The sequence below is a fragment of the Stegodyphus dumicola genome, chromosome 12, assembly GCF_044657685.1.
Source record: "Stegodyphus dumicola isolate Sdum_Otavi_A_Nest chromosome 12, ASM4465768v1".
In the NCBI taxonomy this organism is placed as follows: domain Eukaryota; kingdom Metazoa; phylum Arthropoda; class Arachnida; order Araneae; family Eresidae; genus Stegodyphus; species Stegodyphus dumicola.
The window spans coordinates 23449868-23576231 of record NC_140779.1 but is presented as its reverse complement, the minus strand read 5'-3'; the positions used below and the strand labels follow the sequence as shown (position 1 = coordinate 23576231).

At 32.1% G+C, this 126364-nt stretch overlaps 2 protein-coding genes across 2 annotated transcripts; one reads left to right on the top strand and one right to left on the bottom strand.

Annotated features, from left to right (window-relative positions):
- Window positions 1-21517: 21517 nt before the first annotated feature.
- On the bottom strand, window positions 21518-33234 carry RpL24 (ribosomal protein L24). The gene is made up of 5 exons (XM_085827548.1): window positions 33156-33234; window positions 33000-33075; window positions 27550-27797; window positions 24585-24648; window positions 21518-21635 (listed from the first exon to the last, which is right to left on the bottom strand). Exons 1-5 carry the CDS (start codon window positions 33158-33160, stop codon window positions 21558-21560), a joined length of 471 nt encoding a protein of 156 aa, XP_085683674.1. The 5' UTR covers window positions 33161-33234; the 3' UTR covers window positions 21518-21557.
- Window positions 33235-33605: 371 nt separating this feature from the next.
- Cep97 (centrosomal protein 97kDa) lies at window positions 33606-118071 on the top strand. Its single transcript, XM_085827547.1, has 16 exons — window positions 33606-34217; window positions 34617-34756; window positions 38523-38625; window positions 46509-46564; window positions 53536-53637; window positions 72686-72799; window positions 79405-79490; window positions 79693-79776; window positions 79864-79975; window positions 80314-80557; window positions 86039-86311; window positions 88381-88987; window positions 94599-94674; window positions 94908-96446; window positions 105258-105354; window positions 106377-118071. The coding sequence occupies exons 1-16, from the start codon at window positions 34205-34207 to the stop codon at window positions 106664-106666; spliced, it is 3936 nt and encodes a 1311-aa protein (XP_085683673.1). The 5' UTR covers window positions 33606-34204; the 3' UTR covers window positions 106667-118071.
- Window positions 118072-126364: the final 8293 nt, after the last annotated feature.

Sequence of the window (126364 nt, the reverse complement as noted above, 5' to 3'; positions counted from 1 at the left end):
TTCCGAAACATAAAAATTTCGAAAATTAAAAAACGACGCTTGGAAGATAATGAGGATGAACTTCCAGAGGATGACTGGTTTGCCCACTATATGAAATCTGTTCCTGAAAATATCTTCATGCCGAATAATCGAGAACAGAAAAAAGAAAGTTCGAAGTTGATTGCACAGTGGACTCTTGGTTGGGGATATTTTGTGTCCATAAATCAGTTTGAAAACAGAATGAACATTCATCTACGTGAATGTGTGGAACAAAATAAAATATTATACCCTACTACACGCGGTGTTGTTATAACTCCTGCAACATGGCAAGAATTTTCCTCAAAAATATATGAATTTAATCTTGTTTATACGAGTGCCAGCATCATTTGCAATAATGAGTTGGTAGTTTTCAACAAAGAAGGTGAGTGTATTTTTCAACAAGTTTTTAAACAAGATGAAAATTCTTTTAAACTAAAACCTACATACCTAAAAGTAAACTGTGATATTTTAAAAAAATTGAAAGAAATTATTCCTGATGTATCTAATACTTTATATAAAAGTATTTTTGAAATTATTTTACCGTTGCAAATCAAATGTAAAAACAATTGTTCGGATATGGTAAGTGATGATGATGAACTTTTTAAAGAACTCATAAACTCTATCAAAACTGAATTAAATTCAGTGATAAAAAAGCTATATAAATGCGAAGGTTGCATTGTAAGTCATCCTTCAAGACATGATTGCATTATAATAAGTGTTGAGGATAGAATTAAATATATTGGTGAAGATATATTTTTATGTATTAATTTTAAATATATAAGAGATTCTTTAAGGCAGAAAAAAATTTTTCATTTATTTTGTGATAGGTTTTTTGAATTGAAATGTTATGAAGATTATAAAAATGCATTAATATAAGTACAGCTATTCTATTTAAATTTCTGTGTTTGTTTGATGTTATGACTATGTTTTTTTCCTTATGTTTTTTTAATAGAAATATATTGAAATTTTAGTTTTAATTTTAAAGCAAACATGTATATCAAATGTCAGTAAATGGATATTGCTGTTAATTTGATGTTTATTAATGTAAGAAAATTCTAAGTATATTTTATGTGTAATACAGAAACTTGTTCTTTGGAAATAAATAAATGTATTTAAATAGAAAAGCTTCTTGGTGAAATGAATGTATTTTTATTTTTTATAACAATTTTTTTTAAGTATTGTATGTTTACAGTGCAGTATATGCTTCAAGTGATTCACTCGTGTTGAAAATTTAAGAGTTTATGAAGCGATTATTCGCTGAACTTATGTGATATATTTGTAAGGTTTCTTGAATACGATTAATCTGAAGAGATATTTGAAATCTCATGAAAGAAACATCAGATGTAGTGTATGTCCTAAGAAATTTAAGTTTATAGTTTGAAAAGTCGCGAAGCTTCTCGTCTTAGAATTTTGTAGTGAATAATCACAAGTTCTTTTCATGTAAAAAGGATATAAAAACTTATAAAGTTACTTTTAAGAGTAAATCGCGATAAAAAATATTTAGTGTTCATAAGAATTTAAAACAATATGAATCTTTACATCGTATTGAATGTTCGGACATTTTTTCAAGTAAAACAGAATTTGAAGAATATCTCAGTAAACTTTTTTTTTTTTTTTTTTAAATATTGCCGGTGTCAAAAGAAACAGAAATATGCTGATGATGATGTTTTGAAACAGCATGATACTTCTCTTCTTATAAATTGCATCCATTGTTTACAAGTGTTTAAAAGAAAAAGTGATCTCTTACACCACATTCGAATGCGACATGATTTGATGTGAATCTTATAAAAACGAAGAAACATTGACATCGTTAATACATGCAAGTCTTCTAAAATCGCAAGTCTTAATAGTATGTTCGCAATTGAATCGATTTGCTAGAACATAGAAAATGATCATGTCTTAGATGTACTTCTTGAATATATAAAATTGTAGTTAGTAGGGAAAAAATGAGTTATGATGTAGTTTTAGACTGAGTTATGATATCGGTGTTTGAAATGGTAATCAATAGTTACATTTAAAATGTGTCGTGAGTGTGAAAATGCAGAAATAAAAGAGCTTTGGCGAATTTAATAAACGCGGTTCAATGTGGTTGATGGAAAAATTTGTTCCATGTGAATTAAATAGTGTAAGATATGAACCTCTTTCTCTCAATAGTTAATTATTCAATTGTAAGACAATTAGACTTTAAATATATATGCATATAGTACATGTAATGATTAATATTACATTGAATTATGTAAATAACTGATGATATGTGTATTAACATAGCGAATGTTCGCTTTTATGAAGTTCTAAGCATTACTTTAAATACCATTCATAAAACTTTTATCTCATATATACAAACATGACAATATCTATTGAATTTTCGTTTATTCTTTGGAATGTATGAAAGTTTAAATATTTTTTTAATTTAATGTAGATTGGAGTAAAATATCTGTATCTTTCTTCATTTCAATCGGTAATATCTGTATGCTGGTAAAGGTACGTATGTTCGTAAGAATTATACTGTGTCACATATTTGACAATCTTCTTTCATTCATATTAGCTAATAAGAGAATTATTGAAATTAGTAAAGTAATGAAAATCAACGTTATTGAAAGAAAAAAACTCTAAAAGCATTTACATTTCCAGAAATATATCAAAGTTCCTTTTCTTAAAAACACCAGGTGTATCGTAGTTTTTATTTCGTTAAAAGCTGAACTTGTAAAATAAAAATTTTCTATTAGTGTAAGGTAAACAAAAAAAATCAAGAGACAATCCGTATCATGAATGAAATTCAAGTCTTACATCGGATTAAAAAGAAATATTCTGAATCTAAATGTTTATGCCTATTTAGCACAAAATGTGTTTATTTGTGTTATAAATTTAACTAAAACCATTCTTATAACAGTATGTTGCCTTTGAACTGGGTAAAAGTGTTAAGTATATTTTATGATGGTATTGATATACTTGTCAAAGAAGTTCTAGAAACCTCAAATGTCGAAAGAGCATATGATAAGAATCTCCTTTCCTATCGCTACGTCAGTTACAGGTTAAGGGGTGGCTTGAATGGATAAAGGTAATGTTTGTGCAAAAATATAGTAGTTCTATTTTGAAATGAGAAATAATTCGCTTTTTGTCAATTAAGGAAACTTGTGGTATTATTAAACAGAATGTCAGTGAAAGACATTGCGTTTGCATAGTGAATTATGAAGGTACTGAAAGGTAGCAAAGATGGTGAATGAAAGAATTAATTTGAACAAATAAGGTAAGGCTATCATTAAAAGAAAAAACTGTTCAAAAGATGTATGTTAGAATTAAAAGTAAGATGTTAAAATTTAAAAAGATGTAACAGAGTAAAACCAAAGAATACTGGTAATTCCCATCTGGAAAACAGTAATTTGAGTACGATATTGAAAAAGTTGGTTTTAAGAATTTCTTTATGCATGTGATGCAAAACAATTGCTAGTTTATCATGAGTGCTGACATAGATGCAATTAGTACAGGAAAAATAGTAAAATTAGTATAGTTAGTGTCTCTAAAACATGAAAAAATAATAGTGTGAGCAGTGTAAATTCATTTGAAGTACTGAAATATGACATAGACTAAATATCAGAAAATGTAAGAAATATTTTGATATGTGTGGATGAAACACTGAACGTGGTTGTAAAATTAGAAATGAAAATTATCAACACACTTAAAGGTAATCGGGATTTAAAACTAAACATGATGTTAGAAACTTTGAAGACCATAAAACTATATGAGAAAGAAATGCATTTAGATATAAATGGTATTAACTGTAAAGTTGTGAATGGAAATTTCTGAGTAAAACCTGTAGATGATCTATTATGATCGAGGAATAAAACAAGTATTATAAAAATTGTAAGGAAATATTTGAATATGGAGTAAATGAAAACAATCCATATCGTTAAAATGAATAAAAAGGGATAAAATGTTGGAATTACGAGTGATGAGACAGAAATAAAAACATTATAATAAATAAGTTAAGCTAGAATTAAGAAATATAAACACAGAAGGGAAATCATGAACGTAAGAAAAGCAATTAACAGTTATAGACTTAAGTTTTTTTTTTTAAATATTCGGTAATGTAAGGAAGATATTGTTAAACACGTGAAAGAAATTAGAAATTCTGTAGAAAATTTAGTAAAAGAACTAAGATCATGAAAAATAAACGTTTCTTTTTAAATACAATTTCATACCACTAAGTTAAAGTGTGTATAGAATGGTTTAAAAAAAGTAAATGAAGTTAAAATTCGGAATATATTGAACATTATAACGTTAAAAAAAGTGTGAAATTGCATCTAAAATTAAGTAATGTAACAAATAAACAGCACGTGCGGGAACGTTTGTGAAATATAACGTATAAGTTAAAAATCAGGTATTCTGAAATTTATGAAAGGTATGAAAAAAAATAGTATGTGGAAATTAAATTAAATATTACAAATAAATTAGAAACGTTAAGTATTAAAAAAATATGACAGTAAATGAATATGTTATTATGAAACAGAAAACCTGAGAAATAAGTTAAAGTTCCATGAAAAACTAGAAAGGATAAAAGTATCAGAATAAATTGATGAGTCGATTCAAATTCCATTTTCTTATATAGGGTTTTTTACCTGAATCTGAATGTATCACATCAGCTTAGTGGTTAAAATCTTCAAACTACTGAGCTGGTGAGATATTTTGTTTGAGAGTTCAATTCTATATTTTGAATAATAGAACATTTTTTTTAAAAGAAATTTCTAAAATAAATTATTTTCTTTTTTCGTCCCTAGAGGACGCCATGCGCAATTCCTAAATAGATTATTTTCATTTTTCATCCCTAGAGGACGCCATGAACCCGTTGCCAATTAACAAAAACTAACTTTTAATGAAAAGCAGGAGGTCTACAACTCAACCAGCAATCTAAAAACAACTCAACTCCACTCGAAACCACGCCTCCTAGTGTGATGACGTTGCCTTTGGCCCCGCCCTCTGTGATGTCATTGACCACGCCTCCTGACCCACTGACCCACCTGCCGCAGAACTGTCATTTTCATGCTACTGGCCAATCGCCAAATGCTGGTTGAGGAGAATCATCGTCCAGCACCCTTTTAATTCGGGCGCCACTGTAGAGACATTAGGTTAATTGGAAAAACCGGAGAGATGAAAAATTAGCAACGCCTTCACTGGGAATCGAACCGCGGACCTCTCTATTACGCGCTGAGCGTGCAGACACCACGGATTCTCGTTAAGAAGGCGGGAGAAATACTTTATAATATCAATAATCTAATAATAATACAACTTCTGATGTTAAGCTTTAAGAAATAAATTTTAAAGAAAATTAAAAAAGTCTGAAAGCTTTCAGATTTTATATTACGCCCATATGGGTATTTTTTTAACGTTCTGTATTTATTAACTCGTATTTATTAAATACCATGCTCTTCGCACTTAAATCATAAAATTCAATTCAATAGCCGTATCGCAAAATAATTTAGAAAGATCGTATCTTTAGATTTTTCGATACACTGTCTCGCGCGTTGGAGATAAAAATGTATTTATTTATTATTTTTCGGGCGGGGTGTAGTGTTGCCATTGCTGGCTTTGAAATCGTTGAGTTTCCTAATCAAAAACTCATATATGCTTTACAAAATATGAAATAGATAATAAAACAAATTCCAACTTTGGGCTTCCAAATGCCCATATTTGGGTGGATATGTACGTTATTGAAAATTGGATGGCTCTATGTACCTTTGTTTTATCATAATGCGAGAAATATGTATACATTTATGCGGATTCTTCATTATTTAATTTCTTAAAATATAATAAAAACTAAACTAAAACTAAACTCAGTGCCCTAAAATATAATACAGGGCGATAATATTTGGTGGCAGCAATATGAAAAGTTATTCAGCTTTAAAATTTTTGACGCAAAATGCCAAAACGAAATCAATAGCCTTTTGGGCTAGAAAGCTCAACAGTTATATTTCTCTTTAAGATAATAAACCACGAACGCTATATCAGTACAGTTGTATATATAACAATTCGTTAAAATAATTTTTTATTGTGTGTGTGTGGGGGGGTAGAATTTAAATCCTACCGTATTGTTATATAAACCGATTCTTCAGAAAACGACGTGATTTTGCAATAATATAATATTTAAACAATGGCTTCAGTAACTTGAAATTATGACATTTTGTGTCATTATATGTTATGCCATTATGTCATTATATAACATATTACATTTCATTTTCATGTCATTTTATTTAAAATAAAACAACTTATACATAGTGCCTCTGTATTCGCGTGTAGTATGTACCAAGGTTTACCACATGTACATAAAACCGCGGATAATAGCGAATATTATACATAATACAGGATATTCGTGCAGATTATGTAAATAGGATTACATTTAATTGATAAATTATATAATAATAAAGTACAGTCAAAAGTCGTTAATTCGGACACCCATAATCCGGAATGATCTATAATCCGTACCTCAAAGCTACAAACTTTCTGCGCATGCGTCACGTGACGCATGCGCGTAAGACCTTTACCGCTGCGAATTTGCGTGTGCGCGTGCGCAAAATACGTTTACGAATGCGCGTTTAATGTATAACGGACGGGATAAGCTAAAATTATCTAATTATCTATTTCAGTTAATGTTGCAGATTGCGTTGTTCCTTAATATTCGAATTGGATCCGGATTATTATTCTTTGCAGACTGTTAGTGCAATTTTATAAAAGTAAGCTTGAACTTTCGATTATGTCAAATAGAATTTCCGATATATATTTACTAATATGTAAAGGATATACAAAGCGAAAGTAACTTTCGGAGTCCATTAAACAAAAAGTGGAATTGCTGCATATGCTTTGTTTATCTAAACTTTAACGTTTGTTTATCTAAACTTTAACGTTTATTTATCTAAACTTTGTTTATCTTTAACGCCGCGAATTGGAAGTTGATCTGTCAGCACTATCCTTATCTTAAGGGCAGATGTTTTTATTTTATTTGGCTTATAATTGCTTACTCAATGTAGTATTTCATCTCGATGTACTCCGTCTTTGATATGATTTAAATCAAATGCATCTTCATTATAATTCGCTTCCGATAGCGAAGAGAGTAACAGAGGTTATTGAAAACGAAAAAATTTCGATTGACAAATTAGTCGGTATTCTCGACACAGCAATTATAGGACTTGAACAGCGGAACTTTGTAACTGAACAAGAAATTATGTCTGTTTATAGAATTAAAGAGAATGTATTATCACATAAAAAACGAAGCAACTTAAACAACTTACATTGAAAGAAATGTTTAATAAAGTAAACAAATAAACATTAAGCTTTTTTTTTTGTAAATTTTGATACCCTTTAGATCATAATTGTTCTTTATTTCGTAAATTACGGTTTCATATTTTTAATTTTATAATTTCTGCATGCCATTTTACCAGATTTAAACTGATGATCTATAATCCGGAAAAATCGATAATCCGGAATCGCCGAAGTCCCGACGAGTCCGGATTAACGACTTTTGACTGTATACTTTAGGCTGCACTATGTTACATACTGTAGGACTCTAATAAAGTAATGCAAAATATACTACATATTGTCTCGTACGTCTCGTTCTCGTTTTGATGCATTAGTCTAATCCTCCAAAAGCCGAGTCGACGAAAAAAACCTATTTTCTATATAATATGATGCACAATTTCAAGGGATCGTTGGGGGATATGCTTAAAGTATAGCTGATGAAAACTCAGATAATGCAAGAAATAGGGTGAAAAGAATGAGGGCGTGAGGGAATGAGTGGATGGAAACAAAAAAATTGAGAGAAATCTTGGTGAGAGAGAGCGTTCTCTTGACTGCGGCCCTCTGCTGATATAATTATAGCCATCAAGCGCATGTGTATCAAGGGTAAAATGACTCCTAAGAATGAACGTAAAGTTGCCGGTAACACTTTTGCCCCCCGTATTTGGTTACATTAGTGGATACTGTGGGAAGACGATAGTATAGGACGTGCTTGAGCAGTTTATCTCAGTATTTCACTCTTATCATACTCGCTGTCACATAAGAACACAAATTTCCCTTCCTGCGACGATAACTAACTGTATCCATCGATAACAATACACTAGATAAAATGGCATGGCGAGAAATTTAGGCGTTCCTAAACAAACTCCCCCAAATTTATTGCCCTTCTTAAAATGGATTTGAGATTATGGCAATTCGGTCCGGTAGAAGGAATAGAAAAGTTGTTAACTGAGAACAGAAGTTTGTTTAAAGAAGATCTTATAACTCCAGTTTCGGTTTTGGGGATTAAATGGGATAGAAAGGAGGACTGTTTAATGATCTGCAATGAATTTGACGCTGAAATAGAAAAACCTACTAAACGGAAGATCTTGTATGTAACACAAGGTATTTACGATCCCATCGGTTTTCTCATCCTAGCATTGTTGCTAGCCAAGCTAATGATTCAGGAGGTCTGGCCAGCTAAGTCAGAATGGGATTCTCCGCTTCCAGAAAAGATTCAAAAGTACTTTCAGAAATGGTATAGTGAATTAAAACAATCATCTAACTTGAAGGTAAACAGACGTCTAGGTTACGGAAATAAAGAAAAATGGTCTATATATGTTTTTTGCGACGCGAGTCAGAATGCATATGCAACAGTAATTTTCCTGCGCTGTGAAGATAATAATAGGATTTCGGTACAGCTTCTAGAGCAAAATCTCGACTTGCGCCAAAAAGGACTTTGACAATCCCGCGTCTAGAACTTCTTGCTTGTGTTTTGGAGCCAGATTAGCAAACTATACTCGTGAGGCTCTGGATGTCCCTACAATACGAGTTTATTACTCTTCAACAATTATAGTTTGGATACGAAGAAATGATCAATGGGGTACTTTTGTGGGGAACAGAATCAGAAAAATATGCAAACTCACAGAATCATACCAATGGTATCTTGTACCAGGTAATCTAAATCCGGCGGACCTGCCATCTCTTGGTTGTAGTCCAAGACATCTTATCGAGACGAGATGGCGGGAGAGACCAAAATGGTTAAAAGACGAAGAAAATAATTGGCCCAAATCGGAACAGGTTCATAATGAAGATTTAGTTATGTCAGAAAGAAAGAAAACTGCAGTATCATTATTTACTTGTACAAAAGTAGATCAATTCATGAATTATGAGAGAATTTCGAAATTTTGCAGATTTGTAAATATTATTTGTTGGATGAAAAGATTCATATCCAAATGTAGAAATAGAAATTATTTTTTCCCATCTGAGCTCTCGATCGAAGAAAAGAAAGAGGCAGAGAAGTTCCTTTGGTCAAGAATTCTGTTAGAAAATTTTGGTGATGTCTCAGGTACTGTCAAAGGTCTTGTTGTTGTGAAAGATCAAAATAACATAATACGAGTGAAAACCAAGTTGTTAGAACGTCATGACGAATTTTCGTTCAAATATCCAATTTTGTTGCCATCAAAACATCACGTAGTAAATTGTTTAATACGAGACTGCCATTTAAAGAACTGCCATGCTGGTCTCCAGACTGTTGGTTCCATCCTGCGAGAAAATTTTTGAATTATTTCTGCAGAGCGTAGCATCCGAAGTGAATCATCAAAATGCATGAAATGCAAAATATTTACTTCAAAACCGTTTGTCACTCCGCCTATTCATCTTCCATTTGACCGAGTCAGAGACTCGAAAGTTTTTGAAGTCGTGGGCATCGATTTATGTGGTCCTCTCTTTCTAAAGAACAAAACCAAGGTATGGATTGTCATTTTCCCATGCGCTGTGTATCGCGCCGTACACTTGGAATTAGTGACTAATTTGTCAACAGAAGGTTTCATCTATGCCCTCAGGAGATTTATAGCGAGAAGGGGAAGAATTTCAACAATCTACAGAGACAACGGAACTAACTTCAGGGGTAACAACAACCTTTTGAAATCTATAAATTGGTGTCAAATAGAAAATTCTGAAGACCTAGCTCTCATTAAATGGAAGTTCATTCCTCCAACAGCTGCGTGGTGGGGCGGATGGTGGGAACGGCTCATTCGCAGTGTAAAAAATCTTCTTCTAAGAACACTTGGTAGATCATCACTCAATTTTGAAGACCTTTCAACGATATTATGTGAAGTTGAAGCTGTAATGAATAATCGACCTCTTACATATATTTCAGAAGAATCTAATAAATTTATTCCTTTGACTCCATCATCTTTTATTCAAGACATCCAAGAAATTGGGATACTTGATCTAGAGAAAATTAATTTTCCAGAAACTTCGAAAAAGATACCGGAAATACCAAAATATAAAAGATCAAATGAGAAATAGATTTCGAAAAGAATATTTGGCAAATCTCGTTCAAAAATCAAGAGAAAAGGTTCAAGTGATCCAGACGGGTGATGTAGTACTAATTAAACTAGACAACCGAAAGAGACCTAACTGTCCAATAGGGAAAAGTCACAAAATTGTTTCCGAATAGAGATGATTGTACACGCGTGGCAGAGGTAAAAACCTCTTCAGGACCGATTCGTAAACTTTGCCATTTGGAGATATCTAAGAACGATGACCCAGTAATCCAGCTAATGAAATGCATGAACACTTTTCACAACTCAATTTTAGAACAATAATTCTTTTTTTTTTTTTTGTTGCTTGAAATTTTCATAGATATTTGTTTTACTTCATTCTATTAATTTTTGAGTAATGATGTAGATAGTAAACAGTAGATAGTTCGGTTTTCGAATCCGTGTGATGAACGGATAAATTGATTCGTACAGCCATGACAGAAAAGTAGAGGCTGTACTAGAAAATGTATTTAAATATTAATTTTTTTTCCTTTTGAATGTTTTTTGTAAATAAAATGTGATGTCAAGAAATAGAATTGTGGTTTTTCTGTAAAGAAGACTGCCAGCTGAAACATCACGTCAGATTCAACAATGCATCAGAACAGGTAAACGAATTTAGTTCTTGTTTTTTTAAATTAGTGATATAAATAGAACCTGCATACAGACTCGTAGCTAGGGTTTTCAGCGCCCAGGGACAACTAAAGATTTCGCGCCCCCTACTGCTTGCCAAGGATGGAAAACATTTAATTCTACAATGTCGTAACATCAGTTTGGCGCCCCTTGGATTCTGCGCCCGGGGACAGATGCCCTCCCTTGCCCCCCTCTAGCTACGCTCACGCTCCTGCCTGTATATGTCAGTGGATTCTGACAACTTCGATCAACAGTAGTTGATTAATTACGTAATATATATGTCTTCTTTGCTTCATTTCCTCTCCTGTACGAAACTGTGTTTAAGTTAATCTTTTAGGGCTTTCCTTATTTTGCATAACAAATTTACTTTAAGTTTTCCTGTTCTCAACTTGCCCTCACATTCTCTCGCCAGGATGTAAATTTAAAGTTACGTGAAGTGCTGTTTAAACGTGTGATTATCTCAGTTTATTTAGAGCGTGTTTCGCTTGCCAAGCGCACGTTTCGTTGTTATTTCGCGGTCATGCTAAGTAAGCTTCTTGGCCTTATCAGTTTAGTATCACGCCTGTTAGATTTCTGTGCGTTCACCTCTTAGGCGTAATTTTGAAGTGCGTCGTTCTCGCACTCGTTTATTTTTTCAGATTTTATTTGTATTATGGTCTGCGTTTAGTTACCGCCGCAAGTGAACGGTGTTTTGTAACGCACGAAGTCCGTGCTTTCTGTTAAATTAATTTGATTTAATAAAGGGTTATTTTGCAACTTTCTTCTGTGCTGGTATTTAATTCACGCCTGTGCGAGAATTCGCCAGATTCACTGTAGCATCTAATTTAGTTTATGTGGAAAAGAGAGATAGGTCTTACAATCTTTCTCATTAAAAGTGTTGTTTGATGTTATAATCTGTTTAGACTCATTTTGTTTTCTTCGTGGATAAAAAATTTCTAAAAATCGGGAGTAGTTTATCAACTTTATAGGTAGTCTCCTACTTGGACCAGAAAAATGAACTGATATTAGGTAATAAATTTATTTTTAACTCCTGGAGAAGCATATAATTAATTTGAACTGTGTAAAAGTATATGCGGGTTTTATTGAAAATGAAGGGTGGTCGAATTGGCCTAAAAAGTGTGTAGAGACATTAGGTATATTTTTGAAAGCAGGCAAGATGAAAAATTAGCAACTGCCTTCGCCGGGAATCGAACCACGTACCTCTAGAACACCGGCACAGCGTGCAGAACTATACCACGAAGGCACGCTAGGAAAATGGGAGAAGTACCTTATAAGTGAACCTAACACGTGGACGCATTAGCCAAAAAGGCTCTTACACACAATGACACTGAAATCATTGCCTGCAGACGCCGAAGAGAAAAGCCGTGATCGTCATGAAGAATTATACCTAGAAAACACGGAAAAAAAGTGGGAAATGTCCGACAAAAATGAAAACTATATTAAGACTGGTAACACAAAAAAAGAACAAATATGTGGTTGCATAAACTTAAATCAAATTTTAACAGGTCACAGCCATTTTCCAACTGGAAGGTTGCAATGAAACGGCTAGAAGTGTGTAGAAGGCTAGAAGTGTCTATTAAGAAAGATAGCGAATTTGATTAATAATAATCGATTAACAGTGAGAATTCTATAGCGTCTACGCCGTGGGAATGTGCGTTTATGCCTATAGATGGAACAGCTTAATTAAATAATAGACCTTGTGGTCAGGTTGGCAGGCTGTTCCCCACAAACAAGCAGAATGCAAAACAGCTAATAAAAATGTAACAAAATAAAAAAAGGGGATAATCATTTGGAGATGGATCCTTTTTATTTCACTACATTTTTATTGGCTGCGTTGTATTGGTAAGCATAAGTGAAACTATAAATGATCAAAACAGTTTTTAAAAAATAGCCAGTCTAATATGAAGTGGGGCCACAATTTTAAATACCTCAAAGCAGCCCCTGTATTTTAAATGAGGCTGTTGATGAAAATCTGCAGCAACAAATGTTCTTCTAAAAACAAGCATTTTAAAGTCTGGAGGAATGACTTCGGACAATGGCTTTGCCTAGAAACTTTCAGATGTAAGATTTAGGTTTGGCAACTTTGTTGATCACACCGAACGGCGAATACCATCTTCAAACGTCAATAATTGAGTTTCATGTGGCCTGTATTATTATGGATAAATATCAAGTCAGGAGTTTTCGTGTTTTCGTCTGGCTCTTGAACAGCCTTGTCCGAGCCTTTTGATAATGGTATCCAAAGTTTGAAGTTGATGCCATAAATCGGATATCACCATTCAGATGCTTATAAGTATAGAGCGACCTAAGTTTGAGACTAGCCAGCCTCGAGCATACCGATGCCTCTCAGTCTCCATCCATCGTCTGAACAATTGCAAGCACTCATTTTACAAATAGGTTTGTGATTTTTCTTATAAGAAGCAGAATTCTATATGCAAATTTCAGACTCATAGAACACTTTTAAGCTCTTTTGAAAAAAGTATTTTTTTAAATGCCACTAGATGGTTACATTATATTTTAGAGATGGGCAATTCATTCCCAAAGTGATTCAACGAATTTCACTTTACTGAGCGAAAGAACGGTTGTTCTCAGGAAAAAAAAAAAAAACTGAAAGCTTTTAGGTTTTACATTACGCCCAAAGGGACTTTTTTTAACGTTTTGTGTGTTATCTTTATTTATTAAATGTCATGTTCTTTGCACTTAAACCATAAAATTCAATGCAACAACAATCTCGCAAAATAAGTCTAAAATGACTCGTGCGCTGAAGATATATATTTTTTTCCATACAGTGTTGCCATTACTCGCTTTGAATTGAGTTTGTTAACCAAAAATTCGTTTCAACGTTTATAGTAAATCAACGCAAAATGCCAAAACGAAATTAATAGTCCTTCTGTGCAAATTGCCCCTTTGGAATCTGAAAGCTTTCAGATTTTACATTACGCCTAAAGGGGCGTTTTTTTGTAATGTTCCGTGTGTTACCTTTATTTATTATGTTCTTCGCACTTAAACCATAAAATTCAGTTAACAGTAATATCGCGAAATAATTTTAAAATGAGCATGTCCTTAGAATTTCCGATACACAGTCTCGCGCGAGGGAAATTAAAATATTTATTTTTTCCCCCCGTTTAGTGTTGCCATTGTTCACTTTGAAATCGTCGAGTTTGTTAAACAAAAATTCGTTAAATTTTTACAAAATATGAAATAGATAATAAAACAAATTCCAAAGTTGAGCTTTCAGATGCCCATATTCAGGTGGAAACGTGCGTTATTCAAAAATGGATGGCTCTAAGTACCGTTGTTTTATCACAGTGCGAAAAACATACATAGATTTATGTAGATTCTTCGTTATTTCATTTAAATATAATACAGTGGTCTAATATTTGGTGGCAACAAATATTACAAATAATTTGAAAAGTGAACCGACATTAATAGTGATTCAACACAAAATGCCAAAACGAAATTAATAGTCCTTCTCGGCAAATTTCCCCTTTGGACTAAAAGAGCGGCAGCTCTTTCCATCCACTTAGAAATATTGTTGGAAGCATGGCAGGAAAGTTCGATTCACATTTTTGTAGAGAACATTCCTTTCTCCTCCCATGTTAAGAGTGAGTTTAATTTTTATCATTTTTCAAATTTTTAAATTTTTTTAGCTCACAATTTTATTGTCAGCTCTATGTAGAGAGATTTTAGGTAATCTCAAAATTACATTTAAAAGAAATCAATCGAGAAAGTTCGCAGTTTCCGCTCTTCTGTCGACCGTCCCATATCGCACTTGATTTTCTAACCATTCCAGTAGTAAGCCATCGTACTCTCGCGGCGGAAGTGACGTCACAGAAAAGGAGGCGTAGTCTACGCCATCTTGGATCATGTGACAACCGGAAGTGATGCAGACGGAATGACGTCATGCATAGTTTCGTTTTTATGCTTTAGTGGCAACGAGAACGTTTTAAAAGTTTTTAGTTGCAATGACAATATTTTTTATGTTTATGGCAACGAGCTCTTGGGCCACGTGTTTGGAATGACGTCATCCTTTCTTGTTCGCACATGTTGTCTTACAAAAATGGAGTCTGCCGTATCACACCTTTGTATGCTTCCGCTTAGATGTATGGAACCATTTCTGTGGACCAAACAGATTCTTTGAAACATGACCTCACCGTCTTTTAACCAATCACCGTTCGATGAAATAAAGGGTTCCTACGTAATAAAGGTAAAATCCTTATATTAGGTTCCTTATATATATATCCTTATATTAAGTTCCTACCTAATAATATTCCTGTATTTTACTAAACCTCGGCTAAAACGTCAACCAGTTTCGAGGGTCTCCATCAAACTTCACCAGTTCGATCTCTGGCAGTTTCTGTTTTGCGGCCGTAACTATTCCTGATGAAGAACCGCTATTCGTTGAACCGATAGAAGGCTGTGAACACTTATCTTTTTTTCTGTTGGCTTTTACTATCAACGTAGATAATTTATTATCATAATAATATTCTTGAGCTGCACTAAATTTCCTTTCGTATTCTTCTTGAGTACAGCCTTTTTTCTGTAGAAGTTCCAAAAATGAGTCATCCGTATTTCGTAAAGTGTTATACTTCTCTGAAATTTAATCTAAAGAAATTCCTAAATCGTCCAAATCCGGAGAATCTGATCGTATCAGGTCTTTCAACTTATTCGCTGTTTTCGTAAATGCAGTCTTAATTGCTTTCCTCTCCTGATTTGCTATTTCCAAATCCTCCATGTTTGCACTTGGGAACTTCTCCGTTACTTTCGTAAATTATATAAACAATCAAGTGTCGAAATCGATAATGTCATCCTGGCTGGCTCGCCAATTATGTTGCTTAATAAGTAACTTACAGGTTCGAAAAAACTGAGCCGACACTTTAAAAAAAAAACCAACATTTATTTATCACGCCATTTCTTATTCTACAAATTTTTTAAATGCAACTATTTTTCAAACAGAAAAGAATACGTAGACGTAATGCATCTGCACACGTGATCCTCGTAACAGACGAATTCATTATGGTTGCTGCGTCTTTGTGGGATACAGCATTTACAAGGGAAAAGTGACTGTGCACATCCGAAGGTATGCCAAGGTAAAGCTGACTATCCGACAAGACGTGGAGTGAATTTTGAACCATGGTATTTGAATGTTCTCGCAACCAACAAGACCTGCTGACACTCAATCGGGAATTGCCCAAGAACTTTGTAGTCGCATATAAGGATTCCCACTTCACTTTGAAGCAACTCTGTCCTGGAGGAGATGAAAAAAGTATCCTCAGCTACGCATATAACTACGCAGTAGAAAGAACTGATGACCAACTTTAGCCGTATCAGTGATATTGTCACCAACCTCGTTTATCAAAACATGAACTTCCGTGAAGCCTACGAATGCATATCCGACGAACCTGTTAAGGAGGAAAATCTGCCCCAATTCTTCGACATTTCTATGTGTCACGTCTCCAAATTATTCTAAAGACGTCGCATGGAAAGCTATTCAGTTACCAATAAAAACTGAAATATCCCAACCTTATAGACTGTGAAGAACTCATTCATAAAACAAACTGTGAATGCCATTGCTCTGAGATTTAATATTGCTGACATCGCCAGACAATTTTACTGAAATATTTTGGGTGAAGAATCTTATTTAATGTTACTCATGCCTGCTCACTACATTACCAAGGGCTTTTTAAAATCTGTGTGTTTAAACCATGTACTCAACGAAGTAAGAAACACATTTTGTACTACGAATGGTGCCATAGGTATAGAATACTATGAATATTTGTAAAATAATTATGATGCTTAATAAAATGTTATTTTATTTTACAATGGTCATGACTGTCTCCAGGTTAAGACCTTATTTAAAATAAAAAAATATTTAATCTGTAATTAACACTTACATAATTTTTTAAAAATACCTATTTAGTACAAACCTATTGATTTTTGTAGAGTATAAATATTGTTCTTAAACATATACTACATCATTACTTTTTCAACCTCTGAGATGTTAAGTAGCATTCATTTTTCTCTCTTGTACATGTGTCAGACCTATTTGTAGAATCTTCATATTGACTATTAGAAACTCTGGTATTTTCCGTTCTAGTTAAACATATATAAAGGAATATCAGTGTATGATTAGATCACAACTGTTGCAATGAACGCAGCTCTGGCTCAGACCTATCGTGATCCAGGTGTCCCCGCAAGTTTTGGGGGTGTTGCTGCTTTGCATCGTGCTTTAAAAGGTTGCGTAAAAACAAAAGACGTACAGAAATGGCTGCAAACCAAAGATTCTTATACTTTGCACAAGTTTCTCAGGAGCACAGTCACCATAGGAGGCTTAAATGAAAAATTTCAATCTGATTTAGTGCATATGCAATCCCTGGCCTCTTTAAATGATGGATACAAATATTTGCTGACCTGTATAGATATCCTTTCCAAATACACTTGGGTTATTCCTCTCAAAAGATAAAACATCTGCGTCCATCAAATCCGCTTTCAAAAAGATATTTTCGGAACATACACCCGAAACATTACAAACAGATGCAAGGAAAGAGTTTACCAATAAAGAAGTTCAAAATTTTTTGAAAAAGAGAAACGGTCACTTTTTTACTACACATAATACAATCAAAGCTTCTGTCGTAGAACGATTTAATCGAACTCTAAAAATAAAAATGTGGAAATACTTTATCGGAATGAATACATGAAAGTACATTGATGTTATAGATAAATTGATATCCCGTTTTAACCATAAATGGCATCATAGTATTAAAACAGAACCTGTATCAGTTACCTTACAAAATCAAGAAAAAGCGGAAAACGTTGTACGGTCAGCAACCAGTACAAAACCCTGTTTTTTCAGATTTAAAAATTGGAGATACAGCATGCATCAGCCAAGAAAAAATACTCTTTGAGAAAGGATACGAAAAAAACTGGACAAGAGAAATTTTTACAATCTATAAAATTATTCGACGGATTCCGGTCGTCTACAAATTGAAAGATCTAGCAGAAGTTATACAAGGAACTTTTTACAAACAAGAACTTCAAAAGGTTATTGACATAAGACTTCACTCTGGAGATTTAGTACCCTTCGAAACAGGCAAAGTATTTCCTGTGTTGCATTTTCGTCTGATGCAAATTCTATAAAAGAAGCATTCATCTGCAAATTGATTTCATTTGGATTGTGTATGCCAGATTAGAAGCATCAAACATGCGGGGGCCTTACGTGTTGCACGAAAAAATTTGAAGATTATTATTTAGCTCAAACTGGAAATGGACTACCTTACTATTAAGGAACCATTTTACAGAAAGGTTAGGGTATTGGTGGATTTTTTTGCAGAGCTGTTTCACAGTGCTATGCCTTTTTTTATGAGTGGAGCCAAAACAGTTGGAAAAGAAGCTTTGCGGACTGGAACGCAAATTGCAAACGACGCATTGTCAGAAAATTTTAAAGTCTCCTTCAAAGCCAGATCTAAAGAAGACGGCAAAATATTAGCGAGGAAAGCAGACGAGATGATTGGTCACGGAAGGTTTAAAAGGAGGCGCAAAACTCCTAAACACTTCATTTCGTCTAAAGCCAGGAAGGTGCAACGGTGTGATATTTTTGCCTCGTAATGGTTTTTCTATTAAGATTCTCCAAAATTCACAACATCCGAATTGGATTTATTTTCATCACCTCCCACACAAACAGTTATCGAAAAAGGTCAGTGGATTGAATTTCACCCATTAGCGAATGTATCAAAATAATGTCCTGTCGAGTTCAATGTTTCTGGAAGAGGAGACAACTACCTTGACTTATCACAGACACAACTCTAAGTGAAAATTTTAAAAAATGATGGCAAACCAAAACGGCTGAAAGTAAAGTGGGACCTACCAATCTCTTTTTACATTCATTGTGTTTGTTCTAAGTGGATATTAGCTTAAATAAGACTTGTTTCCACCAGTAATAACATGTGTCCCTACAGAGCCATGATAGAAAAATTACTGAATCATGGTTTTGATATGAAAGTGTCTCAACTGTCATCAGAATTGTTTTTCAAAGATACAGCAGGACGTATGAATGTTTTTGATACTCAAGACACTCAGACGAATGAAGGATTCAACCAACGAGCAGGAATGTTTAAGCTGAGTGCCTTGGTCGATTGCACTTGGATATGTTTCATTAGAAAAGACTTTAGTTGACTATGGTGGATATGAAAATTAAACTCGTACACAGCAAACTTGAATTTTGGTTATTGGGTGAAGGTGAATTTTCATACATATTTCACTATTAAAATAAAAGGTGCTCTAATTTGAAATGAACCAAACAGAACACTAATTATAAATTGACTAAGATTTTCAATTTAAAAGATGCCTCAGAAGCTAAAAAATCATCTCATATTTGAAAAAGTATTTTAGAAAAAAGCTCTGTAAATAGAAAAGAAATAATGCTTAATTTTAATAATACAATAAAATTTGATCTTAATTTTTTGTAATCCTTAACCGAATAAAATCGATTTCTAATGGAATCTCAGTAACTTTGTAAAGGTATTCAGAGTCCAGTCTTGAATAAGCTCATCAATTTTTGTCAGATTTCTTTGTGGATGCATAGGAGAGGCACACTCAAGCATTGAATTTTTGAGTGTAAGAGAGCTGGGAATATCTTTTTTTTTTAAAGCTAAATCGGAGATAACCTTGGCATTTTTTGTTTCTAGTTTTTAGATATAATGTGCATGAACGAGAGAACACCAAATAATCGGCCCTACATCATATGCTCAGAGGCATACATGAGTTGATCCTTTACGTAGCTAAAACTGTGGCATCTTGTGTATGTATCATCAGTGCTTTACCCGGACAAAAATTATGAATCTTGAAGAGAAAGATAACAAATTTTTCTGCTAATATACATGCTTTTTAATTCTACCAAGATCAGGAAGTGTAACAATATCAAATCTGGTCTTTCTCGTAAACTATTCCAACTTAACATTGATTTAGACCTCTCATGATTTTAATACATTTCTTTAAATTGATAAAAAGCAGAAAAAATATTAAGAGCTGTGTTTATTGCTTTTCAATTGTTTAGTTTGTTACTCAATAAAAAAGTTGAAAGAAGATTTTACTGAATGGCAACATGCTGGCAGGTGGAATATAAAAAGTATTTCCAACATAGTTTTTTAAATATGCAAGGAACATATATACAGATTCATCAACTGATTTCTTTTAAAAGTAGTAGAGAATGATATTTTGTGGCAACAATTTGAAAAATGACATTTATAGTAAACCAATGCAAAATCCCAACTTGAGACAGGATTTGCAGAGGGGGGTCACCAAAAATTTAGCAATTTTGATACTTCTTTAAAGTATTAAAATAATTTTATAATTACCAAATATTTTTACATAATATATCTGAAAATAAAGATAAGACAATACAGAAAAAGGAAAAACATTTTGATGCATTTTTTTAATAATAGAAATGTTTATTTTACTTTAAAAATTAAAGTCAATGACCTGCAATAGTATATTGCAGTACAAGTGAAGAAAGTGATAGTTTCACTCACATGACACGCGTGTCGGATTTCTGCAGTGTTTATGGGATCCCCAAAACAAAAAGTTTAAGAAACACTCATCTAAACAATGGAATGCCGAGATAAAATTTATACGTTAAACTAAATAACATATTTCTGAACTTTTTTTAAAAAAAATTGAAGATACCGCTATCAGGGAGATATATTCACTGTGCGAAACTCCCTAGTTTTCGGCTTATCCAATTTTTCCTCGTGCAACATACACAGAAATATTACTCCAAATTTCAAACTGATAGTAAAAATAAAACATTAATACTGAAAAACAGAATTATATTAACACATTTAAAAAAAAAAAGTCGACCAGTGGTTAACATTCTGCAATTTCTTTCTGGGGCAGGGCTGCAGGAGATTTATCATTTACCTTCTTCCTTAGCAGACATCCATATCAGCAATAACAGAATACTTAAGTGTGCTACAAAATGTTTTTATTTACTACTTAAAAATGAATTTAGAAACTTTTATGTATTTTGAAGTCACTGAAGAAAAAACATAGCCTTAAACCAGAACTCCATCTTTCAGAAAGGTGAGGGGGATATGATTATCTTTTGCACTGGAACCATTATCTCTACTAGATGCATCATTGAAGATTGACCTGATTTAGTATGTTTTCCACCATGAATTTTAATTAGTTTCAATCCTGTTAATTTTTAAAGTTTGCACTTAATGTATCAGATTTTTACCCTAAAACTTTTCCCATTATTTTATTCTATATTAGTACCTACCCTGGTAAAAAATAGAATAAATACAGACTTAAAAAATCCTCCAAAATTGAGAAGGATATCTTTTTACACTGCTCCCCAATCCATTACAAATTATGGAAAACTTTAATGGCCAAATTTTTTTATATTACATTAACATTTTTCTCTAGCATTATGCATAATGGAACTAATATTGCCATTCAAAACAAAAATGTAAAAGCTAATTTTCAAGCAATTAAGTTTTGAGCATTCAACTAATAACACATAGTAAATACTTCAGAGTATTTGATACACAATTAAAACAAGAGCCTTTATTTGAGAAGATAATTTTATTTAGACATCAAAAAGATTTATCTTTTTCCACCAACACGAGGAGCTTTAGTCTGAATAGGTTTTGCAGCTTTCTGTTTCTGAGCAACTTTCTGTACCTAAAAATAAATAATATATATGCTTAAAATATAGAAGCTTCTATAGCAAATTTTCTATAATTAAGAAATTTAACACTACTCAATCTATTACGATCAACAAGCTTCATCAGCTTCTGTTCCTAATGGATTAGAAAGTAAACTACACTACATTTGACGTATCATACAGCAAAATTGTCAATAGTTTTAATAAAAACCTGACCCCCTAGTTATTTAATTCATAAGATCTTCAAAATAAGCCTTTTCAAACTCAGTCCCCCCAAAAAACTACTTTATCACAATAAAAAAGAAATATACACATATATACATGCAACAGAATTTTTTCTAGCACTTGATATTAAAAAAGAGCCAAGACTGAACACATGATAAAGAAAAATTTTTTGTCAGTGCAGTTTTTTTACGTATTTCCCAAACATGAAAATTTCAAAGCTTAACTATTTCATGCAAAATTAAATTAAATTTTATTTCAATACAGACGCACACCAATAAACTTGACCCCGCTTTTTTAGCAAACCTAAACAATTACTTACTAGTTACATAAAAAGGACAAAGGTTCCCAGCAGCTATGCATCCACCCCTCTAGCAGCAGAGTGGTAAAACTGTCTAATATTATTTCTATCCTGGGTTCAGGATGGCAGCATGGGCACTTTCCCCGTAAGTGTAACATGCATACGAGCCAATTTCCTTTAGAAAGCCTTCCTCCCCTTAAACAGATAGCCCAGGGCTTTGCCACAATCTATCAAACCCAAATGGAGCCTTCCATGGGGGCAACAGCAGCTCCTGAGGAAAATGGGGGGAGGGGGTAGTTAAGAGGGTTAATTATAGCATATCTACCTATTTAGAAAATTAATATTATAAAATCCCTATTGTTTTCATGTATACGCATTTTATCTAACAATCTAAAAGGTTGGTATAGTTCCGAAATGAATCATTTTTGTGTGTTTTGAAAATAATTCATATTTGTGAGAAAAAATGGGAGAAATCATTAGACATCATTTTTGTAATTATCTACAAATTTGTTGGAAAAGTTTATTACCTGGTATGTAATAATGTTGGCAAATAGAACATACATGCTTTCCTATAGATTCAGATGCTTAGTTTATGTGCTGCTATATTTATAGTGTGAGAAATGACTGCACCATTCCAAGTGTGTTGGATATCTAAAAAATATGGTGCAGAGATGTGGCACAAGACAAAATGACCAGACTTCTACAAGTTTCTCAGACAAGTCCGAACAATTCCTGCCCTCAGCAAAATATTGCATTCCTGCAGAAATCGAGATGTCTGAGGTCTCAAATGAACCTTGTACAGTCAAAAAGTTTTAAATTTATGTAGTTCCTGAATTAGTGACATAGCTAGGGTGGGGCAAGGAGATCATCTATGCTCGGGTGCAGCATCCATGGGATGCCAAATTGTGTTACAAATCTTTGAATGAAATGCTTTCCATTCTTGGAATACAGAAAGTGATGCAAAATCCCCAGGTGCTGAAAATTCTAGCTACGCCTTTGCCTTGAATGAATATTTGTATTATAACAAAAATTAAGAAAGACATGAGTCTTTTCTCAAATTCAAAAATTTAGAAAAAATGAAATATTGAGAAAGAAATTAGGTGTTGTTACATCAGGACCACAATAACTCTTGTATTACATATTCAGAGTTCTCCAATGAAAATATAAGTTTTTGCAAAACCAGCTTTTGGTGACTTGTACCCAGGTATGGGCATGAACAGTGGCACTATCAATACAGTAATCTGCCCTTGGTGATAAAATCTTATCCTACTTGGATTTGACATTATTTGATGGTGGCTGAAATATATAGCAAAACATCAGATATTCAAATCATATGAAAGATTTTAAAGTGATTTAACATCACTATATATAGAAATTAACCTAAACAAAGACATAATTGTTTACTGAAATAAAATTTAAAAAGATAGAAGCTGATATGATCTTCCACACTAACTGTTCATACAGTCAACATAGCTTGAGTCGCCGAATTAGTATAATTTTTTGATACAATTTCTACTGATCAAGATATAGAAACAACTGCTCTTTCTACAGGAAATATAAAACAATTTTTATCAACAGTACACAGTTAAGCATTAAGCCAACCCTGCGATATAATTTTTAATATTTAGATACTTTTCCGTTTTGCCAGCGCAGGCGATTAAAGTCGCCAATAATGGTATAACTGATGCCTAACGGAATATACCCACTAGTGACCTTTTACGCATTATTTTCAAAACAAATCGCAGCCATTTCTTATCAGATTGATTATTTCTTTCAATACTGGCATACAATTACATAGAATTTCTATCAGATAGTTCATTTTATGCCATAAAGTCATCCGCGGTAATTAAGTCAATTAGGATGCAATCACACTGCTCACTCGAAAATATGAAGAAGGCAAAGTCAAGGATTAAATTCATCAATTCTAATGAGAATGCACTAGTGAAGTAAAGCACTGCGGTTTTACATAATTTCTGAGTAAGCTACTCGTACGAATTGAAATAATTCTTGCATTTACACTTGTATTCCAAATTAAGCTTTAAATTGAAATTAGTGTAGATAATTACCGAGAGAATTAGATTTTTGTAGCGTAGGTTACGGGAGATGAGATCACTTGGGGTCACGTGATATGAGCCGGCAAATCAGGATGTTAAAACATGAAAGCATAGTAAATTCTTAAATTATTGTCTTTTATGTTTTATAAAAATTTAAGAATACAACATTTCCGCAGAAATCTTAGCAAAACAAAGGGAAAAGTAAAAACCTGGAAGTTTTCTTATGACCTTGCCCTTTGATTCTTACAAAACATGCATTTCTTCTTAATTATATTTTGAAACAGACCCTTCCCAATATTAAATGTATAGATATAATGCAGATGAGTCCCTGTATAATCAAAAGTATAACAACATAAACATGAACTAACTAAATAATTAAAACATTCTACCTTTGGAGGTGCAGTGGTAGCTTTCTTCTGTGCTTTTGCAGCCCTTTGTTTTTCTTTGGCAGCTCTACAACAGTGAAAAAAATATATACATTTTTTTTAAAACAGGATTAAAAAAATCAGATTTCTACATACTTTTATCAATGGTTTTCTATTTTTACAATAAAATTAACATTTATTGTTCTGTGTTAAAAGCTTATGCAGTTTTTCATAAATTCATAATATATCATTTCAGCAGATAGAAAACTAATAACTCCTTATATTTTATAAGACGTTTGTCTTTACTAGCAAAGCAGTATAAATTTCTAAAAAATTCTATAACAAATGCACGTGAAGAAATATAAGAATTGATTAGCTGATGTGTCACTTGTAACAAATATTCTAACTTTCCATCAGTAACCAGTTTCGTGTCTGGGAAATGTCAGCAAAATTTACGTATATGATAAATAACAAATTTAGCTTTTGAAAAACCAGTAAATGTGTATACAAGTTATATTTTTTCTATTAACCTTCTACATGTTCAATTTTTTAATCAAAACTGCTTAAAAAATTGCACTTTTTAACTACATATTTCAAATCTAAGCATATTTTTATAATTAAGGTTTTTAAATACAGATTTACCACACAAGCTTTCATAAAAATCAAGAGCAATCATAAAGGCAAAAATTCTGAAACTATATCTTGCTTAAATTACAACTTGCTTTACAGAATATAAATGTGATGCATGTACACTACCAAATATATTCAATACTTACATAAATTGAATTAGAGTTACTATTTAACCATACTTTTTGTCATTTTACCCTGCTTCTCATGGAAAACAAAATGGGTGAAGTCTAAAGATTTGAATACATGGATTTCGCACATCTGATTCGGTTGCAAGATAAGGGCCAAAGGTGTGCGACAGAAAGGTACATGAATTTTGGCTTGATTTTTAATGTGTGTGAGTGTCCTGTGTGCAAAATAGTAGGCAATTAGATGAAAGAGGAGATACGACAGATCTGTATGAATGGCAGTCATAACAAAAACAATGTTAGCTTCGAAATTTGATTCTTCAGTTTTTTTTCCCACTCAGCTTCTTGTATTTTATTAAATTACCTAAGCCATTACTCAGTGCTCAGTACTTCTTTTTCGATATCCTTATCATCAGTTAAGTGCAACATTTCATCATCAGTCAGTTTCATGTTATTGATTTTTTCAGATAATTGTAACAAAAGAACTTTCAAAGCATTTGAAGCAATTTTCTTTATAATTCATACAATTTTCAATCTGTATAAATGGCTGGTTCTTCCAAGCATGAGGTCAAAAGAAATGCAGGGAAGGGACCTTGATTTTCCAAAGGACAAATCTGCTAGTCTAATTCTTGAACTTGTGGAATCAGAAATGCATGAATCAGTTCATTATGAATAAGATGCATGTGAGTGGCCACACTGTGGCAGACTATATGATTTACAGAAGGGTAGGTGTGGAGATGTGCTTGACAGCAAGACACTCAGATCTGAAAGGGCAGGTGAAATTGATGAGAGTAAGCTTGGAAAGAAAAAAGTATCATGAAATTTACATGAGAGTTTAAAGGTAGTGAAAGGGTAAACAGCAAATGTCCCTCTTGCATGGTTGAGCAGTGATCAAAAGAATGTCTGTTGAAGATTACAAAAGACAATACACTCACAGATGCAAAATATATGCAACCAGAAAAAAAAAATTGAGCCGTAATTACAAAAAGTGGCATACACAAATGGCAGGTCTAGCCCACATCGAGCATTTACAACTGCACTGACAGCTTGGATACATGACATCGTTACGAAAGATGCCTTTAAGATGTACTCAATGGTATTACGAACAGTTGCCAGACTTTGACAGGGGTCGCATCTTTGGTCTAAACAAGGCCACTTGGTCGAACAGGCATACTGGTTGAATGATTGTTGTAATGGCTCAGCAAAGGTATAGTCAGCCGTCGCAGCGGTTTGGGACGTCATGGAACACCAATTCACGATATGATCGTGTAATTACAAGAGCTGCCACACCTGTACCAACAGTTACACCATCACTGATTCGAAATCATTTGCCAACTTGTGGAGATCCTGGGATATGATTTGCAGAAGACAAGGTGACAATGAGCTCAGATCTCAACAACCATTAAGACGGTTGCCTTTGACACTATAATAAGCAGTGCCATCTTGCATAGTGGCACTCTCACTCAAGTTGGACTCCATGCATGATAAATCCTTTGAATGTTAGAATATCTGCTATTTCTTCTGTATGCAAGTCAATATCGAGACCCCAGATGATAATTTTTATTGGCCGCTGATATTATTTAGTGGAAATTTCGGCAAGAATCTGATGGTTGTCAGAGTTTACAGGGAGAATTTAAAAATTCCCCATCAACTGCAAGCTGTAAGAATCATTCGCTTTGTTCACACCTGTGGAACAGTGCTTTAGCTATTGCTGATCAAGGAAGTTTAACCAGTTGCAGTTTTGAATTAAGAAAGCAATTAACTTGCAATTTAGCAAATAAGACAATCCATTTACTTCATAACAGTGTTTCAGAAAAAGAAACAATGAAAAGATAAAATTAAGTCATCAAACCTGACTGGATGAATACAGTGAAAGACATTTTACTAAAATAACTAGCTTCTTCCATTTCATTATACCAGCTATCTCCTTTACTTTTAAATATTCAGAAAATTAAATTTTTCTTTCGTTTATCTGTCACTCTACTTAGGTTTAATTAACTTGAATCCTTACTGATATAGCAACATTAATAATCCAATAGACTACATTTAAAATTCTAAGTCCAGACTAAAAAGTCTTTCAACATGGTAAATTTGCATGGCCATTTTTTCTAAACTATTCATATCATCTTTGAAAGGAGTCATCATATTTATATAAATTTCACTAAATACTGCCATTTCTCATATAGTATTTTCACAAACTGCTATTATTAACATACACAGCAGAAATATTTTACCTGATAGCCTGTTCTCTCTGTGCTTTTCGAACTTCAGGTTTCATGTTCCTCTTAGCCATAATATCACTTAAACTAGCTCCAACAATAGCCCTCTGGAACTTTGCTGTACGGCGAGTTCTTTTTTTACTGGTCTCCTCTTCAATACCTTTTTTATGCTTTCTTCGGTACAAAACAGTCCATGTTATCTTCCTGGGGTTACGCTTCATCATATGGGAAGCTTCACATTTACCATTCATAAATTGGAATACCTAGAAAATCAAATGCATTTTTGTGAAAAAGACATCAAGTGGTAAAAATTTTATAAACTAAAAAGTTGTAGTAAAGGTATGTTAGTAAGATCTCATGATGAACAGTAGTACTCTAAATATTCTATAATGATTTCACCTTTGATCACCAGTATCAAATAAATTCAATATTCTAAGCAACCAAGATGCATACTTTCATTCACTTAAATACTTTAATAAAATGCATTCCATAGCTTACATACATTTTACTTAATTTTAAACATTTTAATGTTAATATTATGAATTCGATATTTTTTCAAGATTTCTTAGGTGTTAATTAAGAAAACAAAACATAACTTACTTCCTAATCAAATTTCTCTTATAATTTCATATTTTAGTTTGTGCAGTCAAAAAGAAGGGGAAAGGCAGGCCTATATTTTTAATTTTACTGGGCCAATTGATGAAATTTAACTTGCATTTTTCAAGTCTCAAGACAGTGACTTAAAAGATTTATATACAGCATTGTTCCAACATAGGTATTTTGACACAAAGTACTTTTTTGAAATGACAAACCGTTTCTTTTCCATATTTCGATCTTGCATCTCAAATTGTGCTAGTTTCGTAAAAATCATTCAGCTAGTTTTTAAAAAATTTCTCAATGTTAATCAAATTTGGTATATATTTATTAATATCCCTTTTGTTAAAAAATTACTTAATTCCTTCTTCCAAAATTAAAAAAAAATTTAGATTAAATCCAAATAAAATTTCCATGTTTTATGATTTATTCCCAACATTTGTATTTTAAAACTTTTTGAAAAAATGTTGAATGCCATCATAAATTATTTTATTAATAATTCCCCAAGATATATGCTATAATTTGGCACATTTGTTATAAGCAATAATAATGGCACTATGGCAGCATTGTTTTACGCTGGTAGACTGGAGATTACGGTCCAGTTGCCAAATGAAGCGAAATCGCACTTATTTTGGAGGGTAAAGTGCAGAATCACCCACTTATTTATCACTTTTTAAAAGAGTAAGAAGAATTAGATTTTTGTCAATTTTCTTTGACTTATTAATTTTATTAACTTATTTATTAAATGAAAATAGGTCGATGTGTACATGGATACAGAGTATAAGCAATTCTTAAAAACGTGCCAAGCAGCAGATGATTCTGTACTTTTCCACTTTTTTGCATGTTTACAGAATTAATTCAAATTCGCAACCATCTAATATGCTGATGTGATTAGAGATTTTCTAAAATGCGCGAAAATAACCGATTTAGTGACTTTGAAAACGTGCTAAACTGGACCGTAATATCCAGTTTTACCATTTATGCATTTTGTTACAACCTTGAATGAATTGCAAGTTATTTTGAAATAAACTTTTACTGAGAATTACTCATGGAGAACTTCATTATTTTCATTAACAGCTAATAAATATTCATTAATAATACATAAAAAGCTATTTTTAAAATTTGTACAATGCAATTAAAAGTTTAAAGTTCCCCCCTTTTTCATAAGAAAAAATTTTGATATCCACCATTTTATTGTCTGCAATTTTACGTAGCTTTATTTATACACAACGAAATTTCAAAATGGCACATCATATATGCATTCAATACGTCTGAGCATGTCAAAAAAATATAAAAACATGCTGGCTTCAACTACTGATATGTTTAACAACAGCAAAATTTGTTATAATATAAAATGTTTACCATCTTTTCTGAATGTAGTAAAGGAAACAAATAGATTTGATTTTGGAGGTGTCTTATTTTCCGAAGATATTTTGTGGTCTTTATATTAAAATTTTTAAACTACTGTTTACATCTGAGGGGGCACTTAATTATCATCAAAGATTCTTTTTTCAGAGCAAAATATGTTTATGTAACAACAGGATTTAGAATAAACACATTTTTATAAAACAACAAATTCTACTTTGTCAAGACGTGAATTGCAATCACGAGGAAAGTGCAGAATCGCCCACTGCTTGAAGCGTTTTTAAGAATTGCACATATTCGGTATCCATGTGCACATCGACCTATTTTCACTAAAAAAAAAAAAAAAAAATCCCAGAATTGCACAAAAATGGCATTGTGACCCTTGACTTTATCCGCGACGCGTGCGTACAGCCAATAGCCGAAGGAGTTCTTATCACGTGTCATAATCAAAAAACCTCCTTCCTTACCCGTTTCAATATGGTGTCAGAAACACAGAGATGAGTTTTTGCTTAGAAATATCATAACTGCATACAGCAATAAAATAATCAGCATTGTTCACACCATCTTCAGATTTCTCAAACCATATATATTGGTATATATTTTTAATTCTTATTAAAGGGGAAAACTGTATATTTATAAATCAATGATCCGACCAGTATATCCATATGCTTCACCTATTTATAACACGGTAAGTAATAGGAACCTAAATAAATTAGTTTCTACGAAATCAAAGTTTCTGCCTTACAAAATTCTCCTTAATTATTATAAATATTGGCTACATCATGTGTAATAAAAAGTTCTATAAATATTTCAATATTAAATACACCAAAAACTTTCAGCAATATAACAACTTCTAAAATAAAGCAGTTGACTGTGAAAGAGTATTCAATAAAATACAATTACGAAATTTTGGAGGAAAGTTACAACTTGTGTCATTCAGTGAAGTTTAATTAAATTACCTTTGCAGCGACTTTGACTTGTTACATTACTTTTCACAAAATACTGCTATCACAGATAGCTGAGTGGTCAGCATGCTGCTTTGCAAATGGAGAGGTGGCGAGCTCGAACCTCAACTGCAGACAGTATATAATTGTTAGCTTTTCTCGTTTTGAAATGTGTTTCTTATATTTAATCATGAATCATTATATTCTTATTTTACCTATTATTATTGTTTTCATTTCTTATTTTATTCATTGTTTTTTAATTTAGTTTAAAAATGTGCATTGCAAATAAAAATCCTTACGTAATAATATACTTGCATCGCTTTATCATATATCATCTATAAATTATCTCTTTACTTTATTGCATATTTTATCATAAATTGTACAAAGTTTGAACCTCATTCTAAATTCAAAAATAAATAAAAAGAAACACAAAAGACCAAGGGAGGGGGGAGTTTAAAAAATATGAAGTTGATTTTATTACATGGCGGATGGTGTATATAAAGATAAGTAATTAAATTCTCTTTGTATACTGTATTCCAAACCAATTTTATAAATCCTAATCCTGCAAGTCTGTCAAACTGGTCAATACTCATCCTGAAGTAATTAAAAAACAACAGGTCGCTCTAAATAAATCTTCCGAACCCATTCTTGCCATTTTTTGCGGTTTTGCCTCTGCTTAATAATAAAGTTTCAGCTATAAAAAAAATCATCTGATTCGGACAACTTGCCGCAAACATACAGAAGCACAGCGAAGTAATAAGATACAGCTCTGTTGACTATATTACAGCGTCACGTGATTTTTTGCACAAAATAATTCTATTGGTTAAACGCACTCTTCGCAAGTGTAGTTGTTTGGATGCTTTTACGCTCGTCAGTTACGTTTCGAGCGTACTCGTGTGGACGGCCCTTTACATGTGATTACGATCCTATTTCCAAATGGTGAAAACTACTTTGGATGAAATATCTGACAAAATTTCATATAACTGAGTTTTAAGAAATACACATATTTTTGAACAATTTCATTAGAAAAGCAAAAATTGATTGTTTTCCTTTAACTTCTGGGAACTGCTTTATCACTATTTTTCTTTGCTATCAAGTGAATGTTTAGTATGATCCGCAAAACATCTGCTTTCCAGTATTAGATTAGAGCTTGAAGTACGCATATTAAAAAATGTTTTTGAGAGGATGAATAACAAGGAAACAAAAGAGAGCCTTACAAAAGAATGCTATTACAGAAGAAACTTATCCCCTAAATACTCAAGATTAACAAAACACAGAACTAACATTTATTAGGTTTTGCTGCATATTATTTTTTAAATGTCTCTTTACTAACAATTTAAATAAGCTTTTCATCCACATTCAAATTTTATAGACTATTAGATTTACTTGAAGAATGAAGCATAAAAAATAAGCAATGCCCTATCCATGATTCGATCTGCAGACCTTTGAATTCCTAATTGGACATGCTTTAATTATGTGGTGAACACATGGTTTAATCTTTACTGTAGAGTACCCCTTGGTTTGTGTCTGAAATTGCCAAGCGATTGTTCGTGAAATAGGTTTTTCGGTAACCCCAATGTTGACGAAACTAGCTTTGGGGAAGTGTTTTATTCTTGTCATTAAAAAGAGGTTATTTCTGCGAATATCGCCAAACCTGTGATAAATTTAGATTTTGGCTACAGATAGATATTCAGTTACATGCAAGGAAGCACATATACATAATTAGTCTTTTAGATTTCTGGTCAGATTACAATTTCAAACCCTGATTTACACAAATATTACGGCAGTAGAATCTGCATAAGTATGCTCTTATTTATTTTTACATTCCAAACTCAATGTCAGACTTCACAGTCCTCAGCATGCATGAATTTTTAATTTGTTTCCACTACTTACTCTTATTCGTATCGCAGACTTCTCAAGACACTTTTTTATTTTAACTCAACCTGGGTCATAAAAAATGAAAGAAATTAAATATATTTCACATAATCTGTTCAGTGTCATAAGTAATTATACAAAACAATGCTAAGATTAGTTTTCATGAAGATTGTTGCCAAACAGTTAATAGAAAAGCCAAACCATCCTCTGCACAACACTTGGCTTCCCAAATAATTTGGATTGTTTACTGAGCACTTAAGACTAACAGAAAACAAACTCTTAGGGGAAAATGGCTACAAATCAGCAGACTTTTCAAAAATTGAATCTATGCTCACACAATTACTAGTTCTAGCTAAAGCAAAGGGCATGCAAAATAAATATTTGCAGTGTTAAATAATTCTTTTAATACTAATCTTATTGCATGCGCGCAAATACTTTTTGGCAGCTCAAATGTTACTTTTCTATACTTTCATACTTTAAACACAATTATTTAGTCACATATTAAATATGTCTGTTTTGTATTTATTCATATGTCTGGTACAACAAATTTACCTGGTGTGTACTGTTTTAGCTCACTGTATATAACATTTTCTCATAAAAACACAATAGGAAAGTAACAATCTTCCCACAAATAATATTTAAAGTGCAAAGAGTTTTCAATAATGTATACATCAAATTTACACTTACCTTGCCATCTGTTTTAATCATTCGTTTTCCATGACCAGGATAAATTTTATATCCACTAAACGCGCACAATTCGATCCTAAAATATAACAATAATAATAAGTACACATTATTACAGAAATTTCAGATTTACATAGATTGAAATAGGATTATACACACTTCATTTTTCTTTCTTTAATCTACGACGTACGACTAAGTCACCATTAACTGTTATGGAGTACAGAAGATGTTGCCATACAGATGTGCAAAAAAAGAAGACGTACAGAAAATTTTCAAGACATTAACTGAGGGCAAAGATTTCGAACATAATTGTTGAAAAGAAGCTTTAAAGTAAAAACTAAATAGACCTGAATATCAGAAAACAATATGCGAGTGCACATTTCTAAAACACAACGTGGAAATATTACAATTTCCACGTTGTCACTAAGGGCCTGATACTCAATTTGTTAGAGAGCGACTCATGTGGAAGTGTCAGAAATTATTTCACAAACTATGCACTCGCAATTTTCGGTTTCTGCAATCATTTTCATAGCTAAATTGTAGAGGTGACGAATGTTTCTTTGTGGTGCTTGGTATCTTTTGCTATTCGATTGTATATTTTTTTAAATGCAGATTTTTAATGTGCCCTTGAAACTTGTTATTTGTTGTTTTATTCATTATTATTATTATTACTAATTTTTTATTCAGCATTCCTAATGCCATAACAAAGGACTCCGGAACTTTTGATTTTAGAAATTAAGCCGTGCAAATGTGTAACGTGAATACGAGTCAGTTGCTCCTAGAAAGTGCTGCATGAAGGCACCATCCTCTCAAGCAGGCAGATTCAGTTTATTTTGTTTTAAGTCCATTACAAATTTTGAAAATTTATAAAAAGCTTAGAATTAGCTCATTTTTCTTTATCATCTTAAAAACTGATGGGCGGTTGTAAAAAATTAATATCATCTTTGGATTTAGCAGGGTGAAATCTATGAGAAATATTCACAGTATTATCGTGATGGAAAATGCTTTTTGAAATATGCAGCTTTTGAGGAATAAGCTTAGGGAATTGCGCGTTTTGAACTACAAACGGGGCGCGGCAAGCGTCTTTTTTTATTGCGCCTATCTCCGAGAATAGGTAGGGAAGAATCGTTAATTTGTAGCTTCGTTTATCCCTTTTCTGTTGAAGATTTCGATTTGAAGGATTTGATGTAGATGGCAGAATATTAGTTATGGCGGTCAATGGTATGGAAAATTTTGAAACGACTAATATTTTTCAAATCATAATTATTATACTATTTAAAAGAACTGTACCACTAAAATTTCAATAAATCATTCTTTATTTAGACATTTTATTTTATTCTTTATTCTCTATTAGACCATAGTTCTATCATATTGCTATTCTGTGATTGCTTTTAGCTGTAATTTATAATTAAACGTCTGAAGTATTTTATTTCAAAATTAAGTATTGTGTTTATTTTTCATGAATATCGCGCTTAGAAGTCTTCTTTTGTAATATATTTTGTGTCTGATTTTTAATAATAATTTCAATATATTAATTCGAAATAAATTGCTGGATATTTTGCAGGTTATTTGCTGTCAAACTGTTTTAATTTTAACTATTTGAATTATATTTTCTTTTAGAAAAACAAGTTTTGGATTTATCTGGAGCTGGATTGAAAAAACTCGAGAAAAGAGATGGTGTGGGTTATAAACAGTTAATTCTAGATAACAATGAATTAACCAAACTTGAAAATCTGGAGTGTTTTCCAGATGTGGAAAAGGTAGGCAGGAAATTTTATATGGTTTTATTCTTTACGTCACATTTGAGTAGAATGCTATTTAACTAACTTATTATATTATAAGTGAATACTATTTTTTAAATGTAAGTCGCCTTTAAGTAGAAATGTTATTTATAATAAATACTGTTATTTTTACTGCTTGAAGTTACTTTGATGCAATAAAAGTGTAATTTTTGTATCTTAGACAACATTTTAATGGAGATATTATTCAGAATGTAGCAATTACGTTATATGCATTTAGTGCAATTTTTTGGGGTAAATGCACATTAAGTTTACATAAAAGTTCAATTTCTGCTTTAAAAGTGGTAAATAGGATCAGGGCCTAATTACCTTCTGAATTCACAAGGTTCAGGCTTGAAGCCCAGATTTTAGGAGGCTTCAAAATAATCCTATACCATCTCACAGCCTTGTTTTTTTTTGGTTTACTTCGTGAAACAAGGAAAATAAAGGATATTATACTTAATGTCCCAAAGTGTTTTAACCAAGCCATGATAACATGCTTTGATAGTTTGTAAGACATAAATCAGGACTCAGCTGCTTATAGTTGGAATATTATAAGGAAAAAAGGTATGACAAAGTTTTTTTTTTTTTGTGTGTAAAGTTTTTTGTGTGTGTGTGTGTGTGTAAAGTATATCTGGTAAAATGTGAAGAGTTTAACAAAAGTTCTAGGGGTAGGTATTAAATTTCAAATGAGCTGGGACTCTGTAAACTACTAAATATATTATTGTGTTAAATCATATAGAAGATTTAACGTTTTTCCTATATTATGTTTGACAGTGTGGAAATTTTGGGTTTTCTTTTTTTTAAAACTTATTCTTAACTATCATCCATTATCATCCATTGGGTTCTTTTCAATCCTGTTTGAGCTAAATATATTATTAATTGCATACAACTGATATTTTCTGAAGCTGAAAAATTTCCTTCAAGAAGCCTATTTGCCATGTTATATATGATTAAAGTGTAATGCAATGATATAACAAAATTTAGGATAGAAGTCCTTTCTAATCCTGCACATATTGTGAAAATTTGGTACTTTCTGATTATCCTCCTCACAAGAAGTTATAAGGTATTTCTCCCACTTCCCTAGCGTGCCTTCGTGGTGTAACGGTAGCACGCCGGGCCGTTATTCCAGAGGTCCGTGGTTCAATTCCTGGCAAAGGCGGTTGCATATTTTTCATCTTTTCTGCTTCCAATTAACTTAATGACTCTACAAGTGGCACCCGAACTAAAAGGGTTGTGAATGAAGATTCTCCGCACCCAGGATTTTGCGACTAGGTCCCCTAAAACTCTAGTCGCCCTTTAAAAAGGTGAGTATATAAGGTATTTCTTCCACTTCCCTAGTGTGCCTTCATGGTGTAACGGTAGCATGCTGGGCTGGTATTCCAGAGGTCTGTGGTTCGATTCCCAGCGAAGGCAGTTGCATATTTTTCATCTTTTCTGCTTCCAATTAACCTAACGACTTACTGAATGGGTGAAAAATGTTTGGCTATCTTTATACGTTCCATTCATAAAAATAAAAACAAGTATTTATAAGGAATAAGAAATTTTATGAAAAAGAAAAGTCCATATGACTTATATTTTTACAGCTAATAGAGCATTGAAATGACTATCCTCAAGCACACGCATGAGTTAATTATTGCCGCATGTATTCTATATAGTGTGAAATGTACAATAAAAAAATAGTATGAAATGTATATTTATTAAACTAAGAGAGTTAGAGAAGAAGAATTAAAATTCTTGTGAACTTAAAGAGAGGACCTAAACATGAAATATTTTTAGAATTGAAATTTCGTGAAAAATGTGTTAATTTAAATGAATTAACAAATTTAAGTGTCTTTAAATGAATTTATTAGAATTTTTTTTTCTCATGATGCCATGATTTAATTTTATTGCATTTGAACTTATCAAAACCTATAAATTTTGTGAACCTTACTTTCTCTCAATAACAAATAGTAATGTTTGAGCAGGTAATCTGTTCATTCAGTGCTGAAACCTGCTGTTAAATGTTACTGCTAAACCTAATGTACATTCTGTCTGAACATTTTTTTAAGATACATTTTTGTAGGCCTCAAGTTTTCTTCAAAGAAAACTCTTCTAACCATGAACTTAAATTTTTTTCAGAAAAATATATAGAGCAATGTTTATATGCCTTTTAAGGGACCATTCACAAATGACATACAGATGAGAAAGATGTATAAACAAAATCTTAATTTCTGATACTACTAACCTACTACTGATATTGCACAATTTTATTATCCTCCTGTCACTTTGTTAAAAATATTAACAATGTTGTAAAAATTTAAAATTAATATTTAAATAATATTAATATTTTAAGCAATTTAAACAGTTTTTAATAATTAATATTTTTAAAATGATAATATAAATTGAATATTTTTAAAATCATAAGAATGCAAATTTCTGTATATAGCTATGTAAAACTGAAAAAAAAATTAATGCCTTTATGTGAGTTATAGTCTTCAGATGTATGTCTTTAGATTTTGAATCTTAAGCAAAGTGCTGTAAATTGAATTCAGTTCTTGAACTGTTTTTTTTTGCTTGTATTATTACACAAAAAGAAATTTCAGAGGGTATTAAGGCAGCAGATAGCATTTTGAAAAGAAGATGGCATTATTTCTTCATTTTCTTTGGTGATCCCCACTACTTAAATGTTCATGTGCTAAAATGTTTTCAGTCAATGCTTCAGCTGTGCATAAGTCTGACTTCATTACATTAGCACCACAGTTGACATGTTCCTTGACTGTAATGTCTATTCCCAGTACTTTCCACTCTTCTTCATCCATGATCACAATTTGATCATCATTTCATCTTCAACACTTTGATTTGACTCTGGCTTCGAAAATCCCCCTTTAATGAAGCAATTTTTAATTGTTTGTGATTTTACTTTAATGTAAGTAAGTGAAATCGTATTCATAACCACAAAAATATTTAAATTTTCTGTAGTTATACATTGAAGGGCTATTGAATCAACCTTTACTTGAGAATAGTTTGTAAGAACAGATTGTTCTTTATTTAGATAAATAACAGATACAAATTATGGATGTAGTATGTAGAAAACTTAAGGAGCTCAAACTATGAAATTATCTGATAAATTCATCAATATTTGCCCCCTATAATTTTTAGTAGCCCAAAATCATATAAACATTGAGATTGGCCTTATGTCATTTAAAACACCAACAAAATAGTAATCTTTTTAAAAAAATTTCTGTAATAAACTAGATACCACATAAATTTGCTTAAATGGGAATATGAGGGATGTTGTGCACTCATAATGTGCTTTGATTGCTGCATTTTGTCAAGAAGGTCCAAAATTTTGATCTCTCTCTCTCTCTTTTTTTTTTTTTTTTTTTTTGAAAGTGCAAGAAAAAACAGAGAACTAGCAGTTAACTTATATTCTTCTTTATTAAAAGTAAATTGAATTGAAGATTGGGGTTATATAAAACCGAAGGTTATATATTAAGCAAAGATCTGATGAATATGTTGTAGTGTCACACTTATCCTTTTTAGGTGCTAAATTGCTCTGTTTGGCAATTTCTTTGTCAAAAAATGGTCAGCAGAAAAATACTTCAAAACCTTTAGTTCTTAAATCCAAGATATGCCAGTGCTTATCTGTGCTTTCTTTTCATATATATGTATTGTTTTATTTTAAACACGCTTTTTGCTCATGCACGAGTGAAATATTTTCCTAAGAAATACATTTTAGTTAATTATTTTTAAAATTTTATTTCAGGTATCTGCATCTGGAAATTCAATTGCTCGCATGTATGGAATTAGTAAATGTCATCATATAACACACCTCAACTTATCAAATAATAATATTATATGCATAGAAGGTAAATTTAAGCCTTGTATTTTTTTAATAGAATATTTGTTTATTTTATTTCTGGTTTACTTTCTGGCTTTAAAAAAAAAAGAAGAAAACGCATGAGTATTTTTTTAATAAACCTTCCGAAGGACCAAAGATTTGGTATCATAAAAAAGGCTATAGGAAAGAAGTATTTTTTAGATTATAACTTTGATAATGTCTCTATAACTTTGTACGGAACATTTTTTCCTTCTTAGTACAAGTACTTTGATGGTTTGCACATATGTGTACTTAAAAGTATTAGGACAAGTCCATGTTAAACAAATATTGGCTGCTTGGAGTGTTTTTTTTAATGTTGATGCATTATGTTCCTGCATTAAATTAAATAATGATTTTTTTAATGTATAACTATTGCTCCTTTAGAATAAATTTGTTTGCTATATTTTTAATTTATCATTCCTTTTTTCAGACAAATTCAGTGCAGCATTTTGCACTGAAATAATATTGAGATATTTTTGCTTTAAAAAAAAATTTGTGATTACTGTTATATATATGTGTGTGTATGTATGTAATATGATGACTTGGAGTAAGTTGCAACAGATTTACGATGGTTCTCTGCATAACTCTTAGAGACGTTACTGCATAGTTAGAGAGATGACACTCAGAGGAAGAGTACAGACGTGTAGACAGACATGTCTGAATTGAATATAATTTTTATTGATGCACACAAACTAATTATTGAAAATGTATTTTTTTAACAATCATGGGCACAATACACATCCCACATTTTTATACAGAGTATCATATTTTAGATAAAAGTGTAGTTAGTAGCACAACAAAGCAAAGGGAGCAAAGTAGTGTCTTTAGTGCAAGAGAGCTGAAGGTAAAAGTGTGCAGTTACCAAATATGGAGGTTCACTAAGAGGAGGCCTGGGTTTAGATTAGAAAGGTTTTAGTTCTCGAAATTTTGAGTTCAGGTTACAAATTAGCTACATCATCAGTGTTATGCAAGCCATGCAAGATAGATGAATCTAGAAATGGCATAGTCCAGAAAAGTTATTACTACTTTTAGAATACAGAGAGGAAATGCACAGTTTATAAATGAGGAATTAAAAGGCTATTACAGTCAAAAGTCTTTAATCCGGACTCGTCGGGACTTCGATTCCGGATTATCGATTTTTCCGGATTATAGATCATCAGTTTAAATCTGGTAAGATGGCATGCAGAAATTATAAAATTAAAAATATGAAACCGTAATTTATAAAATAATGAGCAATTATGATCTAAAGGGTATCAAAATTTACCAAAAAAGAAGCCTAATATTTATTTGTTTACTTAATTAAACATTTCTTTTAACGCGCGGATGCGTAAAGCATACCTTACACATAGCCGAAATTAGAAAATTGCAACCAGAAAACTATTTGATTTGTATTCGTGATATTTATAATGACGAGGAATTTGATTTAAATCATATCAAAGACGAAGTACATCGAAATTAAATACTACATTTAGTAAGGAATTATAAACCGAATAAAATAAAAACATCTGCCCTGAAGATAACGATAGTGTTGACAAATCAACTTCCAGTTCATTGCGCGCCGCGACGTCCCACCCCCGCGCAGAGCAGCGTGAAATTGATAAACAGATTTCAGAACGGTTAGATAAACAAAGAATATGCGTTTATCCATTTTTTGTAGCAATTCGTTTTTTGTTTGATGGACATCGCAACATACTTTTGTTTTCTAGATCCTTTGGGAGCTCCAGCATCGGAAATTCTATTTGACATAATCGAAAGTTCAAGCTTACTTTAGAAAATTGCTCTTACAGTCTGCAAAAAATAATAAGCCGGATCCAATTCGAAGATTAAGGAACTACGCAATCATCAACATTAACTGAAATAGATAATTAGATAATTTTAGCTTATACCGTCCGTTATACATTAAACGCGCACGCGAAAACGTATTCTGCATTTGCGCAGACGCATATGCGCAGTCGTAAATGTCTTGGGCGCACGAGTAAAACGCCTATGCTCATGCGGCGCATGCGCAGAAAGATTTTAGCTTTGAGGTCCGGATTATAGATCATTCCGGATTATGGGTGTCCGAATTAACGACTTTTGACTGTACTAAATTAAATTATAAAGCTGATTTACATATTTTTTTTATCTTACCTGTTCTATAAAATATTTCTCTTATGAGCCATAATGTTATTTTCTTCGATTTAAAAATCATTCTTGTGATGTGTATTTATGCGAGTAATAATAAAGCAAAATACCTTGTTTTCTTGAAAATAACACTTCAGATATGGAAAAATAAGCCCCAACATTATTTCTGAAGATGCTCACATTGTAATCCTTACCCTCTAAAATAAGACTTTGTTAAGATTGTCATCTAGACAGATGTCAGATTTATCGCTAAATGACCAGTTGGAGTGCAGATACGACACACGATTACTTCATAATGAATATATATATTTGTGACTAATTAAAATCTTCGTAATTCAGTATAACATGTATTACACTGTACATACTTAATATATTCATGCGAAATTAAGGATATTTAAAAAATTTTGGGCTTACAGTTTTTCATCACTTTTCTGTGTCCATCGTTCTGAACAGGTTTTGTTGTTAATCCTATCTCATAAATTTTCATTTAACACATGATTGAACAATAGATTTAAAAAGAATAATATTTTGATCCTTAAACAAGATGAGTGCAGAAAGGAAGAACAATATACTGAGTACAAGAATGATTGATGAGGCAAAAATCTTGCAGCTTTCTACAAAGAGAAGAAACTGGGTTACTTTCTCATTACCTGCAACCGCAGTTTCAGTAGTCAGCGGAATTGGCATATTTTGAGTGTATTTTTTTAGTGTTACGCATGACTAACTAATCCATGCATGTGCATACCATGTGTGTTTTCAAGTACTCATAGATTTAGATGCTTTATATTTAACTGTTATTTCACTGAATAGTATCCACTGGCTGTGAAGGTAATAAATATTGACCACATAGATTTTTGATGTTTCTCTTCAAAAATTTTTTGTTTAAATTATTTATTATTTATGCACATAATAGTATTTATGAGCCATAATGTTACCCAAACAAAACGTTTTTTGCCATTGAGCTGGAGGCCTTTTAATCAGAAAGTATCGAAATTGAATCTCTGAATGGTCTGAAAATAACAAGCAGAATGTAGTAATTTCACTTAACAGGAAGATGAGGAAAATGTTAAGAAGCACAAGTGTGGATTGAGTCAGCATTATTACCCGAGCTGGAAGATATCATCTGCATATGGATTGCTGACAGAAGAGCTAAAGTTTTGGTTGTACTCATGGCTAATACTGAAGTATTTGCCCTTGCAGTGTATCATCTGGTAAAAATATATTTACTGGTGCCTCTTGGCAAAAATTGGTGATTTCTGGTGGTACATGGACTTCGTTTGTGAAATTCTTTGACTTGTTATTTTGGCTTTGTGTAGTGGCGATTTCTGTGCCAAAAACACAAATCCAAAGTAACAAGTCAAGATTTTCACTTAAAAAACATCAGAGAATTGCACAAACTAGGCATTGCGTATTCCCTGTGTCCATGTACACATCGATCTATATTCACTTAAAAAGTCAAAGGAGCAGCCAACAAAAAATATATAATCTCAATAAACCACATTTTAAATCAAACAATGAAATAACTAAAAAAGGAAATTCATCTTAGCACTACACAAAGGAAATATCCACTTACCTTATTTACAAATTTCGTGTCTTCAGTCAAACAAAATTCCTTAACAGCATCCAAAAACCTCTTAAAATTATCTGAACTAGAATCTGCATGCTAGCGTTGCCACATAAATTCACAAAAATAAGAGTAAAAAATGTCCTCCGTAGTGCTGGTATCCTCCAGTTTTCCACCATACACATTTCCGTCTTACAAACAGGACACTTATAATGGCTACTAAGTAAACCTTCATCTACACACCAGTCTAGTAATGGTTTTTTCCCTTTTGTTCCAAATTGTACTGAAACTTCAAGTTAATCCTACCACATTCAGCCATTTTACTGTGTAAACCACAAAATAACAACGTACTTCTTAACCATCATCGAACATACAGACAAGCCTTTCCAAATCTTTTCCCATTATTCAAATTCACCACAATCATGCAACCAGTTACCTCATAATAGGGTTTCTATAGCGTCCAACTACTCAGGTTATCATAAATGAAACAACTGAGCAATAATCCAAGCGGCGCCCTTAAATCTACTCTAACCTATCTAGTCTATACTAGTTTGACATATCCCTAGATGAATTCAAAGCATCGCAACACATAATTGGTTTCTTGCAGCAGTTTTGGATTGTCTCTGAAAAGATCAACAGCATTGTTTAGGTTATTAATCATGCACTTGCATTTAAGTCTTTTGTTGATGACATTGAATTTTTTTAAAAACAACTCTCCAACATGATAGCTATAGTAAACACTTAAGCATTACAGTAGTAAAACTGTAATGCTTATATGCTTACAGTAGTAAAACTGTAATGCTTATATGTCAAGGATCTGAAATGACAATTGATCAGAGTAGTAGTACCTCATGTCTACATTCTGACTATCAGTTACCAAAGTGCACACGTTATGTACATTTTAGAAATTTGTCTGGATAAAAAGAAAGCCCTGTCTCTAATCATCAATAAGGGCAAAAAAGATGAAACTGAAGGTGTTTTGGACATTTTTCTCTTGAAACCAAAAAAGTGTGCTGCAGCTGCACAGGCAGCTATAAAGAAGTTTGATTTAAGCTACAATTTGTATTACAATGTGGATAAAGAGGTCTGCTAGTCTAGGATTCGTCTAGAAAAATATGTCATAATAATTTCTACAGAGCTGACAGTCTATCTCCAGACCATAGATATTGCATTTACTTTCTGGGTGGCATGACCGGCTTTATCTAGATCATGTGATTTTTTGTCACTTGATACATAATAGCTTATAACTTAAGGTATTTTGCTACTTTCTTTAATTATGTAATTGTAATCTTAATGAATATATGTTTATGAAAATAGAGGCTAAAATAAGTAAATATATGAATTTAGCTAATAAATGCTGCATAAATACAGGTCTTCATGACAGATCCAAAAACCTGTGCTGCTTGGAGGGTTAACCAACGATTTTAAAGACTATTTATGTATTTAAATTGGTGACTACATTGAAAGTAAAATAGAGAAAAATCACTGTGGAAAGTTATTGAAGTTGAGCCTGCATAAGCATGTGACTTAAGTGAATTCATTGAATATAATCACTGATAGCTGTGTTGATAAGCTCCGTGAATAGGCTATATGGGTAAGAAATGTTAATTTAAGGAGAAATGTATTGTTAGACATGAAAGATAAGGGCCAATGATTCCCTAGATGGTGTTTTCCAATCAGTGGTACATGTAATCGTAGCAGTCGATCTGTAAATCACTAATGGCAGAAAGTAGCAAACTGTTATATATAAAGAAGAAAGTCTGTGTGTGTGTTTGTTCGCTAATAACTCGGTCACTACTATAGCTGTCATCACCAAACTTTCTACAGTTCTTTTCTTGTTCCTGAAAAAGGTCGACGTCCAGTTTTACGAAAAAAAAAGTAACTTAAATCAGTGATATGAATTAAAAACTTGGAAAAACGATAACTTTTGCCTTCATTTTTCCGAGTAGCATCAGTCTCGCAAGCTGGAGATGAAAATCTGCTTTATTTCAAAAGTTATTGCCACTGCTCGCTTTCAAATCCTAGAGTTTGTTAATAAAAAATTTCACAGTTTTACGATGAAATAAAAATAGCATTGCCAAACATTAAATACATTATTCCCGATTCCAAAAATTCAGGGAAGCCATTTTGACTATTCCCATCTGCGTGTGACGTTAATCAACCGAAATATTAATTAAAAACTCTGAAAGCGCTAATTTTTGCATTCATTTTTCTGAATGGCAACAGTCTCGCGTGTTGCAGATGCTTTATTTTGAAAAGTATTGCTACTGCTCACTTTCAAATCGTAGAGTTAGTTAATAAAAAAATTTGTAAGATTTACAAAATCTATACACTATGTAAAGAAGAATGTCTGTGTGTTTGTTCGCATTATTGAATTCTCATCAATTATGATTGATTTGTTTGCCACATTTAATCGACTAAAATTGAATAAGGTGAAATACTGGATATAACTTCAGCTTTTATGACCATTTGATTAGAAAGACAAAAATTGCGTGCCATTGTTGCTGATATAATGAGAGATACAGTACAAAGTTCGTAATCTGGACTCATCGGGACTTCGGCGATTCCGGTTCAGGGTTTTTTTCCGGATTATAGATCATCAATTTAAATCTGATAAGATGGCATGCAGAAATAATACAATTAAAAATATGAAACCGTAATTTATGAAGTAAAGAGCAATCGTGATCTAAAGGGTATCAAAATTTACAAAAAAAAAAAAAAATCTTAATATTTATTTTTTTACTTTAGTAAACATTTCTATCAATGTAAGTTGTTTAAGTTGCTTCGTTTTTTTGTGCTAATACTTTCTCTTTAATTCTATAAACAGACATAATTTCTTGTTCAGTTACAAAGTTCCACTGTTCAAGTCCTGTAATTGCTGTGTTGAGAATACCGACTAACTTGTCAATAGAAATTTTTTCGTTTTCAATAACGTTCTCTGTTACTTTCTTCACTATCGAAAGCGCGCATGGATAAACGTTTTACTGGCTTTATGCGCATGTGTAGCGGACGCATGCATCAAACGTGCATGTGTAAGTTTGTGGCTTTGAGGTCCGGATTATAGATCATTCCTGATAATGGATGTCCGGATTAGAGTCTTTGTACTGTAATTAGTTTATTTTTGTATCAAAATTTCGTATGTGGGTTCCATATCGCATCAGACTGAAAAATGTATGACTATAAATCATAATTGTGCATTGTTCTCTCTGTTGTTAGATGCATTATTCTCAATCTAACGTAGCTGTCATTGCGTACTTCTGCTAGTAAAGGCTAATGAAAGGGAAAATGTTCAGAAAGTTTATATTCGCTATTAAATAAAAGGGTAGTTATTGAAAGAATTTTCAATGTGTTTGTTAGTGTCAGAAATAGCAAAATAATTATGGCTAACTTACCCAGCGCATATATGTCATATTACTCAATTCCTTATGCATTCCATTTCTCACTCTGTCACCACAACTGGTAGCCAACCATATTTTGAAGTATCAAACCTGTTGTGAAGTTCTCTTTATTTACAACCGTAACATTCAATTCACTTAGAGTTTTGTTTTAAGTTAGTTTTTCTTCTTTTAAAGTGTTAAATGTTAACAATTGTTTGTATAAAAATAGTTAAAATTTGAAAAATTCAGACAGAACTGAAACTATTATATATAACTGTATTATATATAATTTGGGACCCGCTCTGGGCACTTTTTTGAAGATTGTCATTTCTCTCACATTTCTAGTTATAAAGATTAGTTTCTTTTTCTTTTCTTTTCTTTTTTTTAATGCTGCATTTAACCCCCCTTTTTTAGTGTATGTGTGCGTGTTTGCTTTTATAAAACAACATATGGTATACAGGAAATATTTCTTCAAAATTTTGATCATCTATCAATAGAAAGTGGAAGGTTGATTAATGCATTAAAAATGCTTAAAAATATTGATTATTTATTTAAAACCTCTGGGTCGACTTGTATGGCAAGCCAATTATTAAGTTGGAAGATATGGTATTTTTTACATCTTGTTTTGGTGTTCAGTTATAGTGCCTCTAAATTATCACTCTTTCCTGCTGTTCAATTTTTTAACAGTATTAATATTTCCAAAGCTTTTTTAAAGAATCTTATAAAAAAGTCATGTATTAGTTGTATAATTTATTTAAGCTGATAGTTTCGAAAAGTTTTTAACATTGTTGTTTATTTTAATTTTAGGTTTAAAAGAAATTCCAAATTTGACATTTTTGAATCTTTCAGTAAATAATGTAAAGGTAAGATGATGCAATGTATTTTATAATAGATAAGATTTTGAGAGTGAATTAGGGATTTAATGAAAAAAATACGTTTGTTGAAATATTGTTTTGATCATTGCATTTTCTTTCATTAAATAATATCTTAAATCTTCATAATTATGTGTCTCAGTATGAAGTTTTTTATATAAAAATATGTGGAGCAATGAATGGATGAAAATTTATGTTGATGAGTTTTTTAAAAATGTTGTAATGGACTTCTGAATTCACCAATCTATTACAAATTAATAATTAATTAAAATAAATTTTCTTGTTCTAAATAATAAAAAGGATGCAACAAAGACAAATTTTATTTTTTAGAATAATGGTGAATATTTGTTGCTTATTTAGTAGCATTTCCTTGTAAATGTGTATAAAGAGTTATCACCCCTCTCCCTCCCCCTAACAAAAGGGAAAAAATTATCTAAATTCAATCTTTATGCAGATATCAATTTGTGTATTTGTTCAGTGTGTTTTTTTTGGGAAGGGTGACTTTTCCGTTTTGCCGGCGCAAACGATAAAGTTGCCGATAATGGTACAACTGATGCCCGGAATATCCTTGCTGGTAACCTTTTACACCTCATTTTCAAAACAAGTTGCAGCCATTTTTTACCAGATTGATTGTTTCTTTCAATACTGGCATACAATGACATAGAATATTTACAAACATAATTAAACTTTATGCCCTAAGACCATTCGCGGTAATTAAGTCGATTATGATGCAATCACACTGCTCACCTGAGAATATGGAAAAGGCAAATTCAAGGGTTGAATTCATCAATTCTAATGAGAATCCACAAGCAAAGTAAAGCACTGCGGTTTTACATAATTTCTAAGCTACTCGTACGAATTGAAATAATTCTTGCATTTAAACTTGTATTCCAAATTAAGCTTTAAATTGAAATTAATGTAGATAATTACTGAGAGAATTATATTTTTGTAGCGTAGTTTACGTGAGATGAGATCACTTGGGGTCACATGATATGAGCTGGCGAATCAGGATGTTGAACCATGATAGCATAGTAAATTCTTAAATTAATGTCTTTTTGCAAATTTATTATCTTTATTTATTGGCTTTTTACAAAATTATAAACCGTATAAAAATGTTTATACCTTCAAAATAAAAATTCCTAGAACTAACATTTATTAACATTTTTTATGTGTATAATGTATGCTGTCGCCAACAAAGTTTGCTTGGTGAGATTTGCGCCGGCAAAATGGAAAAGTACCCTTTTTTTAAAGTTTTGTATTTAAGTTGAAATTGATGTATTAACTTCAAATTACTCAAGTTTTCACCCAGAAATTTCCCAAGTTCTATTGCAAATTGTACAAGTTTCATATTAGGTGTAAAATATACTGTGATTGCTAATTGCTTTAAATTTCTTTTACACTTCCTTAATTATTTCTGCTTTAATTTGTATTAAAAATGAGAATTATGCAAATATTAATGGAAATGTTTAATTCTTCAGTGATTAAAAAAAGAGGAACTTTTGAAAGTTTCTAGAAATGAAGTATTTTATCTAGTTCTCCGCTGTTATTTCTGTAGTTCATGGACTGTGTTTTAAGTAGCCACTACTCTAATAACTAATGGTATTTTTCACATTTTCTAAAATGACTTGTCATCATAGTTACCTATTTCAGTGACTATAATTATATATAGTTAATGTTTAAAATGTTATTAATGTTGCGGACTATTTAAATGTCTGCACAATTTCTACATTTTATGTTTACACTTTCCTTGCACTAGTGACGTTTTATAGTTGATAATAAATTAATGACAATGGGTGTGATGTTACTAGAAACTCTCTGCTTCTTTATATCTTCCTCTTTAACACTCTGGCTGGGCTGACACATGTGCCCTCCTTCCAATGCATTGCCCATTTACTGCCTCACAGAGGTGTGCGTTGCTTTCCTTAAACGTCATCTTAATACCTTAAGCATATATTCAGCATAAAGAAATAGTTAGAAATTCAGAGCTTAAATTCAGCCAGAGCCCAATGAAACTTGTCACTGGTGCTCAGTCATTGTGTGAAATTGTTATTCCTGCAGAAATCCCGAAAAGATGAGTTTCAAGGCAAAATTTCAATAAGTTATTATTTAATTTTGTGTCATTAATTTTTATTTTTTTATATACCGCTTTACATTTTATTCAGTTTTAATTGTTAATTATTTACTATTTGATTCACTTTTTTAACTGTGTTACTTTGTGTTCGAGCAGTTCTAATTTTAGGAATTTAGTCTTGCAGGAAGTTAGATTAAAAATATGGTTATGATTTTCAATCGTAGCAACTTCTCCTTTTCTGCTATCACATAGTGCTTTCACTTGCAATGCAAAAATTATAAAAATGCATGAATTGAACAGAATGAATAATTTAGATTAGTGTAAAATGGTTGATAAACTTCATAAATAATTTGTTTTTTGAAATATTTAAAATGAGGAAGCTGTACTTAAACCTTTGGAAGTCGGAGATTTGATGCCTGTAAGAAGTTAAAAAAAAAAGACAAGTTTTTCATACCTTATGTTTCCCCCCTTTCAAGAAATCCCTTGTTGTTTGCATGCAATAGTGATTCTTTTAGGTAATTTGATTCATTCTGAAAGAGATGCTCACCTTCACAAAAGGAAAAGAAATGTAGAGATTATTGTGTAAACTGCTAGATGATTTTCTTTATGGAGGGAAATTTAAAGGTGGAGTTTATATTTCCATTATGAAAATGTCATTCTATTTCTCCATATTATAGCACACAGTTTTTTTTTTTTTTTTTTTTTTTTTTTTTTTTTAAGTGTACGAGATTTTAAATAATGATTTTAATTTGTCATACCAAATTAAGTGCCATTCTAAAATGATAAGAAAAATTAATTCTATTATTTTTAAAGTTATGTTATAAAATTACCCTATTTGTTATTTTATAGATATTTTTATTTTTTTATACGTATTTAGTCAATTACTTTAGTCGATCTAATTGTTTTTTTTCAATGCATCCGAAATTTTTTTCATACATTTCATGAACTCATTTTCTGAAGTTTACAATCATTCATAGCTTTGCAAACAAAGAAACATCATGTACATGTTGCAGTAAACAAAAATTTTATTTACTGTCATATTTCCTTGTACTGTTTAACTTATTTTGCTATATATTTTATTGAAACATTATTTACTGTCATATTTCCTTGTACTGTTTAACTTGTTTTGCTATATATTTTATTGACACATTATTTACTGTCATATTTAACATACTTCTTTTTATTTGGGAAGTGACTATGTTATGCCTTTAACATTTTCTTTCATTAATTTTTAGAGGTATGAATGTAATAGATTTTGTAATTTTTAAAAGTATTTATCCATTAATGTGGGTAATAAAAAATTAAATTTTATAGACTTCAAATATATGCAGAATACAAAACAGGTCATTGGATAGAAAGATATAAATCACACTAAAATAAAAATACTGCCATATAATCAAAGATATCAAATAGGCATTTTAACTACAGCTTAAAACTGTGTTAGGGAAATTCCTATTAATGATAAAGTTTGTGTGTACAAACTTTTAATTACATATTAATTATTTTGTAACTCATAATATCGGCATCCATTATCCAAGAAATATCTCAGGTGTCTTTTCTGAAGAACGAAAAAATTATGAAAAAGAATAAGAAAGAATAAGGGAGGAAAATGAGACTCGCCAGTGTATATCATGCAAAGGTATTTCTGTCTTGCATCATATTATAGCTTCAGCTAAAATGATGGTAACAGGAAAGATTGATGGATAACAGATTGACAGTAACAGGAAAAAGCATCTTTGTCAGCAAATAATGATGATTTGGCTTATGTTCCACAAACTATCACAATTTTTAAGAAAAAGTTTCAGAGAAAAATGCAATTAGAAATTTTTGATAAGATGTTTCACCTAAACCAGGGTTTTTTAAACTGTGGGTCACGACCACCTTGGGGGTCGCGGGACCTGCGGCAGGGGGTTGCCAAATAGTTTAGCAGTTTTGATAAACTGCTAAAATAAACTGCTTATTATAATAATTTTACAATGACCAAATATTTTTACACAATGTATCTGAAAATAGATCGACACATTCTTTTTATAATATAAACATTCATTTTCCTTGCTTTGCACGTGACGCTGTCATTTTGTGTGTTACTTATTTAAAATTTTCACTTTGTTCTATGTCTTAAAATTAATTAATGACCTAAAACTGCAATAATATATTACAGTAGAAGTGAAAAAAAATTAACAGTTTCACTCGTGCATGTGTCGGATATGCGCAATACTTATGGGGTCCCACAAAATTTTTGTAAATATTGTGGGGTCCTGGGGGTCGCAAAAAAATCTCGGATAAAAAGGTAGTCTTGACTGAAAAAAGTTTAAGAAACCCTGACATAGACCACTTAGCAACACGAAATATCACTTGAATGCGAGTCTTAAAAAAAATGATACTTTCCCAAACACTCGACTAATATTGTCATAACAATAGATAAGTTGGAACTGAAGCAGAATAATGGCCTTGTGAGTCATAGATGCAAAATAAGAGGGTGGGAGGAATGGTGCCTACAATATTCTGGGATGTTGTCTTCATATGTGTATAACTAAAAAAGAATAATAAAGTGGAATGTGAACCATTTAGCAGCGTATCCTACTGGTACCATTGCTCCATAATCAGAAATTTATGGTTAAATTTTTTTTTGTGGTGCACCATTGTGATTTGGTTTCCATCACTTGGGAAGCATTTCAGTATGTATTTTTCAAGAGACCATTTAAAAAAGACATGTAAATGAGAGACTATGGGATTTTAGATCAGATGTGATATAAATTTTAGCTATAGAATTTTAAAATTACTACTGATATAAATTTAATTTTATTACTTGACATTTACTTTCTTTAAATTATTGTCTGTATTTTTGAAAAGCTAAAGTAATTTAAAATGGTAAGCATTTTAACTAATTTTCAGCATAAAAATAAGAATTACCATACTTTTATTTCAATTATCAATCTTGAATAATTAACTCTTTCATTCATAAAAATTTTAATGTAGATGGAGTTTTAATTTCTTAAAAAATCTTTGAATATTGTTTGATATGCTGTTAAATTTTGAATCTTAGGCAAAGCGCCATGGTTCTTGAAAAGTTTTGTCATTTATGTTGTGACAAATAGACTTTCAGATACTATGCATTCCACTAAGTATGTCAACTCTTTGCATTGTATTTGAAAAGAAGGTGAGATAAGTTCCTTATTTTTATCTTTATCCTTACTATTTAAATATTCATTCTAAAATCTACTTTCAGTCCATTGTACGTACGTTCATTGCTCTCTCAACTTTAGATTGCTACTACATTTTACATATTTCTGAAATCTATAACAAGCAAACAACTTCTAAGTCATCACACTTAAGTCTCAGTGTACACTGAACAGACAGTTTTCATAGCATCATAGTTTACATAGTCACATAGTTTCATAGCTCATTACATAGTTTCAAGCTTACATAGTCTTTAAAGCTGTATGTATCTAGATTTCAGTTTTCTTCATCTCTCATACAGATTAAGTTAGGTTAATTTTGTATTATAAGCACATAAGAACTATCTGTCTTGACTAACTAACTATGACTCAGTGGAGGGTTTTTTTAAAGGTAAATGGCTCGTATTCACATTACACTTGAGGAAAATTGTGAAAACCAGCCAATGCAGCCAGCCTGTTCACCAGGAATGGAGCTGATTATCAAACTTTGTGTATTTCGTGGCCACTGGGGGGAGGGGGGTCATATCTGATATAGTTGCAGTTTCACCATCATTTTTCCTTAATTAACTTTAACCAATTTTGGATTTGAAAATTAAACTTTGGAGTAAAATCAGTTGTATAAGTTTAAGATATGCACTATCTTCATGTCCTTCCATTTGTATATCCATATGTATGTCTTTCAGGATGGAAATGAGATATCAGGTTTTTCATGAAGGTAAATCAATAAAATTATTTCCTTTGAAAATATGTTCCTGCTTTTTTTAATCTTTAAAAGAAAATGAAAATGTAGTCAACTACTAGAAAGAATGTGTCTCAGGATAAAAAATATTTATAATGAATAGCTTTTTGTTTTAAATTAAACATCTTCTTAACATAGTATTGCAAATAGGATTTTAATTTGCTACTTTGACTAACTAGGTAAATGATGTGGATACTGATGCATTCACTTATAAAGGTTTTATCTTGGCAAGCACTGACCAATCTGCATGTGTTCCAGTAGGTTTGTGTATACTAGGGAGAAAAGTAGAATTTGTTGTTAAACTGCCTAAGTTAAATCTGAAGATGCTTAGATTTTTATTTCAATAATTTAATTAGTTATTTATTTTTTAGAAGATAGCACTAAAATGCTGTTTTTAAATTTGAGCATATGATAAAATGGTGAGGAAAAAGAAATGATTGAAACAACCACCAGTTTCAGTGCCACCATCTAAAAAATAACTAAACGCGGTAGATCGCATACTGCATAATTACACGTTATTGTATAGTATCTGCTTCTGATTTCTAATGATAAGCTGTTTAAAGAAAATTAGTTTATTTATTTTTAGCAAAGAATCACATCATGTCAAAATTCAAGCAAGTACATTTTGCTCTACTAAAGTATAAAGCACCCATAATGTCATAGCTCTTACATACTGAATCTTCTTCAAATAATCATGTTCTGTACATTTTAGACTATTGTCAGAATTGGGTGGATAATGCAATAGTAACAGATTATGTACGTATATATATATATAGAGAGAGAGAGAAAGAAATCAATCAATATTAAAAAATGTTTAATTTGAAAATATAAATATTGTGCAAAATTAGGGGGAGAAATTGAATATAAATTTTCTAAAAGTGGCAAGCTGTCTAATAGTTATTTCTTGTAAATATATTTTTTTTCTGTATTTACATATTTCTAATTATACGATATATTTTCCCATCTCTTGCAGAGTATTCAAAATTTGCAGTTTTCTCATGCTTTGCTTCATCTTGACCTGTCAAGAAATAATATTAATTGTTTAAGTGACATTTCAGCCTTAGTGAAGCTTAAGGTATTAAAGATGTATTTTTCAATTTTTTATATGTAGTTCTGAAAATTCAGTATTTAATTTATCTATGTAATATTTTTTAAACTAGAAGAAAATTCTTGAAACGCTTTTTAACAGCTCATCATTTTTTAACAGTATGTTAGTGTTTTTGTTCACTTACAGGAATAGAAGCTGTTGCATGTTTGAGCTGTAATATGTAGTATGCTGTTGTTGTTGCAAACATAAGTTATTTCATTTATCTTCCATATTAAAAAAAATGCATTGTTGATATATATATGTATAACTCTTGAGAAAAGAATTCTTAAAATTAAATTTTTTAGAAAACAAAGAGATGAATCTGTGCAAATGCGGCACCCATCAAAGGGTTGGTTCACTTTACCCATATAAATTTAATACATATTATATACAAAAGTTTTACAGATTCTAATAACTGTATTGCCTATAGCCAATTTAAACCTTTCGATATCAAAACTGTAGGAGGAAAAAGAAGAGGAACTAAAAATATTAAGTATTTTTCAGCTTTTAACGTATTACAACTTCAAAATAACTTTGACAAATTACTTAACACTGCCTTTTTCTCCAAAAATAGTTTAAAACTGCTCCATACCTTTAATAATAAAATTTTGCTTCAAATTCAAAATTACTTCCAAAATAATTACGAGAGACTTCAAAATACAGTCAAAAGTCGTTAATTCGGACACCCATAATCCGGAATGATCTATAATCTGGACCTCAAAGCTAAAAACTTTCTGCGCATGCGCCGCGTTGACGCGTGCGCAAAAGACCTTTTACGTGTACACATATGCGTGTGTGCAAGTGCAGTATACATTTTCGCGTGCGTGTTTTATGTATAACGGACGGAATAAGCTAAAATTATCATCTATTTCAGTTAATGTTGATGATTGTGTTGTTCCTTAATTTTCGAATTGGATCCGGCTTATTATTTTTTGCAGATTGTAAGAGCAATACTAAAGTAAACTTTCGATTATATCAAATAGAATTTTCGATGCTGGAGCTCCCAAAAGATCTACAAAACGAAAGTATGTTTCGATGTCCATCAAACAAAAAGTGGAATTGCTGCAAAAAATGGATAAAGACATGAAGAAGGTGACAGAGAGGTTAGTGAAAACGAAAAAATTTCGATTGACAAGTTAGTCGGTATTCTCGGCACAGCAATTACGGGACTTGAACAGCGGAACTTCGTAACTGAACAAGAAATTATGTCTGTTTATAGAATTAAAGAGAAAGTATTATCACATAAAACGAAGCAACTTAAACAACTTACATTGAAAGAAATGTTTAATAAAGTAAACAAATAAATATTAAGCCTTTTTTTTTTTTTTTTGTAAATTTTGATACCCTTTAGATCATAATTGTTCTTTATTTCATAAATTACGGTTTCATATTTTTTATTTTAGAATTTCTTCATGCCATCTTACGAGATTTAAACTGATGATCTATAATCCGGAAAAATCGATAATACGGAATCGCCGAAGTCCCGACGAGTCCAGATTAACGACTTTTGACTGTATAAAAGAATTAAAGTATTAATTTTTGTTAATGTAAATTAGCAGATAGCAAAATAATATCTAATAAAGTTTACTGCAAATTTAACTTTCTTCAGCTCATTTATGATAGAATAATTTTAGTAAAATCTTCAGATCTCATCAGCATCTATTCCCAGCCTTCAATTACAAAGCAGTGCTGTATTTTCCATATGCTAAAACTTTAAGCAAATCTCTAATTATCCATGATGATTTAGATTCTGATACTGTGTGATATTGAAATTTACATGAAAATCTTCTTTTTGTTGATAAGCACCGTGGTCATACAGGGAATATGAATATAACTAAAGACCTGAAATTAAGAAAGCTTATGGAATTTGGCATCAAATTTAAACCTGTCTACAAATTTCTTATAAAGTATTGTCTCAGCATGACAGAAAAAGAGTTAAATGAATTTATTGTTCAAATCTGCAAAAACTAATCTTCCTACTTATACATTTTTAGAATTAAAAGCTTCTGTTTCCAATAATATCAAAAATATACTTTCTCAGTTTAAATTACCCTTTTCCCTCAACAGGATTGAAATTAAAGTTTTTGAGCTTAAGCAAAGCTTTACTATCACTAAAGTAGACAAAGCTAGTAACAATTTCAGTATTGTTAAAAAAATATGGCCTGCTAAATTTCATAACCTACAGTAGGATGAATTCCATCATTTCTTCAGTTGTCAACAAGCTCCGAAGGCTTAGAATTTCAGTTAGTATAGACTGCAAAAAATTTTCTTATCTGAATGCCTTACCTAAATTTCATAAAAATACTAGTCAAATTCTGTTTTATTGCTAATGGCAGTAGACGATAATTTTGCTCTCAAACTTACAGTTATTTATAAGATTATACAGTTATTTTGGAAACTGTTAATGAAAAACATCATTACAATTAGATTATTAATAATATCATTCCATTCTATTTGCACTTAAAATTTGTACATATATCTTCCATTAACAGAAATCTATAACAATCTTTTAGTTCTTCCTAAGCTTTTTCTTGAAATTTTTACATTTATTACAGAAGAAAATTGGAAAATCCACCTTAATTATGCACAATTTAATAACTATATTTAATTTTTTATTACAAAAACATTAAACTTTATGACACAAGAAGATGATTCAAATTTAAGACAATAAAATTAATTCACATGGCTTCTAACATTTTGAAAAAATAAAGTATTAAATAATTTACATTCAAATTAGAATAAAAAAAATATTTGTACTGAAGTTAATTACTTTCAAGAGATCTTCCTTTTCATCAGTTCATTAATAGTGAATAAAATTCCAAAATTTTATGTTAACCTTTCTCTGAAAAAAAAAAGGGAGGGCATTCACTATGAAATTTAATATCTTGTTTTATTATATGATATGATTACATTATTTGAAACCTTAAAAAGGATAATAAGCAGGATAACCAAAATTAGAAACTTGTTTATGTGAAAATAATTCTTTGTGTCCAGTTTCTGCATTATGATTATTTCTCTAACCTTTTATTAACAAGCTGTTTTATTTTCAAAGACTCATCAGAGCTAAAGTGGAGCGAAGACTTTTGACTTTATTTTCTTACTATCTTTGATTTTTGTAACTTTTGCCAGCATGTTGATATAATTGTATTTCTGTTTTACCACCATTTTGTTTAGCTTTGCCAAACTTCATCTAAACTTTTTTCACAATAGTCACAAAATAATTGTTTCTAAAAATTTACCAGTCTTCTGTTTTTACGCCAAATTTCATGCCAATGATACTTTAATGACCCCCTTGGCACAGTAGAATGTTGGCATTGTTAGAAGTACAACGTTATTAAGCCTCTGGTAATTTTACACTTTAAATTATTCAAACCAGAAATGGTAAATTTGTTCTTTTGGTGCCACGTTTTGAGTCTGAATTCTAAAATTGCCGCATCATTTTATAATCGCATGGCATTTTGAGTTTTACACTACTGTTGCTCAATTAAAGCAAATTGAGTAAGTTTTTTTTTTTTTTTTTTTTCCTTTTGAATCTTTTTAGGAGTTTTACCACACCATTTGCAATTACAGTGTGTTAAAATAAAAGTTTTTCACCTGTGTTATTCAACTAAAATTGCAGTTTTTTTAGGTAATTTTATCAGGTTCAGTGTTCCGTCTAACCTTCTTCGGGAACATGCAAGGACCTGACTCGGAACAGAGAGCTTACTAAAGCTATGTTCAACAATTGTGGGAAGTAGACAGGGTACACAAGAAGGGTATACAAAACCCTTTATTTTTCTCTATTTACAATAACTTCCGTACGTCGGAAATACACAGACCCGCTACTTGGGGTCAAAATGTAAAAGTATAAAAATAAAACTAAACTCTAATTTAACTTTAAAATAATAAACGTGGAAGATTGGCCTTATATTAACAGGAAGCGTATGTAGTACAGAGAACTGTGAACACTACAATATGTTTAAAAATTATCAAGAGGATTAAAACCTCTGGCCTGGATGGCAACCAGCAACTGAGTAAACTTCTAAGGTAAGCGGCCTGCTTCGACTAACTGCTTCCTCTCTCTTGCTTGGCAAAAAGCCACAACTTAAATACTTGGCGTTCGCCAGACAAACTTTGCATAAATACTTTAACGCTTATAATTCTGGCCGGAAGTAGAAAATAAGAAGTGATAGTAAAGATTTAAAATAAAATAAATGTTAGTAAAACTTAAGATCCTTACATACTTCCCGCCAGAGTTAATTAGTTTGAAACTGAGGTCTAAAACGACCTTGTTGAAAACTTTTAGCTCTAGAATCTAACGCGTGGCCAACCTTTTAAAAACACAACTTCGCTAGAAACTAGAAAATTTAAAAGAAAGAAATTTGTTACAAAAGCAGCTCCAAGGTATACAACAATTTTTTTTTCCATCTGTACTGCATCTACACAGGAGCTTTTATTCAGTTCTGGTTCCTTCCAGAGATCTGGAAGGAAAACTAGTTTAATGAAATGTTACACAATGAAATGGCAAGTAACATGTATAATTATATTTCTCTTAACATTCTTATTTCATTCATGACTATTTTAATTATCTCTCCCCGTGCTCTCTGACATGTGTTGTAAAAGAACACCAAACACGAATGTGTTTATGTCTATGTGTTCAACACTTCCTCCTACAATCAAAACATTAACGTGTTAAAATTCAACATACCAAGACCTCGTAACACACCCCAATTTCAACTCTAAACCCTGAGGTACTATTCTGAAAGTGGCTAACTCTGAAGTGTAGCGTCAGAGAGTAGAGTCAGTTAGTAGTACATTGTTAACTTCTATTCTTTTCAAAGCAAGTGCCAATTCTTTCTACATTGAAATAATACATTTCAAAAAGTCTTTCAGACTAAAACTTCTTTCTTGCCAGAATGTTTTAAATAATATTTATACAATAACTTTTTACAATATTTAAGTCTTTACACAACGCTATTATACATAAACTTTAGTTTTACGCGCGAGTAATTGAAAAACATAATACCAAAATCGGTAACAACTCATTTCTCGCCCTTTTGGCGATAAAGGTAGACCTCGCATGAGGTAAAACTTCTTGAAATCTGCCACTTGCAGTAAGAATGAAAGATTAACTTAAGTTTGCAAAGTAACATAAAATTTTACTTATCTTTGTGATATTCGGACATTCTTTTCTGGGCCCAGTCCTGAAAGGTCGTGCAGATTGTTGTTTGATTTATCCTCCTTCTTGTACGGGCTCGCCCTTCAGTGCCTTCCTCTAGATGCTTTCTTTTTTCTCCAGTTCGGTCACCCTTGAATACCTTCTTTTTCGCTTCTGCCTGTGGTCTTGGTCGTTTGATGGCAGCTGGTCTTGGCGGAACCGGGAAACTTCTTTCGTGTTCCTGCTTGGACCTCGTTGCTGGCCGTTCAAATTTTCCTTGTAATTCCTCCGTCGCTGGTGGCCCTTCCGCAGTTCGGCGACATTTGCTGCGGAGAGTCCTGTCGGATGAGTAGATCTTCCGTTTTAGAGCCGGGTTATAGTTGCCGTCATTTCTCCTGGTTCTCTTTGCATACGTCGTCCTTCTCCCTTCTTCATTCTGGGGGTGATCGTGAGCTCTCTTTTCTGGACGGTGGAACGGCTTCTTTTTCTTGCTACCTTCAATTTTTCCGCGGGGAAACTTTCTTTTCACTTGCTCCTGCCTCTTAATGGCTTGCCCTTGTACTTGTCGTTTTTCCATCTCTGGAGCTTGTGCCTGCGGTGTCTGCCGTGCCGGATCCTGCAAAAGATCTTGGAAAATTTTCATTTTATTACGATCATAGTAGGGTTTGATTTGATCAATGTTTGCGGAGCAGGTTTCAACATTTCTAGCTTTTAACACTACTACAACGTGAGTTATTTTTTCTATGACATATGGTCCTTCAAATCGTGGAAAAAATTTGGCAGTTTTATCTTCTGGTGCTGAAGAAAGTGAATGCTTAATTTTTAAAACTTCATCCCCTACTTTATAAGTTTCTCCCCGTCGTTTCAAGTCATAATAGAGTTTCTGATTTCTCTGTGCTACTTCAGTATTCTTCTTTCCTTCCTTAATTAGTTTTTCTATATCACCCATTTTAAATTCTGGGGCTCTTTGTTGCACATAAAATAATTTATCTAACGGCGTTATAATCTTTCTGCCTAAAAATAACTCAGCAGGAGTTTTGCCCGTTGTATCATGTTTTGCGGTCCTAAGGGCGAAAGTAAATTCATTGACATAGTTATCCCAGCTTTTATGAAAATTTTTAACATAACTACGGATAATTTTCACTATATTTCTATTGACCCGTTCCGCTATATTTGATTGCAGCCGATACGGGACCATTTTTAAATGACGTATGCCCAGTTTTTGGCACGTCTTCAAATATTTTACTTACAAATTGAGGACCATTATCCGATATAACTTTTAGGGGCGCCTCGTATTTTAAAATATATTTATTTAAAATATATTTATTTAAAATAGAATCAGTAACTAATTTCGCGGAGGCTCGTTTTAAGGGAACAATTTCGGTCCATTTACTAAAATGATCAACCATAACAAGGAGATAGCGACTTTTATTTAACTGACTTTTTGGGAAGGGGCCCAATAAATCGATGCCAATTATTTCATTTGGAAATTCGGATTTAATACTATTTAGAAACCCGGCCGGGCGGAAATTAATATAATTAACTGATGACATGTTGGGCAGGACTGGACATACGCCCTTGTTAACTTTTGCAGTCCAGGAAAATAGACTGCCTCGCGTACACGTTGGATAGTTTTTCGAATACCAGCATGAGAAGCTAAAGGGCTGTCATGGAGCTCCTGCAGGATATTTAATCTAAGACTAGCTGGGATAACAGGTCGAAATTCGTTGTTGGAATTCGTAGTTTTTGTATAAAATAATAGACCATCTATTAGTTCGTAATGGGCCGCCCTATTTCTTATCGCCACAATATCTTGGTGGCTAAAATTTTCAGGATCCTTTAAATACTCATAAATGCTTCCAAACTCAGGATCTTTACCCAGTTCGGTTATTACAGTTTCTCGGGAATTTATTGTACATGCTGTGAGCATTGCCACCTTTACAGTATTACCTTGTTCATCTATTTTAATTCTTGATAGGGCATCTGCTACGATATTTTCCTTTCCGGGGGTATGCTTGATTACCAGATTATATTCTTGTAGCTTGAGTGCCCATCTTATTAACCTTGGGGATAAGTTTTTCCCTGAGTACAATCTAGTTACCGCAGCATGATCAGAGTACACTGTTATTGGGGCCTTTCCAAAATAGACTCGGAACTTTTGCACTGCTAACAGAACTGCAAGTGCCTCTCTCTCGGTCGCGGAATAGTTTCTTTATGTTTGATTTAAAGTTCGGCTAAAAAATGCCACGGGCTGCTGATTTTGCGAAAGTACCGCTCCTACCGCATAATCCGAAGCATCCGCTGAAATTTCTAAATTCTCATCCTTTTCAGGAAATTTCAACACAGGGGCTTGCGTTAATGCTTGTTTTAATTTTTCGAAAGCACTATTGGCTTCGGCCGTCCAAGAGAATCTTGCCTTTTTCCTTTTTAATTTTAACAATGGCTCAGCGATAGCTGCAAAATCTTTTATAAAGGACCTATAGTATGAACAAAGTCCTAGAAAAGAAGAGAGCTTCTTCGCCGTGTTTGGAGTCGGATACTTTTGTACAGCAATTATTTTTGATTCGTCTGTCTCTATTCCTTTCTGAGATATTTTGTAACCTAAATATTTTAATTCAGGGGCTGCAAATTTGCACTTTTCGACATTAACTTTTAGACCGGCCTCATTTAATAAAGAAAACACCTGTCTTAAATCCTGTACATGTTGGTCGAGATTATCACTAGTAATAATAATATCGTCTAAATAGATAAATGTGGACTTTCCAAGAACAGGTCTTAACACAATGTCCATACATCGCTGAAATGTTGCCGGGGCCCCTGAAAGGCCAAACAGCATACGCAAAAATGCATAAGTGCCAGACTTGGTTATAAAAGCAGTCTTAGACACGTCCTCAGGCCTAACCCCTATTTGAAAATAACCAGTCGTTAAATCTAAAGTCGTAATATATTTGGTGGATGTTATGTTCCTTAGAATTTCTTCAATTATAGGTAACGGATATACCGTATATTTAGTTATGGAGTTTAATTTACGGTAATCGATTGCGAATCTCCACCTTTTTGGATGTGTCAAAGGACAATCATTATTTTTCATACATAAAACCACCGGGCTAGCATAACTACTTGAGATGGGCGTTATGATCTTTTTACGTAGCATATCGGTGATATGCCATTCTATAATTTTTTCCTTATTCTTATCATACCGGTATGCTTTGTGGCGAACTGGCATTGAATCTCCGGTTACTATGGTTAGTAACCTGAGTAAATCCTGGAATATCACTAAATAACGAAGCAAATTCACTTACCACTTGTCGGATTCTTCCTTGCTCGTCATTAGGCAGGTGGTCAAGATTTAACATCGGCGGTTCAGCCTTTTCTGTACGAACTGGTTTCATTGTCAGCTTAAGGGACGCTTCATTAAAATCCAGTGTTGCTTGTGCGTCTGAAAGAAAATCTATTCCTAAGATTATATGTGCTAGCAGATTCTTTACTATAAAAAACATCACCTTTACTTGTTCGTCCTTTATACGGATGTATAATGGTAATTTACCTATGCACTTACATAGTTCTCCTTGCGCCGCTAACACTGTCGTATTATCCGAATTATATATGCGGTATTTCGGAAAATACTTCCTAAAAAAATCTTCTGCCACACAGGAACGCTGCGCGCCTGTATCCAGGAGTGCGGTGGCTGGGATATTATTCACCAACACTTCAATCTTCAGAAGAGTCAAATTTTTCACCATTACTGTATTTAACTTGAAGGAAGAGGGGTTTTCTTGGCCTTCAGATTTCCGCGCCCTCTCGTCAGCAGAAATCCGTTTTAGTTTAAATCCTTTTTCGTTTCCGTGCTTTCCTTCTTTTTCCACTGGCCTTGAGACTATTTTCCTGGATTGCTATTGAACTGTCGAAGTTCGCCTGCTGTTTTTGAATGCTCGGGTTTCCTTGCGCAGTGATTCGCTTTGCTTCCGTAGCCGTGTGTTTGAGTTTGCTGTAGTCTTGGCGCAGCAAATTGGTTTCGCTGTTGATATTGGCGTCTTCTTTCGATGTCCGCCATTCTTCTACTTTCAAACTGGATTGCTAGCTCAAATAAGTTTTCCAGTGTAGTCGGATTTCTTAATTCAATAAAGTCTTGCACTTGGGGCAGTAACCTCGGCAAAATCACTTGAATTATCTCAGGATCCGGGCGGTTTCCATACAAGAGTTTGAAGACGTGAATTTTTCTTAAAATAAAGCTTGAGAGGTTTTCGATTCTTTGTTGATATATACTAAAAAGTTCCGTTTCTAATTTCGCACGATCCCTTACAACAGGGAAGGCTTTTACTAGGGCAGTCTTCAAATTCTCGTAAGTATAGGTGGGACTTCCTGCTTGACCCAAGAGACTTCTGCCTATACATTTGAACCAGTTAAGCGCTTGGCCCCTCAAAGCGCTGGTAGCTAAGGTAACTTTTTGAAATTCGTGCACGGGTAAGAGCATGAAGTGGTCATCCAATTTTTCCAAAAAACTGGTTACCGGTGAGTTTCCATTAAATGTTGCTTCTGGTTTCATCGAAGCACGCATGGTCTGGACGATGTAACCAAATCCTTCCAGGGCGGCAGCTGGCATTTCTGGATTCTGAGCCGCTTCTGCATGCAGCACAGGTTCTTCTTGAAACTCGGCCATGGTTATTCTTCTTCGTTGGGCGCCACTATCAGGTTCAATGTTCCGTCTAACCTTCTTCGGGAACATGCAAGGACCTGACTCGGAACAGAGAACTTACTAAAGCTATGTTCAACAATTGTGGGAAGTAGACAGGATACACAAGAAGGGTATACAAAACCCTTTATTTTTCTCTATTTACAATAACTTCCGTACTTCGGAAATACATAGACCCGCTACTTGGGGTCAAAACGTAAAAGTATAAAAATAAAACTAAACTCTAATTTAACTTTAAAATAATAAACATGGAAGATTGGCCTTATATTAACAAGAAGCGTATGTAGTACAGAGAACTGTGAACACTACAATACGTTTAAAAATTATCAAGAGGATTAAAACCTCTGGCCTGGACGGCAACCAGCAACTGAGTAAACTTCTAAGGTAAGCGGCCTGCTTCGACTAACTGCTTCCTCTCTCTCGCTTGGCAAAAAGCCACAACTTAAATACTTGGCGTTCGCCAGACAAACTTTGCATAAATACTTTAACGCTTATAATTCTGGCCGGAAGTAGAAAATAAGAAGTGATAGTAAAGATTTAAAATAAAATAAACGTTAGTAAAACTTAAGATCCTTACAATTTTAGCAAAAATGCCTAATTTCACTACGTGAAAAATTATAAAGTCAGTTAGGTTTATTAGGATAATTTGATTGTATGTTTGTACTGATTTTGTATTTTCATTGTTTTAAACATTTTTGAGAACTGAATTTGCATTGAGATGTATTCTTGGCTCTTTGAGTTGGGGTGTAAGTATTTTTGTTAAAGGACTTTAAGATTATTTTTATTTAAAAAAAAAAAAATTTGTTTTTGTATTGAAATGGTCAAGAAGGATAAAGTGCATTCAGTACCCTTTAATTGTTCAGATTTTAATGTTTTAAATAATTACCCCCTGATGAGTTTATTCAAGTTACTAAAATATGAATAATTAATGTGCATATTTCAGTTTCACTTTTTCAGTTAAAATTTACCTAATTTAAGTTGCTTAATATTGTGTCTAATTTAAGTTGCTAATAAATGTGTCTTGCTAATAATAAATGTGTCTTACTAATTTTGCTAATAAATGCTAATAAATAAATGTGTTTTACTAAGCTAATTTAAGTTGCTAATAAATGTGTCTTAAAATTTTCAGGGTAGTATAATCATTATTATTAAAAAAAAATTAGTATTCTTTCGTAAAATTTTATTTTTTACTTCCTTGTACAAAGTAAAAAGGAAGTATTGTAATCACGAAAAGTTTCAGGCAGCATATTTCAATGAAAATATCCAATTTGACTGCTATCGAATGCAATTTAATGATGTTTTTGCGTGATATCTGTATGTAAGAACAGAATAAAAGACTCTTTTCCTCCAAAAAAATTATGAAACTGCTTTAAAATGAATTCTGAAGAGAATTTTTCATGGCGTCTGTACGAACGTACTTACGTATGTATGTATCTCACATAACTCAAAAACGAGTAGCTCAGAACGTTGAAATTTTCTATGTAGGACTGCTATAACATGTAGATGTGCACCTCTTATTTTGGTTGCAATCAGCCGCACCAAACGTATATAAATATATTTATATATACCGGGTGGTCTTAATTAAACTGACAGTGCTCACAGTGTTCTGTAGCGCAATCTATTTGCGAGAATGACGCCACATTTTGTAGGAAGATTAAACAAGATGGGACGAAGGATTGCGTGAAAAAACAAATTAGTTCCAAAAGTCATCGCTAGGGGAATATTTGCCGCTGTGTAATAGAAAATAGAGTGTTAACAAATGCCAATTAGTACGGAATAAAATTACCTTTTATTATGCACATTTTCTGATTTAGTTGAAGTGCAATATGGCAACACTTTTAAAAAAGCGTAAAATCTACATAAACACCGATAAAGTCTCGTGATGTGTAATATCACATACACTGAGCAGAAGAAGAAGTTCTGTATTCAAATTTCACATTACATCCATTCGCACAGTGCCAGCTGCTTGGGTTTTAAAAGGCAACGTGTTACGTTTCGAATCAATCGGATTGAAAGTTTATGTGCAATGTCTTCTTCTTTAGTCGAGCGTGTGTTACTGGTCAAATTCTTTTACTTCAACCAGTGCAACGCATCAGCCGCTCTTCGTGCTAATAGAACGCACAAAAAAATGTGTAAAGGTAACAGTCCTGTATCAGTTAATGGGCTAAAAGCAATGGTTGCGACGTTCAAGAAAACAGGTTCTCTGAAGGTTCAGTTAAGCAGAGGACGAAAACCTGTACCACAGGATACAATCGAAGCAGTTGCCACGGCGATTGTCGACAGAGGACCAGACAATATTGCTGCCACCTCTGGTGCTCGTGGAGTAGCTCGAAATATGGATGTGCCTTACAATACGGTATGGAAAAATCTTACGAAAGATTATCAACTTCTATCCGTACAAGATCAGCCGTGTACAGGAGATACTGTACCCTGACCATGATAAGCGATTGACTTTCGCTCTCACCTTTCTTGCCAGAATGAAGGTGGATGATGCTTGGCCATAGAAAATCTTATGGGGACACAAGGCTCACTTTTACCTGAATGGAACTGTGAATACCCAGAACTGCCGAATTTGGGATGACAAATCACCACATGCAGTCACAGCAATTCCCTTACATTCACCAAATGTGTGGGTTCACAGCGGAATTTATCGTAGGTCCATTCTTCTATGAGAACATTACCCCGACAGGACCGGAAACCTGTTCTGTTACCGGAGAGAAATATTGCCACTTGTTGAACAGCTTTGTCATTCCGGCACTTCAGCAAAGACAATGCCTGGGGAAAATCATTTTCATGCAAGATGGAGCCCCTCCACACGTTGCTGTACGGGTGCAACAGATGCTACGACAGAAATTCACAACAGAAAGAGTCATTAGCTGCTACTTTCCAACTGCATGGTCACCTCGGTCGCCTGATCTTACCCCATGCGACTTCTGGCTATGGGGTTACCTTAAGTCCAAGGTCTATCAAGGAGTGGTTCAGGACCTGACTGTGTTGAAGCATAACGTATCACGGACTGTATGGAAGATTCCCGCAGACATGTTACTTTCTGCTGTTGTGCATACTGTGCACAGAATGCAATATGTGGTACACAGCAACGGCACCCACATTGAACCTCATTTGAATGCAAAATAAAAGGTAATTTCCGTATTAACTTGCATTTGTTAACACTCTATTTTCTATTACACAGCGCCAAATATTCCCCTAGCGATGACTTTTGGAACTAATTTGTTTTTTCATGGAATCCTTTGTCCCCCGTCTTGTTTAATCTTTCTACAAAATGTGGCGTCATTCTCGCAAATAGATCGCGCTACAGAACACTGTGAGCACTGTCAGTTTAATTATGGCCACCCGTTATATCCACTCTGTTACCCGGCTCAGTGATCTCAATTTCTTTACTATTATATGTTTGTAAATTGTGCATTTTTTGCTTTAAAAATGATTGAATTATATTGTTCTTGTCTTCCGGTTAAGATTTTTATGCCTTTCGTAAGTCTGTATGCAATATTTTTAGAATTATCAACAATTTTAAAGTTTAAGTGCCACTAAGCCTAATAATTTTTTTGATGGCAGCCATTGCTTGTTTGCATTTGAAACTGCAGAATTGTGGATAATGCCTTCATTTATTATTGCAAATGAAAACATGCTTAATTCTTTCTGGAATTTTTTCGAGGAAATAAGTGTTTAACATTTAACTGAATAAACTGATTTTTTAAGAACTGAATTAATTGAATGCGAAATACTCAATCGTCTGTGAAAAACATTTTCTTTTTTGTTTTGTTTGCTTAATTTCTTTTATACATCGTTCTAGCTTTGTTATAGTATTTGAATAGAACATGAGGCAATGATTAGATAATTTTTTAAATGATATAAATTTTGTGCATAATGAGTTATAATATGAACGAAATATAATACTGTTAAGTGAGCCTAGTGCCAGAGTGTCACTATGGTAAACAAATAGAGTGAATTTTAAAGAATGCATTTATTCTTGGTTTATGCGCTGTCAGCGAAGTAGATTTAATTCAATCCAATAAGTTTAAATGAAGTGCAAGAAAAAATGCGTATAATTTAATATTCGGTACAAGGAAGTCATGTGGTGTACACACCAGATTTTTTTTTTATTTTCAACTTAATTTAAAAAGAAATATAAATTCTGTAGTTTTCACTCAATGCAGTTGCAAAATAATTTGCATATAAATATATATGTGGGTGCATATAAATATATATGAGGTGTGGATGGGTGGGTTAGTATGTTTTAATTCAGTACGTAGTCCTGAGTATTAATCAGTCTTTTACGTACAATCAGCTACTATGTAACAGCCAATTAACCCATATTGGACCTCTCAAAAATTTCCGCCGGAAAATATAACATTTTAGGCACATCAATAAGATGAGGGAGTGACACATGTAAAACAAAAATTTTCAGACATTGTCTTGATTTTATTAAGTTACAGGCTGTCCTATTAATAAGAAAAAGAGGCAATACACTAATACATTTACAGGCTCCACCACGGCTGAGCGGTAAAGTCGCCGAACACTGGTAGTTTGGTCTGCGGTTCGAGTCCCGCGAATGGACTTCCTGCATGAGCGTTTTTGTGGTTTCCCCCATGTATGACGTGTATATGAGCCAGTTTCGATTAGAAAGTCCTCCTCGAAGGAATCCTTTCCCTTAGACAGATAACCCTCGGGGCTTTGCTGTAATAATATAAACCAGCTCGACAGACCTTTCTGACTAGACAACTAAACTTTCTAACAGAATCATCTATCTGCTCTTCATCACTCACGGAATCAGATGTTGGAGGAACAATAATCATTTCGAGGTCATCAGTTTCTTCATCGAGAGAGAATTCATATATTCAAAAGCCTTCTCTACCGTTAGAAATTTTCTTGCCGTTTTACAAATATTGAATTTTCAAAGACAGTTAAAATTTTCACTCAAGATCAAATAACAGATCTGCTATAGAAAAAAAGATACTGGGGATTATTTCTCCCAAAAAGAACAAGCGTATATGCAGTTCCATAAAGGTTTTATTTGACGTCATAGTTTTGAATTCCTCCCCCTCACCCTAGGATCCAAGTCAAAACGAAACTTTCCATTCTAATTTCTATTTACTATTTAGAATGTTTATATGTTTTACATAAAAGTTCAACTGCTTCTACTATTGCCAAGGAAACACCACAGAGATGAACCTTCTTTTACTCAGTAAACCCTATTTAGGAGGTTGTGTGATATTTTACTTGAACTGATGTCTGGAATCTGAATGCAAACTTAATCATTGTTTACTCGAGTACAAAATATTGGTTGACTGCTTCAGTATTAAATTTTGTTGAATCTGACATCATTGTAAATGCCTTCTATAGTGTCTCTGAATAGTTTTACCTAGATGATCAGTCTTCAGGCATATAGCCTTAATCCAGTTCAAATATGAAGCTACATTTTAGTGGAATAGTTTTATTCTTATGGTGCAATTTAGGTAATTTTCAAGCTGGCTGACCACGTGATATCCACTGTATTTAGCAGTATTGATTGCATTAGTGCTTAATTATAAAGGGAGGATAACCTCTCATAGGGCACATGAAGTACAGGGTGTCCACAATTAAACTTGAAATTTGCAAGCAGTCTGTAGCAAAAGCTATGCAGCAGAATTGCATAAAAATTGGGTAATGGCAGAATGAAATGATGGGAATTTTATCGAAGGAAATAAAAACAATGAATTTCAAAAATCACCACTAGATGGCATTGTGCAATGTAAACTATTGGCATATGCAAATGTCATAACCATAGTAATCATGTGTGGCCATAACCCTGTAAAGATGTAAGAGATCATACTTGTTTCCAAGTCGAAAAAGATGATGTTGACTTTCCAGGAATGTGCTTTAGTGGTGAAATTATTTTACCAAAACTGAGACTCTGCTATCAAAGCTTTGAGGAAATTTTGGTCTTTGGAAGCAGTTACAAAAAGATCCACTCATTAGTCAAGGACTAACAAACAGGATTAGGAAATTTGAAGCAATAGGAACATTGGAGATTTAACCAGGAAGGGACGAATGTCTGTTGCAGGACAGGTAATGGATGATGTAGCGACGCAAGTGGAGGAAGACAGATCGCAAACCATCGACAGCACTAGTGTTCGGCGTATTGCAGCATCTGTGGACCAACCTCGTTCCACGGTTCATAAGATTCTTCAAAAGGTTTTATCCTTATACGAGGGCTATCCAGAAAGTAGATTACGTTTTGGAATAAAAAAATAAACAAAGTATAGGAAACAAATTTTATTATATACAGATGAAAGCCACACTCAAATACTACTTTTCTACATAGTCACCATACAAATTAAGGCATTTATCGTAGCGATGTACGAGCTTGGAAATTCCTTCGTCGAAAAATTCGGCCGCCTGCGCCTTCAACCACTTCGTTACCTCTTCTTGCCTTCCATCTTGCACAAAACTTGTGGTAACCAAGCTTTTTGCTGATGATTTCGTGCAACAAACTTCGCGAAATTTGTGGAAAACTCAAAGAAAGTTCCGTTATTGTGAAATTTCGATTTTCACGGACTTTAGCATCGACTTTTTCGAGAAGTTCGGCGGTCACTATGCTGGGTCTCCCACTTCGATCTTCGTCGTGAACATTGGTTCGGCCATTTTGAAATCTTATGACCCACTGACGCACTCCACCTTCAGTGATAATGTTGTCCCCATACACTTCACGAAGCTGCCGATAGATTTCTATCGGTTTACAGTTTTTTGCAGTCAGAAACCTTATTACTGAGCGCACCTCGCAGCTCGCGGGATTTTCAATTAACGCAGATATTTCAAACCGTCACAGTATCTGAACGGAGCACAGCACGAACCTCTCACTAGCACGGCTAGATGCAGACTGAGCTGCGCAACGCTCTGACCCCAAGATGGCCGCGCTAGCCCCGCCCCTAGCGGACACAGACGGAAACGTAATCTACTTCCTGGATGGCCCTCGTAAATTGTCGCTAGTGCAGCAGCTCTTACCAGCTGATCTGAATAGTCGGCAAATTTTTGCATTGTGGTTTCTTGCACGAGTTAAGTTCAAGGATGAATGGCCAATATGATGAAAGAACATTTTGTGGATGAACGAGGCCCACTTTCATATGGAAGGTGCAGTTAACACGCACAATTGCCATATTTGTGCTGTTACAAACCCACATCAATTCGTACAAATTCCATTACGATCTTCACATGTAACGGTTTGGTGCAGCTTTACTGCAACCTTCATTGTGGGTCTGTGTTTTCGAAGAGCACAGCTTTGCAGGGCCTGTGATATGCACCATTACGAGTCAATGATATGCTTCATTATTAGAGGAGTCCATTATTCCGGCTTTTCAGGCAAGGTGATATGCTACAACCTCAGTGTTAATACAGGATGGTGCTCGTCCACATATCTCCCGTTGTGTGAAAAAAGTGCTCCGTCGCCATTTCGGGAACGACAGAATCATCATTCAGCAATTTCCTACGGTTTGGCCTCCTAGTTGCCCCGACTTGAATCCTTGCGACTTTTGGCTGTGGGGATACCTCAAAGCCATGTCTACTGTGATCCCATCACATCTCTATCCGATCTTAAGGAAAGCATAGAACACCATGTGCATAACAATTCCCCAGTTCATGCTACTTTCAACAGCCAAACATGCGGTTTTACACTTCCAGATGGTAGCAGACAATTGAGGACATCGTATCGAGCATGTTTCATAAACTTTTGTGGATTATTTATGAGTTCTCACTAAAGCTATGATATGCCATTTAGGGGTGGTTTTTTAAAACTCATTTTTTTTTCCTTTTTAAAATTTCCATCATTTCATTCTGCCGTTACCCAGTTTTCATGCAGTTCTGCTGTTAGTTTTTGCTACAGACTGCTTGCAAATTTCAAGTTTAATTATGGATACCCTGTATATTCCAATTATTTGAATTTCTGCTCAAAGCCTGGAGATAACATTTTATGTGATTTCAATCTTTGTAGGAACTTTAGTGGAAGCTTTCTTCCAAATTTTTTTTATAAACCATGAGTAATTGAAATGTCGTCTTTAGGATATGATGAAAATTTCAATTTTGTAGAATTTTTTTCATTTTGTAAAGAGAATTTCTGACAAACACAATTTGTCAACTGTACTGTTGTTTTTTGCAGCTGATTTTGATTAGCATTAAAATCACAAGTAAGAAATTTGTATATTTGCCAGCCTTCTGTATTAGTACATTTTCAGATTAACTCTTTCGCATCGAGAGACGACCAGATCTGTTTTCATCAAACATCGGAAACGCCCGTGTTTACGAATTTGTCTTGGAATAGTTTTCCTTTCCCCTTGCCTAGTATTGCATTAACAATAACCTTCTTAAGGGAAATGACTGCTTCTCTCATGGGGGTTTTTCAGCGGTTTCATCCAATGTGTGCAGTTTCACCTTAGAGCCGGATTGCACCTGCGAACATTAATGGCTTTTCGTATTTCTCCTTTATTTGCTTCAAAAGAATGATTGACATGTCTTTTAACAACTCGCGAAACCAATGAGAAATACACTAACATGGAGGGGAAAGAACTAGGTAGAAAATAAACGATGCGTTGGGGCGGTTTGCCATTGCCTGAATGAACGGGCGTTACGTGCGACTTCGATGCGAAAGAGTTAAGGCATATTTTTAGAATAAGTTGATGATGATCCATTGTATTTTCTGGCATTAATATTACATAATGATATTCATCTATAAGTTTTGGACAAATATTAATGCACCCAAAAAGAAAAACTGTAATTTCATATCATCTTTTAATTAAATTAATTGATTAAATGAAATTTTATAGAAAATCTTTATTTTCATATTATTTCCCTTGGTTATTTCAGCATATTTATTCACTCCTGGTAATGGTTTAAAAATTTGTCTGTTCTGTTTTGTCGTGTTTTTTAACTGTTTGGATTCTCCCCTCTTTTTAAAAAAATATTTTTTTTCATTGAATGTAATTTTTATGATAATTGAGCAATCGTTATTCATTTATAAGAGAATGGAAATAAAAGTATGTACTATTTGGTATGTCAGCATATTAACACTAGCATGGTTGCATATTTTATTTTGAAAATCAATATTATTCATCATATAACCTGACATTTGTTACTGTATGAAGTGTTCTGGCTATATTAATTTTTAAGATTTTGTCTTTTGTTTCTGGATAATATATTTTATCTTCTTTCATATACAGACTCTTCATTTGAATGGAAACAAAATATCCACATTAAATCGTGCCTCATCCTATCTTCCACCTTGCATTTGTACTTTGTCCTTAGCTGATAACTGCATAGCTGATTTAAATGAAGTGAGTTTTCATGTTGTAATTCAAAAGCAACTAATTTAATGATTCTTACAAATTCATGTACAGCAAAGTATTAAAATTAAATCATAATGTGTGCAGCCTGTTAAAAATGTAGATTTATCAAAAAATACTATAAATATTACAAAAATACTATTAGTCACATATCTCTTTTGATTCTTTCAATAATACTATGCTGTTGTTACATTAATAATAGTTATTAGCATATCATGGTTCAGTTAATTATGCTACGGTACAAAGTCCAAGATCTAGAATTATGAAGACTCTGGCTATTTTGGATTTCTTAAATTTCTGCATTTTAGATCATCAGTTTAAATCCATTAAGATGACATGTAGAAATTCTGGCTATTTTGGATTTCTTAAATTTCTGCATTTTAGATCATCAGTTTAAATCCATTAAGATGACATGTAGAAATTATAAAATTAAAAATATGAAAGAGTTGTTTATAAAATGTAGCACTAATGATCTTCAGGGAATCAAAAATTAAAGAAAAAGAAAAAGCTCAGTAGTTATTTGTTTCATTTTATTAAATATTTCTTTCAATGTAAGTTTTTTAAGTAGTTTCATTTTTTGCCTTCGCCTTTTAATGCTTGTCTTTAATTTTATAGATAGACATAATTTATTGTTCAGCTACAAAATTCCATTGTTCAAGCCCTGTAACTGCAATATCAAGAATTCTCACTTAGAGAACTCTCATCATGGCTGACATCAGTCAGTGTATTGCTATTAACCAAGGTGTAATTTTCTAATTAGTTGTTGCTTGAAAGTGACATGCAGGAATCTCAGTTAAATGGGATAAAAATTCCTTTTATGGCACATATGCTTTTTTTCTTATGTATTCTGTTTTCCATTCCTAGCATTTGTAAGCAAAAATTAAAAAAATATATAATTTAAAAAAATGACTGGCAGTTAGTTTGAATATTAGGTCATTCAAGATGCTGTACGTCAGAATTTTGGAATTTGTATTGTATTTGTCACATGATCTTTTCTGGTTCTATAATGCTATCGTAATATTTTATTACATTCAGTAATTTTTATTAGCTGATCATATTGAAGTAATGATATGAGTTGAATATTATTATTTATACATGGCCAACATTGTATTTCTAGAATTATTATGTTATTAAAATACCTTGCTTGAACTATACATTTTTCTATTTTGGTTTTCTGGTTAAAAGTAAGTTATTTAGTGGTTAATTCAATAATATTGGAATTACCTGAAAACAAAATATCAGTCTAAAATTTAATTTTTAGCTTTTCATATGTGTTTGAATTGCAAAGTGTAACTAATTAGTGTAATAGAAATTTTTGGCAAGTATCAACCTTTATACTTCAAATTAAAGCTGAATTTTTTCCTTTGTGTTATTATTGTTTATGTATGTTTTGATAAATATTCAGCAAGTAAATTTTAATATTGTTTTGTTAAAGATATTTAAATTTCGTATAAAAAATATTCTGGTCTGCAAATGTTTTTAGATTGAGCATTCAACCTACATGGAATTTGAGACTACTGAAATAAGTATACAATTTACATTTCCCTCATGAACATCATATCATTACAAGCTAAAAAAAAACTGGTTTATATTTTAGTTATTTAATGCTTTTAATATTCCTTAACCTGCCAAGCAAGGAAGTCTTTAGAAGTGGAGTGAAGCAATAACTGAATTTAATTGCATTTTGTCATTATAGATTGAGAAATCTAAACATCTTGCTTAATGTATACTACTAAATTTTTTAAACTGCTCTTTTTATAAATTTATCTTAAAATAGAAACATCCTCTAACTCAATGATTCTCAGCCAGTAGTACACAAAGAAACAAAGTATTTTTAACTTTTAAATTCAAAAATTAAATCCCCCACCATCCTGTTTAAGTTTTTTCTCTAAATTTATTCAATCTGAGTTTTGGGTCAGTGGCCGCTCATAGATTTTAGCAAAATAATTGTTTTTATTTTCACAAATATTCTTTTAGCCATAAACATAAAAAATTTGTTATAAATAATGTTTTTAAAAGAAGTAATAGAAATGAATGTCGTATTTAAAAAATTAAGTCGATATAAAAAGATAATAATATCTCATTAATTCTTTTAGAGCTGATCAATTTATTAGCATATCTACACTTTTTATGTCGGCACTATTTCTGGGCTCATATTTAATTCTCAATTAACATTTTTTTTTTTTTTTTTTTTTTTTTTTTTTTGCGTCAGTTTGCTGTTCCTAACAGTGTAGATATTTTGTCTTGTTGCTTTGTATTTCTTACTTTTCTATGCAATTTGAGAATATCATCATTTGTTTTTGAAGAACTTGTAATAGATTGTGCATTTAAAAAATTGTGAAAAAATAATAAAATAAACGTAGATTTTCAAAATGGAAAAATGGCTAGGCCTGAAGTGGAAAAGTGATGATTCACTTCAGTACTAAAGCTAAGAATGTTGAAAAGAAAAGAAAAATTGTTTATTTTAGAAAATGTAATGAAAGTTATTTATCATTTGGGTACAAGGAGGTTAGAATAGAAGGAGGTAGGGTTCGCAATTTCCTCTACTATCGGGAAATGGAATTCCACCGAACAAGTGGCGTCCATGTTTGTAACTTCAAAATATTGCATTACGACAATGAAATGTACGTGTTTCTAAGCTGTTCCGTGCAGGTATTTTCCAGTAAAAAAATGTTAAATTTATAATGAAATGCTTCGCTATTGTTAATTCTTTGTTTAAAAATTAGATGGTATCCGTAATTTACTACGTACAGAAAATCATCTAATCTAAATGCATGTGCATAACATTCAAGACTTTAAAAAATGATGTTTCTGCGTATTTCAAGAATTTGTTTAGGTTTTATTAGCAACCTGTTGGGTGTACTTTCCAATTTTTCTTTTAAGAAGTGATATTTAAGATTTATTCACAATATTATCATAATTTATTAAAGAATAATTTCATATACAAAATTAAGAGAGATTAAGAATAATTAAGAGAGAGGAAAGAAAGTTATTTTAGTATGCTTAAATACTTCAGCTTTAAGTTGTAATACACTAAAATAGAAATTCAAGTATCATTTATTGGCTATAGCAGTTGTTGTCATAGCTGATTTCAGAAGACTGGTACTTTATGCAAATAGTATTTCATTTTTTAAAGCATTTATTAGCATACTTTAAAAATTTAAATAATTCTTAATTTCAATTAAAAAAACACATTGTAGCTTTTATCCATTTATCATTTTTTAGAAGTATTTTAAGGGAGGGGAAGATTGTTTTTGTGGAAACCTGAGAAAACTGTTAATTTTGATTAAGCTACAGTAAATGAAATAACTTCATTGAATCAGAAAATGTTAAACAAATAGAGATAAAAATAAACAGCAAATAGATTTGCATTATACATGTCAAAAGCAACAGCTCATTAAGGGATGGTGGATTTAGATGGTTGCTCAACTCAGTGCATCTTCAAGTTTAAAAAAAAAAATAAAAACTTATTTAAATTCTATTCCCACTTATTCCTAATGCTTTCCTGATCAGAAAATTTCTATGCATAATGGGAAAATGTCTTCGTCTGATATTGAATAAAAAAATGCAACAGTGAAAAAAACATCATCATATTTATAAATCTCGAAGAAATTGCCTTGAATTAAGCTGAATTACAGAAGTATATCTATATAAATTTTTGGATACATCTTTCCACATGTTCAATTGAATAAATATTTTACTTACTTTTATCGCTATACTGCCCAGAAATTTGTAAGTTCATGCAAAAAAAATTTAACAGAACAGTTTATCTTTATCAAATGCACAAATTATATTTGTAACAGTTCACAAAAAAATGAATAATAATTAATAAAAAAAAGCATTCTTTTATTTAACACCTTTACAATTCATAAAAATAGTAACAATTGATTTCTTATTTTTCATGAAAGTTATAAACGAATTACCTAAAACGTTCAAGTTATACAGTTTAAATCCTAGCATATATCATTGTATGTTAAGGAACAAAGATGCCAGCTATAAACAGAAACATTAAAATGTATTTAACATATTTTGATTATTATTAAGTCCTTTTTTTTACATCTGGAAAGAAAACAACATGACATTGTGATACTTTTTAACATAGTTATTAAATTACATAAAAAAAGAAAATCAATACTTACGCGTGAAAAGTAATCCCAGGAATCTTTTTTGAAAATCTGTTTCTGCATCCATATGCAACACAATCTGATATGCTTCAAAAAGAAAAAAAAAAAGTTGCAATAACAGATTTCCTTGCACAAGTCACAGCGATAATAGTAACATGGCCGCCAAGCTTCACCATTTGAGTTGAACTTTCCCTCCTTCTATTTTAACCTCCTTGTTTGGGTTCACTTGGAATGGAGATGAAATGGACTCTCAACCTCAGTGTGTTGTTTGCAGTGAACTATTATCCAATCAAAGTATGAAACTATCTTTTCTTAAGAGAGATCTTGAATCTAAGCATGCTAATTTAAAAGATAAACCTGAAGAATATTTTAAGAGGAAATTTTGGCTGGGAGTTCAAAAACAGTAAACAAGTAATGAAAGATTTTGTTACTTCAAGTGAGAAAGCTTTGGAAGCTAGTTGCCTTGTAAGCCTAAGAACTGCCAAGACTGGGCAGGCTCATACTATTGGAAAAAACTGTAGATTCCCAGCAACTAAAGATATTTTTTTAACATTGTTCAACGAAAAGCAGCTAATGAACTTAATAATATTCCATTATCAAATGGTATAGCAAATCGGCAAATTCACGAAAGGGCAAATTCCATCAACAAGACACTTATTCAAAAAATAAAACACTGTGAGTAATTTGCATTGCAGTTGAATGAAGGTACTGATATAACAAACTTTGTTCAATTATTAGTTTGCATACGCTTTGAAGATAAACGAATTGCCAAAGAGTATTTACATTTTGAATCTCCCCGATAGAGCAACTGCAAATTAAATTTTAAAAATAATTGACTATTTTATGTCTAAGAATGATATTTCTTGGAATAAATGATTTGCCATGTGCAGAGACGGAGCTCGGGCTTTAACAGGAAAACTTTTCGGTATTATTTCTCAAATAAAGAAAGTCACACCTGAAACTAAATTTACTCACTTCTCTGTTCATCGTGAATTCGTTTATTTAGCAGTCAAAACAATCCCCCAAAACCTGAAAATCGTTTTGAATCAAGCTGCGGAAATTGTTAATTTACTAAAAGTTGTAATTTGTTTAATTGTAATATTATTAATTTCTTGTTTTAAATTCAAGAATATTTGAGATTTTATGCCAAGAAACGGGCAGTGAGCATGAAACGCTTTTGCTATATTCCGAAATAAGGTTTGTTATCCAGAGGCAAAGTTTTGAATCGCTCTTTTTTGTGATAGAAGAAATTCAAGTATTCCTCTATGATTCGAAACTTGAATTGCAAAAATGTTTATTAAGTGAATTATGGTTGGCGCGCTTAGCATATTTAGCTAATATTTTTGGAAAATTAAATGAATTTAATATAGGATTACAAGGAAAAAGTGTTAATTTTGTTTACCATTAGAGATAAAATAAAACACAATGATAAAAAAATCTTGAAGTAATAATCAAAGAATTGGCTAATAATATTTTAAGCTTTTGACCACTTTTAGTAAGTTTTCTAGCCAAAAATATTTTGAAAATAAAAGAAATAATATCTAAAATTAAAAATCATTGTTTTTCATTGATAAGCAATTTCAACATTTATTTTCCCAAGGATTATGAAAAGAAAATTGGATTAGTAATCCATTTTGTTCAAATGCACCTGAAATGTTATAGTGGGAAGAAAAAGAACAATTGATAGAAATTTCCTGTGATCAAACTCAAACTGAAAATATCACTTTTGGCTGCTTGTTAACTTTTGACTGAATCGAAACAAGAAAGAATTTAAAGGCATTTGAATAAAGCTATTAAATTTTTATTGCCTTTTCACACAGCCTGTTTTTGTGAATTACATATTAAAAATAAATACAGAATAAAATTAAAAGCGAATTCTAATTTACGATTAAAACTAAGCGAAATAAGACCAGACATAGAGAAATTCATCGCTCTTAAACAGGCCTAAATTTCACACTAAATTTTAGAATTAAAATATTATAATGGAAATTTTGATGATTAAAATGGTAACCAATTTTTAATCTGATACTTTTTGTGTGTGCATATTTAATACAAATAGCTAATAGTTTGTACAAATGGCAAAATGTATTTTTTAATGTTTCTATTGAGAGACTAAAAAATAATCATTGTAAATTGTGATGGTACTAAAGTTTTTCAGATTTTGTTCAGATGGTACACATTAATCAAAAGGTTGAGAACCACTGCTCTAACTTATTAATTAATATTTGCATGACAGCAGAATAAAATTAGTAGTTCAATTGCATCTGCATTGTAATTAAAAGATTTACATTTTTGGTATTTGATCATACATAATTTTTTTTAATATCCAGTTATTTCTGATTGCTGAATATAAGAGTTTAGCAACTGCTTATTTTATTTTGTGGTAATCATTTTTCAAATAATGTAAGTATTATTAATATTTATAAATTTTAAATCATTTTGTAGCAAATTTCCCTTTTTTTCCCCTTTCAGATATCGTATTTAGTGAAACTGCATTGCTTAGAGCAGCTGACTATTTCAGGGAATCCATGTTTATCTTCTGAAGAATTATCTTTACCGTATCCTTCTTATACGGCATTTCTTTAATTTTTTATAGAAAAAAAAAATAAAAGAGTGAATTATTCCTGTTATAAATCATTTTTCACATTTATTGTAAACAGTTAATTTTAAGCAAAATAATTTAAACTTAAGATGGGTAATAAATTTTTATGGATGAGCATATATGCAGGTTTTTTTAAAATCTTTTCTTAACTGTAAAAGTGCATTTGATTATCGGCCTTTTATTATAAATTGGTGCTTGGGGCTGCGACTTTTAGATGGACATGTTGCCACACAGAAAGAAAGGTAAAGCTTTTGATTTAATTGCATTAATAAGACTAATATTTTAATGTAAAATCTGGAATTCACAAATGTTTTTATTTCGCTTTTCAGTCTAAAAGCTGAATGGCTTTATAGTCAAGGTAAAGGAAGACATTTTAAACCTGGAGAACATATAGAGCTTGTTGAATATTTGTGTCAGGTTTGTCCTGTTCCAGCTGATCAGGTATGTTAAATGCTAGTTACATATTTATTTAAATTCATAAAATATATTTTTTAAAACTTCTTGGTACAAATTAAAAAAAAAATACTATTCCTGAAATGTTTATGCTTTTATAAACAGTGGCTGTATAAAGAATACTGGATATGTTAGGTATAAGTTCATTAATCTTTCAAATGTGTTGTTCATTAAGTCTTAAATCATTTTTAAATCCTAGAAATAAAAATTGTTTCAACCATCGCTTGAAAATGCCTGATACTTTGATATTTGTGCATTATCAGTGAATAATATAATGGTACTTTTTCCCCCTCGTAACGATTTATTTTTATCGTATCTTTTTGCAGTCTGCTGAAGAAGAAGATGAAAAGTTGTCACGTATTTTACACATGCAGCGTCAACATAAAGAGCAGTTTCTAAATGAATTGTCTCAGGTTCATCATGGTGATTCTTTAGAAGTAAGTGGAGGTGAAACAATGACCAGCATGGCACAATCATACCACTTTAAAACTGATACCATTACTAAGAGTCAAGAAGCAGAAATGCCACTGGCTTCAAATGTTGTACCTTCCAAGATTATGTATGAATCAGGTATATTATTTTTTCTGTCCATAATTCATGAAGTGATGTTTGAAAATAGCCAAAAATTTTAACTGAATGAAATTTTGAATTAATGATTTTTTTGTGGGGGGAAGCTAGTAATATATTCAGCACTGGTTAAAGCAAAGTATAATGTGGTCCCATTCATAATAGCAGTTTAGAATATTATTAAAGACAATATATCCAAAAACTGCTTCATTCAAAAGGTGAAACAGCCTTTACTACCGTATTTGGTATGTTGGTTTGTCAGCCATTTGAAACATTCTGGTAGAAAACAGAATGTTTCAAGAAGAATCTATCTGCAAGAATTTATCTATGTTGGTTTGTGGAAGCTGGTTGACAAACCATCATTCGAATATTGAGCAGGGGACAGATATTTATAACTAGTCCATATGTGAAGTGTGAGCATTTAAAACCTGTCTTTCTGAAAGTCATCTCAAGAGGTTAATGATAGGAAAAAAGGAATGAGAGACTCAGATTTCATTTTCAGTGGCACTGCATTAAAAGTAAGGTAGAGCCAAGTAGATAATGTTAATAGAGCTAAATATTCCTTGAAAATTTAATGAAGGTTTTTACACTGTCCCCAAAGAACTGGACAAAACATGAATTTTACACTTCATGTTCAACTACATGCCGTATATTCATACACAATGCAAGTTCCTTTATGAGGCTGAAGATATCACTCGGCTCAGAAATCTGTAATTAAATTGAACTTAATGTCACTGCACACAGTGACTTGTGAATAAAGATCTTAAAGATGATGTGCTTCTGAGCATGTTAAAAAAGGCCTTTACTTCAAAGCCGCATTTTTATCCCAATTAGTTTAAGACTGATTAAGAGGTTTCTTGTAAAATAGGCTGAGTTTTAGAAAAAAAAATATATATAAAGAAGCTTTAAGATTGGCTACTTAAAGCATATTTTAACATTGCTAAATGCATTAAGTATAGGCATTATGTTATTTCTTCTTTCCTTCTCTTTTTTTTTATTGTTTTAAATTGGGTGTTGCCATATGAAATAGATATGAGATATTCGAAAGTTCAAATCTACACACTCTCAGCATCATTCAGGTCTTTCAAATCCTAACTTGAAAATCTGTTAAATATCATAACTAAAAACTTTGAAAACATTAGTTTTCTTAATATCTAATAGAAGCACTCATTAAAAAAGAATTGGGGAAGGAGTGCCTGTATCGGTTTCAATAGATAACTGGTATCCTCTTATGGCACCTCTAAGTACCATATTCTTAATTTTTTAAATTAAATCAGTCTAAAGAAAACACACTAAACATGAACTTAGTAATAGTTAGTAACTTAGTAATAAGTTCATGTTTAGTGTTTATTCATGATAACTCTTGAAATAATCTTTTCTCCTCTCTTCTTGCATTGATTTAAAAAGAATCTGGATAAGATTCTAAAAAAATACATGGAAGGTTTCTTCATTCAGAATTGGTCTTTGATTTGAAAAATTGATTATAATTGCTAAAAAATTTTATATTAAAGAAATATGTGTGTTGTTTTTAATCTTTCTATGTGTTCACTGACAAGTAACATCTCATTAGATTTTAAACCAAGAAGGTCTGCAAAATTAGTGAGAGCTCTCAAACTTGATGATTTGCAAGCTCACATTAATAATAAACTATAGATGGTTGAATAGTAAAATTGTAGAATAAATTAAAGTTATGTTGTAAAATTTCTGAATAGTATTAATTGAACCTGAATTCATATCTCAGTGAATGGTCTGGCTTTATAATAGTTTTTATGTTTTTCCCATGTGTCATGTAAAATGCCATGTGCCAGTCCCTTAGAAAGTCTTCCACAAAAACATTCATCCCCTTAAGAAAATAGCCCATATGTGCTTTGCTGTAATACCTTTAATCCAACTTTGTCTTAGATTATAAACTACAAGTAGAAATATCTGATGGCAATTAAGTTAGATTGAGAGTAATGCATCTAACAACAAAGAGAACGATACCGCTGAAATCCTTCTCTAATAATGATGCAAAAAATATGGTTCATAGTCATACATTTTTCAGTCTGATGTAATATGGAGCTTACGTAAAAAATTTCAATAGGAAAATAAACTAATTTTCTCTCTCACTATATCAGCTACAATGGCACGCAGTTTTTAATGATTTTCATCGTTCTAATCAAATAAATAGCTGTAAAAGCTCAAGATCCATCCAATATTTCACCTATAGTCAATTTTAGTTGATGAAATGTGGGAAAAAATTTATCATAACATAAGAAATCAATATCGTGAACAAACAAACAAACATTCTTGCTTATACGAGTATATATAGATTTTGTAAAACTTATAAATTTTTGATAACAAACTCTATATTTGAAGGCAATAGTAGCAACACTTTTTGAAATAAAGCATTTTTATCTCCAACTCGCGAGACCGTTGCCACTTGAAAAAATGAGTGTGAAAATTAATGTTTTCGGAGTTTTTAATTAATATCACGTCTGATTAAAGTCGTACATAGTCGAAAGAGCTTTCCACGAATTTTTAGAATTGAGAATAATATATTTAATATTTAACAATATTATTTTTATTTCATCGTAAAATTTCGAAATTTTTTATTAACAGACTCTAGGATTTGAAAGCGAGCAGTGGCAACAACTTTTGAAGCAAAGTAGATTTCCATCTCCAGCTTGCGAGACTGTTGCCACTGGGAAAAATGAGGAGGAAAATTATCGTTTTTCCAAGTTTTTAATTAATACCTCTGCTTTTAGCTTTTTTTTTTTTTTTTTTTTTTTTTGAAAGTGGACGCCGACTGTTTCCAGGATTCAGAAAAGAATCATAGGAAGTTTGGCAACGATATCTATAATAGTGACTGAATTATTAGAGGACAAATACACAAACTTTCTTCTGTATATATATATATAGAGAGAGATAGATAAGGTATTTTCTCCCTCTTTTCTGCATCCCTTCATGGTGTAGTTGGAAGCATACTCGACACATAATCAAGAGGTCCATGGTTCGAGTCTCAGCGAGAGCATTGCACATTTTTAACGTCTCCTGCTTCAAAATAACTTAATGACTCTATAAAACTTTTCTAATATTAGTGTTGACAATCAGTATAATGGTTGTTTACTGGAAGTTCTAATGTGGAAATTATTTTAAGTGTTGACAGTATGTATGTGTGTGTATATATATAAATGTATAGATTAATTTTTAATTGTCTGAAAAACTATTTAATGATAATTTTATTAAGGAAATTATGACTAGTTGATAGGAGGAATATATTGATAGGCAGTATTCTTGATACTTAACGTATTATTTTGTTGGCCATAAAAATTGGCTATCGCTGAACCATGAAAGTTGGTGGAGATCTTTCCAAAGCTATACCAATTTTTCTTGTAAAATTCTGAAGGGATTGATGTCTATTTGTTTAATAAATAACTAGTATTCCCCCTTTTTTTGTTGTTAAAAGTCTTTCATTGATTTCTACTGCATTGTTAGGCCTTTTGAAGTTAACAGAAGCTTTGTTTTAAAACACTGTGGGTACATATTTCCAGCAGATAATTGTTTAAATCTGTTACTGTTTTGCTGGTCATATCCAGGTGTTCTGTATCACATTTAACAAGTTCATTCTCTCAAGTAGCTGTAAATGAATTAGAGTGCAGCCATAAATGCTGCATTGCTGTTGTTTATTAGTTTTCAAATAAAGTACTTTATTGTATCCATTAATGCACAATTTTTTGATGGAAGGATCCCATAATTTTGAAAATAATGTCCAAAGGGCCTTTGTTCCTGAAGGACTGTTGTTTTCATTTTGTGATTTTGCGTTGGTTCACTATGAATGTCCGTTTCACTTTTCTAACTGTTGCCACCAAATGTTAGAGTCCTGTATTATATTTGAAGAAATTAAATAATGAAAAATCTGCATAAATGTATGTATATTTCTCACATTGTGATAAAACAACAGTACATAGAGCCATTGAATTTTGAATGACGTAATCCTACTGCAAATATGGGCATGTGGAAGCCCAAATTTGGAATTTGTTATATTATCGATTTCATATTTTGTAAAACTTTAACAAATTTTTGATTAACAAACTCAAGGATTTCAAAGCCAGCAATGGCAACATCGTACAGAAAAACATTTTTATCTCCAGCGCACGAGACTCTGTATCAGAAATTCTAAAGATATGCTCAATTTAAAACTGTTTTGCGTTATTGCTCTTGAACTAAATTTTATGGTTTAAGTACGAAGCACGTGATGTTTAATAAATAAAGGTAATAGACAAAATGTTAAAAAAATGCCCCTTTAGATGTAATTTAAAATCTGAAGCCTTTCATATTTTTTTTTTTTTTTTTTTTTTGATGTTTTATATTTTATAAAATCCTTTGATTCTATAATTTAGGTTAAAATAACATGCCAAATATGATTATTGGAGAAGTCAAACAACAAGAATCAACGTAATGGTTGTAAATTTTGCAGGACTAGTTGGCTTAATTACAGAACCATCGAAACTAGTCTTGCAGAATTTACAAATATCATACTGATTCTTATTGGATTTCTGCAATAATTGTATTGTTACGAAATGGCAAGGGAAGGCATGGTTGCCACATTTGGCGAGAAATCGCCCATTTGGCGACAAAATTTTCGATATGCCATGGACGGATGGAGAACCTTCTGGAACGAATTCTTACCGGTTTAGCCAAGAATGTTCCCGAATACAAGCCGAAAGCTATATAAACCCTGCTGGTCTGCAGTCAGTTAGTGTGCTTCATCGAGAGGGCGAGTGTGTGTGCCTCGTCTAGAGTGCGAGTTAGTTAGTATCGAGTTGGTGTCTCGTCTAGCCAGTCAATCCCTGCGGAGTCTATCAAGTTGACAGCCAGGCAGCGAGTGCCGAATGGGTCCTCAAGTGCACCAAAAGTATCGCAGTGTATTGCGGTTAGAGCATGTTGAGCTTCGGGAACGACTGAACCGAAGAGTCGGGAGCTGTGCTCGTGTGTCTTCGAGTGCATTACGAGTTGTAGCGTGGAGAGTCTCGAGAGTACGTGGAGTTCCGAGAATGACCAAGCAGAGTCGGGTGCTTTGCAGGAAGCTGTCTCCACCGTTATTGCCTGATAGTGTAGTAGTTACTATAAAGTAGATGTTCGACGACTGTAAAACATGATTTTGGAGCTGTCCTGATTAATATTGGCTAAATAAAGTGTATTTCAATTCTTCATCAAGTGTCGTCGTTATTCACTCCAAATCTACGAACTCGTACGAACGTGTAAAAAGAAAATAACGTAACAACTGGTGTCAGAAGAAGAAAAGAAAAACATAATATGATTCTACTTTTTTTTTTTCTATTTAAAATCTTTTGTGTTATACTTGTTTATGTTATATATGGTTTGAAATGTTCTTACATAAATCATTTTGGAAATCAGTTTTCAGTTTATAAAGTCTGAATTCTTTAATGCTGAATTTATCTGAATTCTTTAATGCTGAATTCAAAATTTTTCTTTTTACAGCGCCTGAAGTTTTATTCCATTGTAGTTCATCTTCTGAAGCAGCTCAAAGTGCTCCGTCCTTTCAGTCTGGAAAGTATCCTCGATCTGTTTCAAAATCAGAGATCCTTCACAGTTCTATCAAAAGCCCTATTACTATTGAACAGGTTTCTGTTGAACTTGATACAACTAAAATGAAAAGTCATGAAACAGCTAAATCTCCATACCAACATTATGAAGATCGCCGAGTCCGTCCTTCCAGTTCCAGTGAGATGAAACCAGCTCATACACCTAAAGGTAAAGAGAGTCTGTTTTTTTTTTTTTTTTTTTTTTTAGTATGCTATCAGTTATTAGACTTGCTATTTATTATTTTATGAAACATACAGTACTCCAGCCAACTACTTACACAGCTTATTTGTTCTTACTTTCTCTTATTCCTAAAATTTCTGATAATTTTTATGTTACTTGAATTTATATCTTGTCATTTGTGCCAAGAAACATGATTCTGGTTGCTTGAAATCCCCTCCCTTTTTTAAGATTATCTATGGGGGGATACCAAAGCCATTTCATCAATGGCAGGCTATTGCTATGCATGTGGGAGCAGATGTATTTGATATGTATCAGTTTCATTCATATGTCAAGATTCAATATGAGTCATATTTCAATTCTTCAGCAAGCAAACATAAAACACTGCTACAGATCATCTGATGTGCCCATGCCCATGAGCATAAATGCCCTTAAACATAAATGAAGATCAAGGCTATTCCTTGCATTTCTGCTCACTGCTAAATGCTATGTTTGTTTGTAAACTATATCTGGCATTATTATCAATTATAATAAGCATGCCAAAATTCAGAATGTGCCAATACATAAATTTGTGTATATCTTCAGAAATTTTGAATAAAAAGCATTTTTGCAGGTACACCTAGAAATTCATCTACTTTAAAATGATGGTAAAAATGTTATAGGTTACAATTCAAAATTTGTTTTGAAAATTTATAAATATTATATAAAAATACAAATTAAAAAAATTAATCAGAAAAAATGTATGCCCGTTATTTGGATTAAACCTAAATTTCGAACTAGGAAGAAGAAATTAAGTTTAATTTACAAGTCAATATTATTAAACATATGCCAAATTCAATTGAAATTGCAGGGTAAAATTTTAAATGGTAATTTAAAAAAAACTGCTACTGTGATTTTTGCAAAATTTGGTATTTAGGCATAATTTGAGGCATAGAATCAAATTATAGAAAAAAATCTGGCATTTCATTTCAGAAAAAATTCAATGTGTCAAAATAAATTTATTAGAACAGTCCTATATATAAATAATCTAAACGTATATCCTAAATAACACTTTTGAGGCAGGGAAACGTGCAAGTTGAATTCATCAATTGGCTCGGTAGCACAAGATATATAAAACTGTCCCCATTTGTGGGGGGAAAACAGAATTAACAGAAAATGGTAAAAACATATAAAACAACTGCAGAGATGTACTGAAAAACACTAATGTTAGCAATACAGTGTCTTGTAAGAGCCATTTTGGAAATGCTGGTATATTAAGAATTCCATGCTAGAGCAATCGGTCAATAAAATTTAAAAAGCAAGAACCATGTGAAATAAAACATTTCAAGAAACCTTCCCCCCCCCCACTGTTATTCTTCTCATGTGCACAGCAGTCTGTTTTCAATTAAAAAGCATCAGAAAATTACATAAACTTGGCATTGCGCACCAGCCAAAGCAGACATGTGCTATGCACATACCTGGGTTGCTACGTAAAAAAACCTTCTGCTGTCATACTGCTTTGCCTCATAAATACTTTTTGTGACTTTTCGGCAGTAATGCAAATAACCAATGATTCTAGCCCAAATCATAAAATCGCTTCCAAGAAAATTGGAGAATAATTTGGAGAAATTTCACACAAAAGTCTTTCCAATGTAATGATTCAAATTCTACTTTGTGTTTGCTATAGAACTGTTTTTGAAGCTTCTGAAGATCTTACTTGCTTTTCTTTTACTTTGCTATTAATCGATGGCATCAAGATTCAGAACTGCTTGTGTTCTCATCTAAGCACATGCTTTTCTTCATCTTGCTTTTGCATTTACAGCTGAGAAAGAAGGCTGTGTTTGACCTTTAAAACTACAGTACTGCAAACTATACTTTTTTGGTGCCAATATCTATGACTGATTTTTGTTTCATTTAGGAAATTTTTTTCATTTAGTTTATTTATCATAACCATTAGTAGCATTTTATTACTGTGTTTAATTTATTTCTTTTCATCAAATTTTTAAATCATGTTTATATTCCACATTTCAGTAAATAATTCACAGTTGTTATTAATGAATTTTTATATATATTTTTTCTAGGTACTCTTATCCGAAAAGTTAGTAAACGAGCAACCTCGCCTTGTACATCTGCTCCTCCAAGTGGAAGATCTAAACTTCCTCATTCTACATCCTCTAAAAGTAGAATATCTCCCTCAAGAAGTTGTATTCTTACTGCCAGATTGTCTGCCGCTGCAAAAAACAGTAGTGAAAGTGATACGTCTGAAGAGTTAACACACACGAGTCGAACACCTCAACGGTCATTGCGATCACTTAGTAATGATTCCCAGTCTGGGAACAATTCTCCGATATTGCAGCAAAAATATTCTGTTCCTTTGAGTCCTACCAAAAGAGCTTTTGGATTGAGCCCTCGGAAACACGAGGATCAGATGTCGGAAGATTCTAAAATTGCACATGGTTTTCCTCCACCAATTATAAAATCCAAAACGATGACAGAAATATATGGAAAGAGTGAAGAGGACATAGCAAAAGCTGCTACCAAGATCCAGTCTGTGTGGAGGGGTTATTTTGTAAGAAATCACAATCAGCATGTATTCAAACTTTTACAGGAAATTCGTTTTAGAAGACTTGAGAATCATATTCAACATCTACATGGTCATTTGTGTCGATTAACAGACTTTGTTTTGAGGTATGTGATAATTTTATGTATGTAAATCAGCTGAACACAAAAAATGCATTATAAATTTCTTTTAAATAAATTTAAATAATAAATAGGAAAATCATTTTTGGGGGGGTGATGGTTAATACTAGAGAGCTTCAGTTAATGTATATGTATGTAATGTGTATCTGCAGTGCAAATTGTTGTTTTCTTGATCATTGTAATTTTATGCAGATGTTGACATTTATACCCATGTGAATAATTTTATTTAGAAAATGCCTGATTCCTATGCAGGTATATTAGTTTTATTAGCAGTTAAATTAAATTGCTCTAAATGTAATGATGACTTTATTTTATAAAAGTTTTCCTGTCATACTTTATTCTGCAAAAAAGTCATCAATTTTAGCATTAAGATACTTAGAGGAAGAATGTAGTGGTGTGAGAGATAAAATCTTTGTTCAGAATGATTTAGTTTTGACTAAGCTTTATTGGGTAAATTTTGATTTTCAAATTTAAAATTATTATTGGCTAAAGTGTTATTAGTGCCTGTGTCATTAACAATTATGTTAGAATTGTGTGACAGGAATTAATTTTGAAAATGATGTAGTTTAGAAAGATTTATTTTAAGCAATTACTATTTTTAAGACAGAAAGGGGAAATAACCCAATTAAAATAGGTAATTAAAGAATTATTGCAAATTAAAAGTAGAATTTTGATTTACGTATTTTTATTTTATATGTGTGTGTATGCATGTATATATATTACGAGTTAAAAGTATTTGGATTTATATGCTTTTTATCTTCCATATATATACATATATATAGCATATAAATCCAAATACTTGTAATAATCTCTTAACTTTCCACTTTAATTTGGCTATTTGCTCTTTCTATCCTAAAAGTAGTAACCGATTATAAATCTCTCTAAGCTAGTTATTTCAAAATTAATAGTCATCTTATAACTCTTATAGAAAGGTCAGGATGCAGGTAATTTACATAAGGCCTCAGTCAATAATAAATTTCGAAGTTCAAATATTATCTAGTCTGAATAATACACCGTGTTTAAAAAATATATACATATTGCAAAGTGTTATTTTGTCTGAACTATCGATCACTTCACTTCAGCTCGGCTATTGGCGAAACGAATACATAGTCTAGTTTATATTAATAGCCGCTCGATGTCAGTTGTCTTCTGTTTTGCGTAGTAACCATCGCATGTTTAAAATGGCTACTCCGCAGCAGAAATCATTTTGTGTTCTCAAGTTTGCGAAGTGCAATTCCGTGATTACGGTGCAAAGACGTTTTACATTGAGGTACCTCCAAATGGGTGGAACGTTCGCAGATGGTATTGACAGTTTGTAAATACGGGATGTGTATGTAAAGGAAAGAGAACTGGCCTCCTCGACGAAAATGTTGCACGAATTCAAACTGCTTTCCTATTTAGTCCTTCAAAATCAACTCGTCGTGCCAGTCGGGAGTTACAACAACCTACAACAACAGTTTGGCATGTTTTGAGACATTGGTTGATTATGAAGCTGTACAAGTTACGTTTGTTACAGTCTCAGTGTCCTGATGACAAACGCTAACGTGTGGATTTTTTGTAACGAGATTATTGATAATGATAACACTTTCGCACAACGCATACGCATTGCGTTCAGTGATGAAGCAACTTTTCATGTTAGTGGTCATGTAAACAAACACAGTGTTCGAATTTGGGGCCTACAGAACCCACATACAGTCATTGAACATGTACGAGATTCGCTCAAAATCAATGTGTTTTGTGCAATATCCCAATCATCTGTTTACGGCCCATTCTTCTTTAATGCAAACACGGTTAACGGTCATCAGAATCTCGCTATGTTACAAAACTGGTTGTTTCCAAGGCTGCACGAAGGCAACTTCATTTTTCAACAAGACGGGGCATCTCCTCACTGGTGTCGCCAAGTGCGTAATTATTTAAATGAAACTCTACCGAACCGTTGGATTGGTCGTCAAGGGTTTGGTGACTTAGCATGTCTCAGTTGGCCTCCACGGTCACCAGATTTAACAACCTGCAACTTCTTCCAGTGGGGTTTCATTAAAGACAACGTTTATGTTCCACTACTCCCACAGAATCTGGAAGAGGAGAAGAACCGGATGCACACTGTCATCATCAGTGACAATGGGCATGCTTGCCTGAGTATGGGAGGAATATGAGTATTGATGTGATATTGTTCGTGTCGCTGATGGAGGACATATTGAACATCTGTAACATCTGCAATCTGAACTTGAGAGGTTCGTACATATGTGTGTAAAGTTTCATATTCGCATGTCATACAGTTTGATAAATATATGCATTCGAAATACGGATATTCTTTTTGAAACACGTTGTATTTAAGCTTCAAAATTTATCCCCTTTTTTTTATTTGCTTTAATAAGCAAATCGAAATAAACTCATTTGGGAACCACAATTTTTTTCTTCTGTCCAGAGTTTTCATTTTAAATATATCACACTTGCTGCCTGCTTTTCTGTCTTGCTAGACTGCCTGCTTCAAATGTATTTCAGAAATTTACTTGTACCTATGTAGTTTTTCAAAGAACAAGCACTTACTATGCCAGTTTATCTATGTTGGGTTATATATATGTTTTTCAACTCAAATTTAAAGGAATATTTAATTTTGGCCGTCACTGTGAGTTTTGTCTTTATGCTTCTACTATGCCACCAATTTTTTAAAATCATTACATTTATATAAAATAATTGGCTCACAGCATAATGCTCTAAAAAGAGATAAATTAGCCTAATTTATTGCTGTGTTTGTTATTCTGAATTTAAAATTTATTTCTGTCTGTCTCTTGTTTTTTTTTTGGGGGGGGAAGGGACCATAAGTCGAAAATTGTATTATTCTGATTTAATATTTAACATGAAAGGCAAGTTTTGAAATTGCATTTAGTCCAAGATCCAGACTTGTCAAGACTTCGGTTATTCCAGATTTAGAATTTTTCCTGATCATTAGTTTAAATTTAGTAAGATATAACACGTATAAATTATAAAATTTAAAAATATGAAATAGTGGTTTATGAAATATTGGACCATATATGACCTTAGAACAATCAAAATTTACCAAAAAAAGAATGTTTGTGTTCAAACATTTCTTTTTATATAAGTGGCTTTTTTTTTTCTGCTAATATTTTCTCTTTAATTCTATGGATAGAAATAATTTCTTGTTCAATTAAAAGGTTCCATTGTTCAAGTTCTGTAACCATATGGAGAATTCCATCTAAATTGTCAAATGAAATTGTATCATTCTCAATAATTGGTCGCTGTCTTCACTGTCAGTAGTGATACTATTTCCTGGTCATAGAACCATACTGCAGATTTTTGTGTTAATTAATTGATGAAAGGGAATTGCCATTGGGGGGGGGGAACTTCTGTTATATCGTCTTCATTTATTAACATTTCTCCAGATTTCTTCACAAATTCCATTAATTGGAAAATTTCACTTTTTGTTTCCAAGATCTGAAAACCTTCACATTTGCAACTGTCATCATAATGCTAAGCTAGAATCTGTTATATATCTGGCGATGTCTCATGGGTGACTAAAGACATGCTGTTTGACTAAATTTTTGTGCATCTATTGCACACTGATGACTTTAAGCAGGAATTGTATTAATTCTATTATTTATTATACTTATGCCTATTTTCTGCGCATACTTAAGGCTTATCCGAGTCCCAAATAGACAAATTCGTACATATAGTTAAAGCTTATCCAGTGCTGGTGCTGCACATTTTGCAGGTCCTAAATTCTAAATTTTTTTCTGTCTCTAAATTTCGCATTCCCTGGCTTATCCGAGTCCCAAATAGACAAATTCGTACATATAGTTAAAGCTTATCCAGTGCTGGTGCTGCACATTTTGCAGGTCCTAAATTCTAAAATTTTTTCTGTCTCTAAATTTCGCATTCCCTAAATTCTAAAAAATGTAGTAATTAAATTAAAATTCTAAAATGCCTTCCCTAAATTCTAAAAGTTTTGCTTTCTTAAACTCTTCTGTCCAGTGCTGCTGCACCAGTTCTGGGCTTATCTAAATAACAAATCAATTGTTCTGAATTTAAATATCACTAAATGTAACTTTTGGCCTATGAGTATCATTTACAAAATCTATTTTTTGCATATGAAAAAAAATTGTGTTAAATTTCTCCTCGTCAGTGCACGTAACACTTTGCAGTGCAGTTAGCTGAAGTCAATAATCATTGACAAAGATGCTATCAACATTGTATTTGGTATTTAATTACTAATATTAAAAAAAAATGCTTGGACATCGCTGCATGAATCATTTATCAAATTGCACTGTGTTGATAGTCATGTAATGATGAAAGCATAAAATCGATTAGTAATAAATAATTGACAACTAATTAATTCATCAAGTAATATTTATCAAGTTGGTGTCGAAGATGTAAAGTATTCAATATACATGCAAAATCAATGATGTTTCAATGTAGAATCTTTTGGTTTGAGATATATCCAAGCAAAAGGGCACCCACAGAGCCAAAATATTGATGCTACAGGTATATGCTACTAAATGATTGTTTCTTAGTACAGAACTATTTTATTTAGTACCAAAATGAAATTAAGAACTGGCACTCTCCATATGTTTTATTATAAAAAAATATCAAAATGTGCTGCATACGGCATATGAAAAAAACTTCTTAAAAAAATGAAAAGAGAGGTCTGGATTTTAGATCATTTCAGACTTTGTACTGAATATGAAATGCACTAATAATTTTGTTATTTCAAAAACTTTTCATTTTTGTGTTTTTAAATTATTTTTCAGTTTTCCAATTTTCATTTAGAAAACTATGATTCTTGTTAAGTATTGCTTATATATTTTAAACATTAATGAGTTAGCTTCATTGATAATTTTCTGTCAATCTATAATCTGTAAATAATAATTGAACTTTATATATAATGGCATCTCATGGCTTCAGAAAATGATTGAAAGCCAACAAATAATTTAAAATCTGTCACTACATTGCTTTTTTAAAAGAACATGTATATATTATGGGCATATTTTAATCATGTAATTTTATAAAAACAGTTTTATATTACATACATATCACTCTCTACTGGGAGCTGATGGATAAAAAAAGCTAAAATTCATGTTTGACATTTTAAAGTAGTTAGATGTTGCTTTAAAAACACATCTAAAATGCATTTTAGACCTTCAGAAAATGTGTGTGGAGAGGAAGTTAAAAGCATAATGTCTGTTTTCCAAGTGTAGAATCAAAGAAAAGAAATACCAATAAAATATATAAGTATGTATATTTTACTTACATGTGCTGTATTACATACATTAAACCCTCATTAACACATATCTAAAGAGACCGTAAAAAGAGTTCATATAAAAAAATTCTTGTTAACTGGAGGGTCAAATTTTATTTCTGGAATAGTTTTTCTATGCATTAAGCATTTATGTACTGTAAGATCGTATACATCACTGCAAGAATTTAAATTTTTTTCTTGTTAACCAAGTGTTTGCCTTAAGCTAGTTCGTGTTAAGGGGGATTACTATATTAAAATGCTATAAATAGTTCAGTTGTATGCATAGTTAAATGTTTTATTGTATGAGTATATGTAATATATATATATATTTTCATGTTCTGTTAGACAACAGCAGGACTTGCAGCATGAAAGGGAATTAAGAAAAATACAAGCTGAAGATATTAGACATTTGCATGAAAAGGTGTGAAATATGTTTTTTTAAATTTCAGTTTGAATATTTTATTTTATTCATTGTTCATGCAAATATTTTCTTGTTAACTGATGAAAAATTTTTATAAATGAAAATTATTATAACATATGATTTCTTAAATTGATTATTTTGTAACTGTATGTAATGTTTAATAGTAAAAATATTTGGCATTTAAAATATACTGCATATACCTATTATTTAATTTATACAGTTATTTTGTTTAGGCCAGAGATCTGCAGAGAAGTGTTTCTGTTGCTTTATCAAAAGCTAAAACCAGTGTTTTCCAGAATTTATCTGAGCATGAGATGTCAGGAAAAGATTCATCAAGGGATAATGCATCACTGTCAGAATCAAAATTGGAAAAACTTTTACCTGGTCAAAGCCCTGAAGCCCTAAATTTAGCTCTGAGATATTCTACTCAAGCTTATCAAGAAAATTCTGGTTTGTATTCTCCATCTTCCCAAACATCATCTGTTACATCATCTGTTCCTGACACCACATTTAACAGGCCAAAATCCCGCAGAGATTTGCAGCCTTCAGCTTCTGATGTATCTGACGCTGATTCAGGTTTACAAAGTATGATAAGCCCTAATATTGCAACCTTGGAAGCTGAGAAAAATGCTTTAACTACTGAAACTGACCACACTTTGCTTAATGGATATGGGAATGATGCAAATTCTTTTTCTTGTTTCAAAGGGGATTCTGGAGAGTGTGCCAGCTTTAAAATAGTTAACAAATATGGCAATTTACAGTCTGAAAGGGATTCTCATTTTGATGATACTGTGGCTTTGCATGCGAAGTTAAATGTGCATCAGACAAAAAACATAGCTTCTGTTAGGCATTACACACCTATGGCAGCAATTTTCAATTCATCAGAAGATAATTATTGTTTATTACCTAATCACCATCAAAATATTGGTCATGTCCATGTAGGTAAAAGTGCTATGCATCCTTATAAAACGAATTACTTTGAATATTCAAATAGTTCGGTAGAAAATTCTCCTTGTTCGGCATTTGCACCTCTACCCTCTGAGGATGGTGTAAGTCCACTCTTAAGAACTAATAGTGAGCCGTATGTTTATTCTAGACAACATATTCAGTCTAATGTCATGACTAGTCAACATGCAAAATTGGAAGACAAAAAGAGAAAGAATATTGATACAAGTAATGCAAGCTCTACCGATTCATTGTTAGAGAAAGATCATCCATGTATTGAACCTATTCAAGATTGTTGTTCGAAAGCATGCATTTCACATCAGATTAGGGACAAGACTCATATGCATCAAGCACGGTGTTCTAAATCCTGCTCTCCAAATTTTTGCAGGCATTTTGGAAAAGATCGGTCATCTGAAATTAATGAATCTAATTGCTGTTTTAAAAATTGTTCGGTAATACCTAAAGGATTAAATCAGATTACCCAGAGTAAAGTTACATCTCCCCTGGATGAGAAAGATTCTCCTCAATCACCATGCACTGTTGAAATGAGTGGAAGGATTTCTCATTCTTGTTCATTCCAGTCTGATGGCTTTACTACTGCTGAAGAGTTGTCAGCAACTGCTACTGTGAAACTGTTTTCAACTAGAGCTGTTAGTATGACTTGTACTAATGGAGCAATAAGCCCACAGACTAGCTCCCAAAGACCATTATCCTTGAATGATGCTTCACCTCAAACAAATCTTAGGTCTCCTTTGGTGTTAGCTGCCAGTGTATGGGAAAAGAAGGTTCAAGACATAGAATCTACATTCCATCAACTACAGACTCAGGTAGTTATTAAATAACTGTTTAATTATTTATTTATTATATTTGTTAACTACTTTGAAAACACAAAAGCTTATAAGTATAAAGTTTGGCTCAAAGTGTTTTAAATATATGTAAATCTTTTGAAAGGTAGCTAGTTTTGAAATAGCTAGTAGAAATGAGTTTTTATATTCATGAATGCATTTTCAAGTAATGGTATTTAGGATTAGCATTCATGTGGTTATTTAAGATAAACATTCATATCAAGTAAAAATTATTACTTAAATTAGATTTTGACATTTTAAATTTTTTAATTAAAATGATACAGGTTCTATCCAGAAAATAATGAAACTGATTCCATAAAATTTGTTTATTTGAAGATAATTTTACAGACACTGAATATTCTTTAAAATAGCTTTCTACTGCATTAATACATCATTGTCAATGTCTCTGCCACCCATTTATGCCCACCTGAAAGTCTTCAAGTGGAATATTTTTCATTGCATTTTTCTAAAAGTTCCTTCAGAGTGTCAAAACAGTAACATACTCGTATTTGCTGGATTTTAACCGAGGGAGTAGAAAAAGTCCAGCAATGACAGCCAGCTCAGGTCTGAGGCAGCGTTGCGATGTTGTGTTGTGCCAGAAACTGAGTCACTTTGAAGGATGTATGGACAAGTGCATTATTGTGTTGCAGAATCTAATCATTTGTGAGCTTCGGGTACACATGCATGATTTGGTTCCTCAGCCTTTGAAGCACTTCCTTGTAAAAGTCTGCATTAACTGTCTGTCTCGGTGCCATTAACTGTCTGTCTCGGAGGCATGAACTTTTTGTGCACTATTCCATTGATTGTGAAAGAAGGTTATGAGTATGGACTTCAGTTTTGATTTGTGCACTTGAGCCTTCTTTTAAAGAGGGGATTGGGGTGTGTGCCACTCTGCACTTTGTTTCATGTTGTGTCACCCATGTCATGTCACTGGTAGCCACTATCTTAAAAGAATTAACTTGTTGCACGCTGCAACAATTCGCAGGAAATAGGCTCACAGTTTTCTTTCTGTCCGTCAGTCAAAATCCCTGGAACCAGCTTGGCACAAATTTTCTACATTTGAAGTTCTTCGCAGAAGATTTAATGCACAGTCAATTTTTCAAGTCCCAATATCTCTGCAATCATTTAAAATTTCATCTGACGATCAGGGTCCAAAAGCACTTTAATTTTAGCTAACATTGTCTGAAGTTCGAGTACTTAATGGATGCCTAGTGCATTGTTCATCATCGACGTCCTCTTTTCCATCTCTGAAGGCTTTGTGCCACCTAAACACTTGAGCCTTGGATAAAGAATCCTTCCTGTAAGCATCTGGTAACATTGTAAGCGCTGCAGTAACTGATTATTTTAGTTTTACGTAAAACCTCATGCCGTATTGCTGTTCAGCACTCCACTACATTCTGAAAATCTAATGCCGTTTTCAAACGCTTGTCTGCTTCACGAGTGATCTGGTCTTTATAAAAGCTCAAGACCAACTGACTTCTGCCAGACTCAATAGCTGACAGCCTGTACCGCTGGTAAACTCTATCTCTTCTGCATGGCTTGAAAAATTCAGTCTCATTACTTTCTGGACTTTCTTTATATATGAAGTCTCCTCCCCCCTCATTATGAAGTTTTGATATGCAAAGCAGAGTTCCTGGAATGTAACATTACTTTTTATTAAGACACTATAAATTGTTGGCCATTAATTTTGTAGAAACTGATTGATGTCTCTAAAAGTCTGTATAAATTGTTCTTTAATACCTGCATTTATTCTTTAATATGTTAAAAAATTAATTTGTTTAAGTTTAAATCTCACTTCCACTTTATAAAGAGAATATTATAAATTTTCTTCCATTATTTATCAAGACCTTATTTGGATGAGGGAGTAATGTTAAACTAGTATTAATTTCTAAATATGATGAAAGAGATTCATATTTTCTGATAACTATCCACAGTTCCAGATATTTTAAAATTCTGTGGAGCTAATTGTTTTAGAGAGCATGACTGTAAGTGATGTTCCTCTTTTAGGGGTGGTTGCATAGGAAATTTGACTATGTTAAGTTTATATTCATTTTCATTATTTTTTATTGCTTCCAGACCAGCCCAACCCAGTAGATTCTGTAAGCTGCTTCAAAAATACGTTTTATTCTGGCAGATTGCATTGTTTCTAAATAAAAATATGTGCATGTATGTATAAAGTTTTGGGGTGAAAATTTGAAATAATACCTTCTTATACAGCCAAAAGTCGTTAATTCGGACACCCATAATCCAGACCTCAAAGCTACAAACTTTCTGGGCATGCGCATAAGACCTTTACGGCTGCGAATGTGCGTGTGCACATGCCCAAAATACGTTTAAGCATGCGTGTTTAATGTATAACGGACGGTATAAGCTAAGCTAAAATTATGTAATTATCTATTTCAGTTAATGTTGCAGATTGCGTTGTCCCTTAATCTTCGAATTGGATCCAGCTTATTATTTTTTGCAGACTGTTAGAGCAATTTTATAAAAGTAAGCTTGAACTTTCGATTATGTCAAATAGAATTTTCAATGTATATTTACTAATATGTAAAGGATCTACAAAGCGAAAGTATATTTCGAAGTCCATTAAACAAAAAGTGGAATTGCTGCAAAAAATGGATAAAGGCATATCCTTTGTTTTTCTAACCATTCCGAAATCTGTTTATCAATTTCACGCTGCTCTGCAGGGCGGGGGAAAAGCCGCGGCGCGCAATGAATTGGAAGTTAATTTGTCAGCACTATCCTTATCTTCATGGCAGATGTTTTTATTTTATTTGGCTTATAATTCCTTACTAAATGTAGTATTTCACCTCGATGTACTCCGTCTTTGATATGATTGAAATCAAATTCTTCGTCATTATAATTCGCTTCCGATAGCAAAGAAAGTAAAGTAAACAAATAAATATTAAGCTTCTTCTTCTTCTTCTTCTTTTTTTTTTTTTTTTTTTTTTTTTTTTTTTTTTTGTAAATTTTGATATCCTTTGGATCATAATTGTTCTTTATTTCATAAATTACGGTTTCATATTTTTAATTTTATAATTTCTGCATGCCATCTTGCCAGATTTAAACTGATGATCTATAATCTGGAAAAATCGATAATCCGGAATCGCCAAAGTCCCGACGAGTCTGGATTAACGACTTTTGACTGTAATAGTTTTTTATTATTATTATTCATAAATTACCAATTAAGTACTTATGACTATACATAAATAATGATAAAAATAATAATCAACAAAACAATTGAATTTACTGCGATCATTGTAATATTTGTTTCTCGTTTCTTTCACTCACTTTCTTCAGGTTGATCTCAGTACTTGTATTTGCACATTGTAATTGATGTTGCGAGTTTTTGGCAGTTAAGGATGCCCATGATGTATGTTTCGTGAATTTCATTTACAAGGAAAAAAGGGGGGAGGAAGATTTCCAGATGTAATGTGATCTCAAAGCTCTCACAGCTCTTTATACCAGACTTTTTTAACTGAAAATTTTTTCTTTTGTTAATGTAACTGCTATACAAATCAGGTTTTGATTCCGATGTTTGAAAAGTATGTTTCAATACATCATTGCACTATAAATCAATAAGTTCTATTTGGAGATTTATGTTAGTGAAGGGAGTTGAACATATTATAAATATTTTGACGTTTTTACCTAAATCGCTGAATTGGCGGTCAAAAGACGTTTTGTGTTTTCTGTTTTTTTTTTTTTTTTTTTTTGTTATTTGGAACTATTGTCATATTCTAAAATTTTAATTCTTTCAGTAGTGGAAAATGCAAATGTTATTATTTTTTAATTCCAATTCAAGTAACAAGAGTTTCTTCTGAAATACGATCTGTTTAAAAGTATTGATTTTCAAATTATCTTTGCTTATAAAGATATGTGTAATTGATTGAGTTTTTCTACTGTTTTCACTAAAAGCCATAAATTTAACAACCACTCATCATTGTTTAATTGTGGCACTGGTTTTTTCTTCTCATTCACAAACAAATTAGTTCCTTAACTCAAAAAAAAAAATCATTGTAAACATAACATGACTGAAATATAACAACATGACATGACTGAAATATATAACGTGACCATATTGTGCATCTAATTCTATTAGAAATTCCTTAAATTGTTGATGCAAAAGTGTATAATTGAATATAATTTACTGTTTTTATGACCACTTGCATAACTTGATTCGTCAATAATAATTTTGTTGATGAATCAAACAATGCATAGTGATTGAATCTTCAGTTTTAATGTTGTTTGATTATAATTTATTTATTAGCAATTTTACAACTTCCATAGCTTTAACAATTACAATTGCTGTTCCATCAGTTGATATTCCAGAAAGAATTTCTAAATGCAAGTTTATTTCGTGTAAACAGTTTTCAACAGCCTGAAAAATATGTTCTCATTTCGTAGTATTCTTCAAACTAATCATGTTTAACAATTCTTTTTTTTTTTTTTTTTTACATGGAATGATAAATTTATTCTACAAATGAATAGTGCAAGTTCAACTGTGTCCAAAATATCTGTACTTTTGGTCAGATGCAAAGAGAAAAATTTGAAATCTCGAATTAGATCACACAGATTTGCGACAGTTTCGTTTGAAATGTTAGTAATTTAAAAATAATGAATTTTTATCAGGCACAAAATCATTTGCAACAGCTTCTAAACATTTTTCTACAAATTCGCCATATATATATATATTTTTTTAAAGTCATCAAGTATGTTAGAAACTGTGTGCAAAACGGAATACAAACTAAATGCGCATGAAAAAATTTTTTCTTGTGACAAGACGAAACATAGGTAATTCATAATTTCATGGAATAATAAGTATAACCTTAGAAACAGATGAGAAAACATGATGCACTAAATTTCTGAAATTAAATAGTGAATATGGCTCTCTAGCATTTAAGCATCTGTATGAAATTAAAAAAAAAAGTATGCACATTTTCAATTGTGAAGTATTACTTATAGGACTACTAAGACTTATACTGTCCAGATATCGTAACATATACTGAATGAACTTTTCCAGTAAGTAGTAAAAGAAAATAATTAACCCATTCTCGTAAAAAAGACCTATTGTTACTATTATAGCACTGCTTAATACTAAAATGTAAATGCAGTGAGTGAAATAAATACTGTACATAAATGAAAAATTACCAAATTTATGTACCTCTTTCCTATCTATTTTTTTCTGTCAGGTCCCTGCTTGGACTTGCTTTAGGATCACTAAGTCTGGCCTTCACTAAAAATCTGTCCAAAAAACTTTGATTGTGCCTTCTTTTCAGAATGTTTCAGAAAGGTGACATTGTTTGGTCACTCAAACAATACTGTTACAACTAGTTTAAGATTTGTTGGAATGGTACTTGTTTTCAGTTTTTAACATATATGCATTTGGCAGATTTTCTTTGATTAATGATTTCTTTCTTTAATTAATTTTCTTTGATTTTCTTGTCTTGTCTTTCTTTCTTGTCTTTTTCTCATAACTATTACTCAGAGTAGTAAATTGTGCTTTTTAAAACAAAATGTATGTATGTAAGATACAAATATGCAAATCAAAATAATAATACAAATTAGCAACAGCCTGTTAATTCTTGACTTTAATGTGGATATTTCCACTTTCTGTTCTAAAAATTACCAAAACTGAAACGTTTCTTATAATAATAAGCTACGGTATTACATAATTATGCACTTACTTTTTGAACCTCGGCATAGCTAGACTGCTGCTGCTTTGCAACAAGAACAGATTCTTACTGCAAAACTGTCAAAAATTTAAAATATTTTGAATAGGCAGGATTAGAGTGCCAAGTGAATTGAGGCCACAGATGCCAGTTGAAACAAAAATGAATATTTAATCTGCCTTGGCTGTTAAGAAGTTTAGATCAACATCTAGGCAGTCAATGTTTCTACATTATGTAATAGACATATAAAAAGCATGTTTTCAAATAAATTTCAGAAAACTGTTAAAAGATGTAATATATCCTAATGATTTTCAGTTATGGTCATTTTCATTGAAGATAAGCAATCACTTAAATATGCCATAATTTTATGTGGTAACATTCTTGGAAAGTAAAATTTTTATTATGAAAAATATATTCTGATAAATTAGGAGTACTTGCTGAGCTTTAAGCTTCCTTACAGCATAGTATTACATAAGAATATCTGGAAAATACTATTTAACTCCACCTCAAATAAAAATGTGTCACCTATTTCATTTGTAAAGAAACATACCATTTAACTTAAACCTACTTTTAGACTTGTCCTTAAATTAAGGTCAGACTTTAAATTTAAAGATCAGGTTTAATGATTGGATTATTAAGAATACTGAAAAGTGGATTTAACAATTTGTGACCTCAGAACAACATATGATTCCTTAAATCTTGTTAAACATGCAGTGAATAGGGCCCTATGTCTGTCTATTAACTAACAAAGTAATTTAGCAATTCTTATTCAAACACCAATAGCAGAGCTAACTTTAAAAAACAGATTCAGTGAAGAGAAATCTGAAAAGTGGGTTTAACCCCTTAACTGCTGCGGAAAATGGACAAGATTCATTTCCCAATGCCACGGTTTTTCACACAGGCACGCATAGTTATGCGATGTATTAGGGGGAAAATAAATGCAAGTTTTACTTTCTAAAAACTATTTACTTTCACAAAATAAAGAATAAAAGAAAAAATGAATAATGTTTTGAGTAAAAGTATAATAAAAAGATGTAAGTATAATAAAAATGATGTTTTTATAATAAAAAATATCCCTAAAATGGAGTTTCGATCAATTCATTTTTAGACCAGTAAAGTGTAATATCAGGTTTCAGTGTTATACCTTGTGAAATCAGTATGCCTAAAAAAACATATACAGTCAAAAGTCTTTAATCTGGACTCGTCGGGATTTCAGTGATTCCGGATTATCGGTTTTTCTGGATAGTTTAAATCTGGTAAGATGGCATGCAGAAATTACAAAATTAAAAATATGAAACCGTAATTTATGAAATAAAGAGCAATTATCATCTGAAGGGTATCAAAATTTAAAAAAAAAAAAAAAAAAAAAAAAAAGCTTAATATTTATTTGTTTACTTTATTAAACATTTCTTTCAACGCGCGCATGCATCAATCATACATTACGTATAGTCAAAATTAGAAGATTGCAACCAGAAAACTATTTGATGTGTATTCGTGATATTTATAATGACGAGGAATTTGATTTAAATCATAAAGAGAGTACATCGAGATGAAATACTACATTTGGTAAGGAATTATAAGCCGAATAAAATAAAAACATCTGGCCTGAAGATAAAGAAAGTGCTGACAGATCAACTTCCAGTTCATCACGCGCCGCTACGTCTCCCCCCTCCCCGCAGAGCAGCGTGAAATTGATAAACAGATTTATCAATTTCACGCTGCTCTGCATATTCGTAAACGCATATGCGCGTGCGTAAAGGTATTATGCGCATGCGCTTAACGCATTATGCTTTTATGCATGCACAGAAAGTTTGTAGCTTTGAGGTCCGGATTATGGATTAAAGACTTTTGATTGTATTTCTTCTGAACTGGTAGAATGCCACGATTTTGTTCTTGATTTTTCGTTTGCAAGGTGTTGGTTCATATACTCGTCTACAAAACGGTTAGTTTCATTAACAATTTGAAGCACGAGCAGTTCATCAAAAAATAATTCAAAAAAGATAAATGAGTTTGAAACATCCGTTATATCTTTCTTTATTCCTGGAACCTACTACAAAAAGTTAAATGAAAATGGAGGACATAGAATAAAAAAAATATGTTACTCGAACAACACCAGCCAATATCGCACAGGCATTAATTTCACAGCTTTAGACACATCTCTCTCTCTCCAATTTCTCCCCACACGTCTCTGAAATAGTATCCTCCTTCGCATACTTTGTCAAGGTCATTGTGGTGTTGCATTCCAAAGCTTTGCGAATAATTTTATGGGTAGCAATGCAGAGCAAATGGTTGTATTTTGGAAGGGCGTATATATATATGCTCGGGGCAGTTAACGTATCGGCTGAGCAAGGCTTATATATATGCCCGCAGCAGTTACGGGGTTAATGATTCATGACCACAGAGCACCATATCATTCCTTAAATCTTAAAGGTCTCATTGAAAGTTTTACCCTATGTCCCTCTGTTATATAACAAAGTTATTTAGACATTCGTAATCTAACAGTAGCTAGTATACACTCTTTGCTCTTTTCATGCATGCATCTGTTTTGCAAATCTTTAACTAGCTCTTCATCAACAGTTGTAATGTTTGAATAGGTGAATGTATGCTTATAATTGTGGAATAATATGCATCTCTCTTGCACCACTTCATCTATATGTGTTTACTTTAATACTATAAATAAATTAAGAAAAAAGAAAAGAAAGAAATGTATAAATTGGCCATGACTACATCTCTCTTTTAACATCCAGCTATCATTAATACCACCTGTATTATTCATCATTTACATATTTGAAAGAAACCCAAACTTTTCATACACATAGACATGTGCACAGACTTCATCTATGCGCATGAATGTGCATACATAGACATGTGCATGAATTCTTCATCAACAGATCAGTAATTGAAATATGATAACTTGGTAACTGAAAACAAAAAGTGTCTATTTTCTTTAAAATTTATAATGAATTCTATTTCATGTAAAATTTTCACTCCTCCTAGGAAAAAAATTTTAGCAATATATAAATGGAAGTAAATGTGAAATTTTTGCAGATTTTATCAGATAAATAATTTTTAGTGTTACTATAATATTAATCTAATAGATAAAAAGTTTTTGTTCTTTATTTAGATACGAGATTTAGAAGGTGCATTTGGACAGATTGGACAATTTGGACAATTTTTCTATCCTGGCATACTGCAAGAAGATTCAAAGGAACCTAGACCTGGTGTGTATTTTTTAATCATATGTACTGATTTATTATGGCATATGATTCTTAAAGTGTATTTCAACAGGAAATCCTGCTTTTTCAAGACATTCATTGTACAAAATATTCCATTCGGCTTATCCAACTACTTTTAAAAAGATTAATCATAGTACAAAGTCCAAGAACCAGAGCCATCGGGACTTCAGCGATTCTGGATTTAAAAAATTTCTAGATCTTAGATTATCAGTTTAAATCTCATTAAAAGGGCACATTGGAGCTTCACTAGTTTAATTTAGTTAAAAAAATGCGTACACCTTCACAACCACTCAAGGGCTGAAAATGTGATCCTGGCCAGCATCAATATGTCAGTCAGTTCATTGCAATTGGTCACCGCCTGACACCCTAGCCAACACCATCTCGAAGGATAAGGCCTGAGCATGAGGAGAGAATTAGTCAGTGACATCGCAATAAGAAGATTAACATGAAAAGTGTGAAGTAGTGGAAAGTGTCGCCATATAACTCAATAGCAAGAATACAGCATATAATATATATATAATATAGCATTTAAATATTTGCTAACTTATTTTATATGTTATCAGTAAGGCTACTGTTTAATAGCAGGTTATTAATCTTCATTTAATATAATGTTAGTTTTGGGGAAGTAAAAAATTCATACGTAGGTTTGGAGTTGCACAGGACATTATCATTTCTAATTATCATATAATTCGGGGGTTAACTGTGTGTACGTTTTTTTATGAATATTTTATTTTTTAAGTTTTAACAGTTCTAAAAAATTTTAGTGTAATTTTAGAGTATTTTTAATTACGAAATTTGTGCCTTTTTATATATGTATATTGCTATTGTAGTTGAATGGAATTGCCCGAATAACATACAAATAAAAGTGTTATAGTTGCGGAAATAAATTAAGAACAAATCAAAATACATGTTTTATATTTCCTAATTTGTGAAGTAATTTCATACAGTATTGTGTAGTTTTGTCGTAATATATAAAAGTTATTTATCTATTTATTTTAATTTCATAGCTCTTCATTGTGCTGAGCCACCATCAGGAGCCCTTGTTCTAGACATGCCAAAAATCAATTTCAAACGTACGGATAGTAGTAATAATGATCTCCTGTTCCAGACACGTTTTTCTGGTAGTGTACCTTTTCTTTCTCACTCTTCTATGTCTCACAATCAACAAGTTTCTGGTCAGCATCTTAATGATTGTCGTGTTGAAGAATTGGATCAGGACATTCAACCCGTAACAGAAGAAATTAAGGATGCTCCAAAACCATCTGTGAATAATGAAAGCAGTAAAATGAGCAGCTAGGTAGTGTCTCTTGAATCTCATATTTTCATATATTTATATATTTTGAAACATTGCTGTGATCAGCCATAAAAAATTAGCTATTTACTATTAAAATCAAAAGGACTTTAGTTTGTACATAAACTGTTAATGCTTCATAGAATTGATGCAATAGCTTTAAACAATTAGTGTAAAATTATTGCAAGTTTTGAGGGTAAATTGATGTTTTAAAATAATAGTTTGGTTTTCTAAGAAATATGATTTTTTAGTTAAATGTAGGTTTTATTTCAGTTAGAATCAAATGTTATTTAAAATCTGATATGATACAAAAATATATTCAGTAATTTCATAATTAAATGTTTTGATTGAAGTTATTGAAATTTTGAGATGAATCTAGTCAAATGTTTTCATCATTCCTTGTTTTTGTTTTATATTTAAGGCTTTATTTTACAAAGTTTTTAATGTTTTTTATTTACAAAATATATACATGAAAATGTTATACCAAAGAAAGATTTGTACAGTGTAATATACTCACTGTTGTATACTTATCGATTTTATATTCATTGTAAAAGTATATAATTTTTTGGGCATTTTTTAAGAGAGCAAGCATTCATTTGAATTCATGATTTATTTCATACAACAAAAATTATAGCCAAACATATTATTGGCATGACCTATTTGCCACTTTGAGAAAACTGCCTGAATAACATACAGTTTTAAGTATCTTGTAAGAAAAAAATATCTGTAACTGAAAGATGAATAAATAAATAGTACTGCATCATGATTTTTCATTCTCAATAGATTTATTATTTAGTATATGTTGCAGCATTCATTTACTGCCTTGCAATTTTTGCAATGCTTTGTGGACAATCTATCTTTTTCAATACAAAGATTTTTCAATCTACATTAATTTCTTAGGTTAGAGCATTCAAATAGAATTATGAAGTAGATAACTTCAAAATGATTTATTAAACATTTAGTGTGGGAAATACTTCAGAATATTTTCAGCTTAATATTTTAAGCTCGGATCTTTTTTTTAATATGTGCATCGTTAAGAAATATGGTGCAGCTTTTCTGATATTCATGACACAAATATCAGCTTCTCTTATACAATAATTTTACATATGGAAATAAAATATGTGTATACACACATATGCTTCAGCTCTTTAGAGTTTGTGAATTTAGTTTTGTGAAGTGTAGATTTAATATTTTGAATTTATTAAGCACATTTTGAAATTTCCATAAATCTTTAATAATTACAGTTGTTTTAAAATGCTCTTCTGAATTTATTGAAATTCCCTCTTTTCTGCATTTTTGCTCTTAAACATAAAAATGTATATTATTACCTCATATCTCAAAATTGGATTGTATCTGAAATTTTCATAAACTGAATTGGACTATTTCAGGTAGAAATATGATAAATGTTTCATACGTGATTTCTCTAATATAATATGTTCCAAATATACTAATTGCTTTGAGACATCCGTAGTTATTATAAAGTGCAACTATCTGAAAACAGTATTCTTAATACAAATGTGTGATTCATGTAGATTTCATGAGATTAGCAGACTTGTGAAAGTTTTTGCAGTTTACACAAAGTGCCCCAATGGTTTTGCTCATATTTTTTGCTTTACACTTTTGATACATCTGTACCACTTTCTGTAAATTTTTTACACTTTGTATGTTGCATAAAGCTTGATATATTTTGTTTAAAGTAAATAACATTAATTGTTGAGCTGCACATTGATGGTGATGCATTTTGTACTGTTTAAAGAATGTGATTCTTTATTAGTATTCTTTTATAAATTGGAACAATGTCTTGTTCGCATATTTCTGTGATGAATGAATATCTGTTTCCTATTTTTATTCAAGTCTTAAACATACTCTCAAAGGTGTAATTTCAGTATATCTGAGTATTTTTTTAAATTAATGTCATAGATCAGAACAAATTATTTGTTTTTATTATGTGTTTTTAATTCTTTAGGAATGTACTTAGTTGTAATCGCAGTTTTTTGGTTCAGTAGTAAAATCACAGTTTTTTGGTGGTAAGCAAAACCAGTTTAGTTAGTTATTTTATGAGATTATCTAAACACTAACTTATGAGAAACTACTCAGCTTTATCCTAAAATGTTATTCCATTCCTTGTCTTTGATATATTTTTTATCGTGAGCTCTAAATTTGCTTAAATTTCATAGTGAACACCTCATGTCATTTTGTGTCTTGTGAAGTTTATGCATAGCTACATTAACAAATCATTATTTCTTACCTTGCAGATTTTATATGAATAATTGGCAGAAGTACTTATTTTTCATCAATATTTATATATTCTGTTAAAAAATTCATCAATTCCCCCCCCCCATCTATATGTTTTAATTTAATTTTAAATGTTTCTCCCATTTAAAATTCTTTCAGCTATATGTTTTGTACAACTGAGCCATCCGCTAAATACTGACATTATTATGTATAATCATAATTATACATACTTAATACCATATATTTACTTAATTTATTTATTTTGTGTGTCATTACAATAAGATTTAATCAACACAACAGTGTCTAAAATTTCAAGTACAGTGGTTGTTACTTAATGTGATCACACTGGTAATTTATACAAATTATAATAGTATTTGGTAAAGTTGGCTTAATAATGTTCAGAACTGCATAAAAATTATTGTTGTGTTGTACATTTGTATACTTTGCTAGATTTATTCACATATAATTGTTATTTAAATTTTAGTTCTTTTATGTATTCATTTTGTATTTATTTATTTATTTTGGCCATAACCCGACAAATTGTCTCATTGCCTTTAATCAGATCATCTAGTCTTCATTAATTGACAAAGCTGTAATCATACTTGATGAGTTGATTATGACATTAAATAAATGATGAACACAATCAAAAATTGCTATCATTCATGAAGATCAGATGAAATAAAAAATTTCTATCATTCATGAAGATCAGATGAAATTTCAACTTCTTTTAAAACACTCTCTCTCTCTCTCTCTCTCTCTCTCTCTCTTTTTTTTTTTTTTTTTTTTTTTTTGTGTGTGTGTGTGTGTGTGTGATTTTTTTTTAAGTGAAAGTTACAAAATGTTTCGGACATTTGTTTTCTTAACTCTTATTCATTTGCATGTTCATAGATCCTTTATCACTTCAGTTGCTCCTGTTTCACAATGACACAGTAATTTCAATACTCAGGTAATGTCTTGATCATTAGGTTAAATTAATGTAGAAGTGTTGCTTCAGTTCAGTTGCATTGACTATGCAATGTTATAAAAGAACTCTTTCTTCATTTGAACTTCATACTGTTATATATGAAGGCAATTATCATTATTCTGTCTACCAACCATTACAGTATTTAGTTAAAAATCACTGTTATCATTCATATCCTGAAATTGGTGTAATATGATAGACAAGTTCTTGATTTCTATGAAATCTAGCAGGTTGTGATTGGTTATCAATAATCATCAATAAAGTTTAAATAATCAGCTTTTTCGTTTTACTGTTTATAATTATAAAAATGTAATACTAGCAGTTTTGCAACCTGTAGCAGATTTGCTTCTTAAGTGTGTTCAGATTAAGCAACATGTGCTCTATATACAAAGCATGATAAGAAAGTGTAGGTTGTTGCTGCTATGTTTATTTACAAGTAAAAATTAAAAAATAATTTGAGGTCATTCATTTATAATTCCAAGTTTCTGTTGTAGGAAATTCTGCATCTTTATTTTGAGTTCATCTGCAAATTCATGCAATGTATTTATAATTTTGCTTTTTAAAATTTTATTTGAAGAATATTGGTTATTAACTTTTAATAAAAAAAAGTCATAATTACTCAATTTTTTTAAATCAAGTCTTTTGCTTTTTTATGCATTATTTTGGAGCATGCATCTTTATCACAAACATTAGTGAAAAGATGATAATTGATTTAACTTCTCTCTTTTCTAGTGTGCTTCTTTTAAGAATCTTAATTTTCAAAATGATACATTGATGATTAAGCTGTGCATGCACTTGGTATATAAATGCAGCCATACTTTTCTAATCCAATAAAATTATGCAAATGATAATCATGATCACATTAAGCAGCATACACTGTAAATAAAGCATATTTATAATTTTTTTTAATATATATTACCTGAATATACTCTAGTAAAATATTTTGTTATTAGCAGTATTCATTCTTTGTGCCAGCACTTGGTGATTACAATCTAATGCAAATGAAATTATATAATGGGTTTTTATGAATTTATAAAAGTTATGAAATAATTGACATACAAAGCCAATGTGATATGAAGTAATGCTAAATACTTCAGAATACAAAAAGAAGTGCTGTTTGAAGTTCAGTAAATACTTTTAAATATGCATTAAGCACGAATTAAATTGCATTTAAAATTATAAATAACAGTTGTGCAAATAATAAAATTTGTATGTGATTATAAGCATGAAAACAATGGCAGTGTTTGAAATTAAATAAAGGACTTTTGTTTCATTGTTAAACAGTTATTTTAGTTAGTTTTAAAGTTTAGAAATGGCTGACTTTGGTTGAGTCATCTTTTTATAAGTCGCATGTTTGCATTAATTTTGAGGTGACTTTTATATAATTAACCGCCATTTTTTATTGAAATAATCTTCCACATTTTAATGATAATTTTTCTTAATTTCTGTTACAGTTGCATTACTTTTATGAACTTCAAATGACAATATCCTTGTTTATGAAAATGTTTAATAAAAATTGAAAATACATATTCTGCCAGCTTCTACATGTTTGAACTGTATTTTTGTAAGTTTATAGATAAACGCAAATTTTTTACACTTAAATGATTTATCACCTATCCTTCTTTTGAGTTAAGATTTATGAAAAAATAAACACATTTTGTTAATACCAACAATGAGATTTAAATTAACAGTGACTGCATTTCCAGTAAAATTTAGATATCTTTTATTGACTTCTTTATAGTTATCTAGAAAAATAAACATCTGTCTCAAAATACATCATTATTTTGTACTGGAGGAAGGATAAAAGAAAAGATATACAGAATATTTTAGTGACATGTTCATCAATAATTGGAAGGGGAAGGATGAAGTCCCCCCCCCTTGTATACCTATCATGCTTACCAATATCACTTACTTGAAGTACCAATCCCAATCCCAAGCAATTTTATGCATGCTAAAATTAATTAGTAACATATGAGTATGAAATAAGTTATTAATCTACAGTGCTCTTATGTGTGAAATTTCTGATAATTTTAAATTAATTGACAAATCTTGTATTTCATTGCGTGTGTTGCTTAGTAGTCTCTCTTACTGTCTGTGTATGTGTAAAATATTATTGATGTGCATCTCCCACATTGTTGGCAGATATACATGTTTAAAAAACATTTCTAAAGTATGTATTCCATTATATTATACTAATATTCATTAAAATTAATGTTTTCTGTTGTCTGTTAAGTGTATGACTGAAAAATAAGAGTATTCAACTTCTATCAAGTATTTATATAACCATTATATTTCTTAACAAAAAGTTCCAAGAATGATAATTTTAAAGTGGAATTTCAAAATATGTTATATAACCAATTAAAACATCACTCAGCAAAAGCACTGTAATACACATGTCTGAATAATATAACGTAACAAAGAACATGCTATACTTTCAATTCAGATGTCTCTTGAAAACAAATAAAATTTCAATGGAACTTTTATTCCTTCAATAAAGAATATCAGGAATCATGTTTTGCATCATGTAATAATCAAGATTATTCATACCATTCAAATAAATACCTACAATGCAACATTAGGACATAGTTAACGTTACGTAATATGAAAATATGATATACTTTGAGGTTTATTATTTGCTGATAAGTTAATATAAACTTTTACTAAACTACCTAATAATGTTTGAATAAAATTTAACCATACCGGCTTTTGATTACTATGAGTAAGTTAAGATTTAATTAAAAAAAGTGCAGATCTCAATACCAAAGAATTATTTTAAAGTTGCCAATATAATATATTAACACTGCCAGATCATTAAATGATATTCTCACCATAAGTAAATGAACTACTTATTCCCTGTAAATTGCAGTTAGTGTATGCATACATAATATATTGGAATTTGTATCATGTTATAATATATATATATATATATATATATTTGCCAACTTCTATACCCATAAGCACCTGCTGAAAACATATTTGATGCCACACATAATGTTTTGTTTAGCTATTATTAAAGAATTTCTCATGGGGTAATAAATAGGGATTATTTTGAGTTATTATAATTGTCTCATATTATGTTTTGTAAATTATTTTACACAGAGAAAAGTGCCAAGATCAATGACAAGATTAAATAAATAAGAAATTTAAAATTCCGTTTTGAATACACTATAAAATATTCACTTCCTTCAAATATAAATAATGAAAACATTGTAAGTAAATTCACCATAATTTTTAATGGTATGCTATCAGAAATCTGCATTGTGTCCCTATAAAAAGAAACAGAAAGATCTATACATATTAGAAAATCCACAGTTAATAATAAAAATATTTTGTTAACCTGTATTGAAGCCAATAGATAAAAATTTTGGATTATAGTTGACCTTTATTGGTATACATAATTGTAATTAATATATTTTATCTCGTCATTCATGTTTGTGTTATTTACCATTTAATATATTTCTTGTTTTATATAACTAAACTTAAGTGAGATATTTTGGACAGCACCATAGTGTTCTTATTAGCTGGGATTTAATTATTAAATAATATTTTGTTAACTTAATAATAGAGTTGGAGAAAATACCAATTAAAAATCTTTAAATATCAGAATAAAATCTTTTACCTTCACTATGAAAGTTCTTCCATCTCACTTGATGCATTTTTCCTGTATGTTTGATTTCTTAATATGTCTGTTTCTCTCGTTAATCATATTGTCCATGCATAATTATTAAACTTCCTAAAGTTTAATTGCATTTATACATTCTGTAATTATCCTTAAACGAATGATTGAGATTATTCTAGTTATTTAGTGTATAATATTAATATTTTATATTAAGGAATTTAAAACAGCAACTGGTATATACAGACATGAAGATTAGAAAAGGTTTGAAAGAAAGGTTTCATTACACTTTGGAAACATTTCTATTCCCGAGTTTTGAAATATAAAATTAACTTTATAATGAAAAAAGTGCCAATTGCTAATTATATTATTTTTACTTTTTTAAATGTGGTTTTAATATGTGAATTAGGTTAGCATGTTCTGGGTACTTCTTACAGTTAAAAATTCTTTAATATTAGTAATTTTAGCTAAAATTGTTGTAGCATTTTTAGTATTTTAAGTAAATGACCTTTTGTTAAAAAGCATTTCAGAAATAGATCATTTAAAAAAGTTAATTATGCTAAAAGATTTAAAGAAACATTTTTAAGTTTAAAGGATTTATTTTAGAATTATTTTCTATGTAATATATGAACATTTTTAGACTTCTAAAGATGTAGTTTAAATTATAAGATTCTCATAGTGTATATTGTGTATTGGGCTGAGAAACCTTATATTTATATATAGATACAGTGTGTTTCAGCAGTTCAATTACAAACTTTCAGGAGAGCGAGAGAACACCTGGACGATGGAAAATCACATAAAATTGCATGGTCGGAAACACTTTCCTGGCACATGGTCGGAAAAACTCTCCTGATGTGGTGGTTGTGGTGACACACATATAAAATAAAGGATATGAACAGGATGAGAAAACATGTTTATTAACCATAGTACAGCAGAAACCAAGAAATGAAGACAAAAACTGACAACAATTGTCATCAAAGAAAGAAATTTTGTGACATCGAAATTACAAGCCCTGATCGTGATGCAGGCCTTGCATCTTTGGCGCATGAAAGATCTGATGTTTTGGAAAAACCTGGCATGCCCCGGACTTCCCCAGCAGCTGTCGTGATGCATGGAAAAAATTACTGAGCACTGTTAACAGAGCTTTCGTACACCAGTGTCTTGATGTACCACCCCCCCCCCCTCAAGAAAGTAATCAGTGCAAGTAAAATGTAGCAATATTGCTGGCCGATGCACTGATCCACCCCTGCTGATCCAATGTTAAGGATACGTTGCATGCAGGTGGAGGTGCACATCAAGGCTGTTAATGTGTGCAAAAATTTAACATTTTCAACATTTTAGCTGTACTGAGCATGATAAGCATGTTTTCTCACCCTGTTCATGCCCATCCTTTCTTGTGTCATCACTATCGTGCCAGGAAGCCATTTCTGACCATGCATTGCTTTGTGATTTCCCATTGTCTAGGCATACTCTCTTCCGTGAAAGTCTGTAGCCAAATTGCTGAAACACTCTGTATATACATACATATTACAAAGATATCCCAATATATAAATATATATATTCTGCCAGTCAGTCACAAATTTTCCATTTATTACTTATTATTATTACCCAGATTATTATTACAAATTTTTCCTGTGTACTAGTAGTTTGTGACTTGCAAAGAAAGGAAAACATACTCATGTTTCTGAAAAGGTTGGCCAACCTTGGCATATATAGTAGCTCAATAAATTAATTATCCTGGTTATGGCGAATTTATTGGCATAAATCACCTCATTCTCTCTCTCTCTCTCTATATATATATATATATATATATATACAGAGTGATTCTAAATTGTTTTTACAAACTAAGAGGGGTGATAGTACTCATCTAGATGAGCAATAATTACCATAGAACATAAGGTCGCATTTCACTCTGAGAAGCAAAAAAGAGGAATATTAGAATTCCAACCTGAACTTACAACAGTGTTGGGAGAGCGAATGAACGAGACCAAAAGTTTTGCAATCAGTTTAGTAAAAAAACTCACAAAGAGTGCACAGAATGGATAAACCCAAAAACTTGGCGCTCGAGTGTTAATTCGAGATCAGACTTTAATGGTAAACACTCAAATGCACGTCTTTGGTTGACAAGGTCTCAATCTTGCAAATGATTGCAACAAGTTAATTACCTAATCAACTAACTCCAACTTCCACTGTATGCCGAGATTAGCATGCTGTGTTCCGGCTGTCAGATTTTCGTGTCCCATAAAAGGGCGCTTCAAGTACAATGAGTGCAGCACAGTAATTCCAGGAGGAGAGGATAGAAGATAGCAAAGAGGGAAAAAACTGATCAAGGTAGCAGTTTTTTCCCTCTAATAATTTTTAACTTGTCGCAATTGTTTGCAAGGTTGAGTCCTCGCCAACCAAAGATGTGCATTTTAGTGTTTGCCATCAAAGTCTGGGCTCGAATTAACACTCGAATGCCAAGTTTTTGGGTTTGTTCATTCTGTGTACTCTCTGTGAGTTTTTCACTAAACTGATTGTGCAACTTTTGGTTTCATTCATTTGCTCTCCCAACTAAGCTATTTTGTTATCAATTATATCTTTTTGAGAATGAGCCATTGTTCTTTTTGCATTCAAGTAACTAACTATCTGTTGTTTAGAATGTGGATAAGTTGTTCTGTTTAAATGAATAGATGTATTGTTATAAATTTCATAGATATTATTGGTATTTAATTCTTTGTTTGGCATGACTGTTTTTAATCTGATCATGAGATATGCTGTTATTACTTGGCATATACTACATTTTTATTTCGTTTTCTTTAAAAATTTAGATATTAATGTAAGAAGGGAATATTATGAAAACAGAGTGCGATGCGGTAGTTATACAAATCTAACTAATAAATGCTGTTCAAAATATAGTCATTCGTGAATGGAACTAAAAAGTCTAGCCACTAAGAGGTTTAAAAGAGCTGAGTTGAGATTATCAATTAATTTACTAAGTATGTATTTAGAGATGGTGGGAAAAATTTTTTTCTCTAGCTTTAGTATCTAAATAAAATTGAAAATTATATTTATTCAGTCACTTAAATATAGTTAAAAATCTTTAACTAAATTTTTTTGATGAAAGAACCTAAATTTGTCATGACTGTGGTAATATAGCAAGTGCCAAAAGTAAAAACACAAAATAAATTAATCTTTATTAAATATAATTTGTACGATTTTATGATATCTCTAAGCATGTGGTGTTCATATATAAATGTTCAGAGTGGGAATAATATGTTGAGAATAAGGCAAAATATGACAAGGTTTGAAAGCTGGACTAATGTGTAAATTAAAATACTGAAAAATAATAGTATGATTAAATTTGTCTGGATTGCAACTTCCAATTTTAATTATAATATACCCTGTTAATAAATGAAAATTTTAAATGCTATATAAAAATAAATAAATAAAATTATTTTAGTTTATTTTGATAATGTGCTAAATATATAATAGATGGAATAAAACACTTTTTGAGATTATCTGCACGTGCATGTGACTTGATGACAGTTGTACTGATTTTGTTTGATCTGTAATGTAGGTTGTATCTAAGCTATAACAAATGATAACATGGCAAACTTGATAAATGTTTTCACAGTATACAATATTGAATTAAGAAGAATACTGTTATAAAATTATCTGAATTACTTTTACATTATTTAAAATAGAATTAACCAATGGAACAGTTATAATGGGGATTGCTATTTACTGACATATTAAATCCAGATGTTATGTTATTCTCAAATATTTTACATAAACCAATGAAATAGTAATAATAATAGCTAATAAAGTACACAAATAAAATAGGTTTTCTATTGCAGAAAATTTTTATTTATTTATTTAAGAGAGCCTTACATAAAAGTCCTTTCTATATTTCTAAGATGTAATTTTATAAGTAAAAAAGGATTGTGTCATTATGTTAATTATATGTGAAACTTATTGTTTTTAAAATTATGAATTAATTTTCTCTTTGGGAGGAGGAATCTCCACAAATTTTAAATTTGACATAATAGTAACACCAATCATTAATGTATTAAAATGCTTTCATTGTGTTTAGTATTTTTAAACTTATTAGATTGTGCATCATTAGTGAAGTATAAGGTAAAGTAGTGATAAGTTGGTACTTGTTAATATTATTAGAAAAGTTTGTAGGTTGTAATAATAAAGTATTCTATTATTTAGTTCATGTTTTTAATTTGTACATATTTTTTAAAATCTTTTGTACATAAATTTCATTGTTGAAAAATTGTGAAATTTGAAGAGATTATGTATTCAGGTGACTCCAACATAAGCTTGTCTTATTTATTTGAACTTTTTTTTTTTTTTTTTTGACAATGTTGCTATCAGATGTGTTCAACTTTTGTACCTATTTTGATACAAAATCCTTTTTTATATTTTTGTAAAGTGATAAGTTTAGATATTATGCATTTTTCAAACATTTAATTTATTTTTGTTTAAACCTCTCTCTTTTTGTAACCTTCTCCTCTTTGTAACATTATTTCAGAGTGCTTGTGTGTTACATAAAATATTTGTTAAATCTATGTAAAGTAAATGGAATTTTCATTAAAGCATTGAAGCTTGTTTTGCGTGTTTAATTTTCTCATCATTTCCCCCTCATATTACGAGGGCTATCCAGAAAGTAGATTACGTTTTGGAATAAAAAAATAAACAAAGTATAGGAAACAAATTTTATTATATACAGATGAAAGCCACACTCAAATACTACTTTTCTACATAGTCACCATACAAATTAAGGCATTTATCGTAGCGATGTACGAGCTTGGAAATTCCTTCGTCGAAAAATTCGGCCGCCTGCGCCTTCAACCACTTCGTTACCTCTTCTTGCCTTCCATCTTGCACAAAACTTGTGGTAACCAAGCTTTTCGCTGATGATTTCGTGCAACAAACTTCGCGAAATTTGTGGAAAACTCAAAGAAAGTTCCGTTATTGTGAAATTTCGATTTTCACGGACTTTAGCATCGACTTTTTCGAGAAGTTCGGCGGTCACTATGCTGGGTCTCCCACTTCGATCTTCGTCGTGAACATTGGTTCGGCCATTTTGAAATCTTATGACCCACTGACGCACTCCACCTTCAGTGATAATGTTGTCCCCATACACTTCACGAAGCTGCCGATAGATTTCTATCGGTTTACAGTTTTTTGCAGTCAGAAACCTTATTACTGAGCGCACCTCGCAGCTCGCGGGATTTTCAATTAACGCAGACATTTCAAACCGTCACAGTATCTGAACGGAGCACAGCACGAACCTCTCACTAGCACGGCTAGATGCAGACTGAGCTGCGCAACGCTCTGACCCCAAGATGGCCGCGCTAGCCCCGCCCCTAGCGGACACAGACGGAAACGTAATCTACTTCCTGGATGGCCCTCGTATATGTCAGAAAAAAGTTAGAATATGTGAATGCATTTTCCAAAAGTAAGATATTTTGTCGATTACACTTGCATAAAATTTCTGAAATTTAAAAAAATGACAGTTCTAATAGCCAAATATGAAAAAGTAAATTCTGAATTCATAATGTGATGTAAATCAAAAATGTTTGTGGTGCATGATAATAGAAAGTTGACACATTTTCTTATTATCAGCAAATAGACAGGTAAGTAAGTTATTATGCTAGATATTTAATAACATTCTGTCCTGATTAGAAGGCATGACTTTACAGCAGATTCCTAAAGGAACTGATTTATGTATTAAAATATTACATCAGAAAATTAGTCATTGATAAAAAATATTCTCAGCCTGTCATTAATACAATATAAGTCTATTATTATTTTAATATTGATATATTAAAATAAGTTTGGGGATAACATGAAGGGGGGAAAACTATGTGGTAAACATGTACACTTATATTATACACGCTATTTAAATATATTTAAAATAGCATGTGACAAAAGTTTAAACATCAATATCTCTTGATTAATATATATATATATATATATATATATATGAGATTGGACAATAGATTTCATGAATGTAACTTAAGTATTGATTTCAGTTAATTAAACAAATTTGCGTAGAGTATATATCAAGAATCGGGAACAGAATATCAATGATGAGTATTGCAACTATTATACGCAAAGATTAAAGAGTTGTAGTTATTGTAAAACATAAAGAGGTGGTGGTTATAGTGTAAAATACAAATCTAGAAGGCAGATATTACAGCAGTTAAAATGACTGATTTAAAGCAGCTTTCTTGAATTTTTTCATCGTGAACCATTTTTACAGATTAGAATGCTCCGCAAACCATCTCACTCGTTTTCTTCGAAAGCAGTTTTTTAGCGTGTGTTACCACCAGAATAATTATATTTTAAAATTATAGTTAACTAAAATTAATTTGATTTTATACTGGTATTAAGTTAACATAAAAAATATATTTGTTTTTAATAATTCAAAGTTATTAGAGTTTGAATAATCTTTATCTTATTAACTAACAATTAAATTAATGAGGTGGATGTGCCTGCCAGTTTTTGCATTATTGGTTTGCTGTATTTACATGTATGCCAGTAATAAGCACCATAGTCATTGTAGTTCCTCTTTTTTGTTGGAAAGACTAGAATGGAAATCCATAGCTAGGGTAACCGATAATAAATTTCACAAAATGTCAGTCTTGGGAGATGAAGGGCTCGATGTTTGCCAAGTGTGATTTCCAGACTCTCAGATTTTCAGCTATAGATGGTATACACTTTTAATTTTATTTTTTGTCGTTTTTAGAAATTTAAAGAGGACCACAATTTGAAAAAAACAATCTAGAACATATAATTTCCTTGCCCCCTAAAAAAAGATGCATAGAGTGTGTGTCATATGATAGAATTCATAGTTGTATTAGAGAAAGGGACACAGTTATTCTAACTGAAAAAGAACCCTGTTTTGAAATTTTGTTACAAACAATGCATTGGACTTGCTTTTTTCTCTTGTGGGTTGAAAAGATAGTGTGTGGTAGGGTGCGGAAAATGTAATTAACATAGATCTAATAGGTGGGCATATTAACTTGATCTGAAGAGGGAATTTTTAATCATTTACAGTTGAAGAAAAATTAGTAGTATATCTTATAAGAATCTAGCTAAATTGGTAGTTTTTAGCATCTAGAATACACGAGAAGTGTGTAGTGACTAATCGCTTACTTAGGATAAATCCAAAGAAGGGTTAAATTACCCCTTTATTCAACTCAAGAATAATCACAGTTGGCCCTTTTTAGGCTTACAGGAAGTCTCTCCACTTGGGCTTTAGCTTAGGATAGAAAATAAGAAACTAATCTAATGCTAACTAAACTAAAAGCAGCCGAAGCTGCTTAGCAATAACTAACAGAATTAGTCCTTAGTACGATCATCAGCGAATACTAGCAGGCACGTAACAATAGGGCCAAACGTAAAGATTAGACAAAGCAATGGCGTGGCCAGAAGGCAGAACACACTGTACTAAGAACTTATAAGCTCTTCTAAGTGAAATGACTGAAGCTTCCCCTTAAATACTAGTTCTACCTCATTTACATAAAATGCGATTATGAAAACTCATTCTGGTAGGGAATCCTAGGTGAGGAACGAGAATAAAGGAAGGCTGTTCAAAATTAAAAATAACTACTATTAGGAAATTAAAATAACCCCTACAATCTGTTATATTCAGGCTAAATTTGATTTTAATTGTTAAGTCTTTATAGCCTTTGCAAGTGGTATAATTTAGAGTGAAATTTAATTTCCTGAATTCATGAAAAGATGGGCAGTGATTACTTCAGAAAGAAAATACCGGTAATCCGGACTCGTCGGGACTTCGGCGATTCCGGATTATCGGTTTTTCCGGATAGTTTATCAGTTTAAATCTGGTAAGATGGCTTGCAGAAATTACAAAGTTAAAAATATGAAACCGTAATTCATGAAATAAAGAGCAATTATGATCTGAAGGGTATCAAAATTTACAAAAAAAAAAAAAAAAAGCTTAATATTTATTTGTTTACTTTATTAAACATTTCTTTCAACGCGCGCATGCGTCAAGCATACATTACGTATAGTCAAAATTAGAAGATTGCAATCAGAAAACTATTTGATGTGTATTTGTGATATTTATAATGACGAGGAATTTGATTTAAATCATAAAGATAAAATACTACATTTGGTAAGGAATTATAAGCCGAATAAAATAAAAACATCTGCCCTGAAGATAAGGAAAGTGCTGACAAATCAACTTCCAGTTCATTGCGCGCCGCGACGTCTCCCCCCTCAACGCAGAGCAGCGGTTAATTGATAAACAGATTTCGGAATGGTTAGAGAAACGAAGGATATGTCTTTATCCATTTTTTGCAGCAATTCCACTTTTTGTTTGATGGACATCGAAACATGCTTTCGTTTTGTAGATCCTTTGGCAGCTCCAGAATCGGAAATTCTTTTTGACATAATCGAAAGTTCAAGCTTACTTTTATACAATTGCTCTAACAGTCTGCAAAAAATAATAAGCCGGATCCAAATAGAAGATTAAGGAACAACGCAATCTGCAACATTAACTGAAATAGATAATTTAATTTTAGCTTAGCTTATACCGTCCCTTATACATTAAACGCGCATGCGTAAACGTATTGTGCGTATGCGTAAACGCATGCGCAGAAAGTTTGTAGCTTAAAGACTTTCGACTGTATTGTTACGAATTTTGCATAATGGAACATGAAAAGTCTGAAGAGAGTGAAGCTAAGCGCAAAAAATAAGGTTATAGGGGCAAGTCTATTTAACATTGAGGTAAATGGCTATATCGCTAAATTGGCGATGGTTTAGGCCATCAAATTTGGCAAGAAATCGCCGAACTTGGCGACATTTTGGTCCGGTCCCTGTATAAGTAATTGGTATTGTAATTGAGTAAATGTGATTGGTTCTTATATGTAACTGTAACCATATATGTCTTCCAGTAATTTCGAGAAATGCACTACAGATTTCTAGGCGGCCGAAGAAAAACTAAGACGCGAGAGATCATCTGCTCTCAGTTTTCAGTTCAGAGTATTAAGAGATCTTCGTGTGAGTTGCATTTTTTTCGATGCGCTTTACATTGCGTTGTTTTTAATGATATTAGTAGTTTGAAGTGGTAACTATTGATTGTGCTCTGTTATCCTGAAAACAACTGTACGAGTACTTTTGTGGAAAGTTCCAGAACTGTAAAGTGTTTCTTTTGGGAATATCAATTCTATCACGCTATAATTGGTTTTGTGTGCATCTCCATTACAAACCCGTACCGACATAACAATTTTCGGTGTCAGAAGGCTTGAATCTGGTGACAAGAGACAGCCTTTGGTGCATTTAAAGAAATGAAAGTAGGCCAAGAAAAGGTTGAACCACGTTAAGACGAAATATGGACACAAATTTGAAGCTACGGCAGAATAGATACGCTTGGAGAACTTAAAGGAGGAGTTTCTGCTGTCGAACAACAAATCAGAGAGAAAGAGATTCTGCCGTCAAACAGCAAATCGAAGAAATATTTCCTGCTTTTGAACAACAAATCGATCACAGAGGTTGCAGTCGCCAAGGAAGTTGATAGCTTAAAGAAATGTATAATTACAGCAGGAAACAATTCTGAGGCTTTTAAATTCCTAGCCATGCCTTTGCATCCCTCTCTGTAGGTATCCTAGTGATGGGCAACTTTGGTACATTTTTGTACCCGGTACGAGAGTAACAAGTACCTGTACAAAATACCCGTTACTCAAATAACCGTTACTTTGAAAAGTACCGAAAACCGATTTCAAGTACCGAGTACCCAAGTAACGATTTGGAGTAACGAAATACCGGAGTAACGGTTTGTTGTACCGGAGTACCCTAGTAACGGTTTACTGTACCGGAATACCCTAGTAACGATTTGGAGTACCGAAGTGCCCTAGTAACGATTTGGAGTACCGAAATACGCAGCTAACAATTTTGCGCACTGAAGGAACTCTGCCACGTCACTACATGTTTGTTTTTATCTGTACGGAGTAAGATTTTGAATATCAGAAAACATGTCAACTTCGGAAGTGTCTGAGGAGCAGACCATTCATGGACACAAGGAGCGCATAGCACCATTTCGCAAATACAACCAGATACTACTGTCCTCGTACCAAAACCGAAGTGAGCTGAACCCTCATCGATCCTCCAGTAACGAATGCCGAAGAGACGCATATTTTCGTTACAAAGTAACGAATACCGAAAAGTACCCGTTTCGGTACAGAAGTAACGAATACCGAAAACTATCCGTTTCGGTACAGAAGTAACGAATACCGAAAAGTGCCCGTTTCGGTACAGAAGTAACGAATACCGAAAACTACCGATTTCGGTACTGAAGTAACGGGTACTTGGATGTACCGATTTTCAGTACCCGTTACAAAATGCCCGGTTCGGTAGTACCGACTCATCACTACGTTATCCACATGTAATGAAAAGATCTGGCAAGTGTGCAAGACTCAGTTTTATATAGGTAGAGGACGCAAATGGATGGGATTCCCTAGCTAGGGCCGATTCTCTCAGAACGGATAATTCTGCCTGAAAATCAGAGGCTAGACTTCGAAGATCTATCCGTCGCGTTGGAGCTGTGCTTTCGCGAGAAGTGTTTAAAAGACTATAGCAGGCTTCAGTTCAAATCTCGCGAACAGAAGCCTATGGAAAGGCTCCACGAGATCGCGACAGATGTTAAAAAGCTGTCCTGTCTCGCCGTTTCGGACTGCTCGTCAGAAATAAAGGAAATCTTATCCGTGCAGTACTTCATCGATGATATCCGAGATCCTGAGGTACCAAAAGGCCTGCGAACAATTAAAGAATTAGAAACCATTTTGGCGTAGATTATATAATTCGAGGTTCATCAACTCTCAGTTTCATAGGCAAGCCATAGAGACCGCCACACAGTCTGAGCTGCCGATGTTCATGAACCATTGGAACAAATGACTGCTTGTCTAGGTGTTTTAATCAGGGAAATCGATGCCTTAAGGCAGAAGAAGACTGGTAACAAAACGATATTAAAGTGCTGGGGAACTGCGGAAGTGAAGGCAAAGTGCGAAGGAACTGCTGAACACTCCAATGCACGGAAGCTAAGACAGCTCCCCTGCAAGGAAGCAGGAAAAAATTTTGAGGCCATATTGCGGTGCGGATCTTCGCAGGTGTTCAAAAGCCAGGGCTTAATATCTAAAATTACAACTGCCGGAGCCCTCTAGAAGGTCGTCATAAAGAAGGGGAACAACTAAATAAAATAAGTAATAATAAAAACAATTAAATTAAATTCGATAAATATAAAGATATAAATAAAAATTTAATAAATTTTTAAGTTAAATAGTTAAGTAAAAGAAATAAAATATAGAACTTTGTCTTATTTGGGGCTCCGATTGGATTTTCAAACAAAAAGTGTAGGAAGGAAACAGCTCCTACTGATTTGAGACTCTAGATTAGAACAGTAATTCTCAACCACTGTGCCTCGGCATTTTTGTGTGCCGCCAAATTCTTAAAATGTGCCGCCAAATTTTAGAAATGCATATAGTAAAAATTATAATGGTTTTAATCCTAGTATACCGTACACATGAGAATTGGCAAAATTCGGGTTTTAAGACATTACTAGCGGGCAAGCCCACCAGCTGAGCGGGCTGAAGCCCGCTTTTCATTGTTCAATGTTCATGAGTTTCCATTGTAATTTCGCCGTTATTCGAAAGTTGAACCGAACTACCAGTGTTCAGCAATTTTGAGCAGTCTGCGTCCGCTTTGTTCACCTATGTATGGAGAAGATACTGCATAAACGATACACATGCGTAAAAGCAAGAAAACACCCATGGAGCCAGCCCGTTCGCCGGGATCGGAAGTTGGACCGAACTACCAGTGTTCATCGGTTTTGTGCTGGCTGCGCCCGCTTTATTCACATATGCATCCAGAAGACACTGCATACACGATACACATGCAGAAAATCACGAAAACACCCATGCAGCCAGCCCGCTCTCTCGGATTCGAAACATGGACCGAACTACCAGTGTTCAGCGGATTTGAGCGGGCTGCGCCCGCTTTATTTACGTATCCGTCTATTAGATACTGCATACACAATACACATGCCTAAAATCACAAAACACCCATGCAGCCAGCCCTTTCGCGGGTATTAGAAAGTTAGACCGAACTACCAGAGTTCAGCGCTTTTGCTCGGGCTGCGCCCGCTTTATTCACGTAGGCTTCCAGAAGATTCTGCATACAGGATACACATGTGTAAAATCACGAAAACACCCATTATTCGCGTATACGTCCAGAAAATATTGCATACATGATAAATCACAAAAACACCCATGCAGCCAACCCGATCGCCTTTATTCGAAAGCTGGACCGAACTACCAGTGTTTAGCAGTTTGCGCGGGCTGCGCCCGCTTTATTTACGTATGCATCCACAATATACTGCATACACGTTACACATACGGAAGATTACGAAAGCACCTATGGAGCCAGCCTGTTCGCCGAGATTCGAAAATTGGACTGAACTACCAGTGTTCAGCGATTTTACAGCTCAGGCTTTTTGCCAAGTGTAATCGCAAAAATTTTCGGGTATTATATTCAAACAGTAGATTCGTTATTAAAATTCCTTTTGATAAACTTTAACATAATCGCACACAAAGGTGCATCAATATATATATTAATGTAAGTAATCAATCATAATTATTTATAATAAGAAAACTTTCCATATACCATATCCGAGCAACAGAAATTTAATTTAAAACCCTGAACGAAAAAAATTTAATCAGAATTTAAATAAATAGTTTAATTATTATTTTTTTGCAATTAAAATTTCTTAATTAAAATTTAATTTAATATTAGCTTTATGCGAACAGAGACATTATATTAATGCATTTATATATAATAACAAAAGCAGTGAATGATTACGTAGCTCAGTAACACA

Excerpts from the sequence above, each read along its gene's own strand:
- RpL24 (XM_085827548.1), bottom strand. Across the intron at positions 27,798-32,999 it reads TGATTAAAACAGATGGCAAG|GTATTCCAATTTATGAATGG; the intron begins GTAAGTGTAAAT and ends TTGATTTTCTAG. Across the intron at positions 21,636-24,584 it reads CTACCACTGCACCTCCAAAG|GTACAGAAAGTTGCTCAGAA; the intron begins GTAGAATGTTTT and ends ATTTATTTTTAG.
- Cep97 (XM_085827547.1), top strand. Across the intron at positions 53,638-72,685 it reads CAGCCTTAGTGAAGCTTAAG|ACTCTTCATTTGAATGGAAA; the intron begins GTATTAAAGATG and ends TTTCATATACAG. Across the intron at positions 105,355-106,376 it reads TTCAAAGGAACCTAGACCTG|CTCTTCATTGTGCTGAGCCA; the intron begins GTGTGTATTTTT and ends TTAATTTCATAG.